The sequence below is a fragment of the Xiphophorus hellerii genome, chromosome 12, assembly GCF_003331165.1.
Source record: "Xiphophorus hellerii strain 12219 chromosome 12, Xiphophorus_hellerii-4.1, whole genome shotgun sequence".
In the NCBI taxonomy this organism is placed as follows: Eukaryota; Metazoa; Chordata; class Actinopteri; order Cyprinodontiformes; family Poeciliidae; genus Xiphophorus; species Xiphophorus hellerii.
The window spans coordinates 29,430,991-29,541,461 of NC_045683.1; the positions used below are offsets into that span (position 1 = coordinate 29,430,991).

Sequence of the window (110,471 nt, forward strand, 5' to 3'; positions counted from 1 at the left end):
TGTGCTTTTGAAGCTTCAAAGCTTAGATTCCAGGGTGGCAGAAAAATCCAAGGATGTCCAGCCAAGTGAAAAGACCCCTGAAGAGACCCCAACACCAACATTGTTCCAAAGAGTCGGGCATGTTTTTATCAATATGGATGAATCTGGAACATTAGGATACTGGTTGCCACCTTGGATTTTTTAAATTTCTGAACGGGACCTTTGGGGGCCCCATCGGCACCAAGAGCCTGAAAGGAGTGTTTTTCCACTGGTTTAACAAGTTGTCCAGTAAATAAATGATTTGTTAAATATTTTTATTGTAAAACTGATTTAAAATGTATTCAATTTTAAATAATCTTCCTGTGCAAGTTTTAAGAAAAATATAAATAGCTTTTGCTGAAGGATTGTGATCTTGGTATTATTAGTGATTGCCTTATAGATCAGCAGACATTCTTTTTTTAAAAATGTTACCTATCATTGTTTCCTCTAGCAATGCTTTGCAGATGTCACAGTTAAGAGTTTTAAGACATGCATATTAAATGTGCAGCTTTTCACGTAATGTATTTAAAATAAGTCATGCTTTATGATATTTTCTTTGCAGACAGTAGAATAGTAAATTGAGAATTTTATATGCTCTTCTGTATGCAGATCAAAGAATGTTTACTTAGGGAATATTAGAGCAGTTTACCATATATTTCTCTGTTTTCTTAATTAACTAGGTGGGAGGGGACATTAGAGAAGGAAAAGTGGAAAAGACAGAATTATTAAAGTAGAAGTTTAAAGTATACCGTTGTCTTTCCCATTCACCCAGATTCCTTAGAGACTATGAAATGACCTTTTACTCATAGTGAGAGACTATATAGACACCCTTATGTCAAAATTTAATCGATAGAGTGATTTATGACCTTAATAATTAATTGCTTTTAATTTCCGGTGACTGGATGACTCTCTCTCTCCCCCTCCATAATAAAATAATCATTTTTTTGACATCTGTTAAGCCCATCTTTGTGACACTTTGTTTTCGTAAACTCCTTCTCACCTCTATGGTTTTTAGAAAGAATACAATTAAGTACAAAAAACAATACGCATTACAATAATCAATAATAATATATAGTGTATACTATACCTAGAGAAATTTAAATAGATTTGGAGAGTTGTAATACCTCTAGTTTTAAACAGATTGTCTTCCTGATACACAGCGTGAAGGGGAGAGGGGTGACGGCGTGTGTGTGTGTGTGGGGGGGGGGGGGGGGGGTGTGGTCAGTTGTGAGAGGAAAAAAAAGCCCCTGCCCTTGCATAAGAGTGAAACATTCCTCTAAAACACTAACAGCTAAAGAAAACCTACAGTTTAACTGGTAGAACGACTAGTCAGTGCTGACTACGAGTTTGTGATTTCCTTCATCCATTCAAAAAAACTAAATCTGTAAGAATTAAATTCTTATAGATTTTTTTTTTTCTGTAACACTTGCTAGTGTGATACATTTCAGTAAATGTTCCTCATCTGTACTTGTATTTCTTAAGAATATGTTACAGGCACTCAGCGGGCCTTGGTGAGGCTTTTCATATTTAACTTTCACTTTTTTCCAAAAATAAAATCTGACTAAAAGTTAATCTGTGTATTTTTTTATTTTCTTAAATATCCCCTCTCACAGAGATTCACTTACATCTTCTGACAACTAGCCCGACTCATCATAACATTGGTTAAGTTGACCTAAAAATAGCATACTCACTACACAACAATGCTCCAAAAGTTGCTCACAACATGAGGAAATGTTTTGATACCTTTAAAATTATCTACAGGTTTTGTTCCTTGGTTCTAATGATGCTTTTTCCTTCCATCCAGTAACTTACACACTTGTCTTAAGTTTGTTCACCAACAAAATATAATACACCTGTAGTTGCTGAGGGTTCCATTACTAAAGCTTATAAATGATCAATGTGAAGCTTCATGTATTACAATATTTGATACAATTAGTGTAATTTACTTAGATCTGATGTTTTGATATGTGCAGTTGGATTTCTATCGATTCTATCAAGTGATGGTCTGTGTAAATATTTATGAAATTGAATGGACATTCAGGTTTTGTATATATATTTTTTTTTTTCTTTTGGTGTTTGTTGCACCAAACACCATGCAGCATGTTTGATATGCTGCATATCAAACACAAATTCAATATCAGTGAATCTGTGTTTATTTCTTAAATACCCATTTTCACGGAGACTTGGTTACATCTTCTATCCGGTCCCAAATTAAAGGCAATTATTAAGGTCATAAATCACTCCAACGATTACATTTTGACATAACGGTGTCTATAAAGTCTCTATTGTTCACTTATTTATGTTGTTGAAGCCTGATCCTAATGCTGTGAAGCATTATATTTAGTATCTGGGTTAAGGTGTAGATTAAGTTTAGACTGAGGTTAGGAGTAGTTTTGTATTCTGGTAATGTTAAGGTCTGGGGTTGTTTAGCTCTAGTACGGTCTTTTTGTTTTGATGTTTCCTGCTGCATATTGGCCCCTAAAACTCCTAAACCTGCGTTTCTATACGACACACAGTTGCTAGTGGGGAGTCTTAGTAAAAAGCCGTTCGAGTTTCATTAATGAAACTTATTTTGCTGCAGAGGAGCCTGATCTGCTGCACAGGTCGGGAAGTGTTGGACTGGTGCTCCTGCCACAAAAAAAAAAAAATCATCATTAAGTCACAAGTCATCCAGAATTGTTCAAATAAATAATAATAAATTTTTTTTTTAAAAAAACACTGTGGGAAAAACTGATAGAAAAATGTTTTATGATTTATTGAACTCAAATATAGCATTAAATTCCACTTAACCATTCATTAAACGTAAATAACTACAACATTACACTGAAATTATCACCAAGCACATTTAAAACCACCCACTGATGCAAAGGATCTGTTCAAAGAAAAAGCAGCAAGTATTTAAAAGGAGTCGTCCAAACAAAAACATTCCATGCAGAAAAAAAATATATATTTTTTTAAGTCCTGGTGTTCTCAAATTTCTTAAGTTTTACCTAATTCAAATTCTCTGACAAGAATCACTTTAACGGCCTGTTCTTTTCTCAATATTAGTTAAATAAACAAACAAAACAAAAAAATCCACATGCAAATAAATGTGGCTTCACTTCAGACAATGGAAGACAAGTACTAGCACCGCTTGGCACTTAGCCTGGGAAGCTGTCTCTTGTCTTTTTGGCATGTTTTAAAGGAATAGTTTGGAATTTTCAAAGTTTAGCTGTGGTAGCGGTCTAACTCTCGTGGCATCTTCACTTACGGTAAATCAAACGGAGGCAGATTAACATCTTAAAACTCCTCCAGTCTAAGAAACACTGCAGCTATTGGTCCGAACAGGGAAGGGGTGTCCTGATCCGATATCGATTCCATATCAGCCAAAAAGTATCAGATTATATCAGCCTGCATCTAAGATCTCTGATATAAAACCTCTACTCCCGCACTGCGCTCCAGCATTTAGTCTGGCCCAGCATTTCTATCCAGCAGCACTTGTATCCCTCACACAGACCCATTGGTTAATAATAATTGTTCTTATACCGATTGTTTTTGACTCCCCTGCCCCTCAAGTATCACTTGATCAAGCCTCTTCTAATATTTCTACAAAATAACACTCTACAAAATAAGTATTAAAAGTACATATGATTAATGCCAATATCGTACTGGGTAAATATCGTATTGGCTAATACCTAAAGCCTCAATATCGGTATCGCATCAGGAAGTGAAAAAGTTGCATCTACCCAAAAGAAATGAGTGTAAAAATGAATAAGCAAAAGTTCATTTAAGCCACTACTATGTTCCGACTAACCAAAAGAGTTAACTAGTGCCAGTAAGAAATTAGATGCTAATAACCTTTAAACCAAAACTCACTTCCAAAATCTCAAACCATTCCTTTAAGTACTGTTTTTCTGCTACTGGGGGAGTTTCTCAGACTTAAAGACTTTTCTTAAATGTACTGGTAGATGGAGAAAAAAAAAAAAAAGAAAGTACAGTAGCAGGTGCCAATCTCAAGAGCGGGGAAGGAGGATGATTCCAACGTTTACAGCTGAGCGTAGTTGCGTAAAGTAATCAGCACAATGTCACTTTCAAGTGTAGGCACTCGTGGCTCGTCAACAGTGCACAGCGAACAGCAGTCGGGTTGGTGGGGAAAAATAATAATAATAGTTTCAGCAGAAATGAGAATTCCTCCCAAAGCCAGGTTGCTCTTCTTAAGGTCTTCTGGCTGTTGCATGACTACAAAAAGAGTGTTAAAGCCTCACAAACAGATATGCTGGGAACAATGGACAATAACTACTTACAAAAAAATAAAACAAAACAAAAAAAAACGGGAACTCTTTGGTGCTCAGTGTCCAAAGAACCGTTGGCATCGTTTCCCCATTGAGTTCCTACTGACGCCAGTAAAACAAAAACAGACATCATAGATGGAGTGTTGTAGTACGACTGGAGCCCGTAAGGTACAACACACTCCTGCAGCGTATTGTATGGCTGTTCAGAAGTCCTTCGCTTTCAGCCGCTGGTCCCCATTCGGCCCTCGCCCGCCCGGAAACGGACCAGGCAGGGGGCCGGGCTCCCTGCCTAAATGCATCCGCAAACTGGAGAAGCCCCGACCTAATCCCTCCTTTCCATGTTAATCAGTATATCCTGACTATTATTATCATAACTCCATTAGTCTTAACTCTACAGATGATGCTCAAATTTAAATATTCCTATGTACCTTTTAATTTTTTTATATATATTTTAAAAGAGAAAAAAAAAAAAAATCACAGCATAGACGCAGTTTTTGCCTGAATATATTCTGGAAAATTATATTTTCATGAAAACTGCACAGTAATCTGGGTCTCTCCTGGCTTGCATATACAGGTAAATTAGCATGCTGTGATGGAGATGAGTTTTAAATAGTTTTCTGAAAAAAAAAAAAAAAGTTTAGTGTTCCATAAACGGAACATGTTTGTAGGAGGGGGTGGAGCACTGGAGACGCAGAGCGCTGATCATCAAGTCTCGGCTTATCGACTGCAAGGATGATGTTAGTCGGCTCCCGTTTCTCTGCTGAGAGAGACCTGAGACGGTCCCAACAGTTCTTTTTTTTTTGTTAGTTTGTTTCTGAACTTTCGATGGGAGTGCTGCTGATGCGAGCGAGTAGTAATCCACAGAGGTTATAGGAGATATGCCGTATATGAACGCACCCAGACCAACTCGTGTGCATCTGCCTTTCTGGTGTTGAGTTTGGGGCGTAATCCGAGAAGGCGGATGACATAAGAAACATTGTTCTCTGAAGGAGTTCCAGTTGTTAAATGTTTGTAATAAACACTAGAACCTCTAAAGGGATGTTGTTGTTTTTTTCTTTTTAATTTGAGCTTATTGAATGATGAACCCAGGCTGCGGGGCCAAACGAGGCGGGGGCCTCTGAGGCAGAGCAGGAGGGTACTGAGAGATATAGGGGCTGGGGTATCCGGTAGAGACGCTGGGGAAGGGCTGCCCTGTTCTGGGAGGGATGGGTGGGTACTGCGATGGCGGGCAGAAGAAAGGAGACTGGGGGGTAGCGGTTGGAGTTGGGCTTAGAACGGGAGGGGGCTGGGATGGAGGGGCGGGAGGTTTCCTTCTGGGCTGGGCAACCGGAGAGGAGTTGCTGCTGTTGCCGTCGGCGAGGAGGGACGACACAGCGGGCACATCCTGAAGTCGGGAGGAGGGCACGGCAGCAGCCTGTGAGAGGAGGTGCTGGCCCTTCTGCACCATCTCCTGCAGCTTCTCAATCTTCACTCGTCTCAGGTGGGCCAGCTTCCTTTTGTTCTGGTAGGAATCGACAAAGGCGTCCAGGGTCATGTCGCCGTCCAGGAAAGAGTCGGCCATGTTCTGCAGACACAAATGGTAAATGAACTCACTGTTTTGCAGTCACAAATGTATTTACACACCAATAAATTGTTAGGCGACTTATGGTTAAGTGCCTAAGTGATGACCTCAAACAACACTTAAAAAACCCGGTTTTCAAAACACCCAATCTGCTAACAGTGACAACAAAAAGATAGATTTCATCGAATCATTTAAAACAAATAAAAGCAGGATGATAGTTTCAGTAAGTTATATAAAGGTTGATTTCATACATGGCAAAGGTGGAGCACTTTTTAAAAAAAGGTAATAACACAGTTACATCCTGTTGAAATGAAACTGAGTTAATATGCACTTACAGTTCTCTGCCACTAGGTGGCTGTCTGTTTTCATGCCCTTAAACTGCTTAAACTTTTAGAAACTAGCAACCTAATTGTCAACCTTACTCTCCAAAGGCTTTAGTCTATAGCAGATGACATGCACACTGCAAAAACACAAAATCTTAAGCATTTTTGGTCTTGTTGCTAGTCCAAATATCTTAGTAAACTTTAAACGAGAGAAAAACAAAGTAATTTTTCAACATGAAATAGGAGCTACTTTTAAGTCAGTAATTCCTTAATATTTATAAAAAGTACTAGTTCCACTGGCAGAATATTTTGCTTGTAACATGGGAAACCTCTTGCTATAAATTAAATTATCCGATGATGGAGCTAGTACTTTTTCATCTATACAAAGGAATTATTGACTTAAAACATGCTCTTATATCTTGCTGAAAAGTTACTTGCAAGTTAGTTTTGTCTTATTTCAACTGTACTACGTTTGCATTAGGAACTAGGCCAAAATTACTCGGTACGATTTGTGGTTTTGCAGAGTAGTGGGTTGAAATTCTCAACTGTTAACGAAAACACAATTCACATTTCCAAGTAGTCAACTTCACAGCAGCGGGAGGTTTTGAACAGAAACTGCAGAAGTGTTACTGCAGCAGACTAAAGTGTGATTCTTGAGTTAGTCGAGGCTCACTGCTGCCCATCAAGGCTTTTAGATTTGAACAATGAAAATGTTCAAGGCAGAGAAAAGAGAAACGAGCAGAGAGGAATGCATGTGAATCACCGACTCGGGATGGATGACGTCATCCATGGAGGGAGCAGCAGAATGCTTACCTCTGTCTCTTCTTCTATTTTGGCTCCCTCTGCCTGCAGCAGGGCCAGCAGAATGTCCAGGGAGGTGGCTCCTGACTTGTGGTCTGTTAAACGAGAGAACAAACAAAAACAGAAATATTAGGATTATGGGGAGGAGCAAAACAAACAAATGCCTACAGGCAGTCACATGTTTAACTAAAGCTGCAGTCGGTATCTTTTATAAACGTTTTTTTTTATATATATATTTGTTAGAACTGTCACAATGTCCTGACAGTATATTATTCTGTGAGTAGGAAAAAAAGCTCTTCTGCCTTCTCTCTACAGTCCTATTGGCATCTGCATATACACAAGGATGATTGACAGCGCCCAGTCCCTCCTCCTGTCTCTGATTGGTTGTTTCTAAATGAGTGGGGGCTTTCTGCAGATTGTAGAAAGGAGCTGGATGTTTTCAGACTCTAATGTCTCATGTTACACTGTCAGACATACTGATAAATGTAAAAAAAAATAATTATTTATTAAAGTTACATACCACAGGTTTAATGAACGCTTGATGGGTTTTATTGTGATAACGTGTATATAGCTTAAGTGAAAACAAGTCATGTTTTGCAGTTTTTTCAACCAAGTCTCAAGTGAAGTCACAATGCATCAAAGTTCGAAGTCGAGTCAAAAGTCAAGACATGTGAGCCCTGAGTCGAGTCCAAGTCCTAAGCTTTTAATCTCCTGTCTGAAACTAGTCTATTGACAAAATTTCACTTAATGACAAAATTATTTGGAGATTTATTAATTATTTTTTAAAATGTTTGTTTGCCAGAACAACGACACAAGAGGAACAGAACTTGAGGGGGAAAAAAAATGAAACAGGTTTCTATACAAAACAAATGATCTCCATGTTAATCAGGTGAAAGACCAAGTAAAGTCCAAATTATTTTTTGTGATTTTAATCAAGTGTGAAAGTCATTAAATTTGTTCCTGGAGTCTGACTTGATTCCAGGTCCCATAGGTCAAGTCCACACCTTTAGTAAACGCCCCATTCCAGTCACAGTGTTCTTATTTAGCGTTTGCACACGCCGTAGAGCAATTCCACACAGTGGACCAAATACGGTACAATTCCTCAATACCAAGTTGTTTCCAAAACAATAAGAGCAGTGCTGAGAATGTTTTTACTTTATGAATTGAATTGGTGTTAACTAATCATGGTCCAGAGACCAACCAGTCATGATGCCTTTCTGTTTGCTGCGACTTAAAGTCAAGTGAATCTCTGTTGGTGTCACAGTTGTGTTGTTTCTGAAAACAGGAGTGTAAGTAGAGGCTTCAATAGCACACACACACACACACCAATGAGACGGTAATAATTAGTGATCTCCACAGCAGAGCAGTGAACTTGCAGACATTCCAACAAGACTGAGCCTCTCTATAGTGGATCTCTAATTATACACTAGGCTCTTGTCAAACCTGATGTGCTATTCTGACTATCAAGGCCTGCAAATCGAGTCAACAAACATGCAGTCTGATCCATTTGTGCACGAGAGCCACACTAAGCTTGATTTTGTTAATAACATTGAATATTACAGGAGCTGCACCATATATTATGTCACAAATGTTGATGTGAACATCACTTTCATAAAACTCATTCAGACTTTTGAATGCAGAAGAGGACACACTGGCTCAGAGGAGACTAAAATACTGTCAAATTGTAATGTATTCCTTTTGCTCTCAACTTTGCGCTCACTTTGAAATGCTTTGCTGCTGAAATGTGCTATACAAATAAAATTTGATTGACTGATTGAACTAGAAAACAAACAAAAAAAAACAAAACAATATACAACCAAGACGTCTTGATGCCGGTAATGTTACAATGACAAAAATATAACAAATCCAAATTACAATGATTAACCCATTTTGTGTTGATCCGTCCAATGAAATACTCTGTGGTTGTAAGTAGGCCTGTCAATTGTCCCAGAAAGGATTGTGATAAATGATAATATTGTTGTTTGGAGACCATTTTCAACTAATATATTGATAGTGGCATAGCCCAGGTTTGCCCTCTCAAAGACCAATAAACTTAAATTTTGTAAAGAACACGCCACAGAACCGGAAGACATTTTAAACATGCAAAATAAAAACACAACAACCAAAACAATAAGTGGAAATGGAAAAAAAAACAAAAAAAGCCATTTACAACCGAATCCATAAATAAAATGTTATGTTTAGCCAGTTGGGCAGAGCCTCACAGCAGCAGCTGTTATCACTGGACACAAATAATGTTACCCAAAATACTAGAAGTCATAGAGTTCAGCTAATAAAGAGAGGAAAGAAAAAAATTATCACAATAGATGGAAGCGGAGATGTAAGGAGCTATTTAAAAAGACCATGTATTTTCTGTGACATGTCTAGATATGAGGTTGATAGGTGGAGCAAGACAATGCAGTACTGCAAAGTTACTTTATCTTTTTCCCTTGTTAATTTTGACCTGTGTTTGTTTTGGCACGTGTTGGATTTGGAAAATGGAATTAAAGAATCATTAATAAGGTAAAAGATCTGGAGAATGTGCATCAAAAACTTCTGTTTGTGGCCAGCATAAAATGTCAACTCTAAAAGGTCAGCTAAAATGTTTTGCGGTGCCTGCCCCCTCACCACAGGGCGAGATACTAATATAACTAATCAAATGAGGCAGGAAGATTTCTTATATCTAAAACAGAAAAATTGTTCTTTTAAGGTTTACAAAATGTAAAGACTAAAAATCGGCAACAAATTTCTGATTGCCGCATCTCTAGTGCAAACAAAGCTAAATATTACAAATGAAGTTTATTCAGCTTTTCAATGTCTAATTTCTGGGGGATTTCTAACATTTGTGAAAGTACTTTAATGGTCATTTTTTTTAAACCAATATAGCCAATAAATCAAAATATATTCATTCCAAAATTTACTTTAGATTAAAAATGAATTAATTTATTCTAAAGTCTACCTTTCCTTTTTGAATATTACAGCAGTGAAAACCCAAACCTAAAGGATCATTTCAGGAGTATTCTGCTAAATCAACACATTGCTCTTTGGATCCATGTAAATATTGTCAGAATCAGAATTCCTTTTAACGTCACTGTGCAAAGAAGAAGAAGAACACTTAAGAAAATAGAAACTCTCAAATGGAGTGCAAATAAATAAATCTATTTCAATAAATATAAAAATATAGTAGAAATACTAATAAATAAATGAAGTTCAGGGTTGGGACGAGTTTGCGGCATTCGGGTCAACAACATCTCTTGTAGAAATAGTTTTTTTTCGTCCTCTCTCCTTTTAAGTGTTTTTGCACTTTCAGGCAAACAATATAAATAAGAAATTGTCCTCAATGTTTTTCCTGGTGAAATAAAAGGCTCAACGGGCCAACCAATTAATCCCTTCCTATCCAACCAGGAATTTTGTGTGTTACATAAGCTGCCAGCTGCATGCACAATTCATGCCAACAGGTGTCACTACATCTTAGCAAATTTACTAATTTAAGAAAAAAGTACAAATCATAAACTACTGGTCAAGTGCTCCAAAACAAACAAACAAAAAAATGGTAGAATCCTCCTCAGACACAATCTACTTCAGCAAGCCTGTTTTCTGAACCGTATCGACACAGTGGAGAACCAAACGTGTTCAATCTGGCTGAACTGAGCTCTGTTTATTTCTAAATATAGAAATAACATGGTGTTCCACCTGTAAAAGACAAACAATGAAGTAGCGGCGTACCTGAATGCGTCACCCGCAGGTTAATAAGCCTGCAGAACTGGCTCGCACAGTGACTTAGCAAGATCACAAGATCGGTGGTGGAAAATAGAGGAGAAGTCGAGCATTACTCATTAACTTCACGTTAAAGCAGGAACACAGCCAGCCATGTGCTATGTTACAACAAAACACAAACTGCTTACCGGTCGGCTTTCAAATATGAGGAAGGAAACAGTTTTTTAAAGAAGGAAACCAGGAGCAATCCAGACTTCCTCTGCATTTTACTCTATGAACTGTCACCGTCAAGAACTCCATGCTTTCTTCCTACAGGTTGAAGCTTTTAAGAGGTAGCCATCATTCTTTTATTGTCCAGAGAACAAACTTTTGTCTGAACAAAGACAAAAAAAAAAAAAAAAAAAAAAAGAAAGTCTAGCTTGGAGATTACAAAAGGGACATTTTTGACGTGACTCCACATTAAACAGGGGGTTTTTTGGTTCAACTCAGAAGAAGTCTCCCACTCCCTTTTCTCCACTCTTTCAAGTCTCCAGGCTGGCAGCCCCTCCATCCCCCCACAAAGCCGGGCTGGGAGGACAATGGTAGACTGAGGGGAACGCTACAGGACACTGAAGGGTGGAAAGGTCTTTGACAGCAGGACAGAAAGGGGCGAAGCCAAACGCCCGACTGTATGCAAACAGCAACACAACCGGCTACTGTACTGTACGCTGGACGCTTTTCTGGGTCAAACAGCTACTTTCCTTCAGTTCTATCCACAGCTGCTCGACAGCAAATCCACAACTAGGACGGCTATTGCCCAGCAGGAGGTGGGTGGGACGGAGGGAGGGGGAAGGGCAGAGGGACAGTAGGTAACCTACATTTTATGAAAGCCATCACTTGCTGTCATCAGACAGAAACAGTGCTGCATTAGTCTATTAAAAATGTAGACCACCAGCTTTGGAAGATTAAAAATAATAATAATAATAAAGAAATGCTCAGGACGGTTCAAATGGCTGTCAAGTTTATATACGCAAACTAGAAATTCTATTACAGACTTCAGTAAGGTTTCAAAAGGTTTGACGGCTTAAAGCTGAAGAATGCAACTTTTATCAAAAATATGGATTTTTTTTACACATTTGCTGAAACTGTCACCAACTCTGGTGAAAAACAATGAAGTTTGTCACCAGTTTGCTGATCTGATCTCTGAATCAGAGCAGCAATCAGATCGACCAGAACTCATGTGGCTGCAGGAGGCTTTAATAGGAAATGAGGGAACTGGTTAAACAGGTTCCGAGTTATGAGAAATGTCAACAAAATAAATACGAAGAAAAGAACTGAAGTTCTTCTGGGTTCACCTACAGTTTATGAAAAGTTCCCTTTTAAAGAACAACTGAGGATGACGTCATGCCACGTCTTACTGAAGCGGCGAACACAAGCATCGTCTTTAAATGAGTAATTAGAGAACAGAGAGAAAAAATATCGATTTTAATTGGCTGATTCTTTAATCGTATGTTGTCCCAACTAGAAAAACCTGAAACTTTCATGATCAGTTTTTTGACAACTGGTTTGATAACAGTGGTAATATTTTTATCTGCATTCCTACTTCACTGACAATTCACTGCAGTTTCAAGGTATTAACTAAATGAGTGAAGCCAACAGACATGACAGAGGTTTGCCATTCACTCTGCTGGCTTAGAGGTCTTTATAAATGAATTATACCTGAAATTGAATCCAATTCTGACATCATTGTCTTGTGATAAATAAATATAAATATAAGTGAAACCAGTGGAAATGAGTCAAAAAAGTTGTTTTTGACCAGAAACATTTGGGTTTTTAGCTTCATCAGCCTGTTTCCTGTTTGGCTAATGGACTGTAACAAAACATCATAACATTGCCTGAAAACAATACTTTAGTGTGGAAGTTGTTATTGTGGGGAGAATCCAAGGCTGCGTTTCCATTGTCCTTAAGATTGCGCAAATTAGAGGTATGTAGGCCTGTCACGATAGCAAATTTTGCTGAGCGATTGTCTCAAAAATTATTGCGATAAACGATAATATTGTTTGAAGACCTTTTTACACTGATTTAATGAAAATGACGTAATAATGCATGCGATTTCCTGCCAAAGATAGATACACTTTATTTTCAAAAGAACACTTAACACTGGAACTGATAAACAAAATAAACAAAACAACCAAAAACAAAAATAAAATGGATTCTCAGTCTCCATTAACAAAAAATGTACTTGAAAAAAAACTAAACAACATAAAGCCAAAGTGGAAATAAATACTGCATTCAACCAAAAGAGTGCAGATTATGAAGTCTGTATATTATGTTGCCCTTCAGTAATAATTAGATTTAAATAGAGAAGATGGGCACATCGACTACCTGATGCAATAGTTCACACTACATGATTTTTTGCTCCTATTTTTCCCCTTAGACAATCTTAGAACGTTGGTCTTTCTAAGATTGTGTGGTGTGTTACGGTAGATCGTCGTTGCCGGTCCGATCTAAATCAGAGGTTTTCCCCGACTGGGCGTTTAATGCAGCCTGTTGAATGTGACAGGTAGCCAATCAGAAAGCGCGGATTCTCCTCCTTTTCTGAGGGGAAATTACGGAGGGGAATCCCAAACAGCTGACACGGAGCAACCCGAAGTCCAGCGGATATTGGAGATGATATGTGGAAACAACATTAATGTTTATTTAACATGCAAAGAATATAGAAATGACAAGGGGAGGAGTTGGAGCGAAATTGCTACCGCAGTTGATAAACCCAGTAACTTTTCAGCTGTTCTTCGTTAACGTGACGTAAATAGGTTATAATGATTTTCATTCAGTCAGGACTTACGCTGACACTAGCCACATGCATTGCAGGTAGATTGTAGTAAAGCATTGATTAATGCCTGGTTTTAAAATTAGTTCACTGAACTTGTAGCCATTATTTTGTGCCCATTGTTGGACACCACACGGCAGGACCGAACCCGATCGAACAGTTATACCTAGGATTTCTGTCGGCTAATGTGTGGTCTGTCAGGTTTTGAAAATGGGCCGACAATCGGCTGACAGCTCTAAGATCGTGTCGTGTGCGCTGGGCTTTACACTAAGGAAATGAGGAAGGGAGGAGTCAGTGGAGAGCACCGGAGTTGAGCCTTTTTTCATTCAGTCTCATTAGCTGAAAGAGAAAAAGGTCAGAAGAGACGATAATGCCGATAATTAAAATGACGTCGATAGCTTTAATTTATCGTACGATTAATTGATTTATCGTTTATCGCGACAGGCCTAGAGGTATGAAAATTAATTTGCTTAATGGAAACATGCCAATTTTGAAAAAAACAATTTTATTAATAAAATGTTTTTGCAGAAGGATGAAGTGGCTTTTCAGCTGCATCAAAATCAGTGTATTTCAAAAAAGTGCAATGGAAACACTTTTTTCGCACCACATGAGTCACATGATCAACAACTGGATGTTTCTACTGATGGAAAAGACAAGCAAGAAACAGGAAGTGGTAGGAGAATGATAGTGTAGCGCATTTCTTAATGACTTATCGCGTGAACAAACTTATCCACATACGATTCTTAATTTTGTTTCTTATTCAATGGAAACACCGCAATTGCAAAACTGTGGGAGTTTTCGACATTAGCGGAATACTGGTGATGTTTTGCGCACATTTGTAATGGAAACACAGCTAATGCTAGCCATTTCTAGTATCACTAAGGAGTGTAAGACAGAATACAGATGAAGGCCATTTAACATGAAACTGTTTCGTCAACAACAAGTTGGGACATGTCTGTGATTCACTGAGGCCAGGATAGAGCATGAGGGATTAGAAAATAATATACGGTAACAAGAAAACTAAACGGAGTACAGCAGGGTTGTTTCATTTGATCTTTTTGAGTTCGCAATATTTCTCTGAATGGAACGTTCTGGAGTTTGAAATGTAGAATGTTTGAAACATTCACACATGGATTAAACATCTATTTTTTAATTTTAATGGCTGAAGGAGATGATTGGCATGCTTCAGGGTCAGCACTCTGGCTGTTTTTATTAACACTTTTCAGGCTGTGATGGGTCAAGCAGTAGATTAAAAAGCAGAAAACTTTTCACCACAGCACAAGCTTTGAGTTTTATAATTGGAAAATCCAACTGGCAGACATTGGTTGATTTAGCTCCTGATACCATAGATTATAATCCACATTTAAACAAACATCAAACTTTACTTAAAATAACTGGTTAAGCACTTAGAAAACTGAGTGTAAATCTCTCTAAAGTGCAGTTGAAGCTTCTGCTCTACAGTTGGATAAGGTTTTTTCCTTTCAAAGGAACATTGATCCAATAGTCCCGATAAACCCAGAGGATTGGAACAGACTGCACTGTGTTTCCAAACCCAGTCCATGACACTAAATGGATGAGAAAGATGGGAATAAAAGCTAAAGCCATGCTGCTTTAATGCATCGTTGAAGTATCCGTTTCCTATGACTTCATTTGTGAGTGTGTTCCAATGTCTAAAGAAGCGAGTGGCATTAAAAATTCAAGTCCCCGGTATAAAACCAATCAATAAAGAATGGTTCCCAGTATTTTCTGTGCATGCGGCTACCATACCTAGCCTGGACTTGCGGAGCTGATAGGACTCAAAGCTCTCCTGAAGGCAACTGTAGCTCTTAGTGAGCTGCTCCTTCTTGTGCTCCAGCTGGGGCTGCAGGGTCAGGTTCTGTTCGGCCAGGGTTCGGTTATTGGCCAGGGTCTTCTCCTTGTTCTGCTGGACCTCCTGCACCTGCAACAGACACCAAACACGTCAGAGGATTACCTGGATACACAGGTGACCGATGCCGATTGGCATCGACTAATACTGGCCTCACACATAATGAAAGCCCCAAAACGAGAATGAATGAAGCAACATGAATGTTTTTTTTGTTTTTTTTTCCTACCAAGGGAGAACAAGTAGATCTGTCACAACAACAAATTTTGCTGGACAATAAATTGTCCCAGAAATGATTGTGATAAACGATGATATTGTCCCTTTGAGATCATTTTCAACAAATATGAAGATGATGGCATAATAATGGAAGGACCAATACACTTTAATTTTGTACAGAACGCTTCACACTGCAACTGGAAGAGTTTTTTAAACATCCAAAACAAAAACGCACCCAAACAAAAAGGCACTGAACGATCACACACACACAACCAAAACCATAAATAAAACTGATTATAAAGTCTTTGAAAACAAAATTGCCTTTCAAAAAATATTGATAATCAGAATGGAGATTACCAAGCCAATTTTAATTTATCATGCAATAATTGAAGAGGAACAGAAAGCATTTCTTGTCAAATTAAGAGCACATCTTTAACAAATGTCTGTCTTAATAAATAGTCATTGGTATCAAAAAATGATGATTGCGTAACACGCACAAAAAATACAAGACACAGTTTTCTCTTTTGAGTTGGGGTTTGGCTTCCATTGATCTATACATGATTTACCTCCGTAGAGTCTTTTTTTTTCTTTAACTTTGCTTCTAGTTGGGACTAAAATCTTTTTGCAATATATGTGATCGTTTAATGCTGGATTTGTAATATCTATTACAATGCATGAAATTGAATACTTTATTTCTTTTGCAATCCCCATTCACACACATTTCTGGGTTTTTTTTGTTTTTGTTTTTTTTTTTAATTAAACAAACCCTGACAGCATGTTTGACCAGTTCAAAATCTGAAAATGCGTTTTTGGAAAGGAAGTCATGAGTGGTGCAGAAAAGCCAGTTATTTACCCTACAGGGAGCCAATGCGCTTTCAGACAGTTCCACTCATCTTCCACAACTTCCCAGAAATTCTTATCCAATAATTTCTCATGACAATCCTCAAATAGAAATCAAGTGCAGGTATTTTCTTGTTTGTGTGTTAAAATCAATAATTTATTAACGTTGATGAAAATATACTAGTTCCGCTAGCAGATCATCTCACCCACAACATGGGAAAATTGTCTTGTTATAAGTGAAATAATCTGCCAATGGAACCACTTTTTTTCTCTTTAATAAAAGTTTTTTATATTTATATTTGCGCACATTTGGAATGGAAAGGCAGCAAGTGCAACACTTCCACAGGGTCATGGGTCTCAAAGACGGAACTACCAGGAAAACAGCTTCAGGGTCGATGCTTTTCAACTTCTTTATTGTTATTATGACCCAGATATGAAATTCCCAACTCAATCACAATGTATTAGCACCCTGCTTCCTGAATGGTGCCTACACTCTGACAAAGGTTCTCCAGAAAGTCATACTCCGTCTTAATGTGCTGATGAATTGAGCACTTTGGTTTAATGTGAATTTAAACTGAAACCATCAAGACAAATTTGGCAAAGAAACGGTGATAACAGATTAAAAAAAAAAAAACTATCACGCTTCTTATCAAATGACTCATTTCACACATCCACTCAGCACGTCAGATGGACAAATATAACCGGGACCGAGTAGGAAATCTGTTATATAAAGCGACACCTCGGCCCTTGCGAAGCCTTCTGAGGCCGTCATGCAGGAAAAGCAGCTCAAAATGATTTTCTAACTTTGCCCCAGCACATCCTGAGGCAACTCCTTCTCTTTCTCGATGCCACGATGAGTGGTAATTGAAAAAAAACAAAACAAAAAAATCTTTATGCCATCTGGAGCATTGAGGTTGCTCTGTCTGTGATTGTTTGCAGGGGGAAATTTTCTGTAAGGTTTCTTACCGTCTATAAAGTAAAACTATTCGGAGCACTTTCCTGTATCGACCACAGAGCTTGTGAGCGGTTGGGTAAGAGTGTGTTGCTGATGTTCAGCGTATGTTAGGGTGGCACTATGGCAACAATATGGCAGACAGGAGGGCGAGAACGTTTCCAAACTATCAGCGCCGCAAAAGCAAAACCAGTTTACATGCACGGCGATCCTTGATCATAATAAAGAAAAAGAAACTTGGGAACAAAATGAATTCACCCGATTGTCGTGTGTTTACACGCAACAGCTTCATACGTTAGCGTCGAGCACAGTCATGTCAGTTTACCACTTTCTGAATGACACAAACACAACAAGTGTGTACATGCGGTTAACAAGTTCATTCCGAAAGAACTGAATCCCGTCAGAATATTCTGATTGGAGCGCTGATGTGACATACTCCGACAGAAGCTGAAGTCTTAGGGATTCAGCTTCTGCCTATTGGTTGGTAAGCATTACAAAGCTTAGCTCTATTATCGTTTATTGTGTTTCACAGTAGTCAGTCCCAGAGATGTGTTATCCATTTTCAAAAAATTACCCACGTACCCGTTCCTAGAGCATTCTGGAATAATATTTAGTTTTCAGGATCTTTATTTCCAAACGACACCCACATTTGGTTTCTGTCTTCCTTCCTTCTGTACGACCACACACACTGCCAAATAAAAATGCTTCAGTACAAACCGAACTGAGAAACCAAAGTTATGAAGTGTGAAGCCCAAACAAATCAAATTGTCTCAGAAACAAACTAGTTGTCCAACAGTGGCACCCCTGACTTTATGAAAAGTGCAGCTGACCATCTGCAATGTCCCAGAGCTAAACAATCTGCTGTAAATAATCACTGCTGAGTTATATCAGCAGTTTACTTTTATAATTTAAATAAATAGAAGTGATTAGATGATGGAAAAAAGTATTATGTTAATATTTGGGGAATATATTGTAAAACTGTGGTGTTTAAGACGGCCTGGGTGATGTTGTAAAGATTAATACACAAACTTTAACTGGAACTAGAGCAAATAAATGAGGCTTACATGACCAAGTTTTACAGCTTAATATGTGTCAGCCAGTCAAAGTTCACCTGCAGAAGAAGCGGCACACTGTACCTGCAACTTATGCACTAACAGCAAAGCAGAGTTGTGCAATACACATATATAAAAAAAATAAAATAAAGCTATATTGAAGCTAAACAAATTCACAAGATGTTGATTTGCATTATTCAAAGGGGAGCAAATGCTGGAGTCTGAGGATGTTTGAGTTCAGTTTATGACCGCCGCACTTTAGACTCTACTTCCCACCGATCTCAGGTTTCTGTGGTTGCCTTTTGACACCCGGCGTCTTTGTTCCGATCCGGAATACCGGTAAGATTCCATCCTGTTCCCGGACAGCTCCACCTTTAACTCAGGCACCTCGCTAATCCTCTTCCATGATCGTATAAACTAACCTGAGTCAACAGGTGATGCGTCACTGCACAGAACAGTCCCCCCGCCCTCACCTGCAACCTGTGGGATGAGGAAAACAAAACTATGGCGACAAACGTGTTGGGTGTGGATGTTAAGCAGCAGGAGCGACAGGGGAGAAAATTGATAAAAACAGCGTTCACTGGTGTTTCTAAAAGAAGACGCACCATGCTGTGATCCTATAAGCTCCATCAGATCTACAAGCAGCTAAAGGAGCGGAAGCCATTAGCATGTTTTCTGACGGCAAGCCACCACCACCATCACCTCCCTCCCTGCAAAGTAAGATCAAGTTAACAGTGCCAGGGAGAAACCCCGAGCGCCATGACAACAGACGAGTCAAATTCCTGTGCCCTGACGATGTGCGTTTGGTGAAGTCTGAGGGGGCAGTGAGTGGGGGAGAGGTTTGGGGGGGGTGGACATGTTTAGGCTTCACTGGTAGACCCAACAACAAGAGTTGGAGGCACTGTCATAAGGTTTTGTGAAACACCAGCAGCCTCCGCTCAGGCTGATGGTAAAGCCCAAGACGGAATCGAACCATTTAGGAAACCAGACGGAACACTAAGATGCACAAATGTGACAAAGCTAAACTAAAAATAAATAAACTCCTCCTTTTATTACAGTAAATATCTGCCTGAGGGTAAACCTTCCCGATGACTCCAGCTGGTAACGGCTTTGTGGATGGAAAAAACAAGGCAAGGCTGTTGATACTAGGAAGTAGACCATAAATGAGAGCATCTGATTTCAGAGTTCAGGTATGAACTAAATAGCTGTGTGTATAAAGAGCCATAATCTGGAGGTGAATGTCGCTAAATAAACGTGCTAAATAAATAATAAAGGCTCATTTAGAGACAATTAGAAACAAATACAAGGAAAATATACAGATATTTAAAATATTAAGCCATGTGAATATAAGAAATCCTTCATTAAATAAATACAGGTTGAAATTAATGTTAAAAATGTGCAGTCACACTATGCAAATATAACATTTTTAAATATAACGCTCTTCGGTTTCTGTGCAACGGTCCATTTAAATATGGGAAATATACTCTTGTTGAGATTTATGGTTTTAACACTTTTTCTCCTCGTTTGGTTTAAAGTTCTTCATGCACGTACCTGACAATTTATCGCAAACCTTAGTTTTTTCATTTTAAAAGCAGTTGGGTAACGTTAGCTACTTTTGGCTTCCAAATTTTTCATAAATATTGCGATTTTCTCAGTTATCACACTGCAAGAATCTCATAATGACTTAAGCCTGCAGTAGGCCAGGAGGTCATTTAAACCTGAACTGATTGGTTGGTCAGCACTGCTACATGTAGCTTCAGGCTAACAGAGAGAGTTAAACTACAGGCTCTGTCATCTTAACTTTACTCACTACTGGGCCTGTACAATATATTCCAAGTATCTTGTTTGATATTGTTGTATTGATTTAAATATTTTGATTTGCATTATTTAAAAAATATCTATACTTATCTCACTACTATTAAGTGAGATAAATATGATGGACAGCAGCACTTGGGCTACACATAGAATATGTAAAACATCTTAAACATAGAAATAAAAATGTTGGTATTCATTTCCTGATCAATTCCAGCTTGAATTATGCATTCCACATTTTTAAACAATTACACATTTCATCCAGTTACATTCAAATGATCGCTTGTTTGTATCCGTTTAGTGGATTTTGGCCCTTTGTTTCTGTGTGAACAATAAGCAGTGAAGGGAGTCGACCATGCTCCGCTGTCCGCTTATCGAACAGCAAAAGTAGATTTTGAGTTTTATTTTTCTCTAAACGACACTTTGACGTGACGAGAGTCAGTTTGTGTTGTGAGGCCGTCCAGTCCTGATGCGCCGCAGATACGGATTAAAGGCTGATCAGTCGTGTTTCCCCACAGTATCGGTGTACCTGCACGAATCAAGCCGCCTTTGATTGGCTCATTTGTGACCCAAGTTAATCACGACGACGTGTAGCTGACACTACTTCGAAGCCATGCTATCCTTTTACCAGTTCACTTGATTAAACGCGAACTGGCCTGACCATTACTAAGAGAAAAATTATTTCTCATAAACATTACATGGCTTCTTGGGAAGCTGTGCTCAGTGAGAGGAAGGTTGTTTCAGGAAAACAATGAGGCAAACTGTGAATTATCACTGTTAAAACTTAAACAATGCTTCCCTCAGTCAGCACCAAGGGTAACAATTTCACTACCCTTGTTTTTTTTTTTCTTAACTCTGTAGACCTTTTTTTTTTACACTAGTTACATATTTATACTTGGACTCAAACTGTAATTTCAAGCTATTTCCGTCACTGTACCGAGCCTATGTTGGGAAAAGCACAACAAAGGCTCGACAGGAAGGAGGAGGGAAAAAAAAAACTGTGACCGAGAGAAAAAAGGAATGAAGAGCTAACATTGCAACAACGAGTGCTTTTAACTAACCTCATCCGTCTCCTGGACCATTTTTAAGAGTTTTTCGTCGTCCTCTAGAAATTCATTAAGCTGAGTCATCGTGTAGCCGCCGAACTTGGTGGAAAAGCTGGACATTTTGGCTCTTGTTGTGTTTCTTCTCGCCTGTGCTCCCTCTTCTCGCCTCTCTCAGATTGTGACAGCTGACTGCGCTTCCTTAACAGGAAGTAGAGTACAGGCCCCGTGATGCCTTCACGTGCGCTCAGAAAAACGAGGAACAACCGGACTGAGAGCAAAGCCTGAAACTTCCCGAGCAGCGAAGAATGAATGAATGAATGGCATTCTGATTTTGTGCTTTTAATACATTTGAATGTTCTTTTTTTTCAGGGTGGAAGGCTTATGCAACATACATCTTAAATTATTTTTGAAAACCCAAGAATTTGGTAACTTTAAACATATATTACACACTAATTTAAAAAAAAAAAGTTAGACAAACAGCACCACTGAACTCCCGACTACTTCTTAGAAGAAATTCACAAGTCTGCCATTATTTTTGGCTGGATGTTTGACCACTCCTCTTCAAGCCAATCCGCTTATATTTCAGACAGATAATCCATCAATAATGTTTTTAAAGTCTGATGGACCTACTTAGAGCACCCGTGTGTTTCTAAGTTTCAATAGTCTTGATGTTGATTTGAGATGAAGTTAATAGATTTGCATTTCTTGCCTAATATTCCAACCATTACCACCAGCAGTAAAGCAATCCCCCCCCCGCAGCATAATATTGTGGTTTCCAACCCTCACCATTCAAACAATCTTCTTGTAATTGCGACCAAATTTCTGAATTTTAACATTTCTCAAGAAGCTACAGTATGTGGCATGTCTACGTGGACAGCAGGAAATGTTCGTCAAGTGTTGCAGGAATTGTCTTGAATCATATGTGATGGCAAACTCAGTGCAGTGTCCACCGTCTGACCTGAGACCGCAGGGCGGCGGCGTTGTTTTAAGAAATGAGCCGGAGAGCGACCAGGTACAGTAATGTGAGCTAAATGTAACAATGTACAGTGCAAAAAAACATTGAAGCCCCAACTGGGCTCCGACTGACTTATGTGGCGTGCCTCAGTTCCTAGTCGCTACCAAACAAAGTGAAAGACACAGAAGTTTTTTGGGGCCCCGGAGGAAGACCCCGGCCAACGTCAGTCGGTCGAAGCAGGAAGAGTTAACACGAGTTTGAAAGTGTCCACTTTGGAACAGGGCTCTTCTTTCTGGACCACAGAAATGTAAAACTGACTTAATCGCGTACTATGACACACAGGCATTTCAACTGCAGTGGTCCAAAAAAAAAAAAAAAGAGTATGCACTATATGCAAGGCACAGGGGGCGCTGGGCTAAAGGGGGCGCCTGAAGCAATGATGTAAGATTATTTCTATTTCTAGTCAGCATTTTCTGTATTTAGCAGCTGTTTATGCATGATGTGTAACAGTGGCACTACTGTATTGTGTCTGCATACACCTCAGAAAGTACAAAGTTGCACCCCTGTGCAGCTACTTCCAATTCATGGCAAACATGAGCCTGGTATTTCCTCGAATTGATCCTGAACACCTTAGTCAAAGTCATTGAATCTGGAGATTACAGTTTAATTGTTTTTGGTGACACATCCCAATTGCAATTATTTGAACTGATTTTTGTCATCTGAATTTGTTTATTTTATCCTGCGTGGATTAGAGAAAATACACCATAAATTAAAATGTCAGCTTAAAAAAACCATTGTAGTTGTATACTTTAGAATACACACACACACACACATATGCACTTAACATGGCATTTACACCACAACTTTACAGAACTGGAAGCATTAAAGTAGTTGCCATAACAATATTTGCTATAAATTAGTATGGCTCCTTATCTGCTTTACAATTAACACTTTCTTCAAAAACAAGGGGAAGATCATACATTTTTTATACATACTTAGCGATCACACTTTTTATCATTTTCAGTATTTGAAAGTATATCCAGCATATGTAGTGCCAATAAAGGAATTCCTTTTTATAAATAAACAGAAATTAAAAATCAGCTAGACAGCTTCAAAGTAAAAAACAGTTACAGTGACATGTCGATGAGGTATTGCTGAAATAAAAAAGTGCATTGACAGCAGCCCATCCCTTTTTTTAAGCTGATAAAGCATTTAGTGAACTTTCATTCAAGGCTAGTGATGCATTAAAATATTGTATGAACAGATGCTCTCAAAATGTACTGGTCCAACACAGCTGAATTAACGGATGAATTACCTTCTGATCATCTCCTACATGTTCTCGTAATAAACGATTTAGTTTTATTCCGACACTCTGAACCAGAGAATAATCTAAAACATGCAGCACACCAGCTCTTGTGCATACAACTGGGTTATTGCACATTTTTAATTTTTCATATTTTTTTTCTTCCTAGTTTTTTTTTAGTTGAATTGTGTAAAATAAGGGTTGTCCCGATCCGATATTAATATCGGAAATCGGTCTGATATCAGCTAAAAACTGAGCATCGGATTGTATCGGCCGGCCTGCATCTAAAATCAATTGTTCAAGCAGGCCAACAGAAGCACTCCACTCCAGCATTTAGTCCGCCCCAGCATTTCTTTCCAGCAGTGCTTGTATCCCACACACAGACCCATTGGTTAATAATAAATAGCTCAGTTGTTCTATTGTTGTTCACAAGCCTTTTCTAGCATTCCACACTACAGAATAAGTAATAAAAGTAGTCATAATTTGTGCTGTTACAGGATAGAGTGAATATCGGTATCAGTCCATACTCAAAGCTGCAATATCGGTATCGTATCGGAAGTGAAAAAGTTGCAGCCCTAGTGCAAAATATTTGTCAATTTATGTGGAAAAGTTGTGAAATTATTTATCTTGCTTTTATTTTATTTTACACTGTGCGCTGTTGAGTCCCCTGTACTACTTTAATGAAGCCGTTAAGTAAGTAGATGTGAAATTTTGTACAGAATCTTTAAAGTGACAACCTCTTTGGATATCAGCGGAGTGCTTTGACTTTTAGGGGGTTTTTTCCTGTCACAGTAGCCCAGACCAGCCTGATTATCATTCGCCTGTCATGTTGAAAACATTTTGCACTCTGCAGCTCGATCTCAGTAGCGCATATTGTGCTCCGACTCGCTCCCGCTGCTGCCGGTGCTTTGTCGCCTCCGCCCTCTGTCAGACTTCCACCGGACGGTCTCCGACGGATTGAGGACCTCCTCCCCGGTCTCGATGCCCAGGACCTGCCTCTGCACCAGCTTGCAGTAGAGGCCGCCGGTGGCCATCAGCTGACTGTGGTTCCCCCGCTCGGCCACTCGGCCCCTGTCGATCACGATGATGTTGTCGGCCTTTTCCACCGTGCTGAGCCGGTGGGCGATCACCAGCACTGTGTGTTGCTGCATGATGCTGTTCAAAGCCTGCTGGACCTGCAGTTCAAATTATTCACACACGCTTCCATAAATACGGTATTTATAGTGATGATGCCTTGCATTTGACAGCACTTCACCTACAATATGTTCACTTTCTGCGTCCAGAGCACTTGTGGCTTCGTCCAGGATGAGGACGCGTGGCTGGCGGATGAGAGCTCTGGCTATAGCCACCCTTTGTTTTTGTCCCCCAGACAATTGCAAGCCTTTCTCCCCAACACCTTTAGAAAAACAAAACAAAAAGTTAAATTTTCTGCATAGTTTTAGAAAATGATACAGGAAAGCCTGTTGTTTTGATTTTGACAATGCTATATGTATAAAAAAGTACACATTTTTCAGTCTACACTTTGTGTTTTTATTGACAGGAGTTCAAAGATTGTTTATTTATGTGTTAGTTTTGTCTTTTACTTGTGTATGGAAAGGTTAAAAATGACTGAAATAAATAAATAATAAAAAAGCCTCTTTGACCTTTGTATAGGTCAAAGGTCTTATCTTGCAATAATGAAATCTATCATTCATGTCCCGCTTGTGCTTCAAATTAAAAGGGGCGGTTTACTTAGAAAAAACAAATCAACAGGCTTGGTAATTACTTGTATCGTAGCCTTTGGGGAGGCTGGTGATGAAGTCATGAGCATTAGCCTTGGTGGCGGCCTGCACCACCATCTCCATAGAGACGTCACTCAGCCCGTAGGAGATGTTCTCCTTAATGGTCCGGGCAAACAGCACAGGCTCTTGGCCCACCAGAGCAACCTGCAGACACAAAAGTAACAAACAGAAAAATTGAACAGTGACATAATTATATGCTATAAAACTTAGTTAACCTGAAAATGTACAATTATTTGCCATTTAAGGGTTTTATGTATGTGTACCAGAGCTGCCAGTCCATGTGGCCAGCACAGTGTTTTTCCCACAGTGTTCTACATAGAGGAGAATAAAAAGTGTATTTAGCCCTTAATAAAGACTTATTCCAACCTGGAAACTAATTTATTCCTACTTTTATAACAAAAAGCATGTTAGTTCCAAATAATTAAGTTCAAAATTCAAACATGTACATTTTCAAATTGTAAAAGGGGAATGACAGATGAACAATAACCCTCGGCATATTCATTATTTACTTGAGAAGGACAAATATAAGCCAGTGAGTACACCATATCTTTTAATTTCCTGTTTCTAATATTCCATGTTAGGGATCGGTGTTATGTTACATTATTGAGTTTGAGCCAAACTGCGGTAGTCAAACATGGCCTCACATTTGACTCTGAAATAAGCTAGTGACTCAATAGCTGTGTTTCCATCAATGTTTTTTATGTGCATTTTTGAAGTATCGCATTACAAAAGGTCGATAGAAACGGCAAAATTCAAAATGTCGCACTTAATTTTTCAAACAGTTTACGCTCGCAGTTTTTGGCTCTTCTGAAAGAGTTCAGGCGCTAAAGGGGAGAGGAAAACACATTTGCCAAATAAGTTCTGGCATAATGAACTCATCCACTGGTGGCTCGGTGCCTTGCAAGAGGCACAAAACTGAAAATCTAAAAGTCCAAACCTCCAGGTGGAATGGGAGAGCTGCAGCCTAGAGTGCCCGACAAGAGGCACTCCAAGCTGGGATGGGAGTGGTGGATCGCTCCCATCCACTGGTGGCTCAGAAATTGTTTAAGTCCAAACCTCCAAAGAGTGGAGGACTCTGAATTTTTATGAGATGTGAGGTCCATGCTAGTTTGCAACCTTTACATCACCGTCAACATCTGACAAAGTTATACTTTACGTTGCCTAGTTTATTTGCTCCAAACCAGTAGATAGAAACACATCTAATAACTGCAAGGTGCCCATCCAGGGCCTGTGGCTACTAACCAAATCATCACCCCTCCACCACCGTGTTTGACAGTTAGTAAATGTGACGTTTTCCACTACGGCCAAACATCTCTACTTTAGTTTTGTGAGTTAATAGCAGTCTGTTTGAAACCTCTACTGGTCTGAAACTGAACAACCCAAACATGTGATGCTGTGTTGTCTTCAAAGTGTTCATAGTTCTTAATGTATTGCTAGTAACTTCACAACTTCTGTTAGTTTCACTTTTTTTTTTTGCAAATGCTCACCTTGGAGTGCAGATAGTCATGCTGGAACTCATTAACAGGATTCCCGTCCAGCAGCACTTGGCCTCTCTGAGGGAGGTAGAAATTTTCCAGCAGACTCACACAGGAGCTCTTTCCACTGCCTGAAGGCCCCACCAAGGCAGTCACCTCTCCGGGCCGCAGAGTGAACGACACTCCCTGCAAAAAGAAACGTATCCCAGAAATAGTCTTCTTAAAATAATAAACAAGTCAGACTTATTGGATAATTTACTATATGGCTATCATTTAGCTAAACTCTCAATACGGTTTAGCTAAATGTATAGACTGAAAATTGAAGTGAATTGAAGTGAATGTGCATTGTAAAACCCCTTCAAATTTTTTTTTTTACATTTTGTAACATTGCAAAAACAAACTTCAGTGTAGTTTACTGGCACAGAGTAGCTCATAATTGTGAAAAGAAGATAAAGTTACACATGGTAAGGCTGGAAAATAAAAATAAAAATCTCAGATTTTTCTTCATACAGGATCTTATTTCCAATTTTAGTCAAACAAATTTCTCGCTTTCTTTTCCAAAACAGAAATTATAAATGACAGAAAATATTTTCAAAAACTTGCTTACATTTCAGTCATCACTTCTGAGATTTTTATGAAGGAGCTTTAGGGCTAAGCTGTGAAAATGTATGTTTAATTAAGAGAATACAGTCATAATATTAGCAGAATAAGGACACAATAGTACCAGAATAACGTCCGGAAAAATCTGTTTCATTGAGAAAAAAATGCATTGACATAGTTGGCGCCCAGTCCATGGTTCTTTCTGCTAAATACACTCAGTAGCTTCAGTCCTGCTACTGATAAAAATCTGATGCTGATGTGTTATAAGAATCTGAATGTATCTGTAAAAAGAATGCCAAAATATAACTTCAAAAGATGTTCAGCATTTGTCATTAAAATTTTTTGTTAGTTTTCGTCCTGTATACCTTCTGAAATTACAGCTCCATTCTACAAATATTCCAACTTTATCCTGGTAACATTGTGACATGCTTTTGGTCTTATTTAGACTTTATTGTCGTATGACTTTGTTCTCGTAGTATTATGACTGTGTTCTTGTAAGATTTTGACTATCATAACCAAAAACCCGATTAATCGATAAAATCGAGAGGATGCCTAGGACAAACCTTGAGGACGTCGACCTCTGGCCGCGTTGGATAAGCGAAGGTGATGTCTCTAAAGTCAACCAGACCAGTGCAGGAGTTTGGAGCCTCGGTGCCCTCCGCCGGATGTTTGGGTTTCCTGTCCAGATACTCAAACACCTTCTCAGCTGCTCCAACCCCCTGCATGAGGCCAGTGTAGACTGACGCAATGCTCTGAAAGGCAGGCAGGACAGGTTTTCACTGCAATCTGCTGCTCTGTTACGGCATGATTGACTGTTTAGGGCTAAAACAATAAATCAGGTTAATAGTGATTAATCAAATAAATTGTGCTAATCGTGATTAATTCCAATTAATCACGATTAATTGGATAAATTGTGATTAATTTGATGAATCTTGATTAATTCAATGAATCAAAATTAATTAAATTAATTGCGATTAATTGTAAATAATCCTGATTAACTGATTACTGAAAAAAATCATCAATTAATTTAATAATTGATTCATCACTAACTGGAGCATAAAATGCCATTTTGCTGGAGAACAACAACCTCGGTAATTAAGCCAAAATAAATAAATACATTTTGCATTTAAGATAAAGATTAAAATCAAACTTTCAATATGTTTTATCGAAAGCTCCACAAGTGGCATAGATTTGGCTTCACCTGGTTCAAATTCTCTAAAAAAATAAATCCCTATTAAACACCTTTTGCAACTGAATTGTTTATTAGTACATTTTAGTGTATTTCTAACATTGTATAAAAACGCTTAAATGAAAAATCTGTGGAATGTGCCAATTTTTTTTATCCGATCAACTGACTAGTAACCAGAATAATTGACAGAATAATTGATAGAACAACAGAATATCAAAATAATTGTTTGTTGCGGTCTTAAAGAACTGATGAAATAACCTAGGAAGTACCTCAAAACATTCTCCCAGCTCCAGCATGTAAATGAAAAAAGAAATCAAGCCGCCGCTGCTCAACTGGTCGGTGAGTACAAGATGACCTCCGTAGTAGAGGACAGCCACTTCAAGAGCAAGCTCTGATATCTGGAAAACAGAGATAAAGCTCGGTGGTGCTCACAATTTAAACCCCAACACTGTGCATAAAGCTGCAGCAGCAGAACATACACAACTGGACCACATGTAGCAGGCGTAGGCCAGGGCTTGCTTTTTGTTGAGCTGGAACATGACCAAGAGTTTGGCGTAGTAGGAGTCGGCCTCCCCGCTCTCGTTGGCGAAGCTCCTCACTGTCCTCATGGCCGAGATGGTCTCTTCGGCGACCTTGTTAGCTTCTGCTAGGACCGTCTGCACCTCTTTGGTCAGTTTCTGGAAGGAACCGATTCCAGTTTTTAACCACACTATGACATCAGGTATGTTGCGAAACAAAGAGGCTGACCCGCTCTACCTTGTAGTATTCGCCGTAAAGCTTGGAGACGAGAGCGATGAAAGGGAATCCCATCATGGTGACCAGCGTGAGCTTCCAGGACATCCGAAACATGAAGATGATGAAGCCGGTGCCCTTGATGACGCTCCGCAAAAACACGTTGACGTTCTGGGAGATGAGGTCGCTCACCTGGGTGGTGTCTGCTGACAGACGTGAAAGGATGTCCCCTGTGGGCCAACAGGGACAGGTCATAACATCAGAGAGAAAAAAAAAAATACACCGAGGGAGAAATCAGGACTGACAGAGAAGTGTGATTCAGGAAGTTCTGCTGTTTTTGTGGTTTTAGAGCTTTCAGCAGCCTTTCGTACGTGGAAAATAGCATTTTATTTTCCAGTGGCCAGTATCAAAGGTACAATTTTATCTTTACATATTACCTTTGGGTTCTATTGTTCAAAAACATAGCATTCTCTTTAATTGTTTTGCTGATGATATTAAAATGTATCTACCAATTAAGCATCACAGCACCAATGCTCTTCAAACATTCTTAAAAAATTGTCTGAAAATGAATTTCTTGAATTTAAATGAAAATAAAACTGATGTCATCAGCTTTGGGAAACGTATAACACTTGACCGTCTTGGATGTGCTTCTTCATTACCGGTGTGGTTTTCATCAAAAAAGGCAATTTCCTGCGTCATCAGGGTTCTGAAGAGGCGGCTCCTCAGCCGAAGGTTTAATCTCGCCATTGTCAGGGTGAAGACTCCTCCTCGCACTCCAATGGCCATCGAGCTGAGGAGAAAGAAAAGACTAAACGGGGGTGCTACTGACACATGGGTCAACACGCATCTGCAGCTGCTCACAGAAAGAGAACAAACTAAAATTGTAAACAGGCATATATCATAAGAAAACCTGAAAGCCACACGATTATAGAAGGCATTAGCCACCTGCTGATCTGGCCAGCGTATTTTTGATATTTAAAATGTTTTTTTTTTGCCAGTTCCAGTATTACATGTTCTTTAGAAATTAAAGTTTCTTGATGCTTGAGAGAGTGCTTTAGTATGCCATTATCACCATTATTATTGTAAAAGTTGAAAATGGTCTCAAAATGACAATATTATCATTTATCGCAATAATTTCTGGGATTATTATTTCTCCTCCATGGGCTGCCACCTTATCGTGGTGGAGGGGTTTGAGTGTCCCAATGATCCTAGGAGCTATGCTGTCTGGGGCTTCATGCCCCTGGTAGGGTCACCCAAGGCAGACAGGTCCTATGTGAGGGACCAGACAAAGAGCAGCCCGAAGACCCCAATGATGAAGGAAAACTTTGGACTTGGTGTTCCCTCGCCCGGACGCGGGTCACCGGGGCCCCACTCCGGAGCCAGGCCTGGAGGGGGGGCACGATGGCGAGCGTCTGGTGGCCGGGCTTTTACCCATGGAGCCCGGCCGGGCTCAGCCCGAAGAGGAAACATGGGCCCCCCCTCCCATGGGCCCACCACCCGTGGGAGGGGCCAAAGGGGTCGGGTGCAGTGTGGGATGGGTGGCAGCGGAGGGAGGGGACCCTGGCGGTCCGATCCTCGGTTGCAGAAACTGGCTCTTGGGACGTGGAATGTCACCTCTCTGGTGGGGAAGGAGCCGGAGCTAGTGCGTGAGGTCGAGAGGTTCCGGCTAGAAATAGTCGGTCTCGCCTCGACGCACGGCTCTGGTTCTGGAACCAGTCTCCTTGAGAGGGGCTGGACATACTTCCACTCTGGAGTTGCCCAAGGTGAGAGGCGTCGGGCAGGAGTGGGCATACTTGTTGCTCCCCATCTCGGCGCCTGTACGTTGGGGTTTACCCCGGTGAACGAGAGGGTAGCATCCCTCCGCCTACGGGTGGGGGGACGGGTTCTGACTGTCGTTTGTGCTTACGGGCCGAACGACAGTTCAGATTACCCACCCTTTTTGGAGTCCTTAGAGGGGGTACTGGAGAGTGCTCCTCCTGGGGACTCCCTTGTTCTGCTGGGGGACTTCAACGCTCACGTGGGCAATGACAGTGAGACCTGGAGGGGCGTGGTTGGGAGGAACGGCCCGCCCGACCTGAACTCGAGCGGTGTTCTGTTGCTGGACTTCTGTGCTCGCCATGGATTGTCCATAACGAACACCATGTTCAAGCATAAGGGTGTCCATATGTGCACTTGGCACCAGGACACCCTAGGCCGCAGTTCGATGATCGACTTTGTTATCGTTTCATCGGATCTGCGGCCGTATGTCTTGGACACTCGGGTGAAGAGAGGTGCGGAGCTGTCCACTGACCACTACCTGGTGGTGAGTTGGCTCCGGTGGCGGGGGCGAAAGCCGGTCAGACCTGGCAGGCCCAAACGTGTTGTGAGGGTCTGCTGGGAACGTCTGGCGGAATCCCCTGTGAGACGGAGCTTTAACTCCCATCTCCGGCAAAGCTTCGAACACGTCCCGGGGGAGGTGGGGGACATGGAGTCTGAGTGGACCGTGTTCCGTGCCTCCATTGTCGAGGCGGCCGATCGGAGCTGTGGCCGCAAGGTTGTCGGTGCCTGTCGCGGTGGCAACCCTCGAACCCGCTGGTGGACACCTTCGGTGAGGGATGCTGTCAGGCTGAAGAAGGAGTCCTATCGGGCCTTTTTGGCCTGTGGGACTCCGGAAGCAGCTGATGGGTACCGGCGGGCGAAGCGGCATGCGGCTCGGGTGGTTGCTGAGGCAAAAACTCGGGCGTGGGAGGAGTTTGGAGAGGCCATGGAGAAAGACTTCCGTACGGCTTCGAGGCGATTCTGGTCCACCATCCGGCGTCTCAGGGGGGGGAAGCGGTGCAGCACCAACACTGTTTATAGTGGGGATGGTGTGCTGCTGACCTCTACTCGGGACGTTGTGGGCCGGTGGGCAGAGTACTTCGAAGACCTCCTCAATCCCACCAACATGCCTTCCACTGAGGAAGCGGAGCCTGGGGACTCTGGGTTGGGCTCTCCAATCTCTGGGGGCGAGGTCGCCGAGGTGGTTAAAAAGCTCCTCGGTGGCAGGGCCCCGGGGGTGGATGAGATCCGCCCGGAGTTCCTTAAGGCTCTGGATGTTGTAGGGTTGTGTTGGTTGACGCGACTCTGCAATGTCGCATGGACATCGGGGGCAGTTCCCCTGGATTGGCAGACTGGGGTGGTGGTCCCCCTGTTCAAAAAGGGGGACCGGAGGGTGTGCTCCAATTATAGAGGGGTCACACTCTTAAGCCTCCCTGGCAAGGTCTATTCAGGGGTCCTGGAGAGGAGGGTCCGTCGGATAGTCGAACCTCGGATTCAGGAAGAGCAGTGTGGTTTTCGTCCTGGTCGTGGAACACTGGACCAGCTCTACACCCTCGGCAGGGTCCTGGAGGGTGCATGGGAGTTCGCCCAACCAGTCTACATGTGTTTTGTGGACTTGGAGAAGGCGTTCGACCGTGTCCCTCGGGGAGCCCTGTGGGGGGTTCTCCGGGAGTATGGGGTACCGGGCCCTTTGATACGGGCTGTCAGGTCCCTGTATGACCGGTGTCAGAGTCTGGTCCGCATTGCCGGCAGTAAGTCGGGCTCGTTTCCGGTGAGGGTTGGACTCCGCCAGGGCTGCCCTTTGTCACCGATTCTGTTCATCACTTTCATGGACAGAATTTCTAGGCGCAGCCAAGGTGTTGAGGGGATCCGATTTGGTGGCCTTAGGATCTCATCTCTGCTTTTCGCAGACGATGTGGTCCTTTTGGCTTCATCAGATCGTGATCTGCAGCTCTCGCTGGAGCGGTTTGCAGCCAAGTGTGAAGCAGCCGGGATGGGGATCAGTGCCTCCAAATCCGAGGCCATGGTCTTGAGCCGGAAAAGGGTAGAGTGCCTTCTCCGGGTCAGGGGGGGTGTCCTGCCCCAAGTGGAGGAGTTTAAGTATCTCGGGATCTTGTTCACGAATGGGGGAAGAAGGGAGCGGGAGATCGACAGGCGGATTGGCGCAGCGTCTGCTGTCAAGCGGGCGCTGTACCGGTCCGTCGTGGTGAAGAGAGAGCTGAGCCAAAAAGCGAAGCTCTCGATTTACCGGTCGATCTACGTTCCCACCCTCATCTATGGTCATGAGCTTTGGGTCATGACCGAAAGAACGAGATCGCGGATACAAGCGGCCGAAATGGGTTTTCTCCGTAGGGTGGCTGGGCTCTCCCTTAGAGATAGGGTGAGAAGCTCAGTCATCCGGGAGGGACTCAGAGTAGAGCCGCTGCTCCTTCACATCGAGAGGAGCCAGTTGAGGTGGCTCGGGCATCTGGTCAGGATGCCTCCTGGACGCCTCCCTGGTGAGGTGTTCCGGGCACGTCCCACCGGGAGGAGGCCCCGGGGAAGACCCAGGACACGCTGGAGGGACTATGTCTCTCGGCTGGCCTGGGAACGCCTCGGGATTCCCCCGGAGGAGCTAGAAGAAGTGGCTGGGGAGAGGGAAGTCTGGGCCTCCCTTCTGAAGCTGCTACCCCCGCGACCCGACCTCGGATAAGCGGAAGAAGATGGATGGATGGATGGATGAATTTCTGGGACAATATATCATCCAACAAAGTTTATCATCTTTGTTGGCCTGCTGTTCACAGAGCTATTCACACATGCTGGTGGTGATGACAGTTTAATAATGCATTTGATTAGCAGCACTTGGCAGCTACTTAAAGATGTAGACCAGTGATGCCCAAAGTGGGTCCTCGAGGGCCGGCATCCTGCATGTTTTAGTTCCCTCCCTGGTGAGATCTAAATGTTTCAGCATGTCAGTGTTCTCCTAAGGCCTTCTTATGAGCCATCATTTGATCCAGGTACGTTAAACCAGGTAGAGAACTAAAACATGCAGAATGCCGGCCCTCGAGGACCCACTTTGGGCACGACCCAGGGCACAGCCAGGAATCTTGGGCCCCATGGCAAAAAATTTAATTGGACCCCTTTTAAAAAACATGTCTCTCCATAAACCAACAGAGACAGTGTAACCAATAGGGCTGTATAATTATATCAATTTTACGATATTTATCGATTTTTTCCACCCTCGGAAGGTATTGATTTTTCATCCGCGAGTATCGATACGTTAAACCATCGGGGTCCACAGGCTTATAACGTCTTTTTAACATGTCTGGTTTGTGGCGACGTAGCAGCAAATGTCAGAGAAATTTCAAAAACCGGCTTTTCCGGTTATGTCAAAGGGAATGAGCTTCCAAACGTAAAAAACGAAACGCAACATTAGATTCCTTTGTTTTTGGAAATCTCAAATCTTCAATAAATAACGATGGGCTGTATTTTGTTGCTAAGAAACGAAGTAAAGTTGCGCAAGTAACCGTGAAAGAGAAGCTAAGCAGGAAATTTCATGCAGATCCAGAGGGGTTCAGTACAAATAAGGATGTGTGTTTTTTGGTCTGGGAAAGGTAACATTTAGTTTTTACTTCGAAAAACAATTTGAGAAACACTACATAATTCATTTTGTAATTGACAGGGACCCTTTTTTTTTTACATTTCTATAAAGAAAACAAAACAACACAATTTTATGGGGCCCCCCTGTCGGTCAGGGACCCTTGGAATTGTCCTAACTTTTCCCCCCTTCTACCGAGCCCTTGGGCATGACTGAAGTAGACTTTTACTCACTCACCTGACCAAAGCCAGTGAAGCCAATGTGGCTACAGGTTTAGCAAAGTACTCCATGCTCTGGTGAACCACAATACTGTCTATGGCCTTCCCGTAGTATAATGGAATGAAAGCTTCACCTGAAAAAAAAAGAAAGGGATGAATTGTGATATAAAAATAGATCTATTCAGCATATACTTATTAAATCATTTGGAGAAGCAATAACAATCAGAAAGACTATCAATATTTGGTCAAATAGACATAATCCTGAGCTGGAGCAGTGCCTTCTCACTAATCTTCAGATTTGGGGTTTTCAATCTGACCAGCTTTCTGTAGCACACAGCAGAAACCTTTCAAAGGTCTGCATATAGGATGTTATTGACAGAACAAGAAGGGTTATGGGGATTTGACGTATCTGCCAATCTTTACAAAGAGTTACTAGGAATCAAGTTGTTTGACTAATCCTGTTTCTGTGGAAACTTCAGGATAATGATGAAAACAGCCTTTTGAGATCAACTCAGTTCCCAGGCCTACATACCATAGGGAATCTGTGAGCTGACCTAAAGACAAGATAGGACTGAGGATGAACCGTCAAGAGAGATTGTGCAAAGAGGAATGGTCAAAGCTCCTTCCTGTGTGGTGCAAAGGTGTAAAGTAAAAAGTGTTGCTTATTCCCAAGATGGGTTTCTGGGGAAGTGTGAGATTATGCAACTGCAATTACGTTCATCGGTGGTGCCAACAAGGCATTCTGTTTAGTTTATGCAAACTAAACAAAGTTTTAAAATTTCCTTTTAAAACAAATCCTTGTAACATTTTTAAAATCTGACAAACCAAAATAAAATGCTCTTACCGTCTCTTCATGAACTACAAGGACTTTAAGAATGGCCCATAAATGTGTAACATCGATTACAGCCATGAAGCTACGTATTGAATGATAAGGAGAACGCCTTTCATGTTTTTATGACAGCTGCTCATTGACCTTTGGCACTGCTGTATGTAGTTACTCTCCACAGGGGAAGAAGGCTATAAATGATTATAAACATCATTCATAGAAAGATGAGTTATCATTGTGACATTACAAGCTATGGCAGCATTGTTTGGATACTCACACACTGCAGAGACGAACAGGAAGAGGACGGCTAAGGAAAGCAGTCCAGCATCCTTTCTGCAGTAGCTGAGCAAGCGTCCCAACGTAGCCCTAGAGCTGACCTTCTCTTTCTCCTTCCTCCCTCCAGCCTCCTCCTCTTCACCAGCTGTATCCACCAGCTTCTCTGTGTCCTCGGAGACCCTTCCTCCTCCACCACGGCTGTTCCTGACGTTCAGCCCGCTCTCGGAGCTGGAAACCCTCCCGAGCCGCCTCCAGAGCAGCAAGACACCCAGGGAGGAGGCGCAGGTCCATCCCATCAGGCTCAGGATCCACGGCTGCCGGCTGAGGGGCTCCACCTCGGTCAGCATCAGCAGCTTGACCAGGGTGTAGGTGATGACAACCATGCAGAAGAGGAGAATGACGGTGGTGACCCGGGCGACCCTGGGCGGGCCGTCCTCCCTGTTCCATAAAACCCCAATGGAGGCACCCAGCAGGAGGGATGCTCGGAGGAGGACAATGCCCCACAGGTCAAGGACAGAGCTCAGGATGTTAAAGTCCAGGACATCACGTATGAAGAGGGACAGCTCTGTCCCCTTGATGTAAAGGACAGTGGTGATGACACTGTCAAGGACAACGTACAGCAGAGTGCAGATGACAGGTGCATGGATGCCCATGCTGATTATTGAAGTCAGAGTTTAGAACTCCCGAAGCTTTGCTGACCGGAAAAACAGCAACTTTTTAAAAATAAGACTAATTATTTAGTCTTATTTCAAACTGTTGTAATTTAATTTTTTTTTTAAAACTTTTCTGGTAACTTTCATTTACATTTTCACATTGTTAAAAAAAAAATCTTCCGCGTTTTGAAGTATCTCAATCTCTAACTTAAACTCTTATTTTGAAATTATTTTTTGCTTCCGGTTCCTTCAAGTGTATCTTTTAAATATCATCAAGAACTGAAGTAGTTCACTGCGCCATAAACTATTCTCAGAAATGACGATAAGAGCAGGTAATTCCTAGTCACTCCACTGTTACTGCCTCGTGGCCTTGGTGTTTGATATTAGCAGCTAGCAGGTGCTGAGCTAAAGTAAGGTAACAGATAATACCATATTGGTTTTATACCTCACCGTCCAGCAGTCTGTATGTTACTTCTGCTTACTAACTGCATCCTGTCCCAGTTTTGGTTAAAGTACACAAGCAAACAGACGCGACACTCGCGCCTCACCGAAGCAAGTTGGGCTTCACTAAACGTATGGCCGAAGTGTCAAGTTTACACCGGCATCAAAGATCGTCTATACTCCAGACCACTCACAGGAAGAGCCAGTCAAGTGAGCCCCTTTACACTCTGGCTTTATGTTTGTTTATTAAGTAAGTTAGGACTAGAATTATTATTTTTTTTACAATTCACAGTTTTTCTCCAATTGGCATAAAACAATACTCAAACGTGATATACATTTCCCAGATGCGAGCTCACAAGAAACAGTGTAGCCTTAATTAGCACATCATTTTCTAGAATGGCTGGCGCATCTCGTATATATAGCATCTGTGAAATTCTACGCTTTGTTGTGGAAATGACCGCCATGTGGCTCCTCCCAGAAGATTATTCAACTGTATGCTGAAACATTATAATCACTCATTTAAATAGTTTCAACATTTAACTTTAAAAAGCCATGAGAATTGAATAACTTCACTGTTACATTATAAAGTTGATTAAATTCCACGTTTTTGAGAGTCATACAATTAGAAGTCCCTGCAGGTGTAATACATACCATATTCACGGTTTTCTCTCCATGTGTGAAATAATTATATAGGTCAAATATTTCTGCTCAGGTTCCTGCTTTATGAGCAACATTAAAGTAAATTCAAACAGTAAAGTGAATTTTAAAATATTATGTCTGCACTTGAAAAGTGAGAAAAACGAAAAATATCTCGACTTTAAAACCATTACAAACTGAATGTAAGGTGATGATTTAACCTAACTAAGTTTAAGTTGTGCTGTGCGCGTGAGGGGAGACGAAAAAGAAAAAGTTGTCAACACACATGAACAAATCCTTATAGCACTTTTTTAGGTTAGGATCCCGATTTCTGACCAAATGAGACGCTCACAATGATTTTCTGCACCCTCGACTGATGACGACAGTCAGGGCTTCACTAAAGCATTTGCATAAAGTTGTTGTTGTTGTTTTTTTTGTTTTTTTTATATTATTGCCACATGAAAACAAAAACTTCATTATTTCTGCTTTGTTACTACATTTTATGTGATAACACAAAGTAGTGCATAATTTAGAGTATTATTTGTAAAACAATAATAAAACAAACAAAGCAGTTTGTGTCTGTGTGTTATTTAATGGCATTAAAGGTTTGTTGGAGAACATCATGGCAGAAACGGCGTCATAAAAACAAAATAAGTTACAACACAACAGAGGTGATACACTAACAGGCTGGGATTTAAACTCACAACCTTATTGTTGTAAAATAACTGTTCCAACATTTGTATCCACAAATGGTCATGGGAAATAGGGTGTGTGGAAAATGCCATGTGTGGGAATTTAACAGTGGACATCAGCCCACACACACATTGTCAGTGTAACGTGGTGGAGGTAGCATCATGCTGTGGGCATGGGACAGGAAAGCTGATCAGAGTTGATTAGAAAAAGACGGACGGAGGCAAAAACAGGACAATCCTGGTAGAAAATGTGTTAAAGGCCACAAAGGTTCACCTTCTAACAGGTCAGCGACCTTGAACGTGTTTAAACCACATGTATGTGTTAAAATGGCCCAATAAAAGTCTGGATCCAAATCCAGGTGAAAACCTGTGACAATACCTTGAAATTGGCAAATATTTCTCCCTCTGGAAGTGGAAACCTGTTTGACACACCCGGATTTGCACCTGTTATTCATATATGAAGGAAAAAATTGAATAAAGCCAAGTGCAAGTTTTCTTCCACTCCACAGTTCTGCACTACTCTGTGTTGGTCTATCACATAAAATCCTAACATATTAAAAACTGTAATCTTAAGATGTGAAGAAGTGATTTATTATTAGTTTTTTTTTTTTTTTTTGCAAGGCACTGCAGGTGCATCTCAGCGTTCACCTCAGTCGCTTTCCACTGCTTGTTGACGTCGACCTTTGACCTTCTGCCTGAGGTTCCGGGCAGCCCTAAGTTGCGTTCGGTCACATGCTGCTGATGCGTCGTCTTTCTGCCTAGTCATCCTCCTCAGTGGACGTCAGGCTCAGCCAAACGGTACGTGAGCTCAGCCTTTACGTCCTCAGAGCTGTTCTGCTCGGTGGCCAGCACCGTCTCCACGGGAAACGACAAATACAAGCTCTCTTTGACCTTTTTGGCCGGGGGCGAGTCCACCACGCCGAACAGGGGCTCCGTTTTAATGTAGGGGCTCATTTTTAATGTGGTGGGGGGCGTGTTCTGGGTCCTGCGTTTGGCGTTCTTCTTCTTCTCCTGCTTGTAGGCTGCGTTCATGTTGGCTATTACCTGTAAGTAGACCACACACACATACACACAAAAAAAACAGAAAAATAAGATTTCATTTAATTCAGTCATCATACACTCTAGTTTTTAACGCATCTTTCTTTTTATTTGGATGGTATTTGTACAAACTAATTTGATGAATAAAAATGTAGTTGAATGCAAACTAGCAATTTGTCTTGTAAGGTGTAAATTTATTAAAGTGGCATTATTTCAAAACAACTAAATTGTATTAAATTCAATTTGTAGCTCTCTATTATTTGACCACAGCAGGCAGCTTCATTTGACAACGTTTAATCTGAGTGAATAGCAATTACATGTGGGGTTCCTCAAGGTTCCATTCTTGGGCCTCTATTGTTTGGAATGGACTCTGTGACCTGTCATCTGGCATTAGTAATTTGGCCAGAGCGTAAATAATCCTTCAAAACACCAGTCACTAAAATGATGATCAAGGATATGGTTTTTGTTGTTAATTGAATGTTTATGTCTTGAAATCTGTCGCCCTTAATGTTGGGAGATATTTTTGTGTATTTGACCTTGAAGCACCCGACGGTAAAGCAGCAGGTTCAAGGGTCCGTTTTAGTATGCACATGCATAAAGAGTTCAGAATAGGGTTTGATGATGTTTGTTACCGTAACAACGGTGATGACAGACATCTTTAGAATCCTGTGTCACCACATGGCCGCAGCGCTCAGTAATCTACATGACGGTTTCAATCATATCAATGGGGGAAGGAATTTTCTCCAACTTAATAAAAATTAAACTGAATTTATTTTTTTGGCCTTCTCGACAGAAGGTAGAGATGCTACCTTACGCTCAATAACGCTTAAAACGACAGATACCTTTATGTAATCATGGATTTAGACCTTACTTCAGACATACACATGAAGGCTACTTTAAACCAGCCAGCACTGCAAGATGTAAGGGCTCCCTGTCCAAACTGGAGACCGAGCTTTTACTTTCAGTTGGTTAGAGAGCAAGTAAGTAAAAACAAAATAATTCAGAGCCCTGACCAAACACTAAAACAATGGAACACATTACACCAGCCCTCATTCCAGTCTTTATGAGAGAGATTTCAGAAGCTTGTTATTCATCTGTAAGGCAGTACCTGGTGACGGGGCCAGAGTTACCTGCAAGGTATCCCGATCCCTCGGGTTTCAATTACTACAGATCAGCAGGGACGTGCTTACTTGGTGTTAACAGGACCAGAACCTAACATGAGTAGGCACCATTTAGTGCGTTTCCTCCAAAACTCTGAAATAAACGCTCTGAAGACCCGAGACATGCAGAAACCGTTGACTCCCTTACCTCAGGACTGAAAATATTATTGCTTACAGCATCTTTATCATACAGATAAATGATAATTCAATCGGTTCATTTGATCACGTCTTGGCTGCTTAAATCAACATTAAACCGATTTTTTATTTCTATATGTGGTGCCTGGATTTTCAGTTAGCTGTTTTAATGCATTTCTTGTCTCTTGACGTAATTTTCTTTCACGCTGTAAAGCAGATTTGCCCTGCCGTGCCTAACTAAATTGCTGATGAGGGCATCTCTGCTTCAAATAAAGAAAAGGCAACCAAACTATCTATTTTTCCTATTCAAATGAAGCAAACTTTTTTTTTGTACATTTACTTTGTGGAAACTGTCTTTAAATGATAAATGCCACAACTAGAATAATGAACGATGTTCACTAAAACAGATTATGAGGTAATAGTTTCTAACATATCTCTCATATTAAGCAAACGGACTGGAAACTATTTAATTTAATTTCCCTCAGGTATCAATAAAGCATTTTCGAATTGAACTAAAACCGTAGAACAAGCTGATAAAGCAGCAAAGTTGCAGTGAAACAACTTTGCTGCTTTATGGTTACTCTGCTGCCCCCAAGAGGCCAATAATGGTACTTATTTTTAGTTTTAGTTAAAAAAAAATAATGATAATAATTAAAGGAGTATTTTTAGACAAAAAGATAATACAGAATCTTACCAGCTGCTTAACAGCATTCTGTTGCTCCTGCATTACATCCATATATGTAGACGCTTTCTCTTTGCACGCATCCTGCTCTGGGTCGTCATAACTCAGCAGGGTCTGTGTGGTTTACATGAAAGGAAAAAAAACATTGTTAAAAAATTTAAATTTAAAATTAAAAAAACGACCTGAAAACATGGTTCATCTTCTGCAGGCCCACCTCGTTGGGAAAACTGGCCTTGCGGCTATAGATGAGCGAATACGGGGTGAACTTGGTGGTCGGGTTGGCCGAGGTCCGGAAGAAGAAGAGCACCGGGTCCAGAAAGTCGTCCCAGTCGCCCTGCTTCTCCATCACCATCTGCACCACGGCCTCCTTCAGCAGCGGCGCCGTGCAGTCGTGCAGCGGGTTGAGCTGAGGTTGATCCAGAGGAGACACCCTCTGCACCAAGCTCCACTTCTCACACAGCAACTTTGACACCTAAAAAAAATGTTTCATAATTTTCTCAGACTTAACAGATCTGACCTGGAGCCTGGAGGCCAAAGGCATTTTTGGTGCCGACAGTCTCACCTCTTCGCAGAACTCTGGAGTCTGAGCGCACACTATTGTTTTAGGGGCTCCAAACCTGACGAAAAAAGACTTCAGGTTAAGAAAAGTGCATGTTTCTCTTACGTTACAGAAGTTTGCTAAAATATCCACCATTTTCTCAGATTATAACCACAAACGGTAGTGTATGTTTATAGGAATGAGACAAGACGACCGCGGTTACTATGGAGCGTCTGCAGAGATCTACAGCTCTGGACGACCTAAAAACGCAGCACGATACAAGTGTTTCATATCAATCGAGATCAGTAATTATTGGTTAATTAATTGTTTTAAACATCTGAAATGTAGAGGGACCTTTCCTGTTTTAACCACAGTTTTCACTCCACACCATTGTTTTCTTTTGTTTTATTTTTAACATGAAACTGCTGCTGCGCAATTCACTCAACAGGTTGTTGCTAGGTAACCAAAGAGTGAGTGAGTTAGTTGATGCCATTCACCTACCTAGCAACGCTGGCAAAGAGATTGATTGTGTGTTTATCGCAATATATACGGCTATTAATTTATCATCCAGCCCTACTGAAATCGCACCACAGATTGAATCAGATTCCTCTTACCTGTACACACACTTAGAGATACACCTGGCCACTGACGGCGGGTCTGCTGTCTGCGTGGGGAAAGCCTCTGGCCATTTACTAAAATAATCTATGAATAGTATCACACTTTTGTTGCCATGCTGGCTTTCAGTCAAGGGCCCTGTTGAGGAGAGAAGGACCTTCAGCATACTGTCGATGTAATCTCTTTGAATTCTCAAAACAGACCTGTGAAATCTATCCCCACTATATCCCAGGGCGCGTCCACTTTAATGGGCCGGACGGTCCTGGCCAGGTTCTTGTTCCTCTCCGTTTGTTGGCAGGTCTCACACAGTTTGATCTAGAAGAGTGGCAGCTGTGTGTTAGCGATGCAGGGTGTGAAATGTTAATGCAGCAGCAGGAAGAGGAAGAAAAGCAGGCTTACCCAGTCCACTGCGTCCTTGATGATGCCCAGCCAGTAGTACTTGCTCTGGATCCTGTGGACGGTCTTCTTCTGGCCCAGGTGATGGCCGATGTCATTGAAGTGGCAGTCGAGGAAAATCTGCCTCTTCCTCTCAGCCTCGATCACCACTTCCCTTTTCTCATCCTTTTTGGGTCCCACATAATACAATTTTCCATCTTGGATACAGACAGGAACAGAAAAAAAAAACCCGAGATGCGTTTAAAACTGTAGGCAATTCCAGTTTACCTGATTCATTGACTGCAACTTTGAACCTGTTTATCTGAGCGTCTCTGAGAAAGGATGTGGGTGAGTTTTACGAGCGGTCTTACCATCAAAGATGAACTTCTGGGCGTATCTTTTGAAATTCTTCTTCTGTAAAGGATTCATCGTCTGCGGGAGGCTGCCTTTGGCCACAAAAGTGTAGATGTCCGAGAGTTTGTTGGAGCTGGACTCCACCACCTCCTCCTCGGCCACCTGTAATGAGTCCACGCTCAGCATGTCACACAGCGACCGCGCACCCCAAAGAGAAGAAATGAGCCGACAGCCAGGCAGCCCCGGCCGGCATACTCAGCAGCAGAAAGCTCCTCTCTGCAGGGACAGACGCCACAATCACAACAGCGGCGAGATAGCAACACAGAGCCCGTGGATGTCTGGGTGCGCTCCCTAACAGTTCGCCGGACGATGAGTATGGTAAAAGGGGACGACAAAGCGGAGTTAGAGGAGTTTTTCTAAGTTTGTAACAGGATTCAGTGCTGGCAATTTAAACGAGCCATAATTACATATAAAGCAGAGACCCCTCCCAGGTTGGAAGACAGACCAAAGTGAAGCACTTTGCAGATTCACAGACTTTATTCTTAAGTCTATAGTGCATGTTTCAAAATGAGGTGTTTATGTGTATTTCAGTCACATAGTTTAAGATAGCGTATGCCGCTCTCACCGCTGATTCTGAACAGGGCATTCGACTTGTGCGCCGTCTGACATGGCGTACAATCAACACCTATCCGCCGCTACGTGCCTTGCCAAATTAAAAATGGTGCACACCTACTGTTTTAGTTCTTCTTCGTGTACTCAAAACCTGTTTTTTTACGCTTTCGTTTTCTTGTTAGTACCCCCCTCTGGAGGAAGATGCAGTAAATTATTCCACGTCTTTCAAGACAAATTCTAGGTTTGGGGGCAGGTAATTTTTTTTTATAGTTCACCGAATTTCATTTGAACAACTTTGTACCCCTCTAATAAATGAAATCATCATTTTAAAAAATCTTACATTTTAAAATCTTGTCTTGCTTTCTCTTCATATTGCCCTATGTACAACACACTCATGTTTAAGTCTTACTGTGTCTACAAGTGTTTAATACATCAGTCAATAATTACCTTGGGGATACAAGCTTTGCTTAAAGAAAGTCTTTGTGTCTTGAACAGTATTTCCATTTCCATTTCCCTCATGTGCTTTTAATTTGGAAGACGCACCGGATGTGATAGGCAGGAAGAAATAACCTGCGCTGTCATATATGTCAGCTGCGCTGGGATTCGGTTTTTCAGTTCGTTTTTGAATAAAATCCTTTCTAACATGACAAACGACGGAGACAAAAAGTCTCGGTTTTATACCTGCAGCTGCTTCACAACAGATAACATCTTCCTGGACGACTACAAGCTGCATGTTCGCTTTGTGTCCGAGCATCAGTTCAGACTGCAGTACCAGCCGGTGAGTCAGTAACAGTTGTTAGCGGCGTACACAAATAAGACATTTAAAAGGAACATGCTCGCTGTTTGTTTTTGATATAAGTGCCATTTTGTTTCCACGTGCAGCTGCTAACGAGGCTCGGCTGCGTCACGGAGCAGCAGCTTGTAGACGTGCTTACCAAGGTAAAGAGGCGCGAAAGCGCGAGCGTGTGACGTGGTCTGTTTATAAAATCAATTGAATTTAGCGCATAGAATACTACGGAGGCCGTCTGGTGACATAGGAGAGAAAAACAACTCCTGGCCACCAGACATGTGAGAAGACCATGTTTGCAAAGTATATGTAAAAAGGTTTCTACTTCTGGAAGCCATATTTGAATTCAGAGCCAAATAGCTAATTTTCCATTGGATTATACACTTTGAGAAAAACGTTGAACCAATCAAGTTAATCAGGTAATTAAAGGGTTATCTACCAATAAGAACAGTCCTAACAGATTGCGCTCAAATTCAGTTCAGATTTCCATTATAAAATGTGAGTTTTAAACAAATTCACTCCTTACAGGGGAGGGGGGATCTGATCCAGTAGTTCAGGTCAACTCTTATTCAGTTCAATCCAGTTTATTCCAGCTTCCAATTCCAGGTTTCCCAGGAGGTGGACAGAAGAAGGCACACATGTGAGACATCGGCTCAAAGAACTGCTGCCATTAAAAACACATACGAGCCTCTCCATCCTCATGTCTACCATCTGCAGGTACCCAATGCTCACTGGCTGCGTGTTGCTGTGCTTTGCTGAGACTCCACGCCTTCACTCCTCCTCTCCTCAGGAGTCTTACCTGGCGCCGGAGCTCAAGCAGCTGGTTGCGTACTGCAGCAGCAGCGACGCATGTGAAGAAGGTCTTAGCGAACTGCTGGAGGACGTAGGAGGTGATGAAGCGTCCGCTTCGTTGAAGAAGCATCGGTGGAGGAATGCGAGAAATAAGATAAATTCTCCCACCTTAGGTTTCCTGTAGTTTGTATTTGTTTAACAGCACATCTCTCTGTAAGGCCAGACTATATAACCACAGTTTGTTGAGCTGCATTGAGAAATCTGACCATAAGGCTTGCAGGTTGCCCTGAAAACATTGTTATTGTTGTTGTTTTGTTTTGTCTGTCCATTCAAGCTCCGAGAGTCTATCGTCTCCCAGTGTTTGAGAAAAGCTTCTGTGAGCAGCTGGTGGAGGAGCTGGAGCATTTTGAGCAGTCATCAGCCCCTAAAGGAAGACCCAACACCATGAACCACTACGGGGTAATGAACACTTGTTTCTGTTGGCCAGCCCTTTTTTTTAAAAACACAATATAGTATATGTAATAACCTACATTAATAGGGCTTAGCTTGGCTCAGCTTCTCTGCCTGGAGAATCTCAACCTTCAAGATAGATAGATAGATTTATTTATTTATTTCTGTTTTTCTTTTCGATCCTGGAAGACCAAACCTGACGTAATCGTTTGAGGACAGGAAGAAAAAAAATTATATCAGTTCATTAAGACAGACATGTTCACGGATCTTGGTCGGTTTTAAGAATAAAAGGCATCAATAAATGAAGACGGCACTTCCACAAAACCTTCCTAAGAACCTGAGCATGTAGCGGTGGGCTGTTTTGAGATTGCTGCAGCTTTTGGAAGTTGCTTTATTCGGGCTGTTCTCGTCTCCGTAGATTCTTCTCAACGAGTTGGGCTTTGACGAGGACTTCATCACTCCTCTGAGGGAGCACTACCTGCAGCCTCTCGCCTCCCTGCTGTACCCGGACTGCGGCGGCCGCTGTCTGGACAGCCACAAAGCTTTTGTTGTCAAGTACGCCATGAACGAAGACCTGGATCTGAGCTATCACTACGACAACGCAGAAGTCACTCTTAACGTTTCCCTGGGCAAAGAGTTCAAAGACGGAAACCTTTTCTTTGGTGACATGAGACAGGTGATGCTCTCAGCTCCACATTTTTTCTGTTTTATGATGAAATAAACTCCATTATTAGCATGTAGTGACACGGAGACACGAGCCTTTTTTCCTAAACCTGATTTAAAGCTTGTGGTCCTGTCTTGTCCTTCAGGTGTCCATAAGTGAGACGGAGTGCACAGAGGTTGAGCACAGGGTTAGCGAGGGCCTCCTGCACAGGGGCCAACACATGCATGGGGCCCTGCCCATCTCCTGCGGCCAGCGTTGGAACCTCATCGTCTGGATGAGGGCCTCGCAGGAACGCAACCAGCTGTGTCCCATGTGCAACAGGAAGCCGTCGCTGATGGAGGCAGATGGCTTTGCTGATGGATTTACAAAACAGTCTGAGTCTCAACAGAACGGCTCCTGTGAATTAACGTGACAGTATCCAGCTGCTGCCTGTCTTCTGTCACACACAGGGACTTTAGGAACACACACACACACACTCACATTTTCTATACCCTAGACCTGGCCACCCCTGGTCAGTCTCTCTAGGCTTTCTGCCGATCTGCTGTAGTCGGTCAGTGAGAAACAGGGTGCTTCAGGAAATCTTTTTAAAGAATTATTTGGACTATTTCAAATGGATGATATTTTGTAATGTTTTTGGCTGTCAAATATCTATTAAAAATATCCAACGCTGTCAGAACTCCCACAAACAACTCTGACATTAAGAGGCCATCCCAGGCTTCCTTGGCTGCTACAGACCTTTCTGTAAATACAGAATCAAGATTAAACACATCCAGTCAAAAACAAAACAACATCCCAAGTGCATGTAGATCAGATGATTCCACCTTTTCAGTGTCACATATTCTTTCTTTGGGTTTGTGACAGAATTTCTCCAGACTGAAATGTCTGGAACGGTTAGATTTCCTTTTCAAAGACCTTCAGTGACTATTTCAAGTTGAGTTTTATTAGAACCTCTGTGGTTTGGTAAATGTGGTCCAATAAGGTAAGTAATGTTGGCCTAACCTGAAGTTCCAGTTGAAACTAATGCAATTCAGGAAAATCAAGTAGTTTAGGAATGCTATCGTACACTACTTTAGTTTCAAACAAATTAGTCATTTTCATAGGCATGTAGATTATCATCTTTTTTCTATAAAGAAGGAAAATCAAAGTCAAAGTTCAGAATAATGGAAGTTTAATTCAACAACTCGTGTGTTTGGTGCCTGTCTCCAACGCACATTCTGTGTCCCGTTCATTGTCGGCCATATTGTCACACATTTTAAAATGGGAAAACACAAATGTCAACTTGTCAGTGGCAGCTTTTACAGGAAGTGAGCCTACAAACACATAACATCAGCGCCTTTTGGTTGTTTCTTTTTGTTAAGTGTGCCAATTTGGAGCTTTGCAGAAAAGGGAAACAGGGAAAAGGCTCTGTGGGATTAGATAGACTCAGCAGACACACCTAGCACAGATATATACACTACATGCTAACATGCTAACAGTACAAGGCAGAGCTATATACAGGAAAATGTACAATTACTAACAAAAGCTGATTACACATTTCCTGCCTCGTAGTTCAGCTCTGTACATACAGTTGGCATCATGTAGTATTTATCTGGTTAATTACAATTAGAACTCAATTATACAGAGCTGCTTGTAAAATGATTATATTAATTACAGAAAGTTACAGAATATTGTAAAGGGATACATATTTTCTCTCTTCAGCGTTCTTTACATTATAAATGTAACTAAATAAATAAATTCAGTTCTTAATGTACTATCCACAGGACCACATGTCATGATGACACACTCATTTAAAACCCCCCCGCGGTCTTAAGAGACGGGGTCAATTGGACCCCACGAGCTTTTTACTCTGTATGCGGTCCGGCAGGGTCGAAATAAACCCGCGTACGCATTTACGAGGTTTGTTGTTGCTGTGTGGTTTTGGTCCGACGAGTCAAGCCCCACATTTCCAGAGACATCTGACGCGCTCCTCCAGAGCGTCGCGCTAAGACAGGGGGAGGGTTAAAAGGGAACACCTTTCCAACACGTTATCATAACGTCGTCTCGCTGCTGATATCCCGTCCCCGGTGGCGGTCCATGTCGGAGTCGTAGTCCGACTCCATCTCAATCTTGACCTGAGGCACAGAGCAGGTCATCCCTCGGCCCATAGGCATGGCCGGTGAAGACGGGCAGGAGATCTTCAAGTGGAGGGTGATGCTGAGGAAGGGCAAGCTCTAGTTACCAGACACACCCACAGCCAAGAACACCAAGAGGCTTACTGGGGAGGACACAGGAAGCCCAGGCATGAGGCATCACCACTCCTACCAAAAAGAGCCCTGATGCCTCATACCCCAGACCAGGAGAGGGTACGGACAGTTTGTGGTGTAGCTTTGCAAAGAACTTCTCATGTCGGGTCAGTAGAGTTCTTCCAAAACTAAAAACTCTTGATTCTGATGTGGTTTGTCTGGTAAGGTAACCCAGACAATGTACAGTACTTTGTAAAAAAGAAAGAAAAAAACCTACATAGTTGAGAAGTGGAAAGAAGATGGATACCTTGCAGCTATTTTTACTGTTTTAATACATATGTAATTGTATCCCATCCCCTTAACACAGATGCCCCTAATTACCTTCAGAGGTCACTTAATTGATTCCAGAGAGTTGATGGAAAGATGGATGGAGCTAAATATGGCTGTCCTGGATAAACACCTGCTAAAGGGACTAATTCCAAATGCATGCCACACAATTCAAGTTTACATTTGTGAAATGCAAACTTCGTAGTTTGTTTGTGTTGTGTTACTGCAAAGACTGTAGTTACATGATTTAAAAAAAAAAAAAAGCTCAAGGTTACAAAGACTTTTACAAAGCACTGTACAGATGGACTTTACGATAATGGCCATACTTTCTAAAACATACTCTGCAGTGATAAATATAGTTTGTCTGAGGCGTAGTCCACACATAGCCGGATATCTGGGAAAACGAATACAGTGAACCCTCGTTTTTCGCGGCAGTTACGTTCCAAAAAGAACCCGTGATAGGCGAAATCCGTGAAGTAGTAACCTTTTTTTTTTACAATTATTATACAATGAAATACTCCATAATACATTGAAACCAAAGAACAAAACCTTTTTAAAGGCCCAAGCATTTGTTTAACAAATAAAAGTACTGTATAAATGTTTTTTGGGTTTTTTTTTTTTTTTTTTTTACAAATAACTACTGTACTGTAAAATAATCATTTTAATCATCAATACGAACTGAAGGCTTCAAATTGCGGAGATCAGCACCGCCCCACCGCGACCCGAGTCATTGGATTAGAACGGGAGAAAATAAAAAATGATTATGAAAAAAAACAAAAAAAAGTACAGTAGCACAAATAGTGACTCGCGTGTATTTCACTGCTCTTCTGACTGAGCCGCTGCATCCTGACTCCGCTCTGTAGCGGGTTTTTTTCTTCTACAGCCCGCGGTGCAGGTGTGTTTTATCATAGAACATAGTTATCGGTAGCTGTTGTCGCTCTTTTTTCTTCTGGGCAAAAAGATTCTTAAATTTGGCAGGCTGTTTTTTGTACGTGTACATATTAAACCGTAACGTTGTTGACACACAGGTAGAGAAGAAGCAGAGAGACTGTTTAGCCAATCAGAATGCAGAACACAATGCACGATGCAAATCCGTGATACAGCAGACCGTGAAAGGAGAACCGCGATACAGCGAGGGTTCACTGTACATTTAATTCGTGACAGGATGTAGTTTTGACGCAATCTGATTGCAGATTACGCTGCCCCCTACAGGTTTGGCATGTTAAAGCAACACACAGAAGCGGGTTTGTGTGGATTTGTGTGGATGAACATTTTTCTGAAACGGATCCCTTGTGTACAATATTTTTTTTAGCAATATGGTTGAGATATTCATTTTCATAAATACCCAACTATGTGTGTACAAGGCCTAAAATGTGATAAAAATTATTTATCTTGGTTAAGAATGTTTATCTCACTGATCTTCACTGATTTTCATGACTGACTTAACTTGGTAGAGTTGAGTCAGTCATGAAAACTTTATACAAACTTTATATGGAATCCTGATATTGAATGAAAATTTTCATATCACTTTTCCTTGGAGCTGACATAAATTTATTACCAGGAAAATTATATTTATTGTGTACGTCTAACTCCAAAGTGGGAATGTAAATAAATTCAGATCAGTCAATAATCCCTGCTTTTGTTGATAGGTAACCATGCTTCTTTCAAAGCAATGCAGACATTATGGATTTTTTTTTCTTTTTTTTTCAGAAATGTCAAGCTTGCCACAAAGGACAAAACCAGATAGTTACACATAATATTTAAGTCAGGAGAATCTGTGGCTGCAGGTGAGGGCAGTTGGTTCACAGATTATCAAGATGAGGAGAGGCTGAATTTGACATGCAGCTGTGACTGACGCACTACAAAAAACCCCAGCACAGTGAGGAAAAAGAAACAACCAAAACGGAGCCTGATGCATATATGAATATAGGTAACTACAGACAATGGCCTTTATGTACAAGATAAACACCAAACTAAAAAACAAAAGACCATACATCAGGAAATCCCAGGTTATGTTCAGCTACACAAAGAAAAGGGATCTGTGGTTTCAGGTACAAGACATTTCACTTGATCACCCCCTCCCTCCTCATCGAAAGCGTCCAAACTGGGAACAGACATCAGAGAAAAATACTGTCTGCTGAGCTGTGTGTGTACAGAGGGCAGTGCAGTACATGTACAGGATCATCACATTCCAATCATCTGCATTGCCTTAAAGTGCATGGAGAGGAAACTGAAGTCACATTTAAAGATACAGAGAGATTTAACCAGGAGGCGAATCTGCTCTCAGGAAGGAACACGTAAAGTTAACGACTGCGTCTTTAAATGTGATCAGTGACACTGAGAGGTGAACAGAGGAGAGGGTCAAACAGCAGCAATACATTATCTAAAGCTGTGGTACGTAACTTTTATAAAAATATATACATGTTTTCTACTTGTTTGTTAAAACTATCAATATGTCGTGACAGTATGAACTGAGATACATAATCTGTGAAAAAAAAAAATCAATCTCCTCGACCTTCGTCTTGAGCTACTATTGAAGAAATGCACTGCTCCAGACAAAAACAACCTGTCAGAGTCAGGAGGATGGAAAGCGCTGTCAATCATCCTCGTCTGGTGCTGCTAAATGTGCTAAGAGAGAAACAACTCACCATTACAGGAATACCGTTTATCCACCATAATCGGTGGCCATGCTAACTAGCATTACCTTTCATGACTCTGCTATCAGGAAGAAGGGTGATTGACAGCGCTAAGACCCGCCTCCTGGCTCTGATTGGTTGTTTCTTGTTAGCACTGGGAGAAGGCAGAAAAGCTTGATTTTTTTTCAAAGATTATCTGTCTTATGCTATCATGACTAGTGACAGTTTTAACAAATATGTAAAAAAAAAAAAAAAAGATAAAAGTTATACAGTGCAGCTTCATAAGTCTGAACTAATAGCATGTTAATACAACAATATAACAGGACAATTTCCATTTCATGATCAGGAAGGGCAGGACTCAAAGTTAATCCTGAATTTTTAATGTATTAAGGTGAAAAGTAAAGTTAGAGACATGTATTATTTAAATTATTGAAAATTTCAATAAACAGCTTACTTAGACTGATGTTTTCAAGCATTTATTTCTGTTAATTGTGATGATTTTCTGCTTACAGCTAAAGAGAAGATGACTTTCATGATTAGGGTATTACATTAGAGCATTAAAAAACATTGTTACAGAAAATGTGGGCTTAATGAAAAGTATGTCTCATTTCTGCTTAGAAGGTTGTTTTCCAAAAGGTGCTTTCAATCTGACAAGCAAGGCTCATCAAAAAGCGTATTTTAATTTATTGAAAATTATTGCTTTTGTGTGGCATATTTCTCTAAATTTTGTTTGTGAAAAACTATGACCTTTGACCTCTGGGCTACTTTCTGTTGATCTATCACATAAAATCTAAAAAAAAATAACTTGAAGTTTGTGCTCAGAATGTGACAAAGTGAGAAATATGACGTTATTTTGCTAAAATAATGTGTTGGTTTAACCAAATGTTCCAAATAAGTTAATTTTTCATTTTGTGATTTTCCAAAAATTCTTCGGAATTATTCATTTGTTTTGTAGCAAACATGAGACCAATGTGTTTCTCCCCCCGCCTTTTTTTTAATACATTAACCCGGTTGGTTAAATAGCTTTAATCATAATTTTACAACAGTATTTTGTGATTATTCAGATTATTTCCACTTGATATTAACATGTTTAATGATCTGAAACATTTAAATGTGGCAAAAAGCTAATCTAAAAAAAAAGCCTGCAAGTCTGCGAAGGGGCTAAGACGTTTTCACAATACTGCCTCAGCCCAAATGTACTGCCTTCTCTTCACCATATGTTATGGTTATATCATTTATGTATATATTATGGGTTTTTTTTACCAATTGTGTGAAGCTGTAAGGTCTGAACGGAACCAGTGGGGAAAACAAATGCAACAAGATAAACAGGGAAATTTAAATTCAGAGTATTTGAATACAGAGACTTTTTCCACAGCAAGCCAGAATATTTATTCTGAAATGCTGCGGGAGCAGGAACAGGAGGGAATGAGCTCAAATAAAAGAGTGAAGACTTTCCGTTGTGTACCACAAAGAAATAAAGTCTGCGGGAGAACATTTTTTTAATTGTCATTTTTGTGAACCGACCCTTTATATTGTGCAGATTTCCTGTTTGGGACGACATGCGGGTGTGTGTTAAAATACACTACGTGCTGCGGCGCGCTGGCAGTACGCTCCCCACTGAGACTGCGCTACGTCGGGGTAGACCAGGTCTCTGTAGGGGATGTGCAGCTTTAGAACACAGTACCTGCGATCCAGGTCCGACTCGGAGCTGGGCGAGTGGTTGGAGTAGCCGTGGTACTTCTCCTGTGAGCGCCACGCAGTACAGAAAGGTCATTAATGTCATACCCCTGGAATTCCTGCAGGGGGCAGCAGAGGTTTGAGTTTCTCACCTCCTCCTCGCTGTCGTCTGCTTTCGGCTTCTTCTTTTCCTTCTCCTTCCTCTTCTTCTTGTCGTCTTCCTTCTTCTTCTTCTCTTTCTCAGGCAACAGGTCGTCCAGCCAGGCGAGGTCATGCTGGGAGAACATCATGTCCAGCACCTTCCGGATCACCATCAAACCCAGGATCTGGCGTTTGACACGCAGAGAACATGTCTCTGTTTAAATACAGCTCACATACAGGTTATGCTTTAAGTATTCACTGTGTAATCCCAGTAAACATTTAGTCTTTTTCAGCCTCATCATAAACATCTTTCATATCTTATCCATTAATATGAACCACTGTCAAATAAAAGTTGGCTCGTGGACTTTTCATTTAACTTCTTCTGTCTCCACAAAATCAAGGCTGTTTGTCTGTTGAATGCATTATTTGCAATGTTTGAAGAGAAACATTCTATTTTGACGCACTGCTTTGAAAAAATATTTTGATTTTATTGACTTTTTCTTTTTGTTGTTGTTGCATTACAAGCATAAAGTTGATCAAATCTCTTTCTAGCTGTGGTAGTTAGCTTTAAAGCAGTAACTCAAGCTGAGCAAGCAGGTGGGGACAGTGGAAAGCAATACTGCAAAAACACAAAATCTTACTAAGTGTTTCTGGTCTAGTTTCTAGTGTAAATATCTTAGTACCCATGAAATAACAGAAAGCTGGCTTATAAGTAACTTTTCATCATGAAATTTGTTAGGTTTGTTTTAAGTCAATAATTCCTAAATATTCATTTTAAATATATTTAAATTATAACAAGACATTTTGCCATGTTATAAGTGAAACTTGTGGGGTTCCACAAGACTCAGTTCTTATTCCCTGTTGATTTATATTATATTAGTTATATTATTCCACTTGCTGGCATTATCCAGTCCTTTTCTGATATTTCCTGTAGCATTGCTTTTAAATCGCAGTACCAGTACTAGTTCCACTGGCAGATTATTTCATTTATAAAAATACCTTTTTTCTATTAGTGAAATAATCTGCCAATGGAACTGATACTTTTTAAACAATATTAAGGAATTATTGCCTTAAAACAAGCTCCTATATATTTGCGAATAGTTACCTGTAAGTTAGTTTATCTTATTTCAATATTTGCACTAGAAACTAGACCATAAATACTTGGTAAAATGTTGAGTTTTTGCAGTGCAGTGCAATAGGAAATGATATGAACATACCATGACTGGAAAGATGATGGCTAAGAATGTGGATTTGAGGACCCAAAGCACGGCCAGGCATATGATCTGGATAAGTGTGAAGAGATGAACCCTCCTCAGAGGAACGTGACGGAGATAGGTGAAGTCCGGCTGGTGTTTGGACGGCATCAGGTACAACTTGATCCGGTCCCAGAACTGAGAAAAAGCAACGACATCAGAGTGTCCCAACAGAATTATATGCAAATCCATTAGAATAATAATAATAATAAAAAAAAAGCTATTTATTTTCTGTCTGGTTTACTGAAGCTGAGAAAAACGGAATTGGAACTCTTTTCTCCATCCTGTAAAGTTTGAACATGTTGAGCTCGTCATAAATCCTCAACGGATTTGTCCTCAGAACTTCTCCGTCAGAGTTGATGGTATCAGTCTGCTCACAGCTTTGTTGGTCTGTCAACTTTTAATAAGTGACTTCCCATCTGCTGTCAGCTCAACAATGAGCAAGATGGCCAGACAAAAAGAAAAAAAAAAATATTATAAAGATAAATGAGAGCAAACAGATGGTCTACCTGGATCCCACTGAGAGAAGCTACACCCATGTAGAGGAAGACGCCGTACAGCACAGGCATGGGGATGAACTAAAGCAACAACACACAGGAAATGATATGTTATTCTGTTACAGAATCTCACTTATGCAATATGCTAGCCTCATAAGCATAAAGAAACTCATAGGAAAGCAAATGTTCAGTCAGAAAACTTGCATGCGATGTTTAAGTACCACTTCACTAGCAACACGGCTTTAAGTTTGAGCTTGTAGATCTCATTACTTCAAGAACTTAACCATGTGTGGGCGGGTGGAGAAGCTGAAGAGATTCTAAATTTCCACATTTAAAGCAAAAGCTATTGTTTTAAAACATTTTTTTCCCTTGTTACTTTGAAAAAATAATCACTTTGGATGGTGAGCATCTGTGGAAAGCAATTTCTAGATTACACATCTGAATACTTTTGCAAAGTACTCAATAAAAAATGTGTTACTGATGAAGTTTAGAGTACTTCCTACCTTCAGAATTGGGGCGAGAAAGATGGACACTCCGGTGAGAACAAACACCAAGAGGCCCGTTACTCTCTGCTCTCTGTAGGTTTGACAGAAGACATTTCTTTCACAAAGGTTTTCTCCATAGCTGCATACAGTGTATCATTCTGTTATTTAAAGTGGCAGCCTGAACATTACATTAGCTGTGTTTCCATTAACCGTAAAGTTGCACAAATTGAAATTATGAAAACAAACATGACAATTAAAAAAACATATTTTTGATCAAATCTTTTTGTGCTAGGATGAGGTGAAACACTTTCCTACTGTTGATCCGTGTGTTACTACTGACAAAAACGACAAAGAAAACAACAGGAAGTGGTAGGAAGTTCATAGTTTATCTCTCATGTAAGTGTTTACTTCTGTCACCGCCATAATTTTTAATGACATCACGTGAACAAGCTTATTCACGTGTGACTTTAAGTCCTTATTTAATGGAAACAAAATAATTGCAAAATTGTTGTTGTTTTTCGACATTGGCGGAAGTTAAACAAAAATTTGCTCACATCTGTTATGGAAACGCAGCTAGTGACTTTATCTGCTTGTAATTATTTGACCAACCTGACTCCCAGGAACTGCGGCTGCTCTCCTGGAGCGCTGGATTCACTCTCCATCTTCAGGGAATCGATGTGGGCGATGGAGATGACCGTGGCAGCCACGTACCAGGGCAGCCCCAAGAACGAGCAAGCAGCCATAAGAACCCCTACCCAGAACAGGTCCAGGTGGTAGCCACCACCTTTCTGCCATGGAAACCGAACAGATTGCAGCCAAATTTGGATTTAAGTCGGAACCCATTGATATAACGGGAGAGAATGAATGAGAGAGTACCTTAAGCTTGTTCTCCTTGCGGTTGACGATGACGGCGCTGATCTGCTGGTCCATGAAGATGAGGATCGTCACGAGTAAGGCTGGAACGAAGCTGGCCAGGTAGATCCACCAGGGGTTCTTTCCAAAAGGCATCACCAGCCAGCCACGGTCCGGCCGTGTTGGCTGCCACACAGGACAGGAAGCTTGATTAGAACAAAAACGGCTGCATTCATCGTCATGGGAGAGGCAACTGTGTAAACAAGTACAACAGATTCGTTCAATTCCATTTATCCGTGTAGCGCCAATTCAAAACATGTCATCTCTGCAGCTGATCCAGAATGCTGCTGCTCGCGTTCTCACTAAAACCAGGAAGATAGAGCACATAACACCAGTTCTAAAGTCCCTCCACTGGCTCCCTGTAGCTCAAAGAATAGACTTTAAAATACTGTTGTTAGTTTACAAATCACTGAACGGCTTAGCACCACAATACATTAAAGATCTGCTGTTGTTGTATCAACCTTCCAGATCTCTCAGGTCTTGGTCTGGGTCTGGTTCTGCTCTGCATCCCCAGAACCAGAACCAAACGAGGAGAAGCAGCTTTCAGCATCTATGCACCACAAATTTGGAACAAACTTCCAGAAAACTGTAAAACAGCTGAAACACTGACTTCTTTTAAATCTCGACTAAAAACCCACCTGTTTAGGATTGTATTTAAAATGTAATCAATTACAAATTTATTGATGGAACTTGACTTAATGTCGTGTTTTGATTGTTGATTCTATATTGCATTGTGTTTCTGTGTTTGTAATGATGTAAAGCACTTTGAAATGCCTTGCTGCTGAAATGTGCTATACAAATAAAATTTGATTGATTGATTGATTGATTGATTGATTGATTGATTGATTGATTGATCTATCTCAAGGCAAAAGGTCAGTTCGGTCTAATCATACATATGTTGCAATACACTCATGTTTCCTTCCAAGTTGGTTTAAATAGTTTCTACCAAAGAAAACCCAGCAGATTGCATGAACTTGCAGCATTCACTCCACATGGATGAGAATTATAGCGTCAATTGATGATGACCTGCATTGTTGAGTCGCTGACTTTACAGCAATCCTGTCATACCAAGCCTCGCATAGGAGCTTGTTTTAAGTCAATAAGGCTGCGTTCACACTGCAGCCTGAAGTGACCCAATTCTGACTGTTTTGACGTAATGCGACCTGCATCTGATCTATTCATGGCAGTCTGAACAGCACAGGTCGAATTCTTTTCGAATGCGACCCAGGTCACAACACGCAATTCCTAAAACCTTGAATAAAAAAGTTTTAGTTGGCAGATTATTTCACTGATAACATGGGACAAATGTATTTTTTCAGTAAAATTCTGCCAGTGGAACAAGTATTAGTACTGTAGTTTAAACGTGAAATCCAGCAGAGTGTCATTGACACAGACGGCCTTAGCGCTGTCAGTCAACATTGCGTATGTCTAGTTAGCATGGCCGCCAATGATTAACTTTTTTCATGGAACTGTGAGTTGTTTCTCCACCATTAGCACATTTAGCAGCATAAACATGAGGTTGATTGACAGCACTAAGACCCTCCTCCTGGCTCTGATTGGTTGTTTTTGGTTGGAAGCGGCGTATTTCTTCAAACAGCAGTAGTAGCAAAGGGATGAGATCAATCTTTTCACAGATTATCTGTCTCATCTGTCGACATGGTGACAGTTTTAATAATATATGCTCAAAACACATTTTTGTAAAAGTAACACACTGCATCTTTAACTAAAAGGAATGTGTTTACCTTAAATTCAGTTGGGACTATTAGCTTAGGAGTTTTGAGTCCCACCAACATGTCAAGCCCGACAAACGTCATGATGGACATGAAGATGGAGAAGTCACTGATGAGTTTTCTCAGCTGGTAGGACAATAAAAACAAATCCATTGTTATTCGCAGAACTGAAAGCAACTGAAAAGGCTCGCTTGCAAACTGTTTTCCGAACAACTGAGCTACCTTGGTGGGGAAGTAGCGGCTGAACTTGAACTTTTTCAGAGAGACCGTCATGGAGTAGGTGCCAAAGAAGAGGATGAAGGACATGAGCGCCAGATCAGGAACGTACTTGCACGACTTTCCGATCAAAGAGCCTCCGTACTTCAGACACTCCTTCTTGCTCAGCTGACTCCAGTCCAGAGCTGTCACATTCAACTGGGATGGCGGGCGGCAGTGTTGGGCAAACAGGAGAGGGCGAAAAGTGAAGCGTTTCGGCAAAGACTCGGACAGAGTAAACATTGTCAGAACGGGGTTTTGAAGTTAGAAACCGCGGAGAAGAGTTAGATGGTGGCAGGACCAATGGTAAGAAACAAACAAAGGTGAAAAAGAGGAAAGCAAAGCAACTTCTCTGTCAAAGACATTAAACGGGGGTTAGCTGTACACAAACTCTTTAGCTCTTTTCCAACTATTTTTGATTTGTTTTGTGGCTAAAAAAAGTTGCAGATTCTGGATACATCAAGCTTACTACACAAACAACCAAAATTTAGTAAAAAAAAAAAAAAAAAGAAAACAAGCACTTACCCCAGAGATACTAGAGCTGTTATCTGGCATTGGAACTAAACCATTGAAGATGATTGCAGCCACTGTTAGTGAATGGTGGAGAGAGACACACACACACACACACAGAAACACACGGGGTAATAAGACAGAAAATAAGAGTGGGTGAGGAGGAAAACAAAAGGGAAGCAAAAAGAAATGCAAAACATGATGAGAATTCAACTGCTGGACATCGCTGTGAGCACTTGCAGACACATGCGGACAAACAAAACGGTACTCACTTGCAAAAGGCGGCAGCCAAATTGTTGGTGCGTGGTGAAAGCAAACAAGAGACAAATCAGTTACAAAAATCAATGTCCACTTAAACTACTGCTAATCTCGGCGATTTTCAAAAACAAATTAATGGACATGAACGTTGCAAGAGGTAGCTTTTAAAAAAATAATAATTATCGATCCCTCCATCTGTCTAGTTTTGGGAAGCAAAACGTAGTGATTCACCCAGAAAGAGAAGGTTGTAGAAACCTTGAAAAAACGGGTTTAGATGTAGAACATCTTAAAGCTTTTGTACAATGGTGTATTAGGGCTTTTGTAGACAGGGAAACAAAATGAGTACGTTTCTGAAAAAAAAGTGAGATTAATCTAAGACATTTTCTAGAAAAAAACGAGGACATTTTTTTGGTCCAAAAGTCACAAATTTGCAAGAAAAAAGTAAAAAATTTTTTAGATTTATCTCTAAAATTTCCAAGTTTTTGCAGAAAATTTCAGAGATTAATTTCAAAATCTCTGTTTTTGCACAGCTGAATGGTCGCCACAGGACATTAAAGAACTTCTCAAACATGCATGAAAGAATCAAAGCGACACTCCAAGTATGTTTTTGGTGAGGGTATTACATTATATCACAATGTAAAGTTGATTTTACATGACACTGCCCATTTAACATTACACCTTAATGGCAGACCAAACTGACCAGGCACTGTTTGTCACAACAGCTGCTTGTCTGCGGCGCTATCCCCGGTACCAACACAGTGTCAAACTAGAACTGCAGTTATCAATGAGTTCTGAGCCCCACCCGACTGCAGAGAGCTGCAGGGAAGAATGGACCAAACTGCCTAAAGATACGTGAGGTGAGCTGGTGGCATCGGATTGCAAAAGACTTGAGGCTGGAATTACTACCAAGGTTGAGTCAACAATGTAATAAGCAAATGCTGTGAATACTGATATGATTTCTTAGTTTTCTAGTTTGAAAAACTTTGGAGTAATGCCGTAAAATTATAAAACATGGAAAAAGTGAACGACTACTTTCCAGATGCAAAATAACTTCCCTTTTTATTTTGGAAAATAAGAAGGGAAGTTATTGTGGGCATTTGAGTTTTTCTGTGTGTTTATTTTAGGTTTCTGTGTCTATTGAGTCTCTGTGTTGTCCTGTCTACCCCTTGATTGTTCCCAGGTGTGTCTCGTTTCCTGATTACCCTCTGTGTTTTTATACCCACCTGTGTCTCTGTGTCTTTGAATAGAATAGGATAGAATAGAAGTACTTTATTCATCCCAGCAGGGAAATTACTTCGCAGTTACAGCATAGAGACAAGACACAATAACAACTACCACTGTCGGGTCCTTGTCGTTTCTGTCTAGTCAAGCTGTCAAGTCTATCCTCCAGTTATACCAGTTATACCAGTTGCTACCAACTCTGAGCTTGTAGTGTCTTCTTATCTGTGTTGCGTGGATTTTGAAATTCCTTTTCATCATTAAATCATCTTTATTCACTACAACCTGGGTCCTCTGCGTCAGACTCACCACCTCACCGCATTTCATGTCAGTTATTTTCCATTTTTATTTCACAAACCCCTGCCATCCCAAAGAATGTCCTAAATAACCCTCCCCGCTGATTTCCCTGGGCCAAGGGGTGAACTCACTCGGGTCTGGGGCCAGGCACTCGCACTTGTAAGTGGTGACATAGTCTGGTTTGAAGTCGGTGTTGATGGGGTAGTACTTGAAAGAGCCCACCATCTTCTTGATGGCGTCCGAGATGAAGATGAAGGAGATGAGGCTGGAGAAGCCCTCCTCGGTGAAGCGGGTCATGTACTTGATGATGTAACTGGCGTCTGACGCCACCAGGATGAAACACTGCAGGCACGAGTGGATGCCGATCCACAGCCGCAGCTCCATGTAGTCTATGCCGTTGTTCCTTTGGACGGGAGAGGTCCAAGGAGGAAAAGAAGTCCAAATGAATAGACAGGTACGAATTGGTGCACTTCTTTATGTCATCAAAAGTACAGTTATTTGTCTGTTTCAAAGTAGATTAAAGCCATAGAAAAGTGAGGCTTAATAGGGGGCGTCCAAAGCCAACAGCAGTACCGCTGACACAGCATTTAGTTTTTCTGATGGATCGAAATAGTCTATAAAAAAAACAGCTCACTTGCTGAAGTCAAACAGGAGCTTTTCAAAGATCAGAATGGGTCCTGTGGAACTGAGGATGATGAGGGGCTGACCGCCGAAGAGGCAGAAGACAGATCCAGCCAAGGCAGTGCCCAGGAAACTCTCCATCACACCCTGGTGGAGGAAATGGAGAGAGAGATTGAAAGAGGATGGAAGGAGGTAAATGAAAAGAGTCGAAGCAAATGCTGAAAAGGAAAATGCGACAGTTAGCAGCTTAAGCAAAATCTTTGCCCTGGGAGCCAAAACTGGCAAATTAACAGGCCAGCCACAAAAATGTATTGAATTAAATTGCAAAAATGAGCATATTTGTTAGCATTCAAGCTAAACTTAGCATTTTTTACAGTCAAAAATGTAACAGAATAAGTAATGATTTCTGATCAGCACTTTTTTATTGTCACTACTTATAATATCTACAGGTATAATGCACTTTATAATAGGCATGAGAAATAGTAGGATGCTACAAGCATGTAAGAGTGCTGTGATGTTGATAGTAATATGTTTTTAATGTCCTTTTGTGACAGCAACCTGCTGAGGGACCAAAATAACTCTAAGACTAAAATTCACAGGAAGCTGAATAAGCCCTGAAGGGTTGTCCTGAGGTTACAGATCGGATTGCTCTTTGCCAGCCACATGGAGATTAGTCATTTTGAATTGAATTGGACACATTGACATGAAATGTTCCATAATGTATGAAAAGTAAAATATGCATATAATAAGTTATGAGAAATTTCATTTCTATGCATAAAAGGTTTTCAGCTCATAAATGAATTATCAATAAATAAATACAAAAGTTGTTTCCATTGAGTGTGATTGTTTGTTACCTGGTAGTTGTCTGTGGCGTCTCCGAGGAGACCACCAAAGGTGATGGCATTAGTGATGCAGCCCAGATAGATGAAGAGCACAGCGGAGATGGACTGGATGTGGAATCCCTCATAGAAATCGCTGGGCAGGAACGGAAGTTTCCGCTTTATGTCCAGGTACAGGCCACCGCAGAAACTAAAACAGCGACGCACTCGATGGTTAGGATACTGTACACTAAAGTGCAGAGTAGAACATTTTTCTGTGAATTCACCTGAAAATCACAGAAATTTGCGTAGATAACATCCATGTTATGATATCTATGTAATCATAGATAAAATAACATAACTTTGTTTACATAGATATGTTTCCTGATATCTATGTAAACATGAGCAAAACAACACAATAAACCCTGTTTAAGATTCATGTGATTCAGCCCGCAGGTTACAGGACGATCACCAAAATGGCCACCATTTTCTGCAGTGCCACACTGCAGCTTGATAGCGGCAGCTGAAGACAAAACCAACCCCTCTATCCGGTTTGAATTTGTACCAAAATCATTTGTGCGACAACAATTACAATTCTGATTTTCTTGCCATGTGCCAGATAGTGACTGTTTGTGTCCAACCACCTACCGACCAGTGAAGGCCAGCTCCTCTCCCAGTTCATGCTGCACCGGCATCTCCTCGTCCTCAGAGAGGCCGCCCCCTTTTCCAGCCGTGCCGTTCATCTGGCCCAGCTCGTTCAAGGAAAACACAGACTTTCTGCAGAAAAAAACCCCACAAATTACATCTGAGTCGAAAGGATCTTTATAGTGATGGCAAACTTTGATTGCTGCAGACAGGAGGGTGTGATTACACCCATCATTAAGCTCTTATCTCCTGCTTTCATGCGCGGCACAATCTATTTTGCCACTAAGTCTGTATCATGGACGACAAAGCGGCTTTGGTTGACATTGTGAGTGGTTGTAGACGCATTTTAGCACGGCTCCTTGAGCTTAGAAAAACACAAACCTTTTGTCAGCTGTGGGGACTTTCTTTGGAGGCTCAATGCGGATTTTGGGATCCCATTCTCCAGGTGGAAGCACAATCACTTCATCCAGAAACTCATCGATGCCGGCTATCAGGTCCTCCCGATCTCTGGCTTTGTAGGCAACATCACTGAAAAGCTTGATGGGGAGGAGAGAGGAAAGGAGAAGGGTTTACGCATTCACTTTGTTTGTAAGATGTTCAAACCAAACCAAAATAGTCACAGTAAAAGTTTTATGAAACTTATAGGCTGCTTGAACCCAGTTTATGTTAAAATTATGACAATAAAATATTAACCCTCAAATCTTACCGATGTGGATGCAAGTTATTAAAAAAATACAGTCTGATACATTTTTGTCTGCAAAACCGATTAAACAGCAAAGATTCATCTGAAAGTTGCAGAACAATCTGCTGTGTAAGTTAAGAGCAGAAGCCAGGGACAAAATCCCTGTGATGTTTTACAGTAATCATATTATTATTCTCAAGTTTCAATGTGTTTGCATTAATAAATGCGGTCTAATTACCAACACCCCAATTTCCTCCTCATGAAATGAGTTTCCTTACATAAAATATGTTCCCAAACCTGAAAAACCCAGTCGGTTTTCATCTTGCAATCTGCTGTTACAGCTTCAGTACGCAGTTTTTAAATATTTTTTTCTTTCATATTTGTTAAATCTGTCACCATGTATTGAATGTATAAGACAGCCAATCTGTGAAAAAACAAAACTCCAGCTCCTCTGTCTTCTCCCAGTGCTAACTAGAAACAACCAGTTGTAGCTAGGTGGATCTCCTCCACCTCCTCTCTGACCTGTTACTGCCATCTGAAGAAATGCATCACTCCCAACCAAAAACAACCAATCAGAGCCAGGACGCGGGTCTTAGCGCTGTCAATCACCTTCCATGCGGCGCTGCTCATCCCCCTTGCTCTCTGTTACGATACAGTTTGCAGAGCCTGTTGTGCATGCTCAGTCTAGTTAGCATGGCCACTGATGACAGCGGATAAAAGGTTTTCTTGTAACAGTAAGTTGTTTCTCCACCATTGTCACATTTAGTAGCAAGTACATGAGCATGACGGGCAGCAGTAAGCCCCGCCTCCTGGCTCTGATTGGTTGTTTTTGGTTGAGAGCAGTGCTGTTCTTCAAACGGCAGTAACAGCTCAGAGAGGAGGTGGAGGACATCCGTCTTTTCACAGGTTATATGTCTCATATTATACTGACACAACATGGTGATAGTTTTAACAAATATGTAAAAAATATATTTTTCATAGAAGTTACATGCAGTTTTGAAATATGAAATGGGTTTAAGATTAATGATACATTTTATGGAAATAATACCAAAGCAAAACCTCAATATTTAAAGACAACAAGATTATCACTTTAGCAAGCCTCATAGTGAGGCTTCTGGTCAAACCATCTAATTGTTGCCAACCAATCAGGAAAAGGGACATACTGCACGTACAGCTTTCAACAGCAGCTCACTGTCTTTTCTGAAAATAACAGCAGATCTTCTCAAACAATGTCACTGTCAGCACTGCTCCGCCTAACAAAGACGGGATGCCACAGAGGCATTTTTTCACACAGTGACAGACACTTACATCATCCACCATTAGGGTCGCTATAGCCCTGCCGATCTCATTATAAGACTTGGCCTTTCCTTGGGGACCCAACAGAACAAACAGGAATCTGCAGACAGGAAAACACATGTAAGGGATGTGCTGGCAGGTCAGATGTCCGCTGCAGAGGAGGACACCTGTCTCACCTGGTGGGAACTGGCACTTCTGTCAGCCCTCCGAGCGTCGTGGCCTGAGCCAGACGGACGAAGGCGACGAAGGGTTTGTTCAGGAAGTCCACTTCGCCCACTAACACGTTGGATGCCTCGGCGTCTCTGGGGATTTTCTTCATGAATTTGTTTTTTAGCTGCGGCAAAAAAGGAAGGAAAAAGTAGGAGTATGTTGAGATATAACTGTCAGGTGGCAGCAATGTTTCTAAAGTTAACATATATCTGGCCGTATATTTATGACTAAATCTGCATTATAGCCATTGCTAACAGTGCCTTCCAAACGTATTCACACACCCAGGCCAGTGGCAATAGCAGCATTTTCTAGACGGTAAAATGCTCCAACAATTGTTGCGATAAACGATCATGTTGTTGTTTTGAGAACATTTTCAAGTGTATATTGATAAGGGCATAATGATGCAAGTTCACGCTCTCAAAGATCAATAAACTGTAACTGTGTAAAGAACGCTTAAAATTGGAACTGGATGATATTTTAAATATCCAAAATAAAAGACGTCAACCAAAAGCAATAAACAAAATGGGAGAAGAAAACCAAAAATATGAATCATCCAAATGTAAATTATTGAGCTCATTTTGATTCATTGTGTGATTAACCGATTAACTGCTTATTGCGACAGGCTTACACACACCTTGGCATTCCTCACTTTACAGTCATTTCTCACTTTGTATCGGGATTTTACAATATGAACCAACCAGACTTGCCGAGAAAAAAAAGTGATGCATGTATATATTTTTAAAAGATCAAATGAGTGGCACACATTTGTACTCTGCCCCACTTAAATAAATAGAGTTTATTTGTTACAAGTAGTCAAAATAGATTTATCCAAACTAACAATGTATGCCACACTTTTCAATGTGTTATTAGTAAAACCTTTTGAAAGCAGTGTCGTTCTTATTCCACTTCACGGTGGTTTACAGAACCGATGCCAGAAAATAACTGGGGGATGATGGCGTGGCATGTTTTTTAATGATGTATAGCCTGAACAAACTTATTCATGAGGGATTTTAATTTTGTCTCTTATTTAATGGAAACATCGCAATTTCAAAATGGTGGGGTTTTTTTTGCAATGGGAACGCAGCTACAGAGAAACATCCAGGGACCTGAACACTTTTGTCAGCTCTGCAGATCATGTCTTCTAGATTTTATGATTTCTAAATATGAACTAAACAAAAAACAAAATTCCTTTAAAATGTCATCGACTGTTGTTTTTAATGCTGCTGCAGTTACCAGATCTCTAAATAACAACCCAAGAGTAACAACTTTTTATCAGTCGCTTCTCTACATTTAGAAGTGACAAGCTAGCATCCTGTGTGGCTTTCTGAGCCAAAAGACCCCTGAGAACAAATGAATGAGGTTAAACAATAATGGCCGACACAGCTGTGACGGGACGAGCCGTGCCAGTCCAGGCTGACCTGCCTGGCCTGCGCGTCAAGGTGCGGCAGGAAATCGGGCAAAGGTTCAAAGACGCTGAGTAACCGGGAAGCTTTTGCCAATAATCCACAGCCTCAATCTGTGACTACATGTGAGCTCTAGGCACGCGGACCGGACAATGAGATCCATGGTCCTCCCCGCTCCGGCTCGATATTGACGCTGACAGTATAGCACAGACACACAAACACACAGTGACAGCAAAAAAAAATTTAAAACCACTTGTCCATTGTTGCATGTAACCGACTGTACGACTGTAACACTGGTCGCAGGAATCCTTGCTCCTGTGGCTGAGCTAACAAAGACCACTCATAACCCGTATCGTGCTCTCTGAAACAAATCCTCATTCAGTGTTTTTTTTTCTACTTCATCCCTCCCAGAGAGCGACACCTCATCATGACCTGACTATTTCAAAGCTCAGCAGCCTGATCCCCACAACAACAGCACGCCTCCGCAACTGCCCCAGCATGTGTCTCTGGGTTTAAATCGCATTATTGAATCGGTTCCGTGTGTGTTTGCACGCTTCCTATCCCGCTTTTTACAACAATTGGAATGAAAGAGGAATTGCCAATGAGGCAACCGAGACAAGAGACGGGTGATTTCTCCCGTAATACAGAGCAGCAAATTGAGTATAGCTTGTAAGCTAACAAAAAATTAGACCAATTAAGAAATATGAACTCTAAATGTTTTTGGTAGATATCAGGATTTAGTGATTGCATTTCAACACAATGAGCGGTTGGTCTGTGAAGTCACAGTTGGAGCCCACCTGGTCTGTGCTGGGAGTGTCGGCAATGTCGTTCATACTTCTGCTCTGAGCATGACCTGGAAGGGAAAAACACTCACTGAAAACTCAAGTCTACATCAAGTTTCCCATTGTGTTATATAGTGCTTAAGTAAACTGCTAGGTTTGCAGCAATAGAGTCTATTAAGGAAACATTTTAACACCGAGAACGCACTATGTGTTGTACAATTGTAAGCAAGATGTAACAAGATGCACACATTTCAAAATGTTTCCCTTTTGTCCCATCAGTTGACAGAATGTATATGTTTTCAGTGAGAGGTTGGCCATCGTGTTCTTTTTCATCAGCAGCATTTTGCTTTTGGATCTCTTCCTGAGGAAAGAAAGGTCTGCTGTACTTTAGATGTTGCTCTGCATGACATGTGTACACATTTATTAACATTGAGGGCATACTCCTGAAATGTTTTAAAGATGAATTCATAGTCCACTGGTAAGCGTGGATTGTGAATGAAAACGAATGAAATTAGGGAAAACAGGGCCTTACAAAAGCATTTGTGTTCCTTTATTTACTCCCAATTTACAAGAATTTTCTTGTAAATTTTGTATTTTTGGTGTATTTCACTCCGACTCTAGGCGCTGTAACTGAAATTGAAAATGTTTTCATGTTTTAGGACTTAGGAAAAAAAGTCTAATAAAAACTGATTGTAGCAAAACAGCACTCACGCAGGCGTCCGTAGTTAGCAACTTGCTGCTTAATTCGTAGATCTTCTGTGGATCGGTTAAAGTTCGGCCCTTGACCCTGACCTGGACCCGGACATATTCCACCTCGGGGCGGTACGCTCCGACCTGACAGCGGCGGGGAAGCAGGCACAGAGGCAAACAGAAGATAAATAGTTGAAGGTGATGTGGTCTGATTTACTGAGCAGCATGTGCTTTGCCCTGATGAGATGGGGAAATGTTACAGTGATAATTAACTCATCAAACATTAATGTGTCCCCTGTGGAGGATATGAGCCCTGCTGGCTGCTGGAGAGCACGGACCCGTTTAACAAGCACGATAAACATATACAGTACAGAGTGAATTTCTGCACAAAACGTCTTGCAGGGTTTTTGCAGGTTTCACCAAATCAAGTTTAAGACTTTTATAGACCTTTTTCAGACCATTACGAACACAATTTAAGATGGACAAATAGAATGCAAGGGAACCAAAATGGAAACTTCTGGGGTCTTTTTGTGACTCTTGGCAACAGCTTTGTGCTCCCCAGTGGCATATCGCTCTCTAGCTAGCTAGCTAAATAGCCAGCTATGTGACTCAAGGAGTTAAAGTTACCAGTAGCAACCTGCTAATACTTGCTTTCTAGCTGGTAACAAGCTAGCAATATTTGGGTGCTGGCATAAAACTTTTAGCAGCTTGTTACCGGTAGTCTGAACTGCCTTGAGCCACAAAATGTGACTCTAGATGAAGATGCCTGTGCACGACTCAAACTTTTGCCTGATAAAAGGTAAAGCTAATTAAAGGTAAAGGTAATTTTATTTATATAGCACATTTTCAGCAACAAGGCAACACAAAAATACTTACATAAAATATATGAGATTAGATAGCCCTGCCACAACAAAATTTAAGACCCGTGATTCGTATATTTACATTTTTAAATGAATTTAAGACATTAATTTTAGGTAAATGAATTCAAGACCTTTTAAGGATGAGCAGACACCGTCTCTAGTTACTGTCGGTGACAGAGCTGAACGAACACATTACTTAGGGGGGGGGGAATCACTCAAAAGCTGGCATTATGGCCAGACATTTTGTGTTGTTAATCATAATAAGAACAAATACACTAAAATATATTTTTGTTTATTTTAGTCATCTTGAGTAGCTTATCTAGCTTATCTTAGCTTTAATAAGAAGCCTAATTTTGGTGAAGATAACCTAATTATCTTAGCATATATGGGGTAGAACATTATCCTGTGTAAAGTAAAGGTTTAGTCAGGCCTTGCTGAGTCATACTGCAGATTTTGGTACTAGTAGAAACACTCACTTGCAGAGGAGCCGGACTTGCCCATGTCGGCCAGTGAGCGGTGAATCGGCTTCTTGGTCTGATGTCGGTGTTTCCTCAAGAGCACAAAGCTGATCTTCTCCCTGAGCTCAGGTGATAACATGCCCTCTTCTATCTGTCTCTCAATTATGTCATCTGCACAGACACATGAGTTCAGTTCCCATGAGATAAATGGCTTTTACTCAGACATACAAAGTCTTGATGGTGAAGGAATTAATCAATGTTCCGAGCAGAAAAACATGTCGGCTGATTTCTCTCCTTGAGATTGAATGCTGCTTCAGAAAAACAGAATGCTTGTGAAACGTGACACTCCATCAAAGCTCACCGCCACAAAAAGGTGATTTCTCATAAAAAAAAGTTTTTCTAGCTCTCAGAAAAGAGAAGAACTCAATTAAAAAGTCATTACGAGTTTTGGTGGATTAAAAGAAAGGCTGGTCAACGACAAACTGATGTCACAGAAAGAAAAACTTTTAAGATAACATTAAAAACTTGATTACTAGGATTAGGTACTCTACTATCAGCAAGTCTGCAGCTGCCATTTATGCCCAAACCACTTGGTTGGCAAATGAGGTAGTGAGTCTGGGCCACCCTCTCAGGAAAAGCTTCTTTTATTTGCTGCTGCCGGAAGCAGTTGCTGGAATTGATTAGTTTAAGCTCCACGCCCTTTTACCACATTTCAAAAAATCTGTACTGACAGCTGGAGGGCAGGCCCCAAATCAAGTTCTGCTTAAGCCCACAAATGACGTTGGGCCGGCCCTGTAGGAAGAGCTGAAATAGATTATTTTTATCTTACAACTTAGCAACATTTTGTTATTCTAACTTCAAAGGCTCTTTTTGATAATATTTGTTTGACATATGACTTTTACAGCCATTTTGTGCCATTTTATGGCACATAACTAAATAAAAAAAATACTGTTATAGCTACTAGCAAGTAACCTGTTTACTGACAAGCTCCACTGGAGTTAGCTCGATTTGGTTAGGACAGAAAATGCTTCCTTTTAGGCAAGACTGAGAATCTTTTCAGATAAATCACACAAAGTACGCATAATAAATATTATAAAGGAACATTTTTAATGTGTTTGGCTACGAAACAACAAACAAACAATGAAACATTGATATTCATCAATAACAGACCACAAGGGATAGATATAGATATGTATGTATATTTTGGAGGATTTCGTCCCATCTTTCAGGGAGACGTCTCACCAACTATCTGAGGCAATGAGTAGCCGTCCAGGTCCAGCAGCACCGTCCCTGTTTGGAGACAAGTCCTGAGCTCAAAAAGACTGTGCAGGGACAGCGTGGACACGTGGGGTTTACTCCATCTCTCGCCTCCCTCCTCCACCTTTTCCTCAAACTTCACCCACCTGAAGATATAAAAGTATCAAAAGAAAAAGTGAATCAGCAAAGGACAAAATGTTAAAACTCACTGTTTGGGTTCCCTCTGCTCAGCAGGCATCGATCCACTGAAAGGGCAGCTTGGGTGACCGCAGTTCATTCTTCAAGCTTCTCGGATATTTTGCTCTGCCGAAGCGGTCTTGCACAGGTGGGCATTTATCGTATCGTTTATCATTTATCACGATAAAAATTTTGATTTATCATTGTGAAGATAAATTAAAATTTATGATGTTCCCTTTTTTCCCCACTGTTTGTATAAATAAATATCAATACATTTGAAAATATGGTTAGATGCAGTTGCTGTGTGCAGATTAGTGATATAAATCAAACCCTTTTATGTAATTGGTGTCATAAAGAGGTACTTTACAAATTGGTATGTTTTTCAAGAGCAGCATTTTTGTTTGTGGTTAACAAGTTATAATAACCAATAACAGACATTACATTTTGTCAAGAGTCATAGTTAGAATCATCAATATGTTGGTCACTGTTCCATTGTTCAAAAGAAATGCTGAGCAGATTTGTTTCCTTTTATGCCACATCTTTGTGTGACAAGACATTAGCTAGGCTTGTTCTGTGAAGATTTTTAAAACTAACTTAGACTGTTCACTGTGTCTCATGCGTCTTTATCCTGTACTTACAGTTTTATTTATTTTATTGACATTTCCTTTTTATTTTATTTTCCCCACAAGGGGAAACGCTGTTTTTGGGTCAGGGGTTAGATTTAGGACTACGGTGTGAATTGAGTTTTGGTTAGGGTTAGGGTTAGCATAAGGGTAAGGTTTAGGCTGTAGAAATGAATGGGAGTCAATGGAAAGTCCCCACAAAGACAGTCACGCAAACATGTGGGCGTGTATATGTGTGTGTGATGTGTGTTTTGGGCGTGGACGCACACCTGGCCGACTCCTTCCACTCCAGGTCGTCACCTTCTCGCTGCAAAGTATCCATCTCTGTGAAGAGCGTTGGTGTCTGCAGGTCGTCGTCTTCACTCAGGATGTAGCGTAGCCGCTCTGCTGCTGGAGACACTGCGTCGCAGAAAATAACTCATTTAAAACGTTTAAAAAAAAAAAAAGTCGCAAAGCAATCATTTTTTCTACTTCTTCTGCAGAGCTTAATATGCTTATAGAAAGCTTTAGTGGCTCATCTGGATTGAATTGTTTGCAATTGAATTTGAATCTGTGTACATGATTGGGCAGATTTGATTGTTTAATACTGTACGTAAATTGGACTTGCTTGCCTTGGGATGACACTTGTTGTTAAATGGTGCTTTATAAATAAACTGAATTAAGTTGAATTAAAGGGTTCCAGGAGGGCATCTGCAAGGCAGCCGTGAACCAGCAGGTCATACTGTTATACAAACATTCTGCTGGAAACAACCTGACAGTGGAACAATGTTATCAACGCAGTGAATTATTCTGTATCCTGTGACCGTATTGAGGATATATTTAGGCGATTAACCTTTCATGATGCTACATGACTACATAGACCTGATACTGTTTAGGAAATGTTTACATTTTACCTAAAAGAAATGTAGAATTATTTTTCTAAAATGAATTGTAGTCAGCGCTTCTCTTGCAGGGACGTTTTTAATGCCTAACTTTGTCCGTTGCATTTAAGGTCCTGCAGAACAGAGAACACAACTGAAGGTTGTTTCATGCTCACAGAGCCCTGTGTCCAACTTAAGCTAATTCAAACAAAGATGTAATTTCCTCTTCCTGTCTTTCTCACTCAGGCTTTGAAGATCATGAACTGTTTTTATTTGTATTTATTTATTTATCTCAAAGTCATGCTGCAGTCATTTTTCAGGTGCATCACATGAAATTGGCTCAGCCCTAAAAACTTTGAGGGTTTTGAAAACCTGTTAATACTTTGCGCTGACATGTGATCTGAGTGACTTGAGTGTTAAATACAAGGAAAGTTACTAGTGGTAAGTTACTCTATATTTATTTATTTTAAGAAAAACACTGTTTTTGTTTACTGAATTACTGAAATTAGGTTAACAGTATCCCTGCTTGTTGTTTTTTTTATTACAGGATCCTATTGTTTTTGTTTTTTGTGCACTTACATGACTGAGATCATCAGATCATTTTTAAGATCAGCGATAACGTGAGTAAACACAACAGGCGGTTTTCAAATGATGATTTCGATAATGAAGTGAAATTATAAGAAATTTGCTTATAGATATTTCTAATGTTTACCAGAAAAAAACTCTGAGATTAGTCTCAGAAATAGTCTAGGAAAAACAAGAAAATTTCTGAGTTTGAAAAGTAAAAAAAACAAAAACATTTCCAAGTTTTTATTTATTTATGCTGCTCCGTAAGCCGTAATCTGGCCCTGGTAGCACTCACCTACAAACCGTAATTACTTTGCAAGACTTTTAATCGTTGATGGATCAATAGCATTGAATAACTTTACGTACAGCTAGAAACTATAAATCATTTCATATGACATGTTATTCAAAAATATAAACTGAAAGTGAATAAAGAGAATCAAAAGGACAAAAACTAAACGTTGTTTAGTTTGTTTGCAGTTACAGGTTTGATCTATTCAGAGGAAGACACATAGCTGGAGAAAATAATAAATCACCATTTTTTAATGCTTGTTTCGTATATTTATGTCATTTTTGTACAACAGGCAGAACATTTTAAAACGCTGCCGCTTGCATCGGGTTCGTCTGATCAAGTACCTCTGCTGTCTTACCACTTATTGCGCCACATGCATTTTGAAAATTGCTAAATAAAACCCCTCAATTCACCAACACTTCTAACCCCAAGTATTTGAAAGCGATCTGCTGCCGTGTTTATGACAAAAGAAGAAGCAATCCCTCTCAGGCTGTGCCTCAGCCTCCTGCTGCTTACTGTAAAATGCCCAGAAGGGAGTTAAATCACATCAAAAGCATGGCAAAAAGCCCTTTGATTAAAATGAAAACTTCACCTGAATGCCAGCTGAGCTCAGTAAACACACTGAGCTGCTGCTGAAGGTAAAGGGAAGAAATACACAGGTTGATGACAAATGAGAAATAAATTCAATGAATCAGTGGACATCATATGTTTGTTACGGAAGAGATAAAACTGTCACAAACACTAAACAGGACAGTTTTTATTGCAGTTAAGCTACATGTGCCAGAAACGACATGCCAGAAATGTGTTCAGTTTGGTCAGAGCTATTATGACTAAGACATCTATAATTCATTAACTATCTCATTGAAACTAGCTCAACTGATCCATATTAGCTTTTTGTAGAAACAGTATTAAGTTGTCTAAATAAAAACATAATGATATACATTTCTATAATTATGGCTGGTCATTTAGGCAGCAAAGTATCTCCATCACCATGTCTTATACACAGTATGTCCTTAGATAGTCTCTGGTAAACTCAGTGCACCAGTATGAAGGTCATCCACTCAGGTTTCTAACTGTGCAACCAATGTTTTCACTGCGCCCAGAGCGCCAGAATCTATCTCCTTTGCTGCCTGTTGGATCAGAAGTATCATAAGTATACTTTAAGAAATACAGTCATATTCAATAAGTTACAATATGTCCTGATGAGTCTTGTTTGTCAAATTAAAAGTACCTTTTGAAAACAACAACCGTTAAGCAGGTATTAATCATATTTTTCATTATTAAGTCCACTCCCATCCAGAGCAAGAAATGGGCGACAGGGGGAAGAAACGACTGTATTTTAACAGGAAGAACCTGAGTCAGTGTGACTGAGTGTCTTCCATGACCGACTAGAAGAAGAGAAGACACTGAACAGAAAAACACAGAGGCAAAGAGTACACAATCCTAATGCCACAACTACTTTTGTGACTGGCTCTGTCTGAGGGTGCATTCAGCTCTGTTTGGTCCAGTTTAATCAAACTCCAGTTCGGTTGGTTTGGTTTGGTTTTCAGGTGTGAATGCTCAATTGAACTCAAATGCGGACCAAAAAAGCAAACTCTGGTCCACTTGGGCCTCGGTTCGGTCGATGTGAACTCTGGTGTCCGCATGCCACTCTGTTGGAGACTGCTCGACCGGAGACTGCTCCGAAAGCAGGAGGCGGACTATAGTGCAAGGCATTCTGGGTACATAAAACCAAAACAAACGTCCGAGTCCAGCGCTGCAAGGAGAAACGGCTCGTGGTCTTTCGCCTGAGACGTTTTACCACTGCTAAGATCTGATGCTACACAATTTTTGTTTACATTTTGTGAAGAAGAAAGTTGCATTCAGTGTCCTCTTCAGAGGTTTTCATGTTGTATCCCTCAGTAGTTCCTGGTGCAGCACCGCCACAGGCGAGGAGGTGAACAGGTTTTTCAATTAGTGTGGATTGTTTGACACAGTACAATCTAGGTTACACTCTACAAAATATGGCCTTTGGTACACACAAATTGCTTGAAGGGTCAGATGGAGGTATAAACAGACTTTACCCTGATATAATCAGTTCTGCTTCTTGTGTCTGAGCTAGGGAACATGTTGCATGCACAATGTAGCTGTTTGTTGAAAGATCAACCAGTAATACTAATTTTTACAGCTGCTTGAGAACAAAACTATAGACTTCCCTCTTGCCTGAATGGAAATCTACAGCAAGAGTAAGTCAGCTGTGAGTCTAGTGACATTTCAAGGTTTTTTTAGATGTATTTTAGCCTCCTGTGGCCTGCCTTCTGCATGAACCGTCTTTGTAACTGTGATCGGCTTTGTTGTGAGGGCTGCTTGTTTGATCGCTCTTACTTGTGCGGTTGATGTCTTGGAGACTCTGCTCAGCTGAGTCCATAAGTCCTTCCTCAATGTCTATGTCTCTGTAGCGGTCATGGTCGTGGTGTCTGTTGTGGCCGTATTGTCTGTCCCGCTCCATGTCCTGAGCCTCTCGACTCGAACGCCGTCGCCTCCGTTTGCGGCGTAACCCGCGCGATACGGGGACGCCGATGTAGACGGATTGATGGTCTGTGGAGGAACGCGGTTCGTTGATTAGAATCTGACGCTGTGCCGGAAAAATAAAGTAACAACTTACCAGTGTTTTCACTTGGCTAAATGTTAAAGCGCAGTCGTGTTTCACGTACACTGTAACCGCAAAATTGCAAACTGTTTAATAAAGCACAGCTGTTTAAAAAAAAGGGTGACACTGAATAAAGGAAGTGATTTGATCACAGCTAAACATCATCAATTAACCACATTTTACTTAATGAAGAAAAGATATAGACAGAAACGTGATTTCTAGCTCGTCGTCTTCACAGGGACATTATTACATAAATCCAGGCAAACTTTAGTTGTTCAGTTGTTTCTTTTTTCTTTTAGAAAGTAATGTCTTTTTCCTCCTTTCTTTTGTCTAATGAATGTTAAACTTCTTCTCTCTTTTTGATGGCACAATTAATGTCAAACAGAAGAGTCAGCTGTAAGCTTAGTGACAACAGTTTAAGCTTTACTGTAGCATCCTATGGCCAGCCTGCAGGGTGAACTGCTGGAACTGGACACGGTGGTTGATTTTAACATCCCCCACTTGCAGACTGTTTTCCATACAGTGGAAAGGCTGATTTGAAATTAGACCTCACTTAATCTCTTGCGACGCTCATGAAAGGCAACGATCTTCCTTCTCAAGGCTCTTTGAATCTCAACATGGTGTTCACTCTGACCTCAACAGTTAGGAGCGTACCAAACTACAAGTGTCATGTTTAAATACAGTAAACCTCCTTTAAAATGGTGAATAATTATGTTTTCGGTACCTGATGTGATACAGCTGTGTGTGATTCTAGCCAATTTATTGTGCCCAGGGAGCATTTTTACTATTTTACTGAAGGTTTTGATTTACTTTAAATGTCTCCATGTCCAAATATGTTAAAAAAAAACACACACACACACACAGACATTCGGATGTCGTAATTCTTTTGCATGTTATGTTTTGTATGATGTAACCCATATGAGGTTTTCAACATCAGTTTTAGCCTTTATTAGAACTCAACATGACTCAGTTTCATAACTCACGTAATCCCCGTCGGCACCAAAACTGTGAATCATGCGAGTTAGATTGCCTGCTTCCAATTAAGATGTTGCTACAACACTAATTTCCTAGAATACTTCAGGTCGAATGGCAGAACAGCAGGGAGACGCACAGCAATTCAGGATGTTTCGACAATTAAAGGCACATAACCCTGCATCGGTAATATAACATGTTATATAAAATACATAACATGTTTCACGTTCTGAATCTTGCTCACACAGTCTCAGAACTAAAACTACATTGTCAAATAGCCCATTCAACACAATTTTAACAAACAAACTGGAGGTTTGGACTTTATTTTGTATGTTAGCAGAGGGCCATTTATCCGCCAGAGGCTTAATTGACACACATGCAGACAAACTCACCATCCTCTTCCTCATAGCGAAGGTCAGACACCCTCATCCCTCTGTCTCCATGGTCCATCCTGACAAGTTTAAAAATACATTTTTAGACACATGTAGACTTACCCTTAGATACAGTAGCATGGTGTGGCTGTGGTTATTTTTATATCTACGTACACAAAGCATCATGGCTAACCGAAGAGTAGCTGCGTTTCTATTGACCGTACAATTGCGCAATTTGATATTTCGAAAATGAATTTGCTTAATGGAAACCCGCCAATTCCAAGGAAGCGCTCAGTTTTCGACAAAACGTGTTGGTGCTCAAATGAGGTCGTATTCCAGCCGTATCGAAATTGGCTAATTTCGCAAAACTGTCATGCCACTGACGCAAACCACGAAGAAAAAGACGACAGGAAGTGAGCTGGTTTTTTAATGACTTGTCGCGTGAACAGACGTAGTTGCCTGTGATTTTAGTTGTTTTTCTTATTGAATGGAAACACCACAATTACAAAAGTTATTCGACATTAGTAGGATATCGGAAATGTTTTGTGCACATTTGCACATTTCCGGCAGAGCCCGGAAATGCAGCTTGTGGTTTTCCACGTCTTGTTAAACAAAGGACTTAAAGAAGCCTACACCTGTTTAGCTTTTTGCTTGCACATCTTTAAGATTATTTTTTCTCCTTTAAAAAAAAGAAGAGAGATTTATTTTACATTAGAGTACAAGATACATGGTGCAGTACAGTACATTAATGAAAAAAAAAACACAAAAATCAAAACAAAGAAAAAAAAAACCAGAAACAGAAAATGTTGCATTTTAATGAATGAATATGAACTGTGTGTTAATAAGATGTTTCTTAAACTCTATAGGAGTTTCAGAATCCAGTCTGTACTGAAAGCTGGAATGTCTTAAGAAAACCTGTACAGGCCCAAAAAAACATTTAAAAAAATAAATCTCACTTGATAAGAAGACGTGAGAGTATTTGGGCTGATCACGGGTGATAGTAATATTAGAAAGATAATCACGTGTTAATCCAACTGTCAGAGTTTAGTGGCCTTGCTCATCCAGGTCTCCATGAATCTTGCTTTCTGTAATGGTGTGTGGTCATTTTGGAACAGGACGGCGTCATCCCCAAACTTTTAACTTTATAGACACGTGTTTTTTCAATGATATGTGTGTGTGTGTGTTTTGGCATTTCTCACCGCAAATGACCCATTTTTCTAACAAATACTGCAACGTAAGCACCCGGCACTCCTTGTTGTTTTTGGGTTAGTGGTTAAGTTTAGGAGTGAATTGGGTTTAGGCTAGATTTAAGGTAAGGGTTAGGCTATAGAAATGAATGAAAAAATGAATGGAAGTCAATGCAAAGTGTGCATGCGGGCGTGTGTGTATGTGTGTGAGAGAGCTCCATATCTGGGACATGACCTCCAGCTGCATTACCACCAGCAGCAGCTCTCGCTCACTGACCTGCCTGCTGCAGCACTGCCATGCAGATCAATGGGAAAATAATTAGGAGCGAGGGTAAGTCAATAAAAATGCACATAATTAAAACAAATGCGATGGTAACGTATTGCACGTGCCACCAGCTCACACTGAGGGCCACCAGCGAGGAATAAGGCCACCGTGTTCCTGCCGGTAGAGGTGTCGAGAAAATAAAATCTTTATTTTCATATAAATGTTCTCTGAACTGTTCTTTTCACTTACTGTACTGAATATAGTCTCAAATTCCATGGCAGTGAATATGAAGTAAATTCCTGAATTACTACAGATATGTACATTTCGAGTAAATTCTAATTATACCTAAACCAGAATTTAATAAAAACTTTAAAGAATGGTCAAATATGAAAAATTGAAAATTGAAAGTCAGTAGAGTCCGATTTCCACTCTGTGTATTACATTTCACACTAGCTGCGCCTTCAGTATAATTGTATGCAAAACATTGTCAATTTCCCATTAATGGCAAAAAATACAATTCCACAATTGCTGTGTTTTCATTAAATAAGAAAGGCAATTATAATCACACATGAAGACGTTTGTCAGTAAGAAAAAACATCATCCTCCAACTACTTCCTGTTTTCTTCTTCTTCGTGGTTTGCGCCGGTGGCAACACTCGGTTGCTGATCATGTCACTCGTGTTTCCACTGTTTCGCGAAAGAAAAAAAAACAATTTCAGAAGGGCCAACAAAACCCACCTTTTTCTTTACCAAACTTTTTTTTAATCAAAAATATGTTTTGTTTTTTTTAATTGGCTTGTTTCCTAGAAGCAAATTTACTTTCAAAATGTCAAAATTCACATTTATATAGTCAATGGAAGTGAAGTGAGTCGAAAAAGGGTTTATTTCTATTTCAGAAAAAAAGAATTGTGGATCAATCAAAACAGGAGGCAAAAGTTTCCTCCGTTCAGTCCACTGACAGGCTCCCTGTGTGTAAACGCTGCCTCTATGTGATCATTGTAACACTCTCCAGGAGTGTCCAGGTAGCAAAAACACTCCAAAAGATGGACCTCCAGCGCTTTGTGACATAACAAAAGCCACCCAGGGTTACTTCTGAGAAACTACCAGTCTCTCTCTCTCCCTCACCTTGGCTGGTTTTAAAGGCTGAGAGTCAACCATCAAGGACACTGAATGGCAGAAAAACAAAAAGCAAGATGCTGCTCTTCAAAAACAGTAAAACCTCCCTGAGGATGAGATTCTGTTGCAGGAAAGGTTTTGAAAAGTGAACTTTTCTTTTTTCAGATCAGAAGTGAAGTGATGTGATCTAATGGGAAACACGGGTGTGGTGGTGTAATGATTTGAAATTATTTTACCGCAACTGAGTCAACATGGCTTTCTACTGATGAAACTAGCAAATATAGATGATAGCAAAGCATTAAACAGTTTTTTTTTGTTGAGAAAATGATAATGTGCCACATAACTTTGAACTGATTGTTCACACAGAGTATAAAAATATACATACAGGCTTAAATTTATACCTTGACTACACTTCTGATCGAATTCTGTCTGGATTTGACCATTTTTCATCATCAGCAGCATCAAAGCCAACAATGTAAAAAGACTCAACAATCTGATGAAGAAGTCTGGTTCTGTTCTGGTTCTGTTCTGGGGACGACTGTGGAACCTCTGGAGATGATGATGCAAAGAAGAATTCTTCATAAAATCAGGAAAATTATGGCAACCCGGACTATCGTCTTGGGAAAACAAAGTATCTTCAGTCAGAGGGTTCTTCAGATTTGCTGTAATACAGACTGCTACAAGAGATCTTTCCTACCAACAGCCATCTCCATCTACAACACAGGTGTCAAACTCCAGTCCTGGAGGCCCACTGCCCTACAACGTTTAGATGAGCCTCTGCTGCACCACACCTGAATAGAATAATTAGGTCATTAAGACTCTGGAGAACTGATCTACACCAGGAGGAGGTAATGAAGCCATTTCATTCCAGTGTTTTGGAATGAAAGCAAAACACTGGCACATCTGTAGCACATCTAAAAACTGCAGGACAGCGGCCCTTGAGGACTGGAGTTTGACACCCCTGACCTACAATAACTCTATGAAGAATCTAAATTAATGAGTTACATTTGGGATTAATAAATTATTTTTGAATTTGACATTTTTTGAATTCACTACAGAATTAGAAGAGCTCATTTAAGCTGACTCAATTATGAGTGCAACAGGGTCCAGGTCCAGGGTACTGCAGATATTTAAGGTTAGCCTGCTTCATTTGGAATTTCTACAATCTTAGTTAAAGTTCAAGAATTTTGAAGGTAGTCTCCCTGCAGCTTTCCATTCACAGCATGATGCTATCCTGACCATGCTTCACATTTGATTCAGTGTTCGAAGGTTTGAAAGCGCCGCTTTGACTTCTCCACAATTCTCTTTGTTGCAGCCAAGCAGATCAATCTTTCTCTGAGCTTGTCATTGTGTGGAGCTGCATGATTCAGTTAGGGTTGAAATTGGATTTTAGCTTCTCGGGTGACACTTTGAAATAAAACTGGGCTCAACGTGAAGAGAGGTAAGTTTCAACTCCATGGCAGAATTTGCCTTGATTGTTCCTGAAGAAATTGTTCTCTCCTCAAAGGAATCGGGTCTTCCAGACTTCAGCTGACACATGCTTGTTGTGACATAGACTCACTCAAACGTTTGTAATCTGCAGTTGGTTAGAAATGACTCCGAAACCTTTTCCCAACTTTTGTTTATGTACAGACTAAAGGGAAAGCCTAAGGATCTCAGCAAAGTTATGAAAAAGGTTTTGATAACTTTCCCATTGTTCTGAGAAACGGCCGGTTCTGTGATGCTAAAAAATCCTTTTTTATTGGTAACAGGTATGGAAATAGATCTTGGCCTGGCTAAGTTAAATCATATGCTAGGCTCTAGAGGTACAGGCATCTCTTACTATACTATTCTATTGACTTCGTCAATGTATGCATATGAATGTATAGTTTTGAGCATGTGATGATTACCAAAAACTCCCTTTAAACTTCCTCACACAACTCTTATATTTAAAAGTGATTAAAGTTGTGTATCGTGCAACATTTACCCCCACGGCAATACAGCAACACAACTAATTATTTTTATGCACTTTGTGAGTATCGGTAAACTTCTAACCGTAAACTGTTAAGTTCTGGCCAGAAAAGTCAGAAAAGGTGAGTAAAATCAAAGACAAGAAGAAAACCATTTAAAATGCGAAAAGCTGCGTTTTGCATGCAAACAGTATGAAAAAATGTAAATAAAGCCATCAACTTTTAGTTTTTTGTTGTTTCTTTAAAAAATACAAAATAATTTATGGCTCAAACCCGCATTTGTTTCTTTCCTGCTAACAGGAACGCCGTGAGTTAGAGCTCTGCTTGTCTCATTGTGTTTTGGCTATGGGATGCTGGAAACGCCACCCAGAGGGGAGAGAGGTGTGAAGCGGCTGGTGGAGGGAGGTTCTGACCCGGCAGAGCTCTGCCTGAGCTGCTGCGGTGGAGGATTGTAGCTCTGGCTTCCTGTCTCTGTAATTAGTGCTGTCAACATCAGTGTCCTTCACACCCAGCTGGAGTGAGCGCTGCAGGCCACCACCCCCTCCCATCACAAGCTGATCGATGGGCTCGCCCTGCCTCTGAACGCCCCCCCCATCCGCTGCCCACACCACCTCGCACCGAATGGAAATAATCCCCACTGGTGTATGAATGAGAGCACGAGACCTTGCTGTCATGTGCCCTGCCGGCATGGAAGCATTCCCAAACATCCGCACGAGGCACAACAGGTTAATTTGTCGAGTAATTGAGGCTTTTTACACTTTGGAGAGATCTGTTAGAAAGATCAGCGTGGTGTTTTACACTTTTAACCTCATCTAAAAGCAATCAGGGAAACTGAAATTACAACCAAACTTGATAATTGTTAGAGAATGCCTTCAGTGACGTAACCTCTAAACCTTCACAAAGTTTAGTGGCTTGTACAACAGTCTGTTAAAGATTATGCGTGAGGATGAAAGAAATTATTGCATTAGCTTTACTGTTAGCATTTCAACCCCCCCTAGCAACATGTTTTAGCATAATTTGGAGACAAATGTTACCTAAAAGATCATGATTAGAATTTGACTAAATATATTTATTCTCTGGTCTTATTCATCCAGTGTGGTGTCCAGCAGAGAAAGTAAAGCCTGATGTGTTTTTACACGAGTTAAATCATAATTAAATCATACATTATATTAGCTATGAAAGTAAGCGTTGCCCACTAAAAGCGTTAGCGTCAACGTCTTACACTTAAGAAGGTTTTTGAGTTGAAACAATTATTTAAAAGGGTATAACTTTATATTTCAACAATTACTGAGACGTTACTAATAGACGTTAGATAGCAGTGAATTTGTTGAAAAGTGAAAAAATTCTCTCAGCGGAACAGCCAGGCTCTCTATTTTAGCTAACTTAATAGATTTAAAGCAACTCAAAAATAAAACTTATACCTCTGGGATACTGGGGCTTGTTAAAAAATAATAAATGTTGAGATTTTTACAAAGAAAAATGTTCAATTTGTATTCCCTCAACTCAACAATGTACATGTGACAACGTTAAAGTTAAGCTAGCTGATGTTGCAGGCAAAGTTGCTGGTGAAATTCGTCAGCTGATTTCACCAGAGAGTCTGACTGTGAGTTTGCTGGGCTAATTTCAGATAAAACCAGGAAGCTCACCGGAAGGTATCATTTTTTTAATGCTGTTTTTGCTTGTTGCAAAATCTAAATGTTTACTTCACTCCGCAGACAGACGGAGAAGTTTCAACCGATCTGGCGGATTTATAAGGCCTCAACCTGCTTAACTTCAGCGCAGTAAAAATCAAAAAAGCAACAAACTGAACAACGTTGCCTTGTGAAAATGTGGTTGTTAAACACCAGCTAGCATCACTTTGCATCCTATCGATGTAAATAGTTTTAGTTTGAGTAGATTCAAATTGCAGACAAAAGTTGAAACAGTCCGATGTTTAAAGGTAAGGGAAGTGATAGGTAAAAAAAAAAAAAAGCGTTATAAAGAAAAACTGAACTAGTTCTTTAAATTTGTTTCCAGGTTTAACTAAGTTTGTAAAAGAGGTAGAAGTCAAGTGCTACTTTAAATCTGATCTGAGTTTATAAAACATCTGATTAGTTATGTATGTTTGACCTCTTTCTTCTCTGATGTATAATTATAATATTGGGAATGAATGGTTGTCTGACTTGATCCCAAAACAGTTCTTATTGATTCTTTTTATGACTGGACATCTTGTTAAAACTTATGTATTTTTGGTTAAGAGTCTCTTAGCAGTTAAAACCTTAACAGAAATCTCACCAAATAGAGTGAGTAAGCTGATTCATCATTTCTATTGGCGGAAAGGTTATTTTTTTTACTGTAAAGTAACTCGTTTTCATTCAAAAACATCAATATCATTTGTGTGTTCCTGAGTGGCTGCTGTACGTCCACCACCTTAAAGAATGTTATCCCTCCCTGTGTCAAACTTAGCAGTTTACCAAAAGAATTTAGTTTTCTTTAGTGTTATTCTCCAAAAGGCTTAAATCCAAAACTGGAAACCCTTTCTGAATAAAAAAAAACTGAAAAAAATGAAACACTGTCACTAAGGGAAACAGAGCAAACAAATAGGACTAAACAGAAAATAATAAAGTTGCTTGGAATAAGTGGCAGCCTACCTTGTTTAGTTGTTCAGTTAGCCTGAGTGACAGAGAGGAGAAACGACGTTTGATGTTCATCGAGTCGCAGCAGTGAAAACATGCCAGTGGAGCTCCAGCAGACTATTGAGTGGAATAAAGTCAGCACAGAGGAGCAGCCCTTTCTGTCAGCGCGCGCCTCTGTGCCCGGCTATCGCTCTCATCGTGAGGTCAATAATGGGCAAGCCGGCGCAGAGCGGAGAGCTGTAGGCAGGACGCTGTTTCAGTCGACGGCCACAGATAGCAAATCTCTCACCAAGCTGCGCTAGCGGGTCGATACGAACGGGACTGTGCTGCCAGGACCTTTTAGAGAATTAAGAGATTCTCTAGCAGAGAATCTTTTAGAGAATCTCTGGGAGACATAGACTAGACTAGAAACAAACACACACAAAAACAACAACAAAGGACAGTTCTAAAGTTTTATGTAGCATGAAACCCCAGAATGTGCTGTGATTTTTGTTGTTGTTGTTCTTTTTTCTTTTACAGAACCCACAGCAACATGTAAATGAGCACATTTCTGTCAGGCTTTGAAATTCAATACTTGTTAAAGGGGCAGTGTTATGTAGAATTGACGTTTCATTAGCTTCAAATCATGCTGGAATGTTATCCATTAATCAAAAACATACCTGGAGTGCTGCCTTGATTCCTTCATGTTTGAGCAATCCTTTAATCTCCCGTGGCAACCATGCAGCTGTGCAAAACGCCTGGGAGAACCGAGCGCCACCTTCGAGGCGCAGCTCCTCCTCGGTGCTGCAGTTTCTGCGACTCCCCCACTCAGCTCCTTCAGACTAGCCAGCAGCAATTAGCAAACACCTGGTGGAACTGAGCATCACCTGAGCTCATTATAAGAGCTACTTCTCAGTGCAAATCTGGTTAAAACATTGTTAAAGAGTTAATTAAAGAGCCATGTTGTGATGACTTCCAGAAGCTGGAGTTTAAGAAACAGTAGGAGCTTCTTAAAGAGACAGGGGCCCAATTTCAAGCTGTTACATCACAAAGTTAAATTTATTTTAAGTCACATTTTGTACAGCATTTTTTATAACAACTGAAGTAACAAAGTTACTTGAATGAGCTACAAAATGGAACTACGTGCCTGGAAAACACTTAATACTGCCCATTATAGATCTATGGCTACCTCCACACACCAGGCAAATCCAAGTTTTTTGCCCATATGTGACCCATGTCAGACTTTTTCATGGCAGTCTGAATGGCACAATTCTGATCTTTTCACTCAAAATAAAACTTATCTGTCACTGCCATGTTTTTCTTAGTCGGAAATGTATCCTATAGTTTTCTGCAGTCAGAACAGTCATGCTGCATTGTATCCCATTTTGACGTCAGCCTTCCTGTTACTCATTGCACTCAGAACCCCCTGCAGTTTATTTAGCTCCTAACCTACTCATGCTAACCTACTCATGCTAACCTACTCATGCTAATAAAGCAGTAAATCCCAGCACTTTACTGCAGGCAAAAAAACCATTTAGGATGGAGTCCCGACATGCATAAAAACCCATTTTGTAGTCCAAATAATACATTGAAGCAATGCTGGGCCTTTCAACGACTATGTAGCAGTACATTGATTGAATTTTGTGTAAGTGATCACCCTGCCCATCTCCACTGATCTTCCACTGAGACTGGAGCATAAAGAACCTGAGAGAAAGCACCTGTTAAGTCTGATTGCCATGGGACCGGAGATCTGAGGATGCGCTGCTATTAAAAGCTCTGAATCTGTGAGCGGTTTATCAGGGTGATGAGGCACGGAGGCCGGATGTGACCAGAAGCTGCTGCGCAATCATCCAGCACAAGAAATTTGTATCCTCAATGTCCTGAGGGAGAAGCTTATCAAATCTTTCTTTCTTTTTTTCTTTTTTTACCCTCCAGCACACGGAGCATTTAGTGTGAAATTGACTGCAGACTGGTTGGTCCATCCCCCCCCCCCCCCCCCCCCCCCCCCCCCTCCCCCCACACACACACACACACTCGCTAACTAGAGCCGAATTTGTGGGGGATTCAATCCAAGAAGCACACAGGTGTGGATGGCAGTCTGTTTTTTTTTTCCTACTGTTAACATATTGGAGTTCAAGTTTCATTTAGAAATGTGAAACTAATATTAACGTGTTAGATGAACCAGCAACATTCATATTCAGGCTGCTGAACAAATTGGCCGTGTTACGTTTTGAAGTGATGACTCTAGTTACAGATCTGGGGATTCAGTTCTGTAGAGGTCAGTTAAATGGACATAACTGGATAAAATTTTCTGTAAAAAAAAAACAAAACAGTTGTAGGCAGCAGATAACACTTTGTTGCAGCCTGGCCATGAGCTCCACCTTCCGATTCCTCCACCATGTAACACCATGTGATGGAAGTCCAAGAAGAAACATGCGCTGAACGCTGCACTGCACTGGCCCTTTAAAGATGACGCAACGAAATATGAAATAATGTATTCAGGATGTATTGTATTTTAATGTGAGTTCAAAGTAAAACCATTATAAATGCGCTTTAAATGTTATCGAAACGTGTTACTCAGGCATAAAAAAAAAGCACAGAAGTTCAAATATATTTAAAGTAAAATAAGTGCATGTAGAGTTTTTCCACTTCAGCACACAATGCACAACTTTAAACTGAGATTTAATTGTATTCAACAAAACTTTGGCAGGTGCAAAATAAGCTGTTTCAAAATAGCACTCTTAAAATTAATTTTACTGTCATTTCTGAAATATATTAGTGTAATGTATTTTAGTACATATGTTTTTCACCTGGGCTGTCAGAGACTCAGCCACAGATTTGACTCTTCAAGATTTCCAGATGGACAGAACAAGGCGGATGTTTATGAAATACGACGTAATGACACGAACCAAATTATTTGTAGTAATCTGCGGTTCATCTGCTCCCCGCAGAGCACGCTGAGGGTTGTTGACGACATGTGAGCACCGCGGAGGCAGTTTAGTGTCATTTCGGCCATTTCCAGGGAGGAAAGTGGGATTGTGCTCTATTATCTGAGCTCAACACTTGTGCAACACGGATATAAATAGTGAGCCTGCTCCGTGACAGATAAAAGAATAAAAAAAGTGTCTGTTGCTTTTCTCATGACTTGTAATGGAGAAACACATGGCCGCATTATCATAATCGCAGGTTATTTTCACGTCCCCTGCTCTTGAGGATTTTCTGTTTTAGGCCACAGAAATCATCTGTGTAATTATTCCATCTGCGCGCTCCGGTGGTTATCTGAGACCCGGACGGGGGGGGAGAGAAAGATTAGAGCAGATGACCTGCAGCTGGAAAAAAAAAAAAAAAAGGAAAAGAGGCGCATGTGTGTGTTCGTGTGTTGCTTGTCAATTTAATTGAAACGCAACATGTAAAACATAGGAAAGAGGAAACAAGATGGAGATTTGGCTCCTGAAATGTCCTGGACCAGCCGATCCTGGCATGTCAGGATCGGCTGGTCAGAACCTGAGACACTCATTATGAAATGTCACATTCACTGGGGGCTTATTTGAAGTTTCTCAATGCAGTAAGACGTCGTCTTTTCTTTGTTGATATTTAAAAAAAAAACAACTCAATTTCGCCATCGCTGTGTTTCCATTAAATAAGAAACGCAATTAAAATCACACGTGATTAAGTCATTAAAATCACGTGTGATGCAAATTTAGCTGACTTCCTGTCGTCTACTTTGTCTTTTCCGCCGGTAGCAACCTGCTGGTTGTTGAACACATGACGTCATGAGGTGAAAAAAAGTGTTTCTATTGCAGTTGGGTTTTTTTTCTTTTGGGAAATACGCTAATTTCCATACAGTCGAAAAACTTTTCGAAAAAACGTGAGCTTTTTCAAAACTGCAGCGCCATTAAGCAAATTTATTGTTGGAATTCCTTTTTGTGTAATGATATGATCAATGGAAACACAACTATGGTTATTTATGCATGTGTGTCACTCTGGCTTCTCGGTTCTCTGTCTTCTTCACACACTTCGTGCAGGTCTAGAAACAGACTGCTAGCGTGATATCTTGTATTCTCCTTATCTTTCACTTTTAACTTTTTTTTCCCCCACACCCACCCATTTCTTTTGACTCTTTCATTTTACCTTTGTTTTCAATCTCTGTCTCCTAAATTCAAAATAACCCAAAGCAATTTCTAATATTTTTTAATATATACAGTACAGACCAAAAGTTTGGACACACCTTTCTAATTCAATGGGTTTTCTTTATTTTCATGACTATTTATAAGGCAAGAAATCCCACTTATTAACCTGACAGGGCACACCTATGAAGTGAAAACCATTTCAGGTGACTACCTCTTGAAGCTCATCAAGAAAATGCAGAGTGTGTGCAAAGCAGTAATCACAGCAAAAGGTTGCTACTTTGAAGAAACTAGAATATAAGGGGTATTTTCAGTTGTTTTACACTTTTTTGTTTAGTGCATATTTCCACGTGTTATTCATAGTTTTGATGCCTTCAGTGTGAATCTACAATGTCAATAGTCATGAAAATAAAGGAAACTCATTGAATTAAAAGGTGTGTCCAAACTTTTGGTCTGTACTGTATATCAGGTGGAGCATTATAAACAACGCCGCAATGCTCCACATGTGAAAGTGAATGTTTTCAAATGGGAGCAGAGCAGAATCCAAATCACGGACACATTCAGCTGATTCTGACGCAGCATCGTGACCGCTGGATTCACTGGCTTTCTATCTCTCTCCTGAAAAATTCTTTGCCATGTAGAAATAAAATGTCTATCAAAAACAGTGAACTAGGCAGTGATGCTGTCAATTTGAAGACAACTGGAGTTGATATGAATTAGAAAAGAAAAATCACTTTAAATTCAGATTTGTGATGTCGTCTTATTTGAGCAAATTCTGACAAGAGGAACAGAATGGTTCGATTATCTATTTTTAAGAGATATTCATGTCCTTCAATAGTGAATGTTCAATTCTCAGCAGTGAAATAAAACAGAGTGAAATCAGTAGACAAATTCAGCTTTATTGACAAGAACATTAGTGTTTATACAAGGCAGGAGCTGGGAGGAAGCTCAAAATAATACAACTTATACAAAAAAAAACTCTGTTTTTTTTTGTTTTTTTTTCCTGGGTCAGATGGATAATGCCTCTAGGAATTCCTTTAAAGATGGAAGGAATAAAAACATTTTTATTAAAATGGAAAAGCCTCAAGTACAGAGATTTTTTTCTTCTTCTTTAAAATGACTTCATATACAGTAAAAAACATGCATCCCATGTTATTTCACAAATAGCAGTCTTACAATGTACAGTGATTGCACAAAATTAAATAAAAAAATCATAAAAATAAAAAAACATTACACAAACCGTATAAATCCGTCACAGACGCTACAAGCAAGACACACCTGGCTAGTCCTATTCTCACACAACGAAAAGCAACCATTAATTTATTTATACAACCAAAACTGTTTTGTCCTCTGACTACTGGGCTATTTTCAAAATAGCCTGAGGTAAGCTTTAGCACACGAGCCGTGGCTCATTCAAGGCTTAACAAAAATATGAAATGACTGATAAAACAAAGAAAATCTCTCTTTTTAAAAGGAATTTTGTTTGAAATTTGCTGTAAACAAAGTGCAAAAAGTACTTCTGATCCCTTCAGCCGACCCACTTCCTTTTGATTCAATGGTTCGTGTTCAAACTTTGAGTAGTGCAACACAACCAAAATGGATGTCATCAATTACACAGACAAGAAAATTTAAAAAAAAGAAAGGCATAAAAACCCCAAAAGGCAAAAAAAAAAAAAAAAACTAGGCTGGACGGGAGATGAACTCAGTGGTCCCGTTTCTGCCGCCGGCCCACGTCGACCTCGTCCAGGCCGCTGGCCGACCGGGACTGCTGCAGCTCTCTGAGCTGGGCGTGGGTCCGGGGCGGCTGCTTCTTCAGCTTCTGCAGGTGAATGTCAATGGGGTCGAGCTCGGGCTCGGAGGCCGGCACAGGCAGGTAGCCGCCGTCCCTGGGCAGGCACAGGCACCAGCCGGCACCCGCCAGGTCCAGCTCGCTGTACTCGAACTCGGACTTCTTCAGCTTGAAGTCCACCATGTCGGCCGACTCGCTCATGTCCACCAGCAGGTTCCAGAAGACGCAGCTCAGGATGATGCCCAGCAGCTGCAGGGTGACCCAAACACAAACACTCATCAGCTGTGTCTCCATTACGAATGTGAGCAAATCTTTGTCTATATTCTGCGAATGTGGAATAAACACATTTGGCAATTGTGGCGTTTCCTGTCAGTGAACGATCCGTTCAGGAAGCACGATCCGTACCTTTGGCTCATTTGCGCTGAAGAAACACTTCCGTACATTCTTAAAATGTGCGCCAACAAAGTGTAACATAAATATTTATATTACTTAAAGTACTATTTGCTATAAGATGACCTATTTTCAGAGACAATGTCATCATTTTCTTAATGAGTAATTGTCATAATTTAGTTAAAAGAAGAGTAGAAAATAGTGTATGGAACACTTGCATGTCATTGTTTACATCCGGAAATTTTGCGCATGTGAGCATCGCTGGAGCCAAAAAGCTGTTAATTTACATGTGATCCAGAGCCGCTCTGCCGCAGTGGAACAATCCTGTTAGTTAAATAAAACCTGGAGGTGCGGGTATTATTAATTTAGTGCAGTGCGCCACAGCAAAGGGAAAAATAACGCAGCCAAACCGTTGAAGAACACCTGGACCCTTATTGAAGAATAACGGTGGAGAATAACGCTTCCACATATCAAACTAACATCAATAGCTGCGTCGTTTGGCTCGGCACCTCTCTCTCTTCACAGTGGAGGACGGCTGTCTACAGCAGGGCTGGGGGATATGAGGAAAATCTAATATCCTGATATATTTTTGCTATATCACGATACACGACATTCTTAAATGAGCTCCAATGTTATTTTCAAACTGTGGGGGTAATGTTTGACTGTTTTTGGTGCTGAATCCTGATACATAAAGTTGTGCTGTTGTCAGTTGCAATGGCAACGAGTCTGCGTGTATCGTAAAGCCGACAGAGAGCGAGAAAAAAAAAAATTAATGAGTGGCTTTGAGTTACGTTTCCCAATGCGTAGCACTAAATGAATCCCACCTACATCTCCAGGTTTCACTTTAACGGACTAGTTCTGCTGTGGCAGCGCGGCTATGAACGGAATGTAAAAGAATAGTCTGATTAGGGGGGTGGAATAAATTTGCTGTACAACCTTTTGTGGCAATAGTTTTATAACATGTTTCTCAAATTACCTAATTTTGCTCGACATCCTCCATATAAAATCCAAACCAGTGCCAAATTATTGATCCAGCGCTGTTTCTCTTCGGAACTAGACAGTTCATCTGATTCGTCTTCAGTTACCGTCTCATTCAGCCGCTCGCCTCAAACTGTCACCATGTTGTTTGTTTTCTCCGCGCAGCGTGATTGGTAGGAAATTTTCAGGTTGGGAGGGGAGAAGGGCTAGTGATGCATTCATTGGGTGTCGGATAAACCATACTCGCAGTGAATTTGACGGAGAACGTTTATTATTTGAACGACAATTTATACTCGATAGTTGCGATATATAGCCATTTTAACTATCGTACATTGAAAATATCGCGATACATCGAGTATACTCGATACATCGCCCAGCCCTAGTCTAGTCAGTGAATTTAGCAGAATCTAATCTCGTACAAGTCCACTTTCTATTCTGAAATAATTTGTAAATACACTCTTCATATAGATTACATGAATATTTTTTTTAAACATAAAACTCAGGTGAACTGAACCCTGCAGTGACTTGTAATTAAAATGTTGAGAAATGTCTCGTCAGGTGAGGACCTGCAGGACTCTGGTAATAAAAAAAAAAAAAAACTTATATTTTTTTCAATGTCTGATCATTTCTACATCAGCTGTGCTTCTACCTGAGGAGAAGACAACTGCTACAAGATGCTGAAAATGATTCCCATCGCTTGACTTAGAGGAACTATTTATACGCGTGTGCAAAATTAAAAGTAGGAGCAAAAAATAAACGGCAACGTACCAAATCAACAACAAGTTGAGCTAATCATTTTCAATGCTTTTTGTCTTTTGTTACTTTCTTATAGAGATGTTATTAGTAACAGGCCTGAAATCTTACGTTCCCTTTAGGAAAAAATTGTAACAAAAGGAGGTGTGTCAAAATAAATGAATTAGGTGAATATGAGAGCGGTCAGCTAGGGAGACTGGTGGACACTTCAAACTAAGTCATATTCCAAAGTCAAACAATCCAAGAGATATACATCCATTAGAAACTGTCAGAGGAAATAATGAGGCCGTTTGGTTTCCAGGTGCCTCCAAGCCGTTTAGTTTTGGGCAGTTGCGGCTCTGAGTTTTCAATTACCTGTGGCAGCCCGATGGCGCAGCAGAGGGCGACGGTTATTCCAATGTTGTCACTCATCCAGAGGTTAACTGCATGGATGCAGCCGCGCACATGGATCACCTCCTGCAGGGTTTCACGCTGATGGCCAGAGAGCAGAGCGGGAGAAAGTCAGAAGAAAGTAGAATTTCTAAAGTGAAACTGGAGCCCCTCATCTTCCGAGTTAGAAAAAGAGCAGAAGTTCTGAAAAACCCAAAGCTGCTGCAGAAATTACATAGAGCTTCGGTCTAGATACGTTTGGTGTCTAGGAAGTGCAGAAAACACGACAGCCACAAATTTGAGTGTTTTTTAAGATGGACTTTATGTGACCGAACAAATTGTGAAGTGTGAAATACGAGTTCTCTCTCTTTTTAAAAAAAAAGATTTTATTGGCTCTAGTGGCTTTTATTTGATAGTGAATTGACAGGAAAGTGGGTAATGAGAAATGGGAGAAACATGCAGCAAAGGTCACCAGGCCGGGAAGCGAACCTGCGACAGCCGCGTCGAGGACTAAGGCCTCCCTGTGTGGGTTGTGCTTAACCCCTGCACCACCACAGCACACCCAGAAATACGAGTTGTATTTTTTGTTGTTGTTCTTAACAGATAAAAATATAAAAAGCGTGGTTCTACAAAATATTCACACCAGTGTTCTTTATTCAAATACACACCCAGTTTCCTGAAATAAACTTAAGATCATTTGGAGCACGACTCAACCAGCTTGGAAATTCTAGCAGCTAAATTACTTTGCAAAGTAGCTCACGCTATGAAAATGGATGGAGACTCCGACTGTCGGCTGGATTTAGTTCTGAACTTTGACCTCCAGGTTAGGTGAATCTTCAGGAGAATCAAAGGCTCTGTGCCTCGCTGCGCTAATTCAGTAATTCATGGAAAAAGGAACAGCAAATAATCACTGAACTCAGAATCACTGTACATGTTTTCAGTTTTTCTTTTTAAATATATATTTTAATGGCTCTTGCATAATATTCTAATTTTACATGCCCCTTTAATCACAAAAACTACAAGAAATAAAAGCTTGTAGATTCAAGTAGATTCAAACTTGTGTAATGAATCTACACAAGTTTCATATTCTGTATTGAGAAACGAGAAATGCTTCATTTTTTCCCACAATATTCTATTGTTTTTAGCTGTAACTATAAATTCACTGTTGACAGCAGGTACCGGTCAGTCGCTGGGTCCAGAAATCTTCACCTCTTCCTTTTGCATTTCAAAATTCATCAGTTTTTCAGACTGAAAATGTTCTAATGTCACATCTGATTTTCAGGTGCCTTTTGAAATCAAAGTACAAGCATTGAAATCAACTTCATTTTATTATTATTATTATTACTATATATTTTTTTTAGCAGTGCTTAGAATTTAGTATCTGTATTTTTCAAACACCATGGCATTTTCATCATCTATGGTGCAGCCACAGTATGAAGCTGCATGAGCACAAAAGTGTGTGTGTATGTGTGTGCGCAAGTGGTTTTTAGTTAATAACCTGAAAGCCAAGATAATGAAAGCTATGACTGTTTAATTTCAGACTGAGCTAAAAGATGACGCCATGGTAACCGTGTCGATCTGTAACTATCAGTCGGAAATCTTTTTTGAGCACTTTGTTTTGGGAGATGGAACAAAAGTGGAGTGTGGAGAGAAAAAGTTATTTTTACACAGTATTATTTTCTTTGGCTCATACGTCTCTAGACTAGGAAAATACTAACTGTAGATTCTACAGTTGTCAGTAGTAAGAGGCAGCAGCTGTGATACATTGTGAAGAATCTGTGCAAAACCAGCAAGATAAACAAAAGAAAAGCAGAAAAAATATGTTCTCATACACATACCTGTTCATTCAGAGTGTTGTAGCCACAAAGGGTGTTGATAACTTCTCCCAGCTGTGAAGACACAGAATATGCAGCAGTCAGAAGACACAAAGTTTGACCTGAGATGAGACAGTCTAAATGTGGACCACATCTACTGGGAACTCTGGTCAAGATGACTGACAATATATTCCTTCTATGAAGTAATAAAAGCATCAACCGAAAAATGTTGATGAACCTAGCTTTTAACTTGACTAGGAATATTTAGGGAATAAAAAAAAACTAACTGTGACTCAAACTTTTATCTGATAGAAAAGTCCCACAAGAAAAAAAAAACCTAATTATATGAAATAGTCCTGAAATGACAAAATATAAGACCAGCAATGAATATATTGAAGGCCAAGTTACTCTCTTAAATTCACTTTAGGGCCACGCAGACAATTTTAGGTGTGTCTGCCGTTGTTTTTGTTTGAGTTTTGCATCCACAGGGATTTGGTGTTTTGGGAAACCAGAAATGATCTTTTTTAAAACCGGGTTCCAGAGTGGATACATGCCAAAACTCCAGTTCCATATTACGGCTATCTAGGCGAGTCTTTTTTTAAAACAATGACGTCCGTAGCCCCATCTCTCTCTCTCACAAGAACAAAAAAGGCAGCGTTCTGTGTTTTGTGTCATTCTCTGGCAGCGCCACCAACTGGCCTGGCAGACCAACTTCAGTGTTTTCACCGCAGCCTGTTGTGGGGATGCACACTTTTTCTTACTCGCATACGAAAGTTGTCCTATTGGCAAAAGAAGATTGTACACAGTACAGACATTTCTGTGTACATTTCTGCTACTGCAATAAAAGAGTGATTTATTTTTAGACTGAGGTCAGATGTGGACAGCACTGTATGTGACATGTTTCCGTTTTTTAAAAAGCCTCTAACACGCCGACCGTTTGGAGAGTAAACCTGACTGCAGCCGTGACCAGTAACAACTGATAACATCAGACATGTCTTTTTAAATCGATGTAATCTGTGTGTGTGTGTGTGTGTGTATGCGAAAGAAGAGGACTGCAGGACTCTATCACAATTTATCTATCCTCAGCTTCCAGGCACATTATCAGTCCTTAAAGCTCAGGGACCAGAGTGGCTGTGGACCTGTGGAGGGGCCCATAGGGGGGCTAACATTTTATTTAAACTGAAAAATCTCCCAAAGGCCACAGGCCTTTAAATAGCAGCATGTCTCCTGCTAGCCGGGCAATACGTTTTCATTGTGGAGTCAATTACAGTTCTATTGTGCAGATAACAAGAGCCTCTCCTTCATTTGATAAAAGCACCAGACCTTTCTGTCCCGGCCTGGACGGTCTCTGGATGTGTGTGTCTATCGGCAGGATATGAGATAAGCAAACAAGATGGCTGTGAGTGAGCTGCAGCTTCACGTCAATCTGATAATAGTTGATGAGCATGTGGTATCAGTGTTTGGCTATTATCTGGCAGAAACAGGCTCAGCGGTGGTCCCGGTTTTAGACACGCAGTGATGCAAATGAAGTATGTCTCCTCCTGCTTTAGGGATGCACAATTCGTAGCCAATCAATTAGCTTTCGGTCAACACGTGATGCAGCAACAGATACCTTGTGATTTAAACAGAAGCACACGGTGATCTCAGAACGGAAAAACAAACAGTAAATAAGCAATCGGCAAACTAAAAAATTTTATCTTGTTTAACTTTTTAAGCAGCCTGACTTGATACTGTCGGTCTGATCTAACAAAGATGATCATAGCTGATGATGACAGCAGGTTAACAAATGACAGCTGTAGAGTTCAATAAAATGATGAAAAGAGCTAGTGATGCGTTCCAGTCGTATCAGGACTTGGGAATTTCCGACTTCCCAGCCAGAAAAATCAACTAGAACTAGGGCTGAACCGATCCACTTTTTACACTTCTGATACAGATATCTGAGGTTTGGTATCGGTCGATGCCGATCTGAAAAACGGTGCTGAATTGACTCATGTACAGACATAAATGTACTGAATTACTAATGTGTTCGATAAATCTGCACCAGTACAGAACACTGAAATACACCAACAGCTGCATAAGGTGGCAAAACATGGAAAAACTATTTTAATTTGTTCAGTCAGTGCAATTAGGAGAACAGCAGCCAATGTAAAAGAAATAATAAAAAAAACTGATAGGTTCACTACTTCAGTTAAACATTGTAAAAAATGAACTGTAACAAATATTCTTTCAAATGGTTCAGAAAGTGGAATTAAGAATTCTAAATTTAAGGTAAAATAAAGTCTGATAAAACAGAATCAGATTGAATAGATCTACCTTTATGTTTCTCAAGGAGCTCTGTTGTAACTGATACATGGTGTAACATTTTTTTATCAATATCATAACCAATACAGATAGTAATATCAGATCAGTGCATCTCTAACTGGAATGACCTCCGAAGTTGGATTTCTCGCTGGGAAAGTAGGAGCAACTCCAACTCCAACTATAATACAACAGCTTCATGTTGTCAGCGAGGCTCTGATTAAGTGATTTTTTTTTTATTTTATGTATCAGTCAGTCATCATACAGTAAGAGACACTTAATAAAAAAGTGGCTCATCACACTTTGGATGTAAAATGTGGCTAATATACTGTAACATAGACCCAGGATGCTTTGGATAGCTTTTTCCATTACACAAATGCAACTATTTGAAAACAAATTTTTGTATTTGCAGTTTATCTTTGTCCAATATTTGAATTAATTGTATTGATCTGAATATTTAGGAGTGCCAGAAAATTAAAAAGTACATAAAAATTCGGAGTCATAAAAACGGGAGCAAACACTTTTCTCAGAACTGTAGACCGGCCAAACCCGTGCGCAGTAAACAGCGTCCAGCTGAGTTCTGAGATCTAACAATACAAACGCAAGAGCGTTTGGAGCCCCTGATCAGAGGCGTTGGAGCACTCACCCTGCGAACACAGCAGGTGTACGGAACCCCGCAGGCCAGCGGACCAGTACCGTTGCAGAAATGGTACTGATTGACTCCCCAGTCCTTATATTCATCCCCTCCACAACAGGAAAACTGGAAAATAAAAGAGATGAGGAACCAGGACAGAAATTCAAGGATTATAAAATTCTCTGAGAAAAATCTACAGACATCTCAACACACCTGAGATACACGACTGAATAAAACGTCATTAGTTCTAAAATTTGAACAAATTTTATTAGATTAAAATTAGTTCTAATCGATCGAACTAATAACTTCCGCTTCAACATTCTTTTAGTGGTGTAGTTTGTAGTTTGACCGCCATCCAGCAGAGGGCGCTGCTGGTAATCTTTAAACAGAGTCAGACACAGAATAAAAAAAATGGCGGACTATCCCAGAGTAACAGGAAGGTGGAACGGTCCAAATAAAGTACGGCGTGGGAGGAAAAATGCATTTTATCCGTTGAAGCAAGAACTCTGGACAAGCTCAATGAGTTTCACCTTAATAGCGCTCATTCAGTTAAGCTGCATGGCGAAGCAGCGTCAACTTTTCACCCAGAACTAATGATTGATTTGCTACGAAGGCGATAAAGTCTGTCCTCCTCCTTACTGACAGTATTATGTATATCTCTGTTCATAGGGGATTTAGTGTTTTACTTTTTTTTGACTCAGCAACCTAATGGGTTTTTGTTTTGCTATAGTGTATAAAAATGTCTAAGTTTAATGTGAGAAATCAACGACTATCTATTCATTCAGTCAGTATTTAATAGAACTGACTTTTTTTTTGTTTTTTTTTATGTTGCCCTTCCTGTTTTGGAAAGACCGTCAACCCCTTTTCTCCTCTGAGATACAGTAACTTTAATTAATCATTAGTCAGTCGATAAGATCAAACCACTTTGCATTAACTTTTTAATCAATAACTTTCACCCCCCATAAATTTTTTCTGCTTTCAGCATAAAAAGATGACATGACCAGTTAAGATTAGCACTGGTGTGTAATAAATAACAGACTTCAATGTATCCCATTAGGATTTCATGTGATACCAACATGAAGAAGAGTTGATGTCACCAAATGCAGATGAACCCAGAAGCTTACACACTGAATAAAGAAGAAAAAAAAAAAACACATACAGTCTTTTCCCTGTCACTGTTAGAAGTTAAATCAGACCAAGTTTCTCTTGTTTTACGTCAGTTAGAAATACCTAAATTATTTCGATTCCCTGAAGGCCACAATAATGAGAGAAAGAACATGTCAGATGTTTTTTTATTATTGTAAATAGCAAACAACTATTTGCTATTTGTGCATGCTAAATTTGGTAAATCAGTCAATTTTAAGTGCCATGCACGCAAGCAAACGATTAGAATGCCCTTAATGGCCGGATATAACTCTGGGCATTAAGTTGAGAGAATTCGTTGAAGAATTTTCAATTGTTATGAGTGCAAACAACATTTAATTCCTCTTTGGGAGCAATAAAGTTTTTGTTGAATTTGAATCAAATTGAATTTGAATAAAGACTACAAAGACTGTTTAAAAAAAAAAGAATAAAAAGAGGAAAATGGTGACTGTCGTAAAAAAAAATTACAATCTTCTCAATACTCAGCAAACGTATTACAACTTCATCTGGTTAGGAAAATGTAAAAAAAAAAAAACAACCTTAAAAGACACATAAAGCACTAAAACACATTTAGTGTGATTTAAAATGATTTATTAATTAACATTCAATGCTTTTTTTTTTTTTTTTTTTTTAAACTGTTTGCTAAAAATTGCCAGGCTGTCTTTAACAGAAACAGAAAAGAAAAACAACCTTTTAGTTGCAGAACCACATCTTAACCCGAAGAAGTGACTTTAACATGAATCCAGACGGCCGTCCTGTTTGGCTTTCTCTGCTCGTAGAGCCCCGTCCACCAGCTGCTCCAGCCTCTGCCTACCTCTGGGCTGCAGGAGCTGACTAGACACTTGTCCCCATCCTCTCTGCCAGAGACAGTCTGCCCACTCTTCCATTGAGAAATTGCCATTCAAAGTGACAACAGGTTCTGTGCAGCTGTCTCCCCTCCCAGTTAAACATGACAAAGTGCCACACTTCTGCTGTGAGCCTCTACCTTTCAGTGACAAATCCACACTGGGCTCTCTCCAACCCTGCAGACAGAGCAGCACTGGGGGATGAAATGGCCTCGGCGGCGAGTGCAGGGAGGAATAATGGCACTCCCACAGAGGCGCTCTGTTTGTTCTAATCCATAGCACTATGCCATTACAACAGGATGATGTCACAATAACAGGACCAGTGGGCTGTGTGCACATGCAACAAGCTCCCACACCTTTAAAGCCTCTGGGTGATATTCTGATCAATAGTTTGCCCTGTTGGTAATAAAAATGTTTCCTTCATGCAGTCCCACGCACTGACGTCGACCCACCTCAAATTAGCTGTCTGCTGTGAAAAGTTTCTCAGAAATTCTCCTTGAATTGTGGCTTAAAAGCAAACACTCCTGATGTGATGAACTGAAAATAAAGCCAAACGTGTTTGGCTTTATTTTCAGCACCACAAATGCTTTTAAAGGAGCAGTATTATGTATTTTCCAGGCACATAGTGCCATTTTATAGTACAATCAAGTTACTTTGTTACCTTCAATTGTTATAAAAATGCTATAAGTGTCAAGAAATTTGACTTTGTAATTTAACACCTTAAAATTGGGCCTCTGTCTCTTTAAAAACTCCTGCTCTTTCTGAAACTCCGCCTTCAGGAAGTCCTTACAACATGGCTCCTCTATTAACCCTTTAACTGCGTTGCTGCTGGCAAGTCTGAAGGAGCAGAATGACGAAGTGGCTCCTCCAAGGAGGATCTTCATCCTTGGAGGCGGAGCTATGTCCACCCAGGCGCTTTGCTAATTAAGATTAAAGGAGAGCTGCAGCTAAGAACCCAGATTCTCTTTCAAAGTGAAAATTATGGTAAATGGTCAGAAAGAGTTGTTATAATATTTGGTTGTTACAGAAAACCAAAAATTATTAAATTAACAAAAAACTTCTGTGATTTTGCGGTGCAAAATTATCTGCGCAGCTACCTTAGGGTGTAGCTGACATAAAACCACAAACAAATAAGTTTCATGTAACTTATAAAGACAAACTTAGGTCCCAAATGTTGACAGAAGTGAAGCCAAGTATGATCCTACCTTTTGCTGGACATAGTCCAAGATATTTTTGAAGTCCAGGTCGTCGTAGTAGTGTTTAATTCCTTCCCGTATGGTGCTCTGAAACAACGCAACTGTCTGCACAGAACACAAGCAGAAACACACAGATGGTGGTGAGGAGGAAAATCAACAAAGCAGCCCTGACTGGCCTGCCTGCAAGCAATCAAATCGGTGGACAAAACATCAAGAGCCATACACAGCCGATATGAAACGACTTTTACCTTCTTTTCAAAGATGAGAGCCATGGCGAGTGTCATTGCCTGGAGGAGCAGCAGCACACACAGAACACAGAGAAACTGTGGAGAGAAAAGGGACATTTAGCAGATGAGAAGTTTTTTTTGTTTTTTTTTACTTAGCTTATGAAAAGTTTATACTGCTGAATGTAGAGTGATTTACAGTGTTCTTAAAGTAGTGATCGGTTACAAAAAGAGATGGATTAAAGAGTTTTGAGCTGGGACTGAATCCCAGGCTCCTTTGATGTCTCTCCTGTTTCTGGTTTTCTTTCTGGGGATTAAAACTAATCCAAATTGTTTTGTGCAGGCTCTGGTTCAATTTAAGAATTCATTGTTGTTGACTCAATAATCACACTACTGTTGTTAGCATCCACACTTTAATGGCCGCCATTAACACAGCTAACAACATGCGCTCCTCTCACAGCAGAATGTTGTGCTATTAAGGTGGAACTTATCCGACACATGTGCAGTATGCTACTTACAACTTTACAATTGTATCTGTAAAAACCATGAAAGTAAAGAAAATGCTGCAGATTGCTTGCTAGAGGGAGTAGTGTTCCCACAAAGAATGACAAAATAATTATTTGTTGGAGAAGATCATAATTTATGATCTTTGTCTTTATCTGATTGAAACTGAACCAGAATACATGATGGTGCATCCGTAAAAATAAAAAAATGGATGTTTTCTCATTCTATATTAATAATTCCAACCAGTAACAGAGGCTTGAGTCCTCCAAAGAAGAAATAAGAAAGGAAGAAAAAAAAAACCCTCCTGAGATAAAAACAGTAATTATTCATGGACTATTGTTTGACTCAAACACAATAAGACATTCTGTTTTTTATTTTTAATTGTTGCCATGTCATTGGTTTATTGACTTTCTAATCTTCTCCTCAAAAACACACAGACATCGCTGACTTCTCTGTTTCTAACTTCATTTTGCGCTTTATTACTGATTATTTAGCTATAGCTAATTACATGGTTGCATAGCAACCACAATAATGCAGCCCTACTCCTTTTGAGCTTTTCCTCTGTTACTGACAAAACCAACAGCTGCGTCTTTGCATGCAGGGAGGAAAAAGGGCCATCAAACTGTTTGGTGGTATTAATGTTTTAAGAACCAAACTGTTGTGCACTCTGCAAATCATATTTCTTAGATGTAATGTTTGTGGTAATTTATGTAATTAGACACAAATATGCTAAAACGAACACGTGTCTTTGGTTTGAATTTGCAGCCGAACAGATAATCTAAGCAGAATCAAAGTGTAAAGTTTCAGTCACAGAACACGAATCAAAAAGATCCAAGCAGTTTAATCAAAGAGACGCATCAGGTACCGTTTAATTTCACTAGCTCACTTTAAAAAAAATCCCCAACAACAACAAAAATCAAGGTATTGATTTTAACTCTGCAGACGTTCGTCCAGCGTCCCTACCATGTGCAGCAGGGTCTTGTTGTCCCTGAGGGATCCGACCATTCCCACCACGGACACGGTGAACATCACCAGGCCCAGCAGGATGAGCACCACGGCGGGGGCCAGGAAGAGACCCTCCAGGGTCCGATTCTTCTGCCTCTCCACTTCCGCATACACTCCCACACACAACACGCACAGGCCCATGAGCTGTGGAGAGAAGAGAGGCGGTTCGTGACACGGAGACCAGAGGTTGGAACGGCAGCCAAGCCAGATATTTACATACACTGGACTTCACCGTCTGACGTCCAGTCAGACCAAATCTCTCTTTGTTTTAGCTTAGTTAGAATTACCAAAATTATTTCTACTTGCTAGATGCCAGAAAACTTGGCGAGAACATTTTTTTTTTAGAAAATTCTTTGCAATTTTCCTCGAATTCAAAAGTTTACATAGATTTGGTCAGTATCAGGGATAACTGTCTTTGACAATGTTTGACTTGGGCCAAGCCTTTTGGGATTCCTTCCACAAGTTGCTTAATATAGTTTATTTATTTACTATTTGATGCTGTCTTGAACCCTTTAGCTTGTAGCTATACTTAAAATCAAACACAGCAAATAACTCTGCTGTTTCTTTAAGTGTGCTCTTTTCCAGTCTTAATAGAGTGTGAACCAGTTAAATCAGCTAACACAAGCACAACATCCAGCAGAAGAGTAGCGGTCTCTCTCTTTTTATAGAAGAGCTTTAAACTTCCCAGTAGTTTTTTTTTTTTTTTTTATTAGAGAGAAATGAACAGGGACCTAAAACGGAGCCAGGCGGTACTCCAGAAAAAAAAGTCGGGATTATATCCACAACATTTCAATCAGAGTGGTAGCTTCTAAACCAGCCTGAAACAAAAGTTCTCAAATCAGCATCACTGAAATTAAAAGTGGGTATGTGATTTCCATCAACATTATTAAGTTTACACCTAAAGAACATTTTTATGCCTTCCCAGATAATTCTGCACTTAAACATGAATGGACTTTATGAAACCTTTATTACCATTTGCAACAGCACAAATACTAGCAATTAAAATAAAATGTTAGCCTTTATTACATACACAACTAAACATATAAATCAATAGAAAATTTTATTTATTAACCTCAAACGAATGATTATTCTGTCGGATATGAACAACTGCCAGCTCAGCTGCTGCATGGGCTGAGAAACCAACTTAGGTCGTGTTCAAATTGAATCACTAGCACTACTTTCATTTGGTTAATGGAAAGTGCTATAATACATGAAGTATGAAGTATGCCGTCGTTGCTTTCTGTTGCTTTTGATTTTCATTTGGACACAGAGGCAATCTACTCCAACTCCATTTACAGCTGAGAACCCCGTATAAAACCTTGTTAAGTAATCCAGGCTGGCCTCCCACATCCCAGTGTCAGCACTGACCTTCCTTTTAGCTCCAACATCTTTATATCTCCCCTAAATAAGTCTACTGATGGCAGAAAAGTGACACAGCAAAGATCTGATCAATGTCAACTTTTGAAACCACGCTTTTAATTCTCTGAATGTACAATCGTCAGTCAGAGAAAGCAAACACAGGGTGAGTGTGGGTCAATCTCACCGGACACCTGCCGCTTTGATTCTGTCATTAGAATCAGACTTTACAGACATTAGCTAAACCCAAAACTCCCACAGCGACGATAGCTCTAATTAAGTCTACATGGCTAGCTTGGGGCCAAAGGAGCCTTTGTCGGCGGAGGAAGTCCACAGCGGCCTAAATCACAGCAGCAGAAAGGAGAGCCAGAGGAAGAGGCAAATCACATTAAGAGGCATTCTGGAGCGCTAACAGGATCACGCTACGAATGATTCACAACCACATTCAACACAAAGTTCCAGGACAGATGTTTCTGTAGGAAACAGAGGAGGATAAAGGGGGAGATGCACCTGATCTGATCTGATATTGAAAATAATTCTGGATCTGCTATTGGTGACAATGTGCCAGATTAGATTCAGACTAATTCTACGCTTTGTTTTCTGAATGAATGGCACTCCTGGATTGGCTGCTTTGCAAACGCCAGCACAATACCGTGTCAATAGAATGAGCTACATTTTCATTTGAATATTTTACATATTTTCTACAAAAAAAAAAAAAAAAATTCAGCATATAAAAAAAATATCCTGATTTCAAATTGGTCAAATTCTACTTCATATGCTCCCTACGGTTTGAGGTTCTTGTAACAGGATACCACAGATAATTCTGCCAAAAGAGGAGTTTCTGAATGGAGAACAGAGCTAACACTAATACTGTCCCCCTTCTCTCGCTTGTGTCTGCACACAGCCAGTTAGCTTGAAGAAGATTCAATTGCAAAGAAAGACAAATTTGGCCATCTCACAACATTTCTGACCACAAAGCGGGCAAATGTCGGCTTGTTGCACTTTTCCCCCCCCTTAATAGACAATGGCAAAAATAGTCATTAGTACAACTACAAACTTTTTAAAAGCTGCACATTTAGCAACCTTTTTGTTAATTTGCCCCTATATTTACATTTTTTTTCTACATTTTTATGCATTCCCAAAAATTGAAGGCTACAAATAATAGAGCTGTAATAACTCAATTTGTTACATTATATTTGTTACAAAAATCAAACTTTGCTGAAATATATTTTTGCTGACATTAAGCTAAATATATTAAAAGGTCCTAACGCCGTAATGACAGGAATAACAATCTCTGAGCAAGAAAACAGCAGCAGGGTTGCTGTACTTTGCTTCTGTACTTCACACTGGCTCGTTGTTTTGTGTCGGCAGAATCAATTCCAATATCATTCCATCCCTTTAAGAGCATCCAACGCCCTGCACCACCGTGGTGTTTGTTGGCCACTGACTGATCGCTTTGTATTGTCTAAGAGACAAATGGAACCGTGAATATGACGGCAAATTATGTTAAAACACTGTCCATCTCTTGGCACAACGTAAACGTATTACACTATAAAATGTTACGGTGTTTTGAATATTTTCCACCGGTGTGAATCATTCATCTGTTAGCTTGTATCCACAGAGCTCTAAGTCATCGCAATAACGTATACCGTTTATTATTGACCAAATTGCACTTATTATAAAAGCGGTATGTGTGCGATTCAACAAAGGGACAATGATTTTAATGAAATATCAGAAAAGCCCAGCTGTATGTAATGATTTAAAGGTGGAAGTGCTCTGTGGTTAAGGGCGAGTTACTGATTTCGATTGAAATGACTATCAGAGAGGCCATAAATGTATTTGTAGTATATGCCGAATTGTTGGGAGGATAGCATACATTTATAATCTATATGAGTTTATATTTTCTTAAACATCTATGGGCCTGGAGCAAGCGGTACATGTAAAAATAAGTGTTATGTAAATGAAGACTGGAAAGATGCTTCGAAAGTTGATCTCTAGGTCGGCATTTAGACCCAAATAAACTCCAAGCGGATACAGACATAATAAATGCATCTCGCACTTACCGAGAAAACCATTGAGTAGACATTTAGTGTGAACTTGATGAAATAGTAGAAGTGGTTGCTTTTTCTCACTTCTGAGTAGGACGGCATGGCTGCTTGCTTTTATCAAGCTAGCTAACAGGCTGGCTAACGCTCCTCCGTGTAGCTCGTTTAATGTAAATATATGTATGATATATTAATGGAATATAAAATACTCCCTTTGAGACATGAGAAACAGTTAATAGAGGTAACTGGATATCAAATATGCAGGAGCTATCATTTCTCAAACAGGTGCTGTTGTAAAGCCGCCGAGACGAAACCACTTCCGTGCGGCTAGCCGCCCCACGCTTTGTTTTGACTCCATTCTTAAAGGAGCAGTCACACCAATTCGCCAGCTTCACAGGTAGAGTAAAGATCAAATTTGTCTTTCATTTAAACCTTTTTTTACATGCTGAATCTCCGCATACAAGCACATCCCATATATATTGTGTGTATTATAAATGACGAGCTGAAACCACATGGCAGTGTAAACCAGGTGCTAACACCAGAAGTGGACTTCTTACAACAACTCCAATCTCAAAAACGTGACAGAGCCTCATGTAAATGCAGTTATTTACAGAGAATCCCAATAATAACTTTATAGGAAATAGTTGTTGAAGGCAGTGCGCCAAAACTAATCTCTGTTAGTAATGCATACTTGCGAAGCGTTTTGGTAAGAATATAAATAGAGAGCAGTGTAATTAGTAAACATTTAGTCCCTGTGTCATGAGATTATTCAGACTGCCTTACTCCTATGCTACGGTCAGCGCACACCTAATCCCAGCTCTTGCTTCAAATTGCATCATTGGTTGCTTTGACTCATTTGTTACCGTCCTGATGGCAATACTGATGTGTTCACAAATGGGATTAAACACATGCAAAGCTGCCTATAACAGATCACCCTGGTGATTATCTGACAACTTCCTTCTTAAAGGATGGCCACCTGTAGAAGAAGATTTGCTTGCTGAGTCCTTTTATGCTCTAGATTCAGCACCCCTGTTTCTGTGTCTGTGTAATGGTACAGTAATGGTGGACTGATTACTGTAGATTACAGTAATCAGTTTATATTTACTCTCCTTGTATTATGCACACTCTGTGGAAGCATCAGCAATAATCTGTTTTCCACCACTGATGGAAAGCAGATTATTAAATGTAAAGAGTCATCAGGGTGCTTTTCTCAGAACGAACTCTTCCAGCTTTTTAATATTTAGGTTAAGTTTTCTGTTGACTCTTAAGAAAGAAATTTATGCGAAGCTCCTTATAAGGCAATCAGTTGACAATGTCAGAAGTAATACTTAAAGTCCAGAAACGCTTTCGTGTCTGCAATTGCCTTGGGATTATTGGTCTGTCTGAGAGCCAGTCTCCAGGGTCAGAATTAAGATTCAGTTCAGAACTTTTTACCCATTTGGATCCAGTTAAGTCATATGAATACAGGTGATTCTCTGGCAGGCTGCCGATTCCCCCGGACTGGGGCGTGCGACGCCCACACCCACACACGCCCACACACACCCACACACACCACACATGCACATTTGTCTCGCTGTCTTTGCAGAGACTTTCCATTGACTTCCATTCATTTCTACAGCTGAATCCCAACCAAAACTCAATTCACATCTTGGACCTAAACTTTACCCCGAACCCAAAAACAGCATTTCTTCTTTGGGAGCAGTGAGTCCCCACAATGTAATATGTGCCAGGAAAATGGTTCCCACAATGCATCAAATACAGAATACACACCCACACACACCCACACACAACAGGCTTCTAGTGGCTTTGATGAACCAGTGATGTCACTCATGCTCTATGACATCACTGATGACTGTGATCCATTTCCCTTTAATCCCAACTTACAGCAACACAAGTAAAGCAAATGGCTGAAGAAAGGACTGACGCACCTGTGACTGACGAGCTTGACAGCATTTTACAAGAAAAAACTTTTAACAGGACGAACAGGCCAATGGAGAAGGAAAATCAAGAACTGAAACAGATCGTTGAATATCTCAGATTTAAGATCGAGCCATCCAAGTCTCGCGCAAGTGCTTGCAGACGACCAGACCTGCAAGCACAATATGATATCCTGGAAAGACGAAACATTGCACTCCGTGCCCAGCTCATGTCGGTTCGTGCAGAGCTTGATGGGACAGAGCGCAAATACAAGGATGCGAGAGATTCAGTGCTTTTTTTTTTAAATCGTCCATCAGCCTCTGAGGAGAAAACTTGAGGAGCTTCTGATAGACCTGAAAAAGGCACAGATGACGATAGACCAACAGCATGGAGAGAGGGACGATCTTTGGGACGAACTGGACCATCTGAACAGCCAACATGAGAGAGCATCTCAAAAAAATTGAGGACCTAAGCAGGCAGAACATGGATTTGATGAAGGAAAATGCTCTGCTTAGAGAAAGACTGGCTGAACCAGAACAGGAGGAGAACCAGGAACCACAATCAGTACTGAGAAAACTCGGTAAGAGGGTAGGTACCGTTTTAAAGACAATGTACCAGAAGGGAACAATCAGATACTGGGTGCCACCAAGGATCTTCTAATTCCACTGGTTGGTCTGGTAAAACTGGTGCCTTGCTCTAACTGGTTGCTCTTCAGTTACTGGTTGTTCTTGAATTGCTGGTTGTTCTTGAATTGCTGGTTGTTCTGGTTTAACTGGTTGTTCTTGAGATGAAACCTTGGCGTAAATTCAAACTGAAAGACTCTCTAGCCGCACCTGCATCATTCAATCGGTGCGACTCGTTCATCGCCGTCGACCTATCAACGCTGGACCAAGCCACGTCACAGCCAATCACCGATCAAGCTCCTGCTGAAAAGGACCTCCATCCATGGCATCGTCCTCTTTTCAGCTGCGCTCAATCTGTTCATCCACATGTCACAGCTTCTCAGCCAGCTATCTCCTATTCCTCATGATTCCCCGTCCTTCCACCTGTGATCCTGCCGTCATAAGAGCCGCTTAGCCGCGTGCTCGGTCCCTTCTTTTCCCCCTCAGACGCTCCTCAAATGCAAGAGAATTTCTCCTGGCCCCGTCCTCAATTATTTCAAGCAGCTTCTCCCGCTGATCTCTCGCCTGACTGGTGAGAGATTGATAACTGGTATTACTGGTTGTTCTTGAATTACTGGTTGTTCTTGAATTACTAGTTGTTTTAGTAATTCAAGAACTGGTTGTTCTGGATTTACTAGTTCTTGAATTACTGCTTGTTCTTGAATTGCTGGTTGCTAACAGAAGGCTAGCTCATGATAAGACAGAAAGATAATGGTAGGTAACCATGGCACCTATCCTTGTTATTTGATTACATTCTCCTTGGAAAAACATGAAGATCAGGAAAATGTCCTCACGTTACACTAAAGACCTCAATTTGTTGATGGAAATGGTTACAATGAGCCTCTATAGGTTACATACAAGTACACACACACACACACGCCCACACCCCCACTTCCACCCCCGCACACACAAACACACAACCACGCACAGAGCTGCAGCTTTCTGTGGAGAACACAACCTGTGAAGGACGTGCACATGTATTTTTCAGTGATCGGCTTTTTCTTTCACAACTATATTTGGAATAAACATCAGTGGAGTAGCTAGATGACGTTTATTGAACTTACATGCACCAAATGTATTCATGCTCCTCTTATGTTTTTTACATTTTGTTACGTTATTACCAAAAATGTTTATGCATTTCATGGCCATTCATCATTCTAGCCTAACTCAAGCTCAGTCTGATTGGATGGAGAAGAGTGTGTCTGTGAATATCAAATTTGAAGTCTTCCCCAGGTTCTGATTTGGATTTATAATATAATATACCTATAGATATAGAAATAAATCAAAAATAATATTACAAATCATTCACAGAAGACATAAACTAACCATGAAAAAATTTGCTTCTTACAGAAATGTCCCAGCACCTGCCAACCTCAGAGTACATTGCAAAATTCCACTTTTAAGATAAACGGTTCTAAAAGATAACCTACCATCTTATGAAAACTCATATTTCACAACATGACCCAAAATAACCATAATTTATTTTTATTTTTTTAAAGCACTTTGGAAATCAAAAGCAGCAATCTTCCAGCAGTAATTTGTCAGTTTGAAATTGCCTTGCTTGTTATGTTAGAGAAACCAATCATTCTGTTGACAAACTTTAGAGTCCCCTCTTCATGTATTTATGGATATAATCATGCAACATTATGTACCCACACACAATGGGTTGTATTTTTTCATAGTATGATTGAGGTCATACAAAAAGGTCACGTTGGCTAATGGAGCTTTTTGGAGGGCTGAACCAGCTGCTGTTCTGGGAGTAGGCGGCCTTCTGCTGCAGCGTCAGCTTGTCTGCTTATCCAGGCAATAAAAGCGTTTATCAGAAGGAACAGGAAGCATTTTGATACTAATCCAGTGATGTAAGGTAGTTCTATTTATGTTGCTTTGTACAAGTGTGGTGACGTTATCACTGAGAAGTACATGTACTGGCATGTGCTGTACTGGTCCCCCCCCATACTGTACAAACGTACATGCAGTGCAACAGAAGGTTGCCGGTTCCATCTGATGATATCTGTCCAAGTTTTTCTAAAGTCGTCCAGAGTTGATGGACCT

General features: G+C 40.5%; 5 protein-coding genes and 1 long non-coding RNA gene across 10 annotated transcripts; 2 read left to right on the forward strand and 4 right to left on the reverse strand.

Moving 5' to 3' along the window:
• Positions 1–2,749: 2,749 nt before the first annotated feature.
• vps37ba (VPS37B subunit of ESCRT-I a) lies at positions 2,750–21,491 on the reverse strand. Its single transcript, XM_032579241.1, has 4 exons — positions 21,295–21,491; positions 15,265–15,436; positions 6,987–7,069; positions 2,750–5,853 (listed from the first exon to the last, which is right to left on the reverse strand). The coding sequence occupies exons 1-4, from the start codon at positions 21,397–21,399 to the stop codon at positions 5,359–5,361; spliced, it is 855 nt and encodes a 284-aa protein (XP_032435132.1). The 5' UTR covers positions 21,400–21,491; the 3' UTR covers positions 2,750–5,358.
• Positions 21,492–22,877: 1,386 nt separating this feature from the next.
• Positions 22,878–38,235, reverse strand: abcb9 (ATP-binding cassette, sub-family B (MDR/TAP), member 9). Its single transcript, XM_032579233.1, has 11 exons — positions 36,010–38,235; positions 34,926–35,040; positions 29,974–30,104; positions 29,339–29,544; positions 29,062–29,259; positions 28,852–28,980; positions 27,957–28,145; positions 26,806–26,979; positions 25,303–25,462; positions 24,797–24,933; positions 22,878–24,712 (listed from the first exon to the last, which is right to left on the reverse strand). Exons 1-11 carry the CDS (start codon positions 36,659–36,661, stop codon positions 24,398–24,400), a joined length of 2,406 nt encoding a protein of 801 aa, XP_032435124.1. The 5' UTR covers positions 36,662–38,235; the 3' UTR covers positions 22,878–24,397.
• A 6,245-nt stretch (positions 38,236–44,480) lies between these two features.
• Positions 44,481–47,308, forward strand: ogfod2 (2-oxoglutarate and iron-dependent oxygenase domain containing 2). Of its 5 annotated transcripts, none has more exons than XM_032579235.1 (7): positions 44,481–44,717; positions 44,822–44,878; positions 45,333–45,443; positions 45,517–45,691; positions 45,853–45,977; positions 46,387–46,644; positions 46,778–47,308. In XM_032579235.1, exons 1-7 carry the CDS (start codon positions 44,583–44,585, stop codon positions 47,042–47,044), a joined length of 1,128 nt encoding a protein of 375 aa, XP_032435126.1. In that variant the 5' UTR covers positions 44,481–44,582; the 3' UTR covers positions 47,045–47,308. The 5 variants fall into 5 exon arrangements, with proteins under 5 accessions (XP_032435126.1, XP_032435127.1, XP_032435129.1 ...); XM_032579236.1 differs by having other exon boundaries at positions 44,482–44,717; positions 45,517–45,616; XM_032579237.1 differs by having other exon boundaries at positions 44,699–44,717; positions 45,333–45,366; positions 45,444–45,691.
• Positions 47,309–47,783: 475 nt separating this feature from the next.
• On the reverse strand, positions 47,784–84,606 carry slc4a5a (solute carrier family 4 member 5a). Its single transcript, XM_032579242.1, has 26 exons — positions 84,407–84,606; positions 77,282–77,340; positions 75,653–75,865; positions 71,842–71,971; positions 70,758–70,918; positions 69,534–69,686; positions 68,219–68,341; positions 67,523–67,578; positions 65,289–65,446; positions 65,125–65,212; positions 63,516–63,670; positions 63,138–63,266; positions 62,526–62,700; positions 61,685–61,818; positions 61,182–61,453; positions 59,293–59,327; positions 58,735–58,926; positions 58,525–58,638; positions 56,747–56,908; positions 56,480–56,658; positions 55,889–55,961; positions 55,398–55,466; positions 54,853–55,026; positions 53,647–53,820; positions 53,502–53,560; positions 47,784–48,825 (listed from the first exon to the last, which is right to left on the reverse strand). The coding sequence occupies exons 2-26, from the start codon at positions 77,337–77,339 to the stop codon at positions 48,660–48,662; spliced, it is 3,402 nt and encodes a 1,133-aa protein (XP_032435133.1). The 5' UTR covers position 77,340; positions 84,407–84,606; the 3' UTR covers positions 47,784–48,659.
• On the forward strand, positions 76,732–91,273 carry LOC116730216 (uncharacterized). Its single transcript, XR_004341282.1, has 3 exons — positions 76,732–76,742; positions 79,577–79,579; positions 91,008–91,273. It is a non-coding gene; the product is annotated as an uncharacterized LOC116730216 (long non-coding RNA).
• LOC116730212 (tetraspanin-15) lies at positions 89,377–106,187 on the reverse strand. Its single transcript, XM_032579240.1, has 8 exons — positions 105,859–106,187; positions 102,398–102,583; positions 100,955–101,029; positions 100,716–100,811; positions 97,535–97,648; positions 94,615–94,665; positions 92,762–92,878; positions 89,377–90,535 (listed from the first exon to the last, which is right to left on the reverse strand). The coding sequence occupies exons 1-8, from the start codon at positions 105,943–105,945 to the stop codon at positions 90,200–90,202; spliced, it is 1,062 nt and encodes a 353-aa protein (XP_032435131.1). The 5' UTR covers positions 105,946–106,187; the 3' UTR covers positions 89,377–90,199.
• Between the last annotated feature and the right edge of the window lie 4,284 nt (positions 106,188–110,471).

Excerpts from the sequence above, each read along its gene's own strand:
- LOC116730212 (XM_032579240.1), bottom strand. The coding sequence starts at position 105,945 with ATGCCGTCCTACTCAGAAGTGAGAAAAAGCAACCACTTCTACTATTTC. Across the intron at positions 102,584-105,858 it reads TCTACTCAATGGTTTTCTCG|CTCATGGGCCTGTGCGTGTT; the intron begins GTAAGTGCGAGA and ends TTCTCTCCACAG. Across the intron at positions 101,030-102,397 it reads ACAAGACCCTGCTGCACATG|TTTCTCTGTGTTCTGTGTGT; the intron begins GTAGGGACGCTG and ends TTCTCTCCACAG.
- abcb9 (XM_032579233.1), bottom strand. The coding sequence starts at position 36,661 with ATGGGCATCCATGCACCTGTCATCTGCACTCTGCTGTACGTTGTCCTT. Across the intron at positions 35,041-36,009 it reads CCTGTTCGTCTCTGCAGTGT|GTGAAGCTTTCATTCCATTA; the intron begins GTGAGTATCCAA and ends TTTTTTTTTCAG. Across the intron at positions 26,980-27,956 it reads CAGAGGTCGACGTCCTCAAG|GGAGTGTCGTTCACTCTGCG; the intron begins GTTTGTCCTAGG and ends TTCTTTTTGCAG.
- slc4a5a (XM_032579242.1), bottom strand. The coding sequence starts at position 77,339 with ATGGACCATGGAGACAGAGGGATGAGGGTGTCTGACCTTCGCTATGAG. Across the intron at positions 63,267-63,515 it reads GTCCCCACAGCTGACAAAAG|AAAGTCTGTGTTTTCCTTGA; the intron begins GTTTGTGTTTTT and ends TTTTTTCTGCAG. Across the intron at positions 48,826-53,501 it reads GAGTCGGACCTGGATCGCAG|CATCACCCTCCACTTGAAGA; the intron begins GTACTGTGTTCT and ends GCCCTTCCTCAG.
- ogfod2 (XM_032579235.1), top strand. The coding sequence starts at position 44,583 with ATGACAAACGACGGAGACAAAAAGTCTCGGTTTTATACCTGCAGCTGC. Across the intron at positions 45,978-46,386 it reads ACACCATGAACCACTACGGG|ATTCTTCTCAACGAGTTGGG; the intron begins GTAATGAACACT and ends TCGTCTCCGTAG. Across the intron at positions 46,645-46,777 it reads TCTTTGGTGACATGAGACAG|GTGTCCATAAGTGAGACGGA; the intron begins GTGATGCTCTCA and ends CTTGTCCTTCAG.
- vps37ba (XM_032579241.1), bottom strand. The coding sequence starts at position 21,399 with ATGTCCAGCTTTTCCACCAAGTTCGGCGGCTACACGATGACTCAGCTT. Across the intron at positions 15,437-21,294 it reads TGGTCCAGGAGACGGATGAG|GTGCAGGAGGTCCAGCAGAA; the intron begins GTTAGTTAAAAG and ends TGTCTGTTGCAG. Across the intron at positions 5,854-6,986 it reads AAATAGAAGAAGAGACAGAG|AACATGGCCGACTCTTTCCT; the intron begins GTAAGCATTCTG and ends TTGTGTCTGCAG.